The sequence below is a fragment of the Numenius arquata genome, chromosome 10 (assembly GCF_964106895.1).
Source record: "Numenius arquata chromosome 10, bNumArq3.hap1.1, whole genome shotgun sequence".
Taxonomy (NCBI): Eukaryota; Metazoa; Chordata; class Aves; order Charadriiformes; family Scolopacidae; genus Numenius; species Numenius arquata.
Window position 1 is genome coordinate 205,717 of NC_133585.1, and position 123,412 is coordinate 329,128.

The window sequence follows — 123,412 nt, forward strand, 5'->3', positions numbered from 1 at the left end:
GCTCATCGCTTCTGTCTTGTCAGAGCAGGAAGCGCAGACCATCTGTATCCCGAGGACACCTGACCGCGATTAACACGTGTCCAGAGGTAGTCCCCATCTCTACGAGCGTGTCGCTTTGGTGCTTTTAATAATCCTAACTCGACGGTAGTCACTGGGACGGTCCTTTACGGTGGCTTCTTCAGACTTCTGGATCGCCAGTCCCAGTATTTCCATTTCATCCTACCAAAAAAAACCCCAAAGCACGTTACAGCTGCACATAACATTTTCTGCACGTTCTTGTACGAGTATTTAAGGCGTAGGAGAAAGAGAAGATCTGAAAGGCAGAAGAGGCATTCAAAAACCGTGCAACTATGAAAAAGTAAAGCAGCTCTCTCGGAAAAGCACGAGAAACGGCCATAAAAGGTATACTTATGAAATACGCCAAGTAATATCGGGGCACCAAAATATACTATATAGGAAGGCTAGGTGGCTCATTTGATAGAAATTCGATGTAAATCTAAGACAGTACCGAGAATTCTGTCTGTAAATGGGTAATATTCGGCACCACTCGGCTCTAAAATTGCCGCTGCGCCTGCCTGTTAAAAATCCTACTTTAAAAGCATCTAGTACGAACCTTAAAGTTTTCATCACAGTTACAGCCATCTTTCACCTTAAAGCATGCTTTACATTGCTGCTGCAGCCTATCTGCCAACTTGGAGTGTACACATCTGGGTATACACGCTTGTAATTCAGGACGATTCCCACAAATCGTTTCTGTGCAGAAAAACAGGCCTCGTTTCATTATGCAATCAAATTTGAAATTTTTTTTCTCGGGAGAAGTTTTGCCTTTTTAACTGTGAGAATTTTAACTAGGAATTCACACGCTGCCCATGCCTCAAATTATGAGGAGACGCATCACAAAACGAACTCAAAACGAACATCCCGGATTCAGGAAAACTAATTGTGCCTCCCCCCTCTGTGGAACGTGTCCGTAGGACAGGAGCGGGCACCCGCTTTGCCACAGAAGCAGACGGATGCGGAATTGCTCCACGCGTGTCGGTTAACACACATTCGGCTAATGGCCCACCACTCCTTGTACGCAGAGGCTGACGACAGCCAGGTCGCCCGGTACGGGCTGAACACTTTGCAGGATTTGTTACAAACCTTTTTAGTGAAATAGATTTTGAAACCCCAGGAAACACACCCCTACCTCCGAGAATTGTAAGGCAATAAATATTTTGACAACTTACATTTCACGTCTATCCATGTATGTCCCATTACTGTCTGTGGTCATAAACTATCTAATATAGAATACTAAACGTTGCTACCATTTAAGAACCGAACGACAGCAACTGAACTGAACCGAAAGGAAGAGCTTTTCTTTGAAAATCGCAGTGCCACCTGAGAAGAAGCTGAAGACTGAAAATCGGGCGAGAGAATCACGCAAAAATATCAGCCTTGCTCTAAAAGCAAGACAGGAGAAAACCCACCAAAAAATAAAATGCAGTTTAATTGACCCAAAGGTCACCAAACAAGACAGGCAAAAAGCTTCACAACACACAGCGTTTGCACCGCTGTCGCTTTTCTGGCTTTTGCTGGGCCTAAGAGGTTGCTGTGACTTCCTCGAGCTGCCCTTCTGCGGTCACCAGATTGTTTCAGGGGAGACAGACGTCTCCCGGGGAGGCGCACGCAGAGAGCGCCGCTACGTCTCGGCTGTGACCCCTTGGTCACTGCGTTCCTGCGGTGCCCGTACCCGTGCTACCAACAGGATGTCACAAAAGGACGCAAGAGCAGGGGGAATCGCTACAGGAGTCCTGAATGTTTCCACGGGCTTTTGAAAACCCCATTTTCTAAATTAAGTTACGCGAGGGAGTCTTTTTGAAAGTTACGAGGCTTCTGTGTGTCTGCTACTAAAAACATCCAACCGACCGACTCAAAAAACACCCAGAACACACTTTCCCCACGTTCCCCCGACACCGTAGCCTTTCATCTCGGGGGATTTCCTTTCCTGCCTTGCGAACGGATGCAGGTTAGGGACACCATAAAACAGCTTCCCTAGGGTATCCGAACGGCTGTCAGCGTACCATTTAGATCCCTTGAGTACAAGCAATAGCGCGCGTTACCTCTCCGGTTTGATGCTCGCTGACAGGCCGAATCCTTTGTGGAACCTTAAGCTGTTGTTCCGGCTTCCCTATCTCTTGCTGGAAAAGGTCTCTCTCCTGCTCTCGGTCAATTGCTCGCTCCTGAAAGTGACGAAACAGTGAGGATGCACCATTTCACGTAAAAACTGTCTAAATTAAGGATATTACAGCTTCTCGCTTCTTTTAACACGAGGCTGCTAACGGTACGTCAGTAGCATTATTACATGTCAGTACGAGCCGGCAACGCGCGCTGGCAGCCCAGAAAGCCAACCCCACCCTGGGCTGCATCAAGAGAAGCGTGGCCAGCGGGTCACGGGAGGCGATTCTACCCCCCTCTACTCTGCGCGCGCGAGACCCCACCTGGCGTACGGTGTCCAGCTTTGGAGTCCTCGACACGGGAAGGACGTGGACCTGTTGGAAGGGGCCCAGCGGAGGGCCACGAAAACCATCGGAGGGACGGAGCACCTCCCCTGTGAAGAGAGACTGAGAGAGCTGGGGTTGTTCAGCCTGGAGAAGAGAAGGCTCCGGGGAGACCTCAGAGCAGCCTTCCAATATCTGAAGGGAGCCTACGGGAGAGCCGGAGAGGGACTCTCTGTCGGGAAAGGTAGCGACAGGACAAGGGGTAACGGTTTTAAATCGGAAGAGGGGAGATTCAGACTAGATGTTAGGAGGAAAGTCTTTACCGTGAGGGTGGTGAGGCACTGGAACAGGTTGCCCGGGGAAGCTGTGGATGCCCCATCCCTGGAAGTGTTTAAGGCCAGGCTGGACGGGGCTTTGAGCAACCCGCTCTAGTGGAGGCGTCCCCCCTGCCCAAGGCAGGGGGGCTGCAACACGATGATCTTGAAGGTCCCTTCCAACTCTAACCATTCTATGATTCTATGGTTTTTAAGGTGGCAGAACCTCTTGCGACTTCCATTAACAAAAACTACTCTCACCATTCGGGGCAACAAATCTCACATTTTTGAATAAAAACACGAGGACGGCACTGATACAGCCAGTATTATTTCACAAAAAGGACAGTTTTGTCTCTTCTGTTCAAAGCACAGCATACAAATAGCAATAGGCCAGTATTTTATGGTCTCCTTTCCTCGCGTTCATCCTTCATATATGTAGCATAAATAGGAATTAAGAATAGAAATTAACTTTGTGTTCATACTGAGGAGGAGCCAATGGGAAAAAAGAAATTCTAAATTTTGCATTTCAGTGTTACTTTTGACCAGCTGCAGTTGTTATATCCCACTCTGATATTTGGGGAATACATCTTTATACTGGAAATAAGGCACAGCCGCTGGCATCCGGTGAAACGTCACCTTTAAATGCCACTTTGCTGAACAGACAAACCTGATCAGACGCATTGAAATAAACTAGCTCAAGTAGCTGATACACAGAGGAATGCTCTGTCTAGCAACAGAAGCTTTTGCAAAAATGGAGGAAGCCAGAACAAAGCTGCAACAGTTACAAGTTGCAGATTTGAAAACCTCACCTGCTGTTTGAGCACCCCGCAGCCCGCCCAGCCCCTGCTTTCCCCCGCAGCCCCCAACGCCCTCCTGCCCACCCCCCCTGCAGAACCAGCCAAAACGGCTTCTGCTCTCCGCCCCCAAACCGCATCACTTACTGCCCCCTTCCGAGCCCCAAAACCCAGCCGCTGAGCCTCTGCTCAAGTCCCCAAAACGCCGGACTCCACCCCCGCCCCTCAGCCCAAAGCCACACGACTCCCTCTCCGGCTGAAGCCCCAACACCAGCCACGCGAGCCCGTTTGCCAGCCCCAGGAGCCGCGAGCACCTCCCCAGACGCCTCAGCCCGCCCCCCCGCAACGCCGTCTCCCCTCGGAGCCGCCTCGGGACCCCGGCCGCCTTCCCCGCGCCCCCCCGCTGGCCTCGACGCTGTCCAGCTGCCTCGCGACGCTGTCCAGCGGCACCGCGACGCTGTCCGGCTGCCCGGTGCTTTCCGCCCGCGCCGGTCCGGTGCGGTGCGGTCCGCGCCGCGCCGCGCCGCCGCCGCTTCTGCGCGCGCCGCCATTTTCCCCCGGCCCCCTCCGCTTCCGGAGCGGCTCGGCCCGCCCATGCGGCGCGCCCATTGGTCACGGCGCCGGAAGCGGCTTCCGTCCTCGGGGAGCCCGTCCCATTGGTCGGTCGCGCCGTCAATCTTCAGCGCCTCCCACCCCGGCCAATCGGAGCGCGGCAGGCGATCCGACCAATCGGAGCGCGGCGGTCGCGCTGTGATTGGCTCGTCCTCCTGTCAATCCGCCAGGGGGCGGTTGCCATGGTGAGGACGCCCCGCCCGGTGGCGCATGCGCAGTAGTGAGGGCGGCGCCGTCCTTACTACTGCGCATGCGCGACCGGGCGGGGCTTCCTCACCATGGCAACCGCCCCCCGGGCGGATTGACAGGAGGACGAGCCAATCACAACGCGACCGCCGCGCTCCGATTGGTCGGATCGCCTGCCGCGCTCCGATTGGCCGGAGTGGGACGTCAATGGCGGTTGCCATGGTGAGGACGCCCCGCCCGGTGGCGCATGCGCAGTAGTGAGGGCGGCGCCGTGCTCGCTACTGCCCCCTCGTGGACAAAAAGCGGTACTGCAGGTACGCAGGTACAGGGCGGGGGGGGGGGGGGGGGACGCGCATGCCCAGTAGAAAGGGGGGCGCTGCGCTCGCCGCCGCTGCCGCCCGTGCCAGCAGAAACCGGCGGTGCGGCTCGGGGAGCGGGGGGAGGCGGGACCGGGGAAGGTTCCCTTTTCCCCAAATTGGGGAAAATGTTATTCATGTTCGGGGTTCAATTTGGGGGTTCAATTTACGGTTCTGCAGCGTCAGCCCCCGCATGGGCGCCGTCCCCGGCGGCGGGGAAGGGCAAGAAAAACCCTAACAAAACCCTGAAGTCTTTTCCGTTGCGGAAAAGCACCGAAAAAAACCCCAAATTGAATAATTTTCCCCAATTTGGGGAAAATGGAACCTCCCAGGGCTCCGCCTTCCCCCCCCGCATCCGCCGAGCTGCAGCGCCGGTTTCTGCTGGCACGGGCGGCAGCGGCGAGCGCAGCGCCCCCCCCCCCCCGTCCACTGCGCATGCGGCCGGACCCCCCTACCCCCGTACCTGCAGTACCGCTTTTTGTCCACAAGCGGCGGCAGCAGCGAGGGCGGTGCCACTCTTTCCACTGCGCATGCGCGCCCCCCACCTGCAGTACCGATTTTTGTCCACAAGGCGGCAGTAGCGAGCACGGCGCCGCCCTTACTACTGCGCATGCGCGACCGGGCGGGGCTTCCTCACCATGGCAACCGCCCCCGGGCGGATTGACAGGAGGACGAGCCAATCACAACGCGACCGCCGCGCTCCGATTGGTCGGATCGCCTGCCGCGCTCCGATTGGCCGGAGTGGGACGTCAATGGCGGTTGCCATGGTGAGGACGCCCCGCCCGGTGGCGCATGCGCAGTAGTGAGGGCGGCGCCGTCCTTACTACTGCGCATGCGCGACCGGGCGGGGCTTCCTCACCATGGCAACCGCCCCCCGGGCGGATTGACAGGAGGACGAGCCAATCACAACGCGACCGCCCCGCTCCGATTGGTCGGATCGCCTGCCGCGCTCCGATTGGCCGGACTGGGAGGCGCTGGAGATTGACGGCGCGATCCACCAATGGGACGGGGGCTCCTAGAGGACGGACGCCGCTTACGGCACCGCGACCAATGGGCGCGCGGCATGGGCGGGCCGAGCCGCTCCGGAACCGGAGGGGGCCGGGGGAAAACGGCGGCCAGCCCAGAAATCGCTGCGGACCGGTCCGCAGCGGGCGGAAAGCACCGGGCAGCGCCCACGCCCCCTTCCTTGTCCCCCTCTGAGACCTCACCGGGGCCATGAGCGGTGACCGCTCTCAGCCCGCTTCCCTCCACCCAGGGACCGTGACCACTTACCGGCGGGCAGGCCTTCCCGCTCTCTGCCCTGTCCCCGCTCGCAGTCCGGGCAGCCGCAGCCGTCGCCTCGGCGCCAAAAACCTCCGGTGTTCGCCCCGCAACCAGCCCCAGGGACGCCGCGGCGCTCTGCGCGTGGCCCCGGGGGCCGTGGGGGCGACAGCAGCCAGTCCGCCGGCGTCCAGGAAGGCAGGCGGGGGTGCCGCCTTATCCACCACAGAGACATCGGGGAGCTTTGCGTCCCTGCAGGAAAACGGGGCTGCGTTTTTCTCCTCCTGTCCCGCTGCACCGATCCAGCTCCCCAGGGCGGGAGGGGAAACGGGGGAAGGGGCTGCTTTTCATAGAATCATAGAATCGTCTAGGTTGCAAGAGACCCTTGGCATCATCGAGTCCAACCATCTACCCTACTCTACAAAGTTCTCCCCTACACCATATCCCCCAACACCACATCTCAACGGTTCTTAAACACATCCAGGGATGGTGACTCGACCACCTCCCTGGGTAGCCTGTTCCAATGCCCGACCACTCCCTCTGTGAAACATTCTTTCCTAATGTCCAGTCTAAACCTACCCTGTTGGAGCTTGAAGCCGTTCCCTCTCGTTCTGTCACTACCTACCCGTGCCAGGAGACCAGCACCGACCTCTCTACAGTGTCCTTTCAAGTAGTTTTAGAGAGTGACGAGGTCTCCCCTCAGCCCCCTCTTCCTCATACTAAACAGTCCCAGCTCCTTCAACCGCTCTTCATAGGATTTGTTTTCCAGGCCCTTCACCAGCTTCGTTGCCCTCCTCTGCACTCGCTCCAGCACCTCGACATCTCTCTTGGATTGAGGTGCCCAAAACCGGACGCAATACTCCAGGTGTGGCCTCACCAGTGCCGAGTACAGGGGCACAATCGCCTCCCTACTTCTGCTGCTCACGCTGTTTCTAATACAAGCCAGGATGCCGTTGGCTTTCGTGGCCACCTGGGCACACTGCCGGCTCACGTTCAGCCGCTTGTCCATTAGAACCCCCAGGTCTCTTTCTTCCAGGTGGTTTTCCAGCCACATTTCCCCAAGCCTGTAGCGCTGCTCGGGGTTATTGTGGCCCACGCGCAGAACCTGGCGCTCGCCCTTGTTGAAACTCATACCACTGATGTTGGCCCAACGATCCAATCTACCTAAGTCTCTCTGTAGAGCTTCCCTATCCTCCTGGGAATCAACACTCCTGCTTAAAGCGCTTTTGAAAGCGCTTGGACGCCGGCAAGAGAGAGCAGAGGGGAGGGCCAGTTTGGAAATCCCTTCTAGCGATAGGCTCTCTTTGCAGTCTGGAACCATCTACAGCACAGGCGTTTACGCCTCCGCACTGACCGACCCGTGGGTAAGACTTAGGGAAAACGGATGCTCTTGATACACTTCGACAGAACCTCTGCTAAGAGTCACATCTGTTTAGACTTACAGATTAACACGCACGATAGACAACATCCAATTGGACTAGCGACCTGTCCAGACATCCGCTTTGACGCTTCAATCTCTCTTTATAAATAAATCTTTTAAAAAATCTTTCCGTCGTCTAAACTCCCATTAAATAATACAGAATCCTTAGAGATACGGGTTGGTATTTTGAACTCCTTTTATATACGTAAGGGAATATTATTTTTCAACACACAGAAAAATGAGAGATTGTTCTCTACTCCAATGCCTCACCCCCGCATATACAGCTTTTAACATTTTTTAAACACCACCGCCCAAAACCCCAACCACCTGCCCCGCACCAAGTTTTCAGGCGTTTGGGGGCCGTGACCCACCCTCTTGTGGGGGGAACCCCACTTAACCCCCACTCACCTGCTCCTCCGCCGCACCGTCGCTCCCCCGCTGACATCCGGCTGCCCCAAATGACATCATCACACCACCCCCCCCCCCACACACGCACCGGTTTTTTTAATTCGCCCCAAAAAATGCACCGAACGACCAGACCCAGGGCTGGCCCCTTCCCCTCAGGCGGCTCCACCACCGGCTGCAAACCCGGGCCGGGGCATCTGTCGAGCAGCACGAGACGCGGACAACGAGGCACCTGCAAAACAAACAGCAAACCCCAACCGGAGATCAGCATCATCAAACGAAAGAGCACCGAAGAGAGTAGAGGAATTCCCTCCGGCCGAGGGACAGGACAGGAGCTGAGCTACAGGAGGATTGCGGGGAAACAGCTCCGCTCCGAAGACGGCACGGCCTGCCAAAGCCGGAGCCATCCCGACGCTTCAGGTCCCTATTCAGACTGACCCGTGCCACTTGCAACACCTTCTCAGCCTAACAGCGTAACAAACCCTCCGCCCGCTGGGGGGAAGCGCCTCCTCCCTTCCCTTTCCCTGCCGCTGGAAAGCTCTGCGCGCGTTTAGATACGGCCAAGAAAAATACTCACGCTAGAAAAGCCTCGGGTTTTTTCTTCGGCGCTAATTCAACTGGCACAGCTCCGAACCCCCACCGTTGCGCTCTCCGTCTCCAGAACGCGCAGTTGTCATTTGACCGGGGGCTGCTTTCTCTCCTACCCAAGGAGGAGGGACATCTGGCCGGCGGCACTGCCCGAGAGAGATGCTACCGCACTGCCGGGGAAACGCGACGCTGAAAGCCAGGCAGAAATCAGGTTCTTCAGAGCGCTCCGCCTAAAGAAAAGGGGGGGGAAAAACAAAAAACAAAAAAACTAGAAAAAAAACCCAACCAAAAACCCAACCCGTTACCTTCAGTCGCCTCTCTTTTCAAAGATTTGGAACAAATACCTCGCCGCTTAGGGACGCCTAAGACGCTGTAGGCTACAGCCGGTGGACGGTTGCCGTTTAAAGCCTGCAAGTCAGTTTGCACGTTATACGACTTTAACCCTTTTTTTAAAGTCTCCTTTACGATAGAAAAAACCAGGAAGGTAAGAGATTCCCCAAACGGCTGTACTTTTGGCGGGGGGAAATCCAATCCCCGGTGCCGCAATCCACCAGGCTACCGAAAACGACCGGCGGACCGGCCAAGGCTTTTGGCTGTGCCGAACACGCAGAGGAACAGGGTTTGGCCGTGTCCCCGCTGTTACGGGGGACCCAGAGCCCAAAGGCCGGCCATGCCATCGGCCGTCGGAAGAGGTGCCGCGCTCGGGCCTTTGGAAGGACATCGTCTTTCTTTTTGTCCCTATTTAATAGAGCGCGCGACGTCTCCTCGCTGATGACTTCTGCTGCCCAGCGCATCGTCTCCGAGGATCCCCTCTCGTGGGAACTTCAGGAGAGGCAACCGCTTGGCACGAGAAACCGGTGCCCTTTCAGAAAGGGAAACCTCCTTCCGACTGACGTCCAAATGACACGCCGTAGGCTACGGACAACGGACGTTCCTGGAAGGCTCGACTCACCTAAGCCACCTCAGGACTCGCCGCCACCAGTGACGAGGCTGATGATGCTCCTTGGTTCGTGGCAAAGCCTGGAAAACAGGCAGAAGCGGCGCCGGTTCGTCCCGTTTTGTCCACGTCTCTTCGTTGACCGCCCCGGCTTTCAGCGCAGATGCCATGAAAGAGGAGTGACAAAGAAAAGGCGAGGTCAGGCAGCAAAAGAGCTCTGCAGGCTGCCACCTGCAGTCAACCGCGCACCCTGTTTTGGAAGCCACACGCCCGCCCGCCCGCCACCCCCCGCCCAAAACAAACAAACAAACAAACAAACAAAGAGACAAGAACCCCGGCACCTGGCCTCTTTCTTGTCTTCAGGAGCTCATCCTGAAGCTCATCGCTTCTGTCTTGTCAGAGCAGGAAGCGCAGACCATCTGTATCCCGAGGACACCTGACCGGGATTAACACGTGTCCAGAGGTAGTCCCCATCTCTACGAGCGTGTCGCTTTGGTGCTTTTAATAATCCTAACTCGACGGTAGTCACTGGGACGGTCCTTTACGGTGGCTTCTTCAGACTTCTGGATCGCCAGTCCCAGTATTTCCATTTCATCCTACCAAAAAAAACCCCAAAGCACGTTACAGCTGCACATAACATTTTCTGCACGTTCTTGTACGAGTATTTAAGGCGTAGGAGAAAGAGAAGATCTGAAAGGCAGAAGAGGCATTCAAAAACCGTGCAACTATGAAAAAGTAAAGCAGCTCTCTCGGAAAAGCACGAGAAACGGCCATAAAAGGTATACTTATGAAATACGCCAAGTAATATCGGGGCACCAAAATATACTATATAGGAAGGCTAGGTGGCTCATTTGATAGAAATTCGATGTAAATCTAAGACAGTACCGAGAATTCTGTCTGTAAATGGGTAATATTCGGCACCACTCGGCTCTAAAATTGCCGCTGCGCCTGCCTGTTAAAAATCCTACTTTAAAAGCATCTAGTACGAACCTTAAAGTTTTCATCACAGTTACAGCCATCTTTCACCTTAAAGCATGCTTTACATTGCTGCTGCAGCCTATCTGCCAACTTGGAGTGTACACATCTGGGTATACACGCTTGTAATTCAGGACGATTCCCACAAATCGTTTCTGTGCAGAAAAACAGGCCTCGTTTCATTATGCAATCAAATTTGAAATTTTTTTTCTCGGGAGAAGTTTTGCCTTTTTAACTGTGAGAATTTTAACTAGGAATTCACACGCTGCCCATGCCTCAAATTATGAGGAGACGCATCACAAAACGAACTCAAAACGAACATCCCGGATTCAGGAAAACTAATTGTGCCTCCCCCCTCTGTGGAACGTGTCCGTAGGACAGGAGCGGGCACCCGCTTTGCCACAGAAGCAGACGGATGCGGAATTGCTCCACGCGTGTCGGTTAACACACATTCGGCTAATGGCCCACCACTCCTTGTACGCAGAGGCTGACGACAGCCAGGTCGCCCGGTACGGGCTGAACACTTTGCAGGATTTGTTACAAACCTTTTTAGTGAAATAGATTTTGAAACCCCAGGAAACACACCCCTACCTCCGAGAATTGTAAGGCAATAAATATTTTGACAACTTACATTTCACGTCTATCCATGTATGTCCCATTACTGTCTGTGGTCATAAACTATCTAATATAGAATACTAAACGTTGCTACCATTTAAGAACCGAACGACAGCAACTGAACTGAACCGAAAGGAAGAGCTTTTCTTTGAAAATCGCAGTGCCACCTGAGAAGAAGCTGAAGACTGAAAATCGGGCGAGAGAATCACGCAAAAATATCAGCCTTGCTCTAAAAGCAAGACAGGAGAAAACCCACCAAAAAATAAAATGCAGTTTAATTGACCCAAAGGTCACCAAACAAGACAGGCAAAAAGCTTCACAACACACAGCGTTTGCACCGCTGTCGCTTTTCTGGCTTTTGCTGGGCCTAAGAGGTTGCTGTGACTTCCTCGAGCTGCCCTTCTGCGGTCACCAGATTGTTTCAGGGGAGACAGACGTCTCCCGGGGAGGCGCACGCAGAGAGCGCCGCTACGTCTCGGCTGTGACCCCTTGGTCACTGCGTTCCTGCGGTGCCCGTACCCGTGCTACCAACAGGATGTCACAAAAGGACGCAAGAGCAGGGGGAATCGCTACAGGAGTCCTGAATGTTTCCACGGGCTTTTGAAAACCCCATTTTCTAAATTAAGTTACGCGAGGGAGTCTTTTTGAAAGTTACGAGGCTTCTGTGTGTCTGCTACTAAAAACATCCAACCGACCGACTCAAAAAACACCCAGAACACACTTTCCCCACGTTCCCCCGACACCGTAGCCTTTCATCTCGGGGGATTTCCTTTCCTGCCTTGCGAACGGATGCAGGTTAGGGACACCATAAAACAGCTTCCCTAGGGTATCCGAACGGCTGTCAGCGTACCATTTAGATCCCTTGAGTACAAGCAATAGCGCGCGTTACCTCTCCGGTTTGATGCTCGCTGACAGGCCGAATCCTTTGTGGAACCTTAAGCTGTTGTTCCGGCTTCCCTATCTCTTGCTGGAAAAGGTCTCTCTCGTGCTCTCGGTCAATTGCTCGCTCCTGAAAGTGACGAAACAGTGAGGATGCACCATTTCACGTAAAAACTGTCTAAATTAAGGATATTACAGCTTCTCGCTTCTTTTAACACGAGGCTGCTAACGGTACGTCAGTAGCATTATTACATGTCAGTACGAGCCGGCAACGCGCGCTGGCAGCCCAGAAAGCCAACCCCACCCTGGGCTGCATCAAGAGAAGCGTGGCCAGCGGGTCACGGGAGGCGATTCTACCCCCCTCTACTCTGCGCGCGCGAGACCCCACCTGGCGTACGGTGTCCAGCTTTGGAGTCCTCGACACGGGAAGGACGTGGACCTGTTGGAAGGGGCCCAGCGGAGGGCCACGAAAACCATCGGAGGGACGGAGCACCTCCCCTGTGAAGAGAGACTGAGAGAGCTGGGGTTGTTCAGCCTGGAGAAGAGAAGGCTCCGGGGAGACCTCAGAGCAGCCTTCCAATATCTGAAGGGAGCCTACGGGAGAGCCGGAGAGGGACTCTCTGTCGGGAAAGGTAGCGACAGGACAAGGGGTAACGGTTTTAAATCGGAAGAGGGGAGATTCAGACTAGATGTTAGGAGGAAAGTCTTTACCGTGAGGGTGGTGAGGCACTGGAACAGGTTGCCCGGGGAAGCTGTGGATGCCCCATCCCTGGAAGTGTTTAAGGCCAGGCTGGACGGGGCTTTGAGCAACCCGCTCTAGTGGAGGCGTCCCCCCTGCCCAAGGCAGGGGGGCTGCAACACGATGATCTTGAAGGTCCCTTCCAACTCTAACCATTCTATGATTCTATGGTTTTTAAGGTGGCAGAACCTCTTGCGACTTCCATTAACAAAAACTACTCTCACCATTCGGGGCAACAAATCTCACATTTTTGAATAAAAACACGAGGACGGCACTGATACAGCCAGTATTATTTCACAAAAAGGACAGTTTTGTCTCTTCTGTTCAAAGCACAGCATACAAATAGCAATAGGCCAGTATTTTATGGTCTCCTTTCCTCGCGTTCATCCTTCATATATGTAGCATAAATAGGAATTAAGAATAGAAATTAACTTTGTGTTCATACTGAGGAGGAGCCAATGGGAAAAAAGAAATTCTAAATTTTGCATTTCAGTGTTACTTTTGACCAGCTGCAGTTGTTATATCCCACTCTGATATTTGGGGAATACATCTTTATACTGGAAATAAGGCACAGCCGCTGGCATCCGGTGAAACGTCACCTTTAAATGCCACTTTGCTGAACAGACAAACCTGATCAGACGCATTGAAATAAACTAGCTCAAGTAGCTGATACACAGAGGAATGCTCTGTCTAGCAACAGAAGCTTTTGCAAAAATGGAGGAAGCCAGAACAAAGCTGCAACAGTTACAAGTTGCAGATTTGAAAACCTCACCTGCTGTTTGAGCACCCCGCAGCCCGCCCAGCCCCTGCTTTCCCCCGCAGCCCCCAACGCCCTCCTGCCCACCCCCCCTGCAGAACCAGCCAAAACGGCTTCTGCTCTCCGCCCCCAAACCGCATCACTTACTGCCCCCTTCCGAGCCCCAAAACCCAGCCGCTGAGCCTCTGCTCAAGTCCCCAAAACGCCGGACTCCACCCCCGCCCCTCAGCCCAAAGCCACACGACTCCCTCTCCGGCTGAAGCCCCAACACCAGCCACGCGAGCCCGTTTGCCAGCCCCAGGAGCCGCGAGCACCTCCCCAGACGCCTCAGCCCGCCCCCCCGCAACGCCGTCTCCCCTCGGAGCCGCCTCGGGACCCCGGCCGCCTTCCCCGCGCCCCCCCGCTGGCCTCGACGCTGTCCAGCTGCCTCGCGACGCTGTCCAGCGGCACCGCGACGCTGTCCGGCTGCCCGGTGCTTTCCGCCCGCGCCGGTCCGGTGCGGTGCGGTCCGCGCCGCGCCGCGCCGCCGCCGCTTCTGCGCGCGCCGCCATTTTCCCCCGGCCCCCTCCGCTTCCGGAGCGGCTCGGCCCGCCCATGCGGCGCGCCCATTGGTCACGGCGCCGGAAGCGGCTTCCGTCCTCGGGGAGCCCGTCCCATTGGTCGGTCGCGCCGTCAATCTTCAGCGCCTCCCACCCCGGCCAATCGGAGCGCGGCAGGCGATCCGACCAATCGGAGCGCGGCGGTCGCGCTGTGATTGGCTCGTCCTCCTGTCAATCCGCCAGGGGGCGGTTGCCATGGTGAGGACGCCCCGCCCGGTGGCGCATGCGCAGTAGTGAGGGCAAGAAAAGATTGTTATGCAAGAAAAGAAGTGCCCATTGGGGATGATGCAGATGAGGGCAGGCATTTCAGACCCTATGGGTTGTGCCCGAGGCCCCTGCCGTGCCCCTTGGGCACAAAGAGCAACGAGGACATCAAGACCTGAGGAGAATCTAAGACACAGGAGACAGACCACACAAGCTACACAGCAGACACCGGCCGGAACTGCCCTGCCCAGGCACACGCTGGCTTCGTGCTGAAGTCATTCCCTTTACCTGCCCAGAGGGGACTGCTCCGGGACAGCCCCCTGCCTCACTCTGACTTTAAAACCCCTCCCTGCAACTCCCAACCTTATCCCTTCCCTCCCTCAAACCATCACCAGTGCCAAACCCTCAACTTAGCTTTCAGAGGGCCAGGGGTCTGAAGCCGTCCTCCACAAGAAAAACCACAGCCAGCCAACGGGATCAATCCTGCAGTCCCTAGGCTCCTCTTCATCACCTGGGGGAAAAAAAAAAAACTAAAGGGAAAGAAGGAAAAGCCCATTGCACACACAGCAGTGCTGTCAGTGAGCACCACAAAGGTCAACATGGACCTTTCACACAACATCCCCCTTCCTCACATACGCCGTGACATTCTGCTCACCTGCTCTGCACGGATTCCAGAGTTGGGCTCAGCAGCAGTCACTGCTTGTGGTGCCTAAGAAGCCAAGGGACACAAAAATACCATTGAACGTGCAAGAAATCTCCAGCCCCAGGCGCCTCCTCTCTACTACCCGGCTCACCTCGGATGCTCATCCGCTTCCAAAGGCAGCCCGCACAGCGCCTGCAAAACCAGAGAGAAACACTTCACTGAGCTGCCACCTAATACTTTGCTATTAGACGCCAACCCCGCCCACAACAGCCTCACCAGCTCGAACCGCTCATCAGCGTGCGGCGTCACCCCTCCGAGCCCGTCTGCGGCACCTGCAAAAACACAAGCAAAATGACACGTGCTGAGATACTGCCCGAAACTGCAGCCTGTGCATACCAGTTCCCATCTTCTGCCCCTTTACCTTGACAGCTAAAGGGCCCATCCTCCGTGCAAGTCTGGGTTGCCAGCCTCAGGCTTGCACACCACCCGTCAAACCCAAATAACAGGGGTCGCTTGGAACTCCACCAGCAAAAGACCATCTGGAAAAGAAAGGATACTTCAGCCCAGCAACCACTGCTCACCTTGCTCGAGTCAGCCCTGGTGCCCGTATCCCACATGGTTCATTGATTCAAAGCTGCAACTTAAAAAATCAAAACCCGTAAAGCAGTCACGGAGCCACCAGTCACATCTTCCTTCTAACACCACACACCGACCCACCTACTTACAGTGCTCCGCCCATCTCTGCTACATCGCTCTGCACAGCTTATCCCTCTGCATCTGAAACAACAATATCAAACAAATCACATGGATGCAGAGCAATAGCTTCATCATTCCAAAGGTTTTGTTCCCATTTACAAGTATCATCTAGAGCTCAGCTACAGTCTGCCATTAAAAAAAACTCCAAAAATCAGAGCCTCACACAAAGCAGCCATAACATCTCGAGATGCAATCTGCCTCACTACCACCAAACAGCTCCTCCCACAGAGCTCAGATTTTTCCCATTGAACACTAATGAAAAAACTGTCCCCACAACCCAGTGACGGCTACTCGATCCGAGATGAACACACCATCTTTGCCTAAACAGTCTGGGCAGATCCACGTATTAACCACAGACTTACCGCTGTTCCACCGACCCCTGACTCTACACCCCTGGGCAGGGCAGCTCCAAGCCAAACACACACAAGGACAGACTGACACTACACACAACATGATGAACAACACACCTCAAAGGTGAGAGAAAACTCTCAGCAAGAAGAATGACACCTGGTTGGAAGACGCCATTAGGCAAGAAGACCTGCTGGACCATGAGTATGACATGAGGATGTTCTAGGAAACCCCAGAAAGTGAGTACAATGTAATGGCCAAGGACAAGAAGTGACGTTCAAATCTGAGATGATGTCTGCACGGGAAGCCTGGCTTCAAGACCTAAGAATGTAAGGATGCAGGGAAGAAGTTCCACTCCCTAGAAATGGATTGCTAGAGAGCAGAGCCGCTCAAGCAGCCTGGAACAATGCTGCAAATGAGGACCATCCAGAAGCTTCTGTGATACGAGACCAATCCACACATGCAGTTTGGAACACAAGAAAAGCAGCATCCAACTGGGGCTATGCCAATGAGTCCAGGCATTTGAGACTCTAGGGATAGTGCCCGAGGTATGTGCTGTGGTCCTCAAGTGTAAAGATGACACCGAGACCTGAGAAAGGTCTAAGACACAGAAGACAGACCACACAAACAACATGACAGACACAGGCTGGAACTACCCTGCCCGGCACACGCTAGCATTGTGCTGAAGAGTAACCCACTTCCTTTACCTGCCCAAAGGGGACTGCTCCTGAACAGCCCTCTGCATTTCTTTAACTTAAAAAACCCTCCCTGAAACTGTCAACCTTGGCCCCTCTCCAGTGCCAGTCCCTCAACTAAGCTTTTGGAGAGCTGGGGGTCTGAATTCATCCTTGACAAAAACCACAACAAACAGCTAACTCATAATTCCTGCAGTCACCGGCTTCCTCTTCATCTACAACAAAAAGAAGAAACCACAGCCCCAGCAGCACGCATCATGACTGTAAATGCCAACCTCTTCCACAACACCCTCAATCGCAGAAGCTCCGGGGCATTCTGCTCACCTACTCCACGCCAACATTAATTATGGCACCTAAGAGACCAAGAAAAACAAAATTACCATTGTGCTTGTGAACGATCACCAGTCCCGTGCTCGTCCTCGATACTACCTGGCTCACCTCAAAGGCAAGAGACTCGAACACACCAGACCTCATCGACACCCAAACTGAAACGCAGCACTGACATATGAAAGACTGATGAAACTGCCACCCTTTCCTAGCCATCCCCCAGTCTCAAAGATTTAGAAACCCCTTCTTGACTCCTGAATTGACAAGGAATCCCACTTCTTCCTGACACTTCCAATCCTGTGTTTGAACCCTGAAGCTCCTGCATCAGCTGCTCCTTGGGAGCTGCTCTTCTGAGCCGTGTCCTGCACTCTGTGGGCACCTCCCATATTCTGCCTTACCACAGACTCTGGGCTCTGGTGCAGTCCCACAAAACAAGTGATGCCCAGACACAATCTACGAGGGGCTGCTGCAACCTGCTAAAGCTCTAGGGACACCATAGTTCTCTGCAGGCAATCGGGAAAGGCAATGAATCATCCTATACCCTAAAAGACACTATGCCTTACATCCCTGCTGCTTTCTTCAGAAATGCTAAAACTCCATATACCGGTGCATACAAGATGCTCACCCCAACCCCTGCCAGATAATGTCACCATCAGTCTTTTTAAGAGAAACAGTATCAGCAATTCACACAGGATACAGCAAAACTGGGGAAAAAAACCTAAATTCCATCCTCAATAAGGTCAGGAATTCCAGGAAAATACAGTGCACCTGGAATAAGTAAAAGCATACTAATTAACCCTCTTGCCACACCTGAACACTCATTATTAAAAATTATTAACCTGCAGGGAAAAAAAAAAAAAAAAAAAAAAAAAGGGCAGCATAAAAGTCTACTTTCTGCTATGTGTCCCGCTGAACCTTACCTGGTCCTGAAGGTCTTACCTCACACTTCTCACCTCTGCTGCTCTCAATGCCCAAACACCCCTGCCCCCACAGCCCAGCCACCCCGAGGCTGCAGTTCCCTGAGGGCTCAGCAGAGCTCCCACACCAAAGCAGCCCGGGAGCAGAATGAGCTCCCTCAGCAGGGGCTCTGGCCTGTATACACACAGCCCCGACCAACGCAGTGCCATAGAGATTTGTTTTCAGAGGACTGAGAAGCACATCTGCTGTTCTAGTGCCTCAAATGCCATCGACATGGATTTCCGGAAGACTGAGAGGGAAGTTACAGTATCCTGGAGGACCAAGGCACCATAGAGACGTACGCCGGAGGACTGAGTGGAGCCCTGGAGGACCAAGGCACCATAGAGACGTATGCCGGAGGACTGAGTGGAGTCCCTGGAGGACCAAAGCACCACAGAGATGTACGCCGAAGGACTGAGGGAGAACTTCCGGTCTCTGGAGGACCAAAGCACCATAGAGACGTACGCCGGAGGACTGAGTGGAGCCCTGGAGGACCAAAGCACCATAGAGACGTACGCCGGAGGACTGAGTGGAGCCATGGAGGACCAAGGCACCATAGAGACGTGCGCCGGAGGACTGAGGGGAGCCCTGGAGGACCAGAGCACCATGGAGACGTGCGCCGGAGGACTGAGGGGGAACTTCCGTTATCCTGGATGCCTGAAAGGCCATAGAGATTTCCCCACAGAGCACCGACCGGTCCTTCCGGGTTCCCCGGAGCACGGTGTGAGACGCTACCGCAGCGCTAACGGCAGGTCCCGGGGCTGGGCAGCACAGAACCCGAAAGCATCAGCCTTTCTACTGCGCATGCGCGCCCCCCGTAACTGCAGTAACGATTTTTGTCCACAAGGCGGCAGCAGCGAGCACAGCGCCGCCCTTACTACTGCGCATGCGCGACCGGGCGGGGCTTCCTCACCATGGCGAGGCGGCCGGGGGAAAACGGCGGCCGGCGCAGAAATCGCTGCGGACCGGTCCGCAGCGGGCGGAAAGCACCGGGCAGCCGGACAGCGCCCGCGCCCCCTTCCTTGTCCCCCTCTGAGACCTCACCGGGGCGATGAGCGGTGACCGCTCTCAGCCCGCTTCCCTCCACCCAGGGACCGTGACCACTTACCGGCGGGCAGGCCTTCCCGCTCTCTGCCCTGTCCCCGCTCGCAGTCCGGGCAGCCGCAGCCGTCGCCTCGGCGCCAAAAACCTCCGGTGTTCGCCCCGCAACCAGCCCCAGCGACGCCGCGGCGCTCTGCGCGTGGCCCCGGGGGCCGTGGGGGCGACAGCAGCCAGTCCGCCGGCGTCCAGGAAGGCAGGCGGGGGTGCCGCCTTATCCACCACAGAGACATCGGGGAGCTTTGCGTCCCTGCAGGAAAACGGGGCTGGGTTTTTTTCCTCCTGTCCCGCTGCACCGATCCAGCTCCCCAGGGCGGGAGGGGAAACGGGGGAAGGGGCTACTTTTGAAAGCGCTTGGACGCCCGCAAGAGAGAGCAGAGGGGAGGGCCAGTTTGGAAATCCCTTCTAGCGATAGGCTCTCTTTGCAGTCTGGAACCATCTACAGCACAGGCGTTTACGCCTCCGCACTGACCGACCCGTGGGTAAGACTTAGGGAAAACGGATGCTCTTGATACACTTCGATAGAACATCTGCTAAGAGTCACATCTGTTTAGACTTACAGATTAACACGCACGATAGACAACATCCAGTTGGACTAGCGACCTGTCCAGACATCCGCTTTGACGCTTCAATCTCTCTTTATAAATAAATCTTTTAAAAAAAATCTTTCCGTCGTCTAAACTCCCATTAAATAATACAGAATCCTTAGAGATACGGGTTGGTATTTGGAACTCCTTTTATACGCATAAGGGAATATTATTTTTCAACACACAGAAAAATGAGAGATTGTTCTCTACTCCAATGCCTCACCCCGCAATATACAGCTTTTAACATTTTTTAAGCACCACCTCCCCCGCACCAAATTTTCAGGCATTTGGGGGCCATGACCCACCCTCTTGTGGGGGGAACCCCACTTAACCCCCACTCACCTGCTCCTCCGCCGCACCGTCACTCCCCCGCTGACATCCGGCTGCCCCAAATGACATCATCACACACACCCACACACCCCCCGTTTTTTTTAATTCGCCCCCAAAAATGCACCGAACGACCAGACCCAGGGCTGGCCCCTTCCCCTCAGGCGGCTCCACCATCGGCTGCAAACCCGGGCCGGGGCATCTGTCGAGCAGCACGAGACGCGGACAACGAGGCACCTGCAAAACAAACAGCAAACCCCAACCGGAGATCAGCATCATCAAACGAAAGAGCACCAAAGAGAGTAGAGGAATTCCCTCCGGCCGAGGGACAGGACAGGAGCTGAGCTACAGGAGGATTGCGGGGAAACAGCTCCGCTCCAAAGACGGCACGGCCTGCCAAAGCCGACGCTTCAGGTCCCTATCCAGACTGACCCGTGCCACTTGCAACACCTTCTCAGCCTAACAGTGAGCCTCTGGTTGGTGCAGGGAAACACCTGGCCCCTTCCTCCCAGCGTGGTGCAGGGAGATCACCCTGCAAGGGGCAGGACCTGGCTGTGCCGTGACCAGAATGACGCTGAGGGACCCAGCGCTGCCGCTACAGCCCTCGTGCTGCTGCTGCTGCTCCTCTTGCTCGCTCGGTCAATGCGGCTCAGAGGGAAGGGTATAACCTTGAGGAACACAAGGAACAATAAAGAACAAAGCTCAGTCATTCACTTTATGCTGAAAAGGTGTGCCTGTCTTTTTATACATTCAAAAATATTTTTACCATAAAAGTGTCTGACTTTCCTTTGGCACTAATTGAGCTCGCACAGCTGTGCACTGATACCATCACACTGTCCATCTCCAAAACACAGTTATCATTTGACTATGGGTTTTTTTGTGTGCTACCCAATGATCAGTAGTTCTTGAGTACTTCTGTAAGATATTCTAAGAAGCTTGTATCATGAAAATAAAGTCTGTTTCTTCTGAATATCTGCACTCTAATGAACAGTTTCTTCCCGCCTAGTACAAAATTATTTTCACTGTATCATTTAACTAGAAAGCACCCAGGAAGAGAAGATTATGCTTTCAGGAAGAGAAAATAAGCAGAGGGAAGTAAGCTTTGCGTGGGAATAACATGCTCCAGAACAGACCTAATTTATGTTAACTTCAAAGTCCACACTACAAGGACCTTAGGAAAAATGCAGACACACATCACAGACGTACCTTATACTCACAGAGCACTCCGGATCCTCTCAATCTGTCCTGTGCTGTTGTGGCAGAAGAAAGGGCAACCCCGGAGAAACCATGGCAGTTGACGTTCTGCTGAGAAAGGAAAAAACCCTTTAGCATAAAGCTGGGCAGGAATCTAAAGCTTCCTTCTTTTGTGAAGGTTCGCAAAGACCACAGCCGAGTGGATGAAAAACTATTTGGCATCACCTCTGGCACAGCTGTGGATACGGGCCACTAGAGCTTTTGCATTTTTTAGACTACCCTGCCTTTTTTTGGCTCACTGGCAGCTTCAGTTTCACTAGAGCCACCTTCCCAGATACACACAGCTGACAGGCACAGATGTCTGCCTACCTACCTTTTCTCAAGTCTACGTAGAGTCAAGGTTTCCTCACCCTATACATCCCAAGTTGAATATTTTTGTTGAAAGGTACAGCAATCCACCTGTCCTTGTAAACTGCCTCCTTGCAAAAAAGGAATTATTTTTTCCAAGCCGTTTCTCCCAATGGTCAAGGTCTCTTCAAACTGCTGTCGCACCACCAAACCTGCTCAGGGTCCCTCCCAGCTTTTGACTGCCCTCGGATTTACTAGGCACACACTCTGTTCCGTCTCTTGATGGCAAAAGCAGGGCAGCTCCCAAAGCAGAGCCCAGGCCCGCAGGTGCCCACGCACACCCTGCTGTTTGGTGGTGAGCCCCTGAGTGCAGCCGCAGGCCCAAGGGCAGCTTCACCCGCACCCATTTCAGGGGATGTGGCTTCTGAAGCTATAAACTGAACACCCCATCTTCACACTTGGTCACAGCAGGAGTGATCCACGACGAGAGCTCCGCAAAAACCCAGTAACACCAATTGCAAACCCACAGCAGCAGCTTCAGAGATAGCTAGACCGCAAACAAGGGAGAAAAATATAACAGCTTCACCTGGTGCATAGGAAAGCAGCAGACAGAGAAAAGGGTCAGCGTTCATGCCCCTTACAGAAAACAGGCATCCTCCTTCCAGTTCTAAACCTGTCCGTTAGGTCTAAATATCACAGCCCTACTGTGGCCAGACTGAGAGCAGGGAGCAACAGTCCTGCCACTGGACATTTACGGAGCAGGACACATAGACAGAGGGATTTCTTTTGCCACACACAACCCTGAATTTCCTGAAAACGTATGTTTACCAAAAACAGCCACTTGGAACATACTGCCAATCAACATTTGGCAATTAAACTTTGATGTGTGTTTGACACACTCAATTTTTCTGGGAACTTGCAATTTGCTTCCTGCTGCTGCTGCTCTTCCCTCAGAAATTCTACTTGTAGCCAAGTTTTTCACTACTGGCTCAAGCATTTACCTGCCTGGTATTACCAGCACTTTTACACAGGCATGTCACTTAATTGCTCTGCTAAAATTATCCAAATGAAAGTTGCTACAGCAGATGCTTCCTAGCAAAGCCTGGAAAACAGGCAGGAGCGGCGCCGGTTCGTACCGTTTTGTCCACGTCTCTTCGTTGACCGCCCCGGCTTTCAGCGCAGATGCCATGAAAGAGGAGTGACAAAGAAAAGGCGAGGTCAGGCAGCAAAAGAGCTCTGCAGGCTGCCACCTGCAGTCAACCGCGCACCCTGTTTTGGAAACCACACGCCCGCCCACCCACCACCCCCCACCCAAAACAAACAAACAAACAAAGAGACAAGAACCCCGGCACCTGGCCTCTTTCTTGTCTTCAGGAGCTCATCCCTGTCTCGGCACACTGTCTTGTCAGAGCAGGAAGCGCAGACGATCTGTATCCCGAGGACACCCGACCGGGATTAACACGTGTCCAGAGGTAGTCCCCATCTCTACCGAGTGTGTCGCTTTGGTGCTTTTAATAATCCTAACTCGATGGTAGCCACTGGCACATCTGGGAGGGAACTCATTCCCTTTTCAACGAAGCCCCTCCTTGGGGGAAAAAAAAAAAAACGTGTTAGAGACTGAAAAAAACTTGTGATTCAGAGCTCTCACCCACGAGGGAGCTGTGGGGGCGTTAAGAAAAGCGAAGACCAACAGCAGTAACATTGGCTAAAATTTGGCTTTCGCCCTGATCACGTCCTTAAGAGACCCTCACAGTCTACACCTTAGTCCTACGAAGGACTGGTCCTTTCCTGGAATGACAAACTTTTTTTACTTAAAAGTCCTAGACTGAAGGCTCCATGGAACAACATGGACTGAGCCACAGAAAAACATGCCATCATTACTCCATTTAAAAAATAATAAAAATAAAAAGAAATAGAAATCAAGTGACACCTCTGTTTCCATTGTGTTTCATTCTATTTCTACTGGCATCTAGGTACTCAAAAATCAACTACACTGACACCACATACTAATAAAAACTGAGTTATTAATCAAAAATAAAAGGCTCTTTCCAAGTTGCACATAAACACTTGACCCTAAAGAACATAACAGGCAGCTCTTAATTTATCCTAGGTGCAAGTTTGTTCTTTTACCCTAAAGGAAGACATTCCTAACTACCCAGGGCCTAATTCCAGCAGGAGGCACGCTCCGTTAACTGCAATTCCTCATCAGCTTTCCTGCACTGGCACCAAATTTGCCGCCTTTGTGGGTTTGATATGCAGTATTGGTAGATATACACCCCCCTCTGCAAAATTGGCCAAACCGACTTCTGCTCTTGGCCCCCAAACCAGACCACTTAGTGCCCCTTTCTGAGCCCCAAGACCCAGCAGCTGAGCCTCTTCTCAAGTCCCAAAAACGCTGGGCTCGCCCCCTGCTCCTAAGCCCAAAGCCACACAACTTCCTCTGTTTTTTGAGCCCCAAAACCAGCCACACGAGCCTGTTTGCCAACCCCGGAAGCAAAAGATCTGGTCTCTGTGTCGGGCCCCAAACCAGCTCACCTGCTCTGCTTCCTCATCCCCTCTGCAGCCCCCCTGGGCGATGCTGAGGGGTGGGGGGCGCGCAGCCAACCCACAGCCCAGCACGCCCAGGCCCCCATGGGCAGTTTTGAGGAGCGCTGGGCAACTGCGGAGGGTCCAGCAACGCGTCTCCACGGGGCGGCACCGGCACGGCCAGGGCACCGCTTTCTTATTGCTTTTCCAGGCTTTGTTTCTCGGGCATCGCCAGCATCGCACCTCAAACCCCCCAGGCCAAAGGGACCCGCGGGGAGCGAGGCCCAGCCGCCCTGCTCCGACCCTACAGTCCCCACAACTCAGGGCCCCCACAGCCCCTCCATCTCCTCTCGGAGCTTCCGCAGGCCCCCTACCACATTCCCCGCCGCCCCCCGCTCACCTTGACGCGGTTCAGATGCCTCACGACATGCTCGCAGCAGTCCGGCCCAGCTGAGCACCGGCCCGCCGGACCCCACTTTCCACCTGGGCCGCCCAGCTCCGCTCCGATTTTGAGCCGGCCGCCATTTTCCCCCGCCCCCCTCCGCTTCCGGAGCGCCCCGGCCCGCCCACGCCGCGCGCCCATTGGCCTCGGACCCGCCACCCGCCTCGCTACTTGGGAATCCCCTCTCTATTGGCCGGAAGCAGCCGTCAATCTCAATCGCGCCTCACCCCGTCGGAGAGATCTGACCAATCGAAGCGCGGCGCCCGCGCTGTGATTGGCCCACCTTCCCGCCCTTCCGCCCGGAGCGGTTGCCATGGTGAAGAAGCCCCAGCGGGGCGCGGGGTCGTCGCCGTGGCAACGGGGCTGTGCGGCCGGGCCTGACGGCGGGGAATTGACCCAAACCTGGCTTCTTCTCCTTGAAAACTTTATAGATTTGTGTGCGACAGCACAAAATAAACCCGTTGCGCCGTCCACCACTCCCCCGCGCAGCGCTCGCTGGGGTCCGGCATTCCGAGGGGGGACGGGGTTCCCGCAGCTCGGGGAGGGGGAAACGGGGCGGGGAGGGGACCGGCCTCTGCGGCTGCGTGTGGGCCAGCACTCGCGCCAGCGCGGGGGGACACAGCGTTGTAGGTGATGGGGGAGACTCCGGGGAGCTCTGGCGAGTTGTAGAGGCGCCCGGCACCTCCGCCCGGGGTGCGTCCGCCTTCTTCCCCTTTTCCCTTCCACCCGCTCTCGGGTAACTCCCTGGGGCTGCCCGGACCCGTCGCGCCTCCAGCGCACCGGCAGCCGGCCGCAGCGGGCGGTTGTGAAGCTTCCCGCCCCGCCGCCCCCGGGCGGCCAGCGGGCAGTAGACACCCCCGCCGCCGCCGAAGAGGCTCGCTCGCCTCCCCGGTCGTCCCGGCCCTCTCCCGTCGCCGTGGACTGCGCTGCAACACGGCGCTTAGGCCACGGGGGGGCAGCAGCAGCGAAGGCGCGGCGGGGCGGGGCCGAGCCGGGGGCAGGCACAGCGGCCTGCAGATGGAGTACTGACAGGTACGGGGTGTGCACGGTTTGCTTCACCCCGCTTCCCGTGTACGAGGAGTTTGTAACGTAGGTAGTGTCACTCATTATTCCACAGACGGAACACAAAAGTTGTGGGGTGTGTGTTTTCACTCAGAAGAGTTGTGGCTGCCAATATGTCCTCTGTAATCAGGGAAAATATTTCTGTCATGGGAGTGGCCCAGGTTTAGTCTGTTGGTATCGTCATGGTGGATTGTTCTAATCTACCTTCTAGCTCACTGACACGCCTTCCTAGTCATTGGAATTATTCTTGAGAAATAGTAGCCGGTCATTAAAGCTCCCAATCCTCAAGGCAGGGTCACTGTTCAGTTCCCTGCAGTGTATATAGATGAAGGTAATAGCTCGTGAGTCCCATAAGTTAGATGCATCTGTACAGACTGTTAGCGATGTGTCAGACGGTTGGAGAACCCTGAACCTGCGCGGTGCCAAGGGCGGCTGGAGGCGTTCACGCTTGGCCATGCAGCCTTTCTAGAGCCGGCCCACAGACAGCAGCACAGCTGAGATCTCGCCCTTCCTTAGCATGTGGGAACGTCACTTGGAATTCACACCTGTGTGTCTTTGCAATCATCTCATACTTTTTTTTCCTTTCTTCCTAAACATGTCACGATAACTGAAACTCTTCTGATGAATTGTGAGAAAAGGTGGAGGGTACAGCTTCTGGCTTGGTGGTACAAAATGTAGACCTACAAGAGCACTTGCTCTTTGGACTTTGGCACTGTCCAGGCCTGTACTATATCCTGAGCTACTCTGGGCAATTCTGGGTCTGCACAGAGGCAGCTTTAGGCAACTTTAGTCAGCCAGAGAGTTCAGACAGCTTCAAGGTTCTGCAGTAGCTAAGAGCTTTCAGGAACAGCATTGGACCGAAGTCAGTGCTGAAGGTTTTCCACACCAACAATTTCACGTTCAAAGGCATTTGCAGCTGTGACCTCAGACACTGCCTCCGTGTTTATTTCTCCTCTACTGACAGAAGGAGGAATTGATGTTCACTGTTCATAAAAAGAATCACACCTGAGAACATCCTGACTCTATGAACAGTCTCTCTGCCTGCATGGACCATACGTGCCGCTGCCGTACACACGCATCAAACCCTTTCTTCTCCCCTGGGACTGCTGACGTATTACAGCATATTCCTCCTGTGGGGCAAGTTGTTCCATGGTTGCCAAAATAAGATATCTATTTTGGCCTCCTGCTTAAGCATTTGAGACTGGCAGCTCTCTGAAATGGGACATGGACTTCCAAGGGCCATCGGCTAATCAGTACAGGCAGCTCCTAAGCTCCTGCAGTGCTGCCTGGGCCTTTCAGCTCTCTGTAACTACAGAAGGCCACTTCACATCTGAAGTGGTCTGGTTAGCTGAGCACCTTTTAGCCTCAGACACTGCCCTCCCCATAACATTCTACCCGACTTTCACATCTTCATCTCTTCCTCCAGCCAGTGGGAAAAGCCCACTGTAAACAAGTAGCTGCGGAGTTCTGTCAGCTGTAGCTGGTCTCTTCTCTGCCAGAAAATCCACAGCTGGATGCAGCCCAAATATTGCCAAGTAGAGCAGCAAGAAGTGGGGTGCAGTTTATGACAGGTTTTTATGGCTCCTATAGAATAATATATATAGCCCTTGAGTTGCATCAGGCAGCACAGCCTGACATTGCTCTCCTTTCCTCAGCTGTGCAGCTCTGCAGAAAGGCGTCTGTTTGTGCCTAAGAGCGAGGATGATCTGAGGAGAGGTGTATGTGACGGTGGAGCGTGGCTGGGACCTCATGGGGAGAGGTGGAACTAGCAAAGAAGGGATACCAGTCACCTTCTGATGCCTCAGAAGGGATATCAGGTTCTTCAGAGCCAGAGAGAAGTAACATCTTCACTGATGGCCACGTCCCACTGCCAGGGTGAGGCTGTAATGAGTAAATGGCTCGGTAAGAGGAGGAGCTGCAGAAGTGCCCAGGAGCCTGGGCAGGTGGTTCAGCTGCTGACAGGCTTGGTCTGTGGAACAGCCTGTGTGCTGGAGGCAGCCCGGGAGAACTCCTCTTGGGGGGAGCTGGGCAGACTCACAGGTACATGGGCCCTGGCCTGGCTGGAGCCCAAGCTTCAGGAGGATGAGAGGGCAAAGTTTTCAGAACTCGCGTATTGCAGCTGAGTGACCCCCTTTCCCGGGGCCAACAGATTGTTTTCACAGCTCTGTTTCTGCAAGGATTACAAAACGGGGGACAAAATTCCCCCCCTCCATTTCTAATCTGACTGTGTATTTGGAATTGGTTCCGGAATTGGGCAAAGATTCGGTTTGAGTATTTGATATGAAGTGTTCATTTCTGGCTAATGCTATTTCTGTTCCGTCCCTCCTTCAGAGTGTGATTTAAGAGGACTCTGACAGAAAGGCACTGCTGCTTGCTGACTCTGCGTTAGCTCCTGCAGCATTTGAATGCAGTTTAATTCCCCTGTGAAAAGAACTGACACAACCAATCCCCATGAACTCTTCACACCTGACAGAAACACAAGTGAAGAGGTTGATCCATAATAACTGGGAAATTGGGACCAAAAGCAGGCAAGCTTAGCCCAAACTGTTTTGCTCAGAGGCAGTACTGCAGCTTATAATATAAGCCTTAATTACAGGAGATTTACATAATTTCTACAACTGAAGGCAGTTTCCAGAGTGGAAAAGCTGCTATAAATGCAGTTCTAAATTCTACTCAAATTAGGTTAGGAGAGCATGAGTTTGAATAGTGTTTAAAAGAGCAAAAGGAGAATCTTGTGTAGTGTTGTCTTATTTTTGCCATCGCTCCTCAGTGGAAAGGCCATTGTCATCCATCTGGCCTCATACGTTATTTAGAAACAAGAAATCAAGAACAAGACAGAAATGGTGTTCCTTAAAATCCTTTTCCAAGCAGAAATCGTTGTCCTACTTCAGAGCAGTGGCAGGCATCTGTGGTTCAGGGCTGCAGTTGCTCTATCAAAGGCATATTGAACTATGTTTTCTGTGAACAGTCCTTTCACATCTCAGGTAGCGTCAACAAAAGGCTAATCTGCAGGTAAGATTCATACTTCCTCACATTTTGCTGCCTTTCCTCTTACTTTACGTACTTACTGTATACTCTATACATTCTGTACAGCGGAGCCCAGACTCACCGGATGGATGTGAATTTGTTTGGGGTTTTTTATATTTTCTTTGTGAATAGTCTGACAAATGCAGAAGATTCCACGTATCTTAGCATTTGTTTTCCTTTTGCTTTGTCTCATATGACACCTAGCTTCACTGAGGATTAGCTATCAACAGCCATTACACTGCAGTGAGTGGTGCAGGAGTTACTGACTTGTATAATGGTGTAAAGATTTGCAGCCTCAGTAAGTCATATCTCCTATGACTAGAGTGAATTTTTTGGCGTTCTGGCTGTATAGTCTATATTAAACTTTTTCAGGGCAGTGATTGAAGTAGTATTACTGAAGGAATTTTAGCACTGAAATTTCCTGGTACCTTAGGGATTTTTCCAGAACAAAACATTATGGAATTGCTGGCTGATCATTGGGAAAATGTGTCCCAGAATCACAACTGTGGACTTTTACTTCACTTTAATCAGAGGGACAGACCATTACAGTTTGTCATGTTTATATCCTGTGTGCTCTGGGGGTAGTGCTTTCATTACATGGCTGTAAAGTAATGGTAATTCTCTGCCTCTAAACTCTGTTGACAGAAAAATGCTAGAACATTCTAGCTCTGGATTTGCTTTTTTGTCCTTTTTAGGGTTTTGTGTGTGTGTGGTTTGCATTATCACCTATTTCATATTTTACCTCATAGGATGCAGGTCCTTCAGTACTTTGAGGCTTTACTGTCATTTTCACCTGTGTGGAGGGTCTTTTTTTCAGTGCTTGTTGGAGTATGTTATTTCTGCTGTGGTCAAGCATCAATATTTAGCAGCTTTGAATAGAGGAACATAAACCACCTAAGGTAAACGTTTCAGCAGATTAAAAAAAAAAAAAAAAAAAACTAAAGTGAGAAGTGGAAAAAAGGGTCAAGGTCACAAAAGTTATGTAGGTGGTGTGAATTTGAGCATCACTATGTCTAAGTATTTGATTCATGGTGGCCAGAGCATAATCCGTGTCCTCGAGTTAGGCACCTCTACAGTAGATGTGGTGTAGCGATGCCCAAGGTGCTTTAGCACTGGCTAATTTAGTTGCTTTTTGGGGTGGATTATTACACAGAGCATTTCATGCACATGACAGTGGAGTTACCTTACATTATGCTGCCTGAAGCTGGAGAAGGCTTTTGCTTCCTGTTGTTCCACTTTATATAAAACAAATCAAGGCTCTCTGGGGTAAGAGGGTGAAAGGAATGTCTGTATGAAACATACATCTCTTCTCCTTTATATGAAACTTGGTCTGATAAACTTATTTGCAAGTGTTTTCTGTGTTTAGGCCTGCAGGTGAAAAAAACCACAGGGAAATACCCTGAGAATCTAAGCAGATCTTGGATTACCAAACAATTCAGCAAGTATTAAGACACAAGCAGTTTTACATATTCCTGTTCACAAAAACAGGCCCAAGCAACATGAGGCAGCAGCTCAAAGGGGATTTTAGGAAGTTGGTAGCAAATAAGTATCACTCAGGCACCTAAAAGCAGCAAAGCGACCCCTGTTTTTACTGATTTAGGCCGAAGTGCCCACTGTGCTGGTCAAGCGATGGTTGGCCTGGCCACGCTGGGAAGCTGCTGTGCTACGAGCGAGGCAGCACAAGTTCTGTCCCATTGCCAAGGGCCTGCCATATGACTTTATACTTGCTGATACTTTATTTCTCCTTCCAAAACGGGAAAAGGGGGAGATTTCTGGACTTTTATCATCTTTCCTTCTGAAATTGCCCTGGGTACAGTTTGTTATCCAAAGATAAACTTTGCAAAACCTTGCTTGCTACTGGGGAGAGAAAACTCATTTGAACAAATTCACACAGTTTGTGTGTGCATCTGGTGTATGCAACTTTGTCCTGTGTTCATAATAGGACTGCGTGGTAGTAACATTTTTATGAAAAGAGGTTAAATATGTTGTGTGTTTTAAAAATCCATTCTCTGGTTGACCCCTAGGAGAAAGAGTGCAGCAGTTCTCCCCATGTGCTCGTGCTGTTTAGTTTCTGCTAAACTAGTTTAATACTCATTAATTGCAAGGTGTTTATAAGAACTCCCTTCTCAAATTTAACTCTGAAGTAACCAGAAGCCTACAAGTTCTCGTACGTTTATTTACTACTAGAATTCCTATTTCAGATCACTGTCTTGTAAAACCACTTCTCTTAGAAGAACCGTCTGTAGACCATTCTCCTGAGTTATTCACCACCAGGTTGAAAATAAGTCCATGCCTGAGTATCCTGGGGCTTTTTTGGGATCCAAGCTTTCTTTTTTCATATGTATGAGCTACTGCACACGGCGACATTAGGATTAGGATGAAATAGCATCACACAAGCCGCAGGGCTCTGCACACTAAAGGAGCGGGCACAATACTTAGTCGGCGCACGTAACTCATCTACTTTTCATATAGTTTCCAAAGGACATTAAATTTCTAGTGTAATCCTAGGCACTTCTAGGATTCCAATCTTCTAGAATACTTCCAATACTTCTAGAATCCCAATCTACTTCCTGCTGAAGTAGAATGCATACATTGAAGTCAGCCTGTAATTTCTAGTGCTGATAGTTCCAGCAGGGTTGTTGAGCTGCATTTATTTAGACACCAAAAGCAAGCAGTGACATAGAACATGCACTATTCGTGTGGTCTTTGCTTGCCCTGACATAGCAGAATTCATGTGTTTTCAAGGAATTATTCTGTAGAGTTCCAAACAGCTATATTGCTGAGCTTTAATTGTCTCTTATTCTTAAAATAGAAACTATTTTAAACAAGAATCGTAGTGCTTTTTGCTTTTTTAACTGCTCGGTCTCATCTGTAGCCTACAGCCATTGTTAAACTGCTTATAAAAAAGCGCAATATAAGCTAGCCAGCAATTTTTATTAAGTTCAGAGAAAGAAATTCAACAGTTCCCTTTTTCAACGCACTTGATACTGCATTTGGTGGGGAAAACTACATTTTCAGAAATATTTCCGTAGTGCATATTTTTGCATTTACCATTGGCTTAGCATAATAAATGCCTTATCAAGGGTGGCTTTTCCGTTTTTTAGAGAAAACAAGTGGACCATATACTTGTATTATAAAATAACTAGAAAATATAGTTTGTGTGCATGCGAGTAAGGTGTGTATTTGCTTAACCTTATCTAGTGTAAACAGTTTTCCAATGAAGATTTGGGGGTTTTGTAGCTAGTTCACACTCCCATAATGCATATCCCAGGATTTCCTTAGCATGTGCAAAGGATGACAAATATCAGTACTTCATACAACTATATTTAATAAGTTATTACAGAAAAAAATAAAGTCCAAACTACAAAGTTTAAGCAGTTGTAAGCAATAGCAGCATTGAGCTCCATGTTTAGTCACAGTACTGCAGTTCCATACAAGCATTAGTCCAAGCCAAAAAGGAAGAAGCCTTGTTAGAATTACTAGCAAAAACAATCTAAGAGAATATGTAATAAAAGATACAGTACATTTAAAATTAGTTGAAAAACAAGTACAGAGATCTTAGCTGTGAATGCTCTAAAAGTTATGTCCATTATTTTGACAGTAAAATTACAAATATCTAATACTTTATACCCCAACAGAACTACATCCAGGAAAAAAAAAAAAAAAAAAAAAGAGCCAAAATGATCTCTTATTAGCACCCTGGTTTTCTACTTACTGCTAAACTTTTTCTCACGTAAATTTGAGTGTGTCAGACTTATGTGACCATTGTGATTTCTGACCAGCTACCCATTTGGGGTATAGAGTAGTCACTAACATGAATATAAAATACTCTGTGGTATGATAGAACACTATAGCAGCAGAGATTAAGAAGTTTGTCTGGATCAAAAAAAAGAAAGGAAGGAAGGAAGGAAGGAAAAGAAAAAGGGGTTAGCTGACATCATACAAACTAGCATAAAAGCAACTACATACAAGCCAGATTAAACAAAAGAGACATTTCTACAAATCTGTGACTAATCTTTCACTCATACCTTGCAAGTAGAGATGTCACAATACTGAAATATTAACATGGGAGCTTTTCCCAGTTAAGCGCCTTTTTTTTTTTTTCTTTTTTTCCTGTTTTTTTTACTACTCTAACAGATAATGAAATCAGCAAAGTTATTTGCTAACTGCGTATTTGCAATACAATTTGTTTTATCCCATGCCTTGCTAGCAGGCTATAAAATACAAGCATGTAGGCAGAAATATAAGCATAAACTTTGTACCACTTAGCAGGAATTTTTTATTCCCTCTTCATTCCTTAATCTCCTTTGTTTGCAATTTGCGTACATTCCAACCAGTAGTACCTAATTTGAGTCTAAATTTTACTTCACTATTTGATCTAGTCTATACATTACTTACAGAACTGAACACACAGAGGATACACAATAGACCAACTCCGGACACGTTTCTTTCCACAAGTTACAGATGAGCCACTCTAACGCTCTGGCATAAGTTAGCCTGAAAGGTCATCAATAACTCGTTGAAGTAACTGTTTTGTCTAGAGAAAGTCGTTGTGTGCCCTGTTTACGCAACACCAGTTTTAGTCTGGATTGTTTCAGGTGCCAGAGCAGAGTCACTGGCTTCAGGAAGGGGTTTCTCCTGGCTGCATAAGGGAAACGAAGGTGATGTGAATGGAGGTGACGTGAAAGGTGTTCTGACACTGGCACTTGGTACTGCCAATAGAAAGGAAAAAAAGGACAAAGACAAGAGAGGCAGAGAAGAACCAAGAAAGACAAAGAAGCTGAACATATGTTCAGACGTGGTGGCAATATGGGTTACTGCATTGCTACCAGGAAATGGACATAGATTATTTTGCATTAACTAGGCAGCTACTTGGTTAGAAAATGGTGTGGGTACCTACAGTCTGCTCCACGCTGCCACTGGTAAACGTATGCAGGAAGGAAGTTGTGCAGGAAAGGGTCATTTTAATTAAATAAATAACACCGTGGCAAAATACAATGAAGAATATATATAATTTTAGGAGGTTCAATCTAAGACTATTGCAAAGAGTTCATCGAGTCCATGATGAGAAAAGTAATGGAGCATTACGCTGAACGGGCAGGGTCAAAACCTATCGTTTCAATAGATTTAGTTCCTTATAACGGCAATAGTATTTCATCAACACTGGTGGTGTATAAATCTAGACAGCGAACTGGTACTGTGACATCCCTATTATCTCCCTAAATCATTTTGATAAAGGAAAAGGCTTTTCAAAATATCACATTTTTTCTGCTTCATTCTGTCATTTTATTGCCCAATTCTTTGTTACAATTTTCCAATCACTTTACATAACCAACCATTTTCATCATTGCCACACTATTGTAAACCACATCAGCAAGTTAATACATAAAGCTTTGCATTTCAAAAAACTAGACACTTTAGTAACAATATTACAAAGATTTTAGCTTCAAAAATAACTGAAAATGAAAAAAATAAACTTTTAAAGAATTAGCATCATAAAATTAATTTATTCCAAGTAAAAATACAAAATAATATTAATGACATTGACCAGATATGAAAGTCTCTCCCAGAAACAACTATATTAATGGTTGAGAAAGCACTCCTTAAAGAAAATACGAAATAAAAATGAAAAATATGTAAATATGTTTAATTTTTTTTCTTAGCAAAAAATCTTTCTAAAAATAACAATGAAAATTTGTCTCAGTACAAAGGCTACATTACTATTGAAAAAATACCAGCATGAAGAAAAGGTACATATTTGACAGTAGAAAAATGATTTTAGTGAATCACAATGTCTAAAGTCTGCAATGAAAATAAATCTGCAATAAAGATTTATGCCTTTTTTCTTTTCATTTTTCTTTTTTTTTTATACAAACAGTACAAACAGTATTGCACATAACAACAAATAGTCGAGGTTAGGTTAGCCTTCAAAAAAATCGACTAGTTCAAGTCTCACATCAGAAAAGGCCACAATAGGACCTGTTGTACCCAGGGGCTTCTTAGTCAAGTTGCAGTTCAGAACTCCATATTTTAAAAAATAACTTTTTTTGAAGGACCCTCTTTTAATATAACATATTAACAACTCAGGGGCACATTCATTTACAAAACAAAAGGGAGCATGTCATAATTTAATAAACTAAAAAAAGTTCTCTTTAAAAAAATACAAACAGAAGAACTCTCACAATTCTGGTCAGTCGTGCATAATCACACTTGATTATAAATATACAAATTAAGGGAAAATATTTTTTCTCCTTCTATTCACAACTTTCAGCACCAAATGGAGTTTGTGTTTACACCTGTTCTTTATGATGATTTTGTTTTAGATTTAATCCAACATTATGCTATATTGTATGTTTTCCAGCTTCTCTCTCTCTCTTTCTCTCTGGGGGTATTTTTCTACATGAAAGAGGGGTATTTCTTCAAAAAGGTTTACTTCTTTCACATAATTAGGTAGGTTTCTGTAGGTTAGCTATGATCTTTAATATTACAGTTATAAAGCTCTAACTTCTTCATTTTCAAAAAAACTCAAATAAGCATGAAAAAAATAAAGTTACCCATCTGTTAAATCATTTTTCTTGCAGAATTAAATTAATATATATTTTTCTGAATAAACTTACTTAGAAAATATCATTTTCTTTCCTATATTTCAAAATTGAGGTATTGCAAAAGATCATGTCAGTCAGAAAGCATGCCTTTTTCTTTAAAAAAAATCATCAGCCGACTGTTGAAAACTGTCTAGATACAAAAAGTAGTGCATAACAAAATGTCTTATACAGATGAAAAAAAAAACAAACAAACAAACAGAAAAGACACCTGGGCTGGGAAAAGCAATATCACAAAAACGCCCAGAAGTAACTTCAAAAGGGATAATTATAATAAGCATTTTAAACCAGTAAAAAACTATTATTATTTTTTTTTCCAAAAACAGAAAAAAAAAATCCTTTCAGAGCCAATACTTGCAACTAAACATTGGGAAAAACAACTTACTAAATTAGACACAAACAAGGACATCACAACAAACAAAACCTAGAACATTTAAATCTACTATGCGGTGTCATATCCAGTCAGATTGTCCCCAGAACTGCAAAAACAAAGGAGGAAAAAAAAAAAAAATAGTGTACACATTCTCACAATCGTTAGTATACCAAGTGTGTTGATAGTTATATGCTATCTGCAGCCCCATAATTCATGCTAAAAAAATGTCCACTGTGTTAGCAGGTCTGAATTGTGTTCAAGCTTCACAGGATACATCCAGGGGTTAGAAATAACGCCACATCCACAGAGCAGACGTCTCATGTTGCTGTTATACGCAGACATTTCTTTAGCACCGCTTTTTTTTTCCTAACTTTCTTAAATGTGCCTAGTTCATTAGTTTGACAGACTATATAATGGGTAGTGTATGTATGCTAGCATGAGCTCTTTGGTTTTCTGGACAAGGTCTGCAGCTACGTAAATGATGCAAGCATTAGGAGAGAGGTCGTAACCAAGAGCTCATTTCTGTTTATGTACCTGTTATGAACTGTCAAAAACGTGTTAATGTTGGATACAGAGGCTTTAACAGTTAAGTTTGATCACAGTACTAGACATAATCACTTTACTATATAAAATAAATTGCACGATATATAACAGAGCACCGCAAAGTACTTCATCTACCATCCACAAATTTGTTTTAAGAATATCCTACAGCTAGTTTTTATATTTGTTGTAATATAGGTCATTCTGTAATGGGCTGATCCTAATTTCAGAAGCATTACATTTACTGAGGCATGCCTTCCTCCAGTCAGTAATCGATTTTTTTTTTTGTTACTGAGTATTTTGTAGCCTACGTAGATTCATAATTTGTGCATTGTGGGCAGGTTTTATATTAGACATATATAAAATTTATTGCATGCAGCAACCTGATTAAGTAAACATGCAGTCAAAAAATATTGACCTTCCTTGGAAGCTTTTCTGTATGCTATACTGATCTCCTTTCAGCAGCCATCACTATTTTAATCACATATTCATTTTTTAATTGATACCCTAGCCTGAATAGAGTATTATGGTATTAGTAATACCATTTTAATAGCAGCAAAAGCTATTGCAGCATACATTTACATAACACTAAAAGACCTAACAAAAAAACCAAACCAAAACAAAAAATTAAAACAAAACAAACAAAAAATCTCAGCAAAACAAAAGGAAAAAGTCTGATCCAGCTTATGAGGTATCATCCTTACAAGTCAAAATGGAGAGCAACTAAAGGCTTCTTTTCTTTAAGGGTTATTACTACTAAATGACCCAAAGTAACGATTGCTGAATATCCGTTTAAGTTTTTGCTACATCTGCCACCTACTTGTGAATATTACCTTTGGTAAGTCATCTGCTAGGGGCAAGTCTAAATTTCTGAAAATAAGTGCATGCTCCAGTTTAAAAATAAAAATAATTATAATAAAAAAATCTTCATCACATACACATCAACCCAGTGAAGGCTGATGAGAATGGCAGTCTACATAATGTCACTAGTGACAAGTCTTGTGTAGGAAATTAAGGTACCAAGCAGATGTTTGTGAGAATCAAAGTGCAAAATCAGTACAGTTACACTCTGCCGGTTTGTATTATACTGGACACTGAGTTCAGTAATGTGACTGTAAATAATAATAATAGTAATAAAAAGACCCATATCTTCATTAAAGTCGAGGACGAATGCACAGATTTCCAGAACACTAAGCCCTGAGGCAGCGCTCTCTTTTCACTCAATTTTATCTACTCCAGGACTGAGCTGGGGTTCAGCTCCAGCGGAAGGGTACGTGGCGGGGCCGGTCACCTCCCTCCTTCACCAGTGGTTTGTGGAACTCCCGCCCAGCGCGAGAGTGTATGCTGGCCCAGCAGTATTCACAGTAATACTGCAAACAGGTAACATTGGCACAAAAGAATGGAGCAAATTTTCCACCACAGCGAGTGCCCTGGCATTCGTCACACATCTGATCATCCAGCACGTATGGCTTCACTTCCACCTGCACCGGGAAGAGGAGAAATAACCGTAAGAAGATGACATAGTTTGCCTAAGTATGAACAGAAGAAAAATATTTTAACTCTTTTGACTTTTATTGAAGGTTTTCAATCGATGCTGGATTAACCCAAAGTGGTTGGTAGTTGAATTTTCATACCAACCACTTTACTTGTTAGAAAATCTCCAGAAAGAAGGCTGTCCTTTGGTAACTATTTGACCTTTCTTGGATGTATGTGAAAGGACGAAGATGGAGGTACAGTAAAAACCGCATCTCCAAGGACTTTGCTGCTGTCTAAGAAACCTCCAGCTGTGAACACAAGTTGTTATGGGGGCTGGGCACGAGAGAGCAGCATTTAGGAAGAAAAATGACAAAGAACAAACTTGTATTTCTAAACTTCAGAGGTCTCTGGTGAACTGCAGGGGTGGTTTTTTTGTTTCTTTGGGGTTTTTTTGTGAACTGCAAAATGCAGGACCCAGAATAATAAATGAAGAGAAGATTCAAATTAAACAAGATTAAATGCCCTTCTATTAAGTACTCTACCGTATGCTGGCAAAAATCGCTATCTAAATATTTTTAGCTCTAGAGGTGCAGTAAGATTTCATAGTTGTCCCAACTACGGCCTTGCCATCAATTACAAATAGGCTGGAGAGCTGCTAACTTTTGTCCTACACTCAGCTGTAAACATCTTAGGACTCAACTTCTTTGTGATTTTAAAGCACTTGTGCCAAACACAGCAGTATTTTGATGCATGACCAGGCAATTGCAATATTACAGAAGTTGACAATGTGTGAGTTCTTTCCTGTGTGTCTGTTCCTAAGAACCAAGCTACACATTTAAATTCATTGTTTATTCATCCTGCGGAAATCATTAGTTTATGCATGTGTAATTCTAATGGCTCTATGATGCTACTTATGAAGTGGTTAAAGTATAGTCAACAACATTACAAGACATAGAAAAAAAATGAAATATACACACTTTTTATTATAAATAATTTTGCTGTAACTGCACAAGTGCTAGTCTGGCAAAATTTGTATATCGCAAGGAAAACCTGACTCCATTAACAGCTTAAATTCATGCAGTATTAAAGAAATATGGAATAAGATATTAGGCTGAAAACCAAGAAACACATTATACCAAAAAGCTTTATGCTGAATTTACTTTGGCTTATCCTGATCACGTTTCAACAAATGTTAATCATTTGAAGTAAAACTTACAGAGTGAATTATATTTCTTGCCTATGGAACACCTAGAACTGCCAATTTGTTGTTTTGGGGTTTTTTTTGTTTTTTTTTTTTTAAAATGACACTGTACTACTAGTATTGCATGGAACAAGTCTGAATAACTGCCATTTTGCATATCACATGCGCTACCACTAAAATTAGAAGCATCATGTGAAATAAAACAGTACTGTCTCAAATGAAATTGGAAGAAAGCAAGTCCAGTGTCCAGCACATCTCTAGGTCCCTACCTACTCACATTTCCAAAGCATGAATTGTGAAGGTCTGAAATACATTCTCTGACCCCTTTTCTTGTTTTGTTTACTAATGAAATAATCTTAAGAATGCATGCTGTACAATTCAGGGATTTCGTTCTATTAGACTTCATGCTTCTTCGAACTCACAGATAAACTTAATTTTAAAAGCAGATAAAATATAATTAAGTAAACTTAAATTATCAGTTGACCAAATGTGAAAAGTACTGATTGATGGAAAAAACTACCAGCTATTATCATTTGTGGCTCTATCCTAAAGCTTAGGAAAAAACCCAAGTTTTAAAGCATGGCTGTTATATAAATCCCAAAGGGTTCAATGCTGTGATTAAGACTCAAAAATTAATCTTCTTAGTCTCTCTGTAAAATTTTTCAGAATTTAATTGACAAGAAATATTTAATAGCCTTGTCTTAGTTAAAATCATGAGGTATAGTAGCACCATAGAAAAATAGTTTGAGGACTTATAACTCCATGACAAAAAGTCTGTTCTATAATCTGACAAAAAGTTCAGTTCCGATGTTTAAAGAGAAAGTAAAAATAGCTTGGCCTTTGCAGCTGCATGGTTTTATATGTATACTGCACGTAACAGGCACACCCAATACCTGTCAAGCTGACATCTTAAGAAACAATTTATATTAGCTTAAGTAGAAAACAAGCCGTCCCTGTTGTAAAACTACATAGCATCAATGCACGCTATATGTTCTTTTGAATTCTAAATGCTGAGTCCTCAAAACCATAGGCGTTACTGCTACGTGTAATCAAAAGGTGAAGACAGAAGATCTAAAGGAAAAAAAAAATCTTGGAAATTAGGAAATTAAGTAATGTTTTCTTTTGATGTCTTCAACTCAGATTTCAGTAAATACCTTAGCTTCACTCTATACTTGAAAAGCCCTTTAGAAACCAGGATTACATATGGACTGAACAAAACCATCTCATTTTTGCCCCTTTTGTCTATCAAACATCTATTAGCATTTGGTTTTGGTTAAATAATTCTCAAGACTTTTGAGGTCAGCGTTACCTATGATACTTATGATAAAACTGTGTTTTAGGAACTTTAAGTCCAGGCGTACACTGCCGAGAGAAAACGTTGCCTAATAATAGCAGAAATGCCAGAAGCTGTGTAAGTAGCCGCTAGCTAAAAGCTGGTGATGCACGATGAGCAAACATCTAAAGGTAGGGAAAGAAGCTGGAAAATTCTATGGTACTTGACCTTCAGAATTCAAAATAAAACCAAGAACAAATGGCCTTACAACAACTATTTTCTGGTTTTAGTGCTAAACAGTTATTTAAGATGCTTAAGATGTATCTTTTCACTCTGCTTTAGCTGCTTAAATATGCTTTTAAATAATTAAGAAATCTCCTCTGGAGGTTGAGGTTACAGTGTTCTCCAACACAATATTAATGGAAGGATGTTTTTCATTTCTGTGCAGTTTTGTGAGTAACAGCCATTCTGTTCCATGTGATTTTACTTACCCGTTTATCAATGTCATTATGTTGGAGCTGGACAAAGCGAGCGCTGATAGCGGCAATATAGCTCTGCTGATTGGAGAAAGCCACTCTGCCAGCGCCTTTTGGATACTTCAGCTCTGGGTCTGTATCAATGCCAGCATAGCAGACACCTCCATATAAGCGGTCCATAATCATTGCCAATTCAACTGCAAGAAGTCGATTATTAAATATTAGAGATTTAACATAAATAACTATTGCAGGTTTTTTGTTGCATTAAAAAAGGTGCTATTTGCCTTAGCGTACTTGTCTTCCGAGGTTTAAAATAGCAAACCCAGACATTGGTTTTAACAGTTTGAATCAACCCTACACAAATGATAGTAAAGTAGAAAGGCAAAAACCAGAATCTCTACAAAGAAACTTGGTGTGACAAAAGTGTTGAAAAAAAAATAAAAAAAATGCAGAGTTACATAGTTAAAGTAGGTATCAGGTCAGCTGTTTTAGAATTTATCATATTGTAAAATTAAAACTGTGGTATTTGGGATGAGGTGGTCAGGGTCACCCCAAGGTCCTGCCAGGCTTGTTAATGCTAGTTTACATGTAAGATCACTTAAAGATATTCCTGTTATTTAGAATCTGATATTTCACCCAAAGTACTAAGTTTGAAAAGACACGAAGCAAGTATTTTACATTTGAAACAAAATTTTGTGAAACATCAGGAGCTATTACACTTAAAGCAAGCCTACGTTTTGGGTACAACTTAACTTAGTATTTTTGTTGAACATTAACTTGATTGTGGATCTTTTAAAACGGTTTGTTGCTTTTTCTGACACTAAGAATAACTCTAAAGAAGTTATAAGTATCATTCATAAAATAAGACAGGCTGAGTGCATGGCTGAGGAAACAAACAGGAAGAAAGTTAAGGGAAAGAACTGAAGGTAGTGGAAAAGAGGCTGAAGAAGTGGAGAAGAGGCGTGTAAACTGTGCAAAGATGCATGGTCAGCAAGCCAAGCTCTCTGTGAAAGTTGACAGGCAAACAGATTTGTCAGCTGCATGAGGGACAGACCCTGACAAAACAAGATACTGGGACCTGTATGGGCCCTGCCAAGTCAATCTTTTTTTTTTATGCTGATGTGTGAAAACACTTTTAATAGCAAGTTAAAATTTAGCCATCCAAGATAAAACGAAAAACACACACAAAATATTTAAATCCCTGTAGTTCTCACAAAATTCTTAATAGCTAATTATGCATAGAATAGAGACAATTTTTAAATTGAGTGTGTGTGTGTGTTTGTATAAATGTGTGTGTCACATTAAGGAAAGACCATATGCTAATTTGTCCATTTGCAACAAGCAAACAAATGTCTGACTCATTCTACCAAACCAGATAATACTCTTGCTCCAAACAGTAAGGGAAAACTATCAGCATAATGTAGTGACTAGTAAATCCTTCTGCTTTCTAGTGATTTGGAATCATCATTTGGGTAATGATCTCAGAAAGTGACAGTACAGAATAAACACCAGGAATGCTTAAAATCATTTACCATAAGTAGTTCCCATAAATTAGTCTTGCCAATAGACAAAGAATATGTAGGATTCCAGGGCAAGGAAACCATGCGGTGTTCAGACATCTTAGGAAAAACTTCTGTATCAGATTTTTAACGTTGCAAACAAGAATAACTGGAAACTATTTGTCTGCTTTGGAGAAGTTAATTTTTTAAGGCATCAGTTTTCAAATGTAATCTGACAGGCGAGATGACATAGTAACAATTAAGCATTACCTCATTTGTAGTTCTAGTCTTTATAAAACTATTTACATAATTACCATCTTATAATTATGCCTTATTTTAAGATGGTGAGGAGAGTGAAAGCTGCCAAGGAACCTGGGCTGGGAGAAGTCTTACTGTTGGCAGTGGCTGGGGGACCTTATGTACAGCTTCCCAAAAGAATTGGGATTAGGAGAAAGATAAAGGGAGGAACTGAAGTTCTAGTGGGCTGGAAAGTGTCTGCCAAAGGAAAGCGAGGGCCACCAGGAAACCTGATCCAGAAGTCTTTCTTCAAGACAATGACTGAGGGTCCTTGCCTACCACAGCCCTGGAAAATGTGGATTAGAGATGAGAGGATGAAAAAGAGAAACCATGCAGCTGACTGGTAGTGAGGATGGAGAGGGACCACTAAATGACGTGAGGGCTGCCAAAAGACCTAGCCAGGAGAAATGTTTCAACTTGCTTTGTGACCTTGTCATCGGCTCACCAAATATAAGGGTTAGGAAGAAAGGAAAGAGTGTCGTGCTACAGTGGGGGAGTGGTGCTGAAAAGGTGCCTTCAAAACGAAGTGGGGGCTGCCAGGAGATCTGGGCTGGGAAAAATCTTTCCTCTGGCCAAAGGCTAACGAGTCTTGTCTATGGCTCTACAAATAAAAGTGAAGAAAAAGAGTTAAGGGTGAAGAAGAAAGATTGAGAAAAAGCTGCATTAGGAGCGGGTCTGGAAATTGATCCTCAGTACAGAGCAGGGCCATCAAGAGACCTGGGCTGGGAGAAATGTTTCTTCTGGACAATGGCTGAGAGGCCCTGTCTATAGCTCCATGGGAGAATTAAGGTAAGGGTTGAGAAAAAGGGAAAGAGAAATCACAGTTGGAATTGGTTTGGAAAGAGGCTGAGAGAAGTTTGTCTTCCAGTCAAAGGAAAAGGGAACTTGCCTGCATCTCAGCAAGCAAATCGGGGTTAGGATTAGGAGGGTATACATTATGAAAAATCAGCCAAGTTCTAGGGTATTATGCAAACTTGAGGAAAACTGTTTCTACTGAAAATCCTAATTAGTAACCTATTTACAAGATAAAAAGTGTTCACAGTTTGTATTTTGTAGACAGGAAGACACTGACTGAGAAAGCGAGCTATGGTCTTTGGAAAAGACCGGGTATATTTTCTGCTCTTTTACATATACTGTATTTCTCATCTTTTCTGCTTAATCTGGAACCCCCTACTACATGCCCTACATTTTCCTTCTACTCACCAGCTCGGAGGGGCCGTGGAACTCCTCCAACAAAGATAGTTTTTCTCGGATCCAAAGGCTGAGATCCATCCATCACAAAGTCACTGTCACTTAGGTTCCAAGGTCGAATTTGCACCTGTATTAAGGATTGCTTTTAGTAGAGGAACTTGACAATTCAATTAAAATTAAGAAAATAATGCCATATCTTTCAATAATTAAAAATATAATTTTAACTTAGCAAAAGCAGGAAATTGGTGGTATAAGCATCAAAACAATTTGAGAACATAGCTTATCTGTGTTTGAAAGAAGGTGGACAATTCATTTATCACCTCTAGAGGCCAGGCTTGAGTTAAATTTCATCCTAGCAAACTCCTGCCTCATTAATTCCCTGCCCCTAGTCGCCATTATAATAAGAAATCTCCACAAGGACTTTCAGAACATTTTACCATGTGTGTGCAATTACAGTTGCAGTTTTGGGCTTCTGGCTTTACTGAAATCACATACAGTGATCCACAAATTTTAAAGCACTGATAGAAGTGGGGATAAAATTAATTTCTGTGCTTGGATATAAAAGGAGTTTTCATAATGTGTGAATGCTCAGTTCTGTTAAGTAGCAAGCAACACCATTGATAAGAAATCTTTAGATTACACAGAAAAAAAAAACCTGCTCAGAAGTTATTTGGACAAAGGTGTTCATCCATCCATCCATTTATTGATCCTAGAAATCACATAAGCACACTCACTGTGCTGTAATATTAGGTTGTTCATTTATCTGTGCAAGCTTTTTTTTAAGAGTGTTTTTAAAAGGCAGCACATTTTTTATCTAATCATATTTGTCTGTAGTTTTCATCTAATTTGTATGTATCCATAGCCACAAAAGAGACTAGCATTGAAGAATGTTAGAGATGTGAACAATAGAAACAGGCTACAGTATATCTTCTATTTTGCTCTAGCCGTCTGCATTACTTGCTTTTACCCTGCAGTTTATATACGGCAAATGAGACCTAAATTAAAAATTGATTAGCTATCGCATGCAGAAAAAAAAATAATTAGGAAGCCTAATAAACTACAGTGGATATCTGAAGCTACCTGGATGCTAACTGAGGGGGGGTTAAGTTTCTTCATTTCATTACATAAGGCTTTCTTCTCTTTCAAATAATATAGAGGAAAAAATTGTAATCCGATTGTTTTACAGCTAACATTGGAAACGGATGCATACTCCTTTGAGATACCAGAAGTACCAAATATAAAAGTTAACTGAACATGGCATTTATCGGAAAGAAGCAAATGTTAAAGCCATGTTACAAAGTCAATTCCATATGTAACAGCAAGGACAGCAACAGGAAATGGACAAGTCAATCAACTGTAAGTATTTCTTTATTTATTAAGTGAACAGAGTAACAGCAAATGGCTTAGCAACCAGCATAAGTGTCACGGCATAAGCTACTTACTGGTTTATCCTTGATCGTGGGACTTGACACACACAGGTAAAGTTTTCCATCTTCTTCCAGACAGGCATCTATCAGAGCTTGAACAGAGCTTTCTTCCTGGAACAGCAGAAAGGCATAACCTTGGAAAGGATAAAGGCACAAGAAAGAAAAAGAACAAATTAATTTGTAAAGCATTTTTTAATAAAGAAAACAAACCCAATAAGTGATTAAGATATACAAATTACAAATAACTGTTAATGCTGTTAAACTAACATAAATTTCATCATTTTTTCTGTTTTCATAAATTAAATTCAGCAAATACCCTCATACAGTATTGATTTTGGAATGGAGGCAAGAGTTTTTTGCTGCATATGAGTATGTTTATTTGATTAATTAATGATTTTGAGTAGTGAGAATATAGGCTGGTGAATAAGGCGTTCTTATTATCCAAAAACTGTATCTGAGCTACTTATCAGTGGTATCTGCTGATGTGACTGATCTTACAGATCAGATGTCTCTGATCTTACATCAGAGGCATTGAGTTTCTGGTTACTATATACAATGAATCAACGTTAAAAGAAAAGGTCAAAAAAGTGGACAGGTAAACAGATAAATAGACTTTTATGCTTACATACTTAACTATGAAAAAAAATGCTCACCTAAAAACAATAAGCATGAGTGAAAAAGAATGGCATGCATTGTGTTTAATCAGGAGTCAAAGACCCGCTGTTGTTATTTATATTTAAATAAAGCAGTTCAAAAGAAAGAAAGAAGAAAGTCTGAAAAAAATTGCTCCAAGTGATTCAGAATGTTAGGACTTTAAATTGGCCAGAAAAACTAAGTGGGCATGGCATTGAGTGCTCTTCTGAATGCAGCTGGCAAGAAAGCTTTCTTCAGTTTTACTTAATGTTGTTAAATTTGAATGAAGATTTGACCCAAGCAATCCATGCTTTTGCTGCCTCAGTAGTGACACTAATGCAGGTGCTCCACGCCAGGCAGAGTCACCAAGGACTGGCTGCTGGACTTGGGTACAGCTGCTCATTACGAGGACTTTTGATTGAGCATGTGGTGCTCTTTTGCTCCACAATCAGTACAACTCCATTTTCTCCCTGAACGTGAATGTGTTGGCTTTGACCTTTACAATTTGGCACTTGTGTGTCTTATAGGCTACCTCTTTTCAGAAAATCTGCAGCAATTGGAGGCAGCTGGAGTTTAAGTAGACTTTCTCTGCCTAAGACTCTTGACACAAACGAAGCGCCTACATGATGATACACCACATTTAAATTATGACAACCTTTGATACAGCTTTACACAGTCTGTTTGCTATTAATATAGTAGTGACTTCTCATAACTTTGCACTGACTATTGAGTGAATACTATTTGGCATGTCCTTTTTAGATAAATACTACACGACTCTGATCTATTGAAAAAAAAAAAAAAAGATAGACACCAAAAAAGTGGTTTCCTCTGTAGAGTTATTATCTACCAAATTACTTCTCACCCTACTATCTCTAGTCCTGTGTGACTTCTCAAAGAATATTAAATTCTATGAAGAATGTTTTCAGAGGCAAAAAGAAGCGTTAACAACATAGTTATAACCCAGAACACATCTGGAAAGACTGACTTGCCCAAGAAAACAAAATAGTTTGATGATCATTCTTGCTAGCAAACAAGGAACATACATACCTAGAGTTGAAATAGATTAAAGATACCAAACGCAATAAAAAGTGAAATACTTCTTGAGTAAAACCATCAGTTTCCTCTCTAGCAGACTCTTAAAACAGTCCCCTAAAGTTATAAACACACTTCAACATTTTAGTTTTAGACTTTACAAAACTAATTACATTAACTGAGTACAAAAATAATTAGCTTGCAATCACTATCACTTTTAGCTTCATTTTATTTTCCATCTACTTCCTCACTCCATACTGTCCCTTTAATTATACTCAATAATCAGTGCAGCAACTTGATACAAAATAAAGAATCTTTAGTTTAGCAGTTCTTCCAGCCTTATAAAATGTCCCAGTCAGAAAACTAGAGACTTGGAAAAGACTACGACAGCAACTACACCTCCAAAGGCAACTGATCACACATTCAGCCCAATCCTTGCCTTGTAAAAATGCTTTGTGAAACAAATTCACAGAAGATGTGGTGCAGATCATTTCAGTATTATGCAATCCAAATAAGAATACATGTACATTTATACATACTTTAAAAGAATGGTTTACAATATATTTAAACAGATTTAAACATTTGGGCTTTGTCTTCTGACCAGACCATAAGATTTGAACTCTAAAAAATAGAATTTTTTTTATTTCAGACTTTTATAATCTTAAACTAGCAAAATATTGGAAATTTCTTTAGCATAAAGTCTAAATAAAAATTGAATATCCATGGCAGAGGTCTGTATATCATCTGTTGATTTCCTCTGTAACTGGCCTAAAATCCGTAATTGCCAAAATTCAGCCTACTTAGAAAATCAGATTAAGAAATCATATTCTAAGTGTCATGTGTTTTCAGTTTTATAACTGATGTTGGATGGCAGAACTAAGACAATGAGGAGAAGGACTTTCTCTTCTCTTTACATACTGCATAGCAAGTCAGAACAGTCTTTGGGTAGTCACATGTATTTATTTCATATGCAAACTGGAAAGACTACTTGCACTGGAAAAATGTTTAACTACCTTTGAAGCATATTTGCTTTCATTCTGCCTTTTTAAAGTTTAGACAGTGTCTTTTCTGATGTTTTATAGGCTCCTAGATTATCATTCCCCCAAGCTATCTTATAAAAATATTTCTACATATATATATGCACCTCATATTATTATGTAAAAAATAAGATGGAGTTAAACTGGCAAAGAAAATTAATGTTCTCGTCTTTGGATTTATTTTCAGATGGTTGAGATGGCTACCTCAAAAAAATAGATTTAAATAGGCTTATTTTTTTCATGAAATATAAGTAGCACTTTCCTCTTTTACTTTTTTTCTGGGTTTTTAAAAATAGGTTTGAATTTAATTATGGTTGTACTTACTAGAACTTTTAGAATAAATTTGTTTTAAAAGCCTACTACAAAAGAACGTTTAGAAACAGTGTGAACCCAATTTCTAAATCAGTTAATGTGATGACAAAGGGTCATTGCTCAAAATCATCCTTAGTAATCTTATTAGAAGATGCTTTGAACATGAATAAAACACATTTCTAAATCCAAGGACGAAACAAATATTAAAAATGAAACTCATTTTTGAAAATAAAAATCCGAGGTGTTAAAAAAAGCACTTTCTTTTAAACATTGCTGTGACATGACTGGATTTTCAAAAAACATCAAAGGCTTTAAATGCTTAAGAAACCTCAAAATAGAAAGGGCTGTAATCTCACTTAGCTACTGCAGAAGAGTGAAATTATGTATTAGTCAGGGCTGCAAAGATGAATTTCATCTAGTCAGTCTAATTTTAAATGGCAGTGTATGACCCTGTCAGCTGATTCTTTTCTCTAAAAAAAGAGGTGTATATTAAATGTGAACAGTTTAGCATCTTACAGCAAGACTCCTGTTCATTTTTACATGTTTTTCATGAGTACCAGACTGTCTGAATAGTCTGATATGTAAAAAATTCCCCATATGCCACAGTAAAGACAGGTTTTTGGGGTAGGTTTTGTTTGGTTTTAATTAAAGGTATGTACTCCACATTCTCTGTTCCACTGAAAAAATAATGGGATCCTGAATCTAAATAGCAATTAAGTGAAGTGTACATAGTTGAATGGAAGACAGGACGCATATCAAGAGAAGTCAGCAAGCAGATCATATGGAAGAGTTGAATGAAAACCAAGGCTCTGTATCAGTAGCTTCTGTAAAATAAATTGCATGCGTTCATAATTCCAGTTTTACCATTAAATAGGCCACATCATTGAGATTACCTAAAGAATGGAAACGAACATTTAACCCATACTACTAATGATCTTATCACATTACAAATAATCAAAAAATTAGAAACCTCTGATGTTGTCATAAGTATTATGGAGAGCTTTTCCCCACATCTTCAATTTAAATGGAGAAAAAAAAAAACCCAAACAAACCACCCACAGAATGTCTTCTTGCTCTATGAGGACATATGTTATTTTTGGTCATGGGAGAGGTGCCCCAATGCTTCCTCTGCACTTCAGTGCTGAACAGAAAGGACATTTCGATAGCGCTGTAGTGAATATATACAACTAAAGATTTAGAAGGTCTTTTCAATTCCAAAACATCTCAAGAAGCAGAAGGGATTCGCTAGTCATCACTACTTCAAGACTGTCACCGCTTATGGGGAAAAAAACCCAGTATACATATACCATCTAATTTTTTCCTGCAGTCAAAACACTCCTACCCACCTGTATTGAAAAAGAAAACACTGACATGGCTCTTTTTTTTTTTAAATTTTTTAACTAAAAGAATATTCTACAAGCATACTAAAGCCTCTCTGTTTATCTGGCATTTTACTTCTACACTAGTGTAAAACATCGCAACAGTGAATTTATACGGTTGTCTCCTCTTTCAAAGGTCACAGCCATTTTAAAACTTCAGACTGCAGCATGAGCTACAGTAGCTATAAATCAAAATTAAAGGGTATAAAAACATAAAAGAAATGCTATAACAAACCATTTGGTTTCTTGTAGTTATAGGAGTAGTGTCATGAATTAATCATATGACAAAGACTAAATTTTTGATGAGGTAAGAGCTATTTTTGTGAAGTTTACTGGGTCAGCAGCATGAAAAAGCATGCATTTACATTCATAAATATCAAAAAAGCAACTACATTCAGAATTGAATGTTTTAATTTTGGTTTTCAAGGGTAATATGAAATGGTGACTGTTCTGGGCAGAGCAGCTTGTTGTCATCATCTGGAGGGGGTCAGGTCTGCTGCTGCTGCTTTTACTCTGAACAGATGGTTGAAAAGAGATCAATTTCCAAGCTTAAACAAAACCTGTTACTCTCCTTTGCAAGTAAGCCAATTTTCAATTCTAGTCCAAGCAATATTAACATAGAAAAATTCTAGATAAATATAAATTGTCTACTTGATTTCAGCTTCTATGTCATGTATAGCATCAGCAGGAGGTAAAATAAATTGAACACAAAGATTTTCTAGGGAAGAAAGCAAAGGTCCAACAATCCTGGCTACTTTTTAGCCAAAGTCAGTTATCTTTAATAAAATTTGATATTGAGGTTTACAATATAAATGGCTTTTATTTTAAATTATATGTTTTTCTTAAAATTTAATTTCAAAGAGAAAGGAAACAGCACTTTCTAGAGCTGTAATACAACAAAACACTTGGGACTGTTGTCAAGAGCTTCATTGAAAGTAAAGAACTTCAATCAAAAAGAGAAGATGCCCAATGTCATCTACATAGACCAAGCCGCAACAAATTTCTGATTTTGTACGATTCTTAAGCAGACAGATAATCTGTGCTTCACAGTGAGTGAACTGTGCCTAGAGAGGAACTGAAGCTGTAAGACATTTCTTAAGACAGAATGCAGAGCATCAGTTCTAGGTTTTGACTCTTCTTCTTTTAATCAAGTTGTCAATTTGTCATGCTGCTGTGGTGAGTTGCTGGTTAATACCTGGTTTGAATGTTCGCTCACATGTGGATTGTTTTCAGGTTCTAGTTGCTCAAGTTTCTTGTCTTTGTTGACTGTATAGAAAACATGAAGCTTGAAAAACCTTGCTTAATAACAGAAGGTTTTTCCAAAACTTGATTACTCAGTTGCAGAACAAATTCCTCTCTCTCTCAAAAAAAAAAAAAAAAAAAAAAAAGTTTCTGGCTAGTGAGACTATGCATTTTCCTGAGAGACCAGAATGGTACATTTTACCAAAAAAATTTGACTTATCAAATCCTCTCAAAAATTATGGTTTTCACTTTATTAAATGAAAACTGCACAGCCTCCATTGGTACACAACAGACTGCTGATTGTACTGAGATCACAGAATCTTCATGGTTGGAAAGGACCTTTGAGATCATCGAGTCCGAGATAGTATAATGAGCAGTCACGTACATCATAGATCCCAAAACACGGTATAAAGTAAATAAAAACTGTCAACCACAGCACTGAGACATCTGAGACACACAAGTTCTCAGCTGCTTCTGGCTTTTGAAATCAGAGAGAGGCACCTACGCTGCCTTGGGCAGAGGCATCCACAGCATCTTTCATTGCAGCACCTCATGCATTCCCATTGCCAGTCCCAACCTCAGATTTGAGAGAATAGAAGTATAATTTGGGATACTACCTTTGATAAATTGCTGACATATATTCAGATGATATTGCACTAATTTTATATTACTGTATCATTATCTTAGGGGTAAAATTGTGTGCATCACTGCAGTGAATATAGGAACGGAAAACAGAATATTATAAATATAATGCTTGTAGGAATTTATAAAGAGAGCATGAGCTTGTAATGCATGAAATCATTACAACTGATCAGGGGTCGGGAGTAAGGAATAACTTTTCAGACGATCCTCAGAAACAGTGAATATGCTGCAGTGCTAGTACAGAATCTCTCTCTTCACCACCACCTCCCATCATCCCCTTGAACTTATTTCAATGATTTGAAAGAAGAATTTGGTGCTTCATAAATTATTAGTAAAACAAGACCTAGCACTAAATATTAGCAATTCCTCGATGTCACTATTCAAAGGACTGCTTTTATCCTGGAGCCCATAATACTTACAGATCAATTCATGTATTTTATTTACAAAACAAAAGAAAAGGCAACTTTTAATGAAAATAGTATTTAAATGGGAGCGGGGGGGTACAAACTACTTGGTTTAGAAGAGGATAATTATCTACCGGTAAAATCTACTTGGTTTAGAAGAGGATAATTATAATCAAACATTTAACTGCTTCCATTTGACGAAAGTGGTCTGGTTACCTCCTATAGGTAAGTGATGGAAAGCTTTTTCTATACTTAGATATGTTCAAATTCCAGGTCATGCTTTCACTTCTCCACTCTGTTGTTGCTGCCTTAAATGTTATTTTAGTGTTTTAGGCAGTAGTGGGTTGTGAAATAGAATTTAGCTAGATGTTGTGAACTGACAGTTATTTAAATCAGAATTAGCAGCATTTTCTTCCTAAGTGTACTATGAAGTGACAGTAGTGAAGGAGGAGTGCATTTTCAGTCTGCTTAGGAGTCTTTTAGCCATTATCCTATGCACAATTTCAGTATAAACAGTAGCTACATAGAATTATTTAATATACTTCATTTTAGCTTAAATATCCATTCAATGGATATTGGTCGGAATGGAAATGGTCTGAAGTTGGGGCAGGGGAAGTTTAGATTAGGTATTGGGAAGAATTACTTTACGGAGAGAGTGGTCAGGCACTGGAACAGCCTGCCCAGGGGGGTGGTGGAGTCGCCATCCCTGGAGGTATTTAAGAAACGTGTAGACGTGGCACTTCAGGGCATGCTCTAGTGCCCGAGGTTGTTGGGTTGTGTCTGTTTGTGGGTGGGTGTGGAGTGTGGTTGTGGGCATTTGGTTTGTGGGGTTTTGTTTGTTTGTTTTGGTGTTTCCTTTTTTTATTTTGTTGTGGGTTTTTTTGTTTTGTTTTGTTTTGTGTGGTGTTTTTTGGTTTTGGTTTTTTGGTTTTTTGGGGGTTTTTTGGGGTTTTTTTTGGGGGGTTGGACCCGATGATCTCAAAGGTCCCTTCCAACCAAGAAGATTCTGTGATTCTGTAACATTCAAATATATCAATAAGAGACTCCTCAATCAGATTTCATATTTGCTTCCCCATACAGACATTTCATAGTAGCTATAAATCCAGTGAGAATCTATGCCACACTGTATTTTTGCGTCCTGAGTAGGCCATGTGTGATGTGTAAGCTACTCACAGTGACTCAGTTTGATATAAGCAGGATAATATCCATGTACGCTCAATTAGTGTACCATATATCACAGTCTAATATATTTATTTATCATCCACAAAAATGACAAAAAGATGCACACCCCTAAAAACGCATGACTCGGTACTCTTATTTAGAGAATGTCATTAAGTCAGTCATCAAGCTCTATGTGCTTCTGTTTCACTAAATACAAAGCTTTCTTTAAAACAGTATCTGCATGTCCTGAAATAAGAGCTAAAACAGTAAAAATTTTGAACTTAACCCTGTCCCTGATTTGGATAGCCAATGATTTGTAAGATTCTTCTTTGATTATTAGAAGATATTCATAGGGTTCCTCCTTTCTCTTTGAGATCATCTTTAAGAACATTAAGACTTAAAACTTGTGATCACAACCAAGTCTCGCTTTCTTAAAATTAATTGCCCAATAAACTAAAAAAATATTCAATTTGCATGTAAGTTGGTGTCAGTTACCTATATACTAAAGAATACTGAACACCCAAGACTCCGGAAAAAATCTAAGACTTTGTACAATATTCATAAAACACATAAAAGAATGCATTCTTTAATAACGACTGTCTTTAAGATTTCCTGTTTCTGTCCAAAAGAGACATCAGTAAACTTGAATGAAATTTGATATTTTTGGGGGGAGCACCATCAGTTCTTCAGATTACCGCATCATTTAACTAAACACTTGTCTATTTTCCATTTAAGTCAGAGGTACATTTAGTCTAAATAAGTCAGAATTTCAAGAAGTTTTACTACAAGTAACAGCTGCACAGCAGTGAAGGAAAAAATATGGGCACTATACACAGGTAAGTCTTATTGAAAAATCCTAGTCAATTATTTCAGCATCTGCCCAAACAAATTTACTGCAACAGTTAGTCCAAATAGTGGATGCTTGGAAATGCTATTTAAACAAAACCTACTAAACTGGGCATTTGATTGAAAGCTTGTGATGATGAGCAGCGATTAGTAGATGTATGAACCAGACTCCAATCAGCTGCTCTTTAGATTTTGGAAGCAGCAATCCCCCTGACACAAGCCTTCAAGATCAACTGTGACCTAATGTACTCTAATAAAATAGTTTGTGTAAAGTATAAGAAATCCTATTGCAATTTTAACCCTTCCAGGCAGAGAGTGAGAGAAAACAGCCACCCTGTTTAGCACATTACCAACAGAAGAGTGTCTGAATGATTTATGGCAAGACTGTTCTGGAAAGAGAATATTATGCAACTCCAACATGTGACCTTTAGTTTTTCCTAAATAGTCAGGAGGCTTATGAAAAATACCTGTCAGTAGGTGCCGATGCGATGCTGGAAGCATCTCTCCTCAGGTAACATACTACCCAGCCCATCAGTCAAAGCAAAACTCATAGTCCAACAGAGGAAATCTAGAATTTCATGCAGCTTTGGATTCAGCAAAACAACATTCCACATTGACTTCTGTGTTGTAAGAAAGGTATTTTGTCTCTACCAAATCCTTCTGAACAGCCTCTGAACAATCATGACTACAAAACTCTGCTAGCAATTTATGACTAATGCTGTAAAATGAAGTTATGTGGTTAATTGCAGTCAAACCCCCGATTATATAAACCACTTTCCAATAGATTCAGATACAAGAGAGGCTGGTTGACAGATGCACATCCAGGCTAAAACTGAAAATATCACACAGGATTGTCTTTACAACTTCCTGGCGACTAGCACATTAGGGAGGAAGAGTATAAAAACAAGTTGTTTCTCAGCCAATTAGAACTGCAGCCATGAGAAACTGTCGACTTGTATTCATCTTCAGATACCAAATACTAAAAATCTTCACTTTCATGTACACCTGACAGTAAAATTTATCGTATTAGCAACATGCACTGGAAGAGCTACTCTAGGACTACCACAGCCCTTTTAACTCTCACTTTTGAGGCAACAGAATTTTTCCTGCTTAAGTAATCTGCCTGAGCAATAAAGAGTGATGGAGAGCTACTGAATTTATTTCCTGTATGACACATTAGCTCCAAATCCATATTACCTCTTCAAAAACCAGAAGTGTTAGTCCTTTATTTGCCTGTTGTACACATACAACATATTACAGTACAAAGTCATCATATTATCCAATGTAATTTGACTGTTGATCCAAAAATGTTATTCATGTCAACAAAAGAACTACCAAAATGCCAGGACACTGGTGGGTAATGAAGAATCTATTGAGGATGTATTCCAGCCTATCAGAGAGATGTTACAAACTTTGAAATCTTTGGAGAAAGAAAAGTAGTGTTGCAAGATCAATTCTTGTAGAATAATAATTGAAAGCCACTATCAGTAAGTGCAGCCCAAAATCTGCCCCTCCCAACCCTGCACCTCAAAAAGTGTCCTGAAAAGGAGCCAATCCAGTAATTGTGGGCATTACTACAAATTTGTCATGTCTTGATTGGTAAAAAGCTTTCTGACACCACGTAAGGGGAATAAAGATGAGAGGGAAGTAGACAGAAAGGGAGAAATTGGGTTTTGAAAAATAAGATTTTTCTCTTATAAAAGCATTTGGCTTACATTAATGAAGAAGACAGAAGCTGCTGTGGTTGGATTTTCTCTGCTTTATGACTTTGTACTAGAACCCAGAACACCAAATTTCATTCTTGAATTCTACGCCACCCATCCTTTTCTAAAGTTGCACAGTCGTGCTTCTCGAAAAAAAGTTTTCAGTAGTAACCTGAATTACATTAGGAATATTTGGCTACAATCACTACATTCTTCTCATAATAAATCACCTTTATTTGCTTATTTACATAAACAATTATTGACTGATAGATAGAAACCTTTACTACTAAATCCTGTGGAGACTATAGATGCTGAGCCCCTTCTGAAGAGACCTGGTCATTCCTTAGTTGCTGACTGAAGAAGGGTGAACAAACGCTTGCCAAAAATTGTGGTTTCTTCAGGGATAAAAAAAATAAATAAATAAAATCTATAGCAACCTAGCAATTCCAAAAGAAAATATAATTTGTTGAAAGCAATATGAAAGCTGGGAGAGAATAATCCTGCAACACTACTTCAGAATCAGACTTGTTCTGCCTAGGCACGATTGCTTAAAAACATATTTTGCCTCACCAGATTCTTGTTTACCCCCAGAAAAAGAAATTGCAAATGGCATAGTTTTAGGGACACAGACTCTCTTACATGAAGCAAACTCCTTGAATACTCTTTGATACCTGGCACAGCAGTCTCAAAGACAGACATTTTTAAATCACCACTATCAGTACAACATTGTCATGGTTTAGGCACCAGGACAAGCATGAAGAATCCTTGAACAATAAGGACAAGACAGGAAATAGTGTGAAGAGCTTTAAAAAGGGAGGATTAAACAAAAGTCACGAGAAACCTAAAATATAATTCTATACAAAAACAACCTTAAGTTACACAGCTACAGAAGAGCAGATTAGTATGCACTGCATTTTGCTACCACACATTTTGTGAATTGCATTGATTTGGGATTATGCTGCCCTGCTGTGGGAATTATATACATGGCCTCAGATGTCAATGGGTAAAAGACCGATATTGTGCACGTGTGTGTTGGGACAGACATAAACAAAGTTTAAAGATGATCTTGCATCACTATTTGCCATACAATATATTTCTGGATAAGGAAGGTCAGTTTCCATTCCAGCAAATATTATGATCTCCGACTTCAGTTTTTAAAATACAAAAATTGGCTAGGCTTTTCATGCTGGACTTTGGTGGTATGGCATGAGATCAGGTAAGCCAAAGCAATCAAGTTTCAGTACAACAGATTGCTGTATTTGCACAAACCAGATACCTTCTTATGAATATGGCTGAAGAAATAAAAATTGGGACTCCATGGAGGACTCTTTGCAACCATTCATTCTTGCTCCTCTGGCAGGAGCTACCGTTGCCATGGCAGTGGCCATGGAATTAACCATAAAAATGGTCCTCATCCATAAAATCAAGACTACAAACAACAGTTTTCCCATCTAACATTACCACCGTAGCACATAAGGTTCATATAGTCTGTCCCACCAGTTGTTTTAATTTAAAGCATGAGAATCTCTTCATAATGTTACTTTGTGCAACTTTGCATACACAATTTTCTTATTCATGAGATCTTGTTCACCCTTAGTGTCCCTTGTGGAGCAGCAGGGACAAGTCTGCTTATTTTTATCAAATAACAGAATAACCAACTGAAGAACAGAGAAACCACAAGAGGATCAGACTGCTGCACTGTGCATCTAAATCAACTGTAAAGCCAAAGCATTCCTTCCCTTCCAAACCCATCCTATGTCCAAGCTCTGCCACGCTTCATTGTCTCCCTCTAAATCTCATCTTTATCCAAACATCAGTCCTCCTAAATGGAAAGGAACAGAGGAAGATTTTTGCATAATTTTTGTCATTTTAAAATACATTGTGAGGTTTTTAGTGATTGCTAGCAAAAACATACTTATCATAAAGAAAAACAAAAATCAGTAAAGACTTTTTAAAAAGTTGTTTTAAAGCTAGCAGTATATTAAAAAAATCTAAAAGAATGTTTTTGAAACAGTTGGCACCATTTGTTTAATTAAAAAAAAAAAGGCAAAAAAGGACTGTAGCTCACATAAGCATTGCTTAACTCAGCAGACCAGCAAATATGTAAAAAAACCCATCAATTTGTATTTCAATGAAATACGAATTATCTGGATTTTGCCAGAGGGAAATAGACTGTGTCATGGTAATATGCAACTCAATTTGATAACATTCTCTAGTGCATATTTCATTATTTCGCAACATCTCATAGGTACTCAAAATATACTTAGCCACAAACCACATTTAATTCCCAATACTCTGTGGTGAAACCCAAGTAAACACATTACAAACTGGGCATCTGCTTACCCAAGACCAACACGTGGCATTTATACTTTTGCCAGTTCTGTTACTAACATATCCAAACAGATGCCAAAGGAAGCAATCCAAAGACTTTTCAGGCAATGGAAATGAACTGGCCTTATTCAGAAGCAAAGCATTAAAATCACCTAATGGATGGCACCAACGTAAAAATACAGTGCTTTACAATGCAGAGGAGTGGCAAAAAGAAATATTAAGGCAATAATACAGATGCTCAGAACTAGAAATAGGAACCTCTTATACACATTGTCAGCTGTTATCAGCTTCTCTTGCCCAAGTACATAATAAACACTTTCAGTGACAAAACAGCTGGGTGCCACCAGTCCCTCTTCTCTCAGCAACATAAATATTGAACTCACTCGCAATGCCTTACAGGAATGCATCCCGTAAGGGCTGTTTGACCTCTCAGATGGTTTTAGTTTTGTTACCATAATAACCAAAACTCAACCATTGACCAAGACAGCTGGCTTTCCCAAACAGATGCTCACAGCGTATTCTGTAACGTCAGGCAAGACTGAGCAAGGGTAACGAGAACCTAGAATATTTGGTAAAACAGGAAAACCTGAATGGTATAGATGTCCTTGAGGAGTATGGTACAGACATATCCATGTTGATCACAATCATAATGTTGGCACTTACATAAATATCCATGCTGGAGATTGCCGTTCAGCATATTTCACACACAGCCAGTTTATGCCCATCAGGTCCAGCACTAACCTTGAGGTGATGGGCCTAAGCACACCTGTGGTGACACCATCCCGCTCAGAACCCCAAATCCAGGAAAACCTTTGCTCAAGCTTAACACCGCAGGAATGTTTCTGGATCCTGGTTAGTCCTGAAAACGGTTTACATGCCACTGCACCTGAACTAACCACACCAACTAATAACTCAGCTAATAAGGCTTGCTAGAACTGACTACACATCTATGGCCTGACTTGCCCACTAAACTAATCAGATAAAGCCCTCGGAGGGGGTGTGTGGTGGTGGTGGAGGGCACTAGACTGTAAGCAACATTTTATTTTAATCTTTCAGATTTTATGCTGGATCAGATTAGCCATGGCTAATAGCTCCTGCAGCCTTTTGTTCCTAGCCCTAAGAATATCAACAAAGTACTGCTAATACAGTGCGACTATAGGGAATTCATATATTGTACCAGCATAGTAAACATTCCACAAATTCAGTAAGTTATACCAATAAGTGCATACTTGAAGTCTGTATTAATACACTCAGGATTATGTATATTAATACACCTGGATGTAACTATGAAGACAGAAAACCAAGATGTAAAACTACTCCAGTGTAAAACTCAACCGACTATGCTGGCCCACGGCATCAGCTACTGGTATTTTCTGCTCCAAACTTCTAACTGAATGCTTATCAAGCAAACAAACAAAAAAATACTGAACTTTGCTGTAAGTCCAGACGCTGCCCACTGGTCTGACCCTACAGACTTGAAGGAGTAATGAAAGAGGGTCTGGAAGTGATGGCGTATTTTCAGGAAGAGCAGGGCTCAATTTTACTGTCAGGGCACATTCAGGTAGGTGGGAGAAGCCTTGGAGGTCAGGCTTCGTTAATGTGTAAACAAAGATCAGCCTCCACATCATCCCCACTGCATTCCAACCATCCATTTTTCTTGTTTTCCTTTGAGATTGCTAGCACACAAAAACCAACTCATTCTCTCCTCTATAATTTAATTTGTCTCTTTTTATTTTGGACATATTTTCCATTTGAAAGAATCATATTCAAAATGTCAGAGACTTTACAGACTAGCAATGCAAGATGGAAGAGAAGGTATCTAGAAAAAGGACGGAAGAAAATATTTGAATTCCTGAGTATTTGACTGCTGAATAAGTCATGTCACTGAATTTTGTACCAAGCATAAATTCAAATATCTCTTTTCATTTCACTGTATTTTTAAAAGAAATGGCTGATAACGCATCAAAACAGCTTAAAATAAAAAAGTAAAGAAAAAATAATAAAAATTACTTAATTTTAGTTCTAAAGGAACTTCTGATGAAAGATCAGCCTTTGAGACATTTTATTGTGGTACTTCTGTCAATGAGTCCATAATAACTTTGGAAAAGAAGTACTGTTTATAAATAAAATAGTCCAAAAAGCCGTGAAAAAAAAAAAATTACAACACACGTTCAAACTTTACCCTTTGACTCCTGGTAATAACATTCTGTCTTCTCTGCAGAGGCTGCCTTTGTGGGATCACAGGAAGCCAAGAACATCTGACCTATGGAGCTTAACACAACTGCAAGAGAATCCCAACAACAAGAATGCCGGACGTATGATGCTGCAGCCCTGATTGACAACTAAGAAGTCAGTTAAAAATAAATCTGGAACAGTTGGGATTGACTGTTGTTTAGCACTTTCAGACAGACATTCAGGACAACTGGCAGGGACTTTGAAAGCTGTTTCCTATATTAGAATCACGACAAAAATAGAAGTGAAGCTGCATTCCCTTGTCTTCTGCTAAAATAGATCTTACTTAAAAACATTTTTACAAGTTTGGCGAGGCTTAACTAGTCCACTGTCAGATACAGAACAAAATCATAATTGGAAGTCCCATGCTGATCTACCATGAATAGTTACTTATTGAATTAATGAGGAAAAAAAAAAAGAGAAAAAAGAATAAAAACATGGAGAGCACTAGGAGATATTAGGGTCAAGGAGAAGCTAGTTTTACTACATTTTTTAAAAACTTGTTAAGTGAATGTACAATCTGAACTCATTAGCCAGAAAGACCCTTAAGACCTTTAAAAATAAAAAAAAGAAAATTATATCTTTTACCAACTGTCCGTAGGAATGTATGGATTTTTTCGAGGTTTGGGGTGTTTTGTTGCTGGTTTGGGGGCTTTTTGTTTGTCTTGTTTTGTTTTTAAATTCAAGAACAGATGTTGCAAAATAACTACTGACAGCAAGGCTGAGTTGTGAGACTGGAACAGGAAAGAGAGTGCACGTATGGGGTTTTGTTCTGTTTTTAAGTGCCCCAAATAACTGTTTACAGGGCAAGCATTTGTCACAGAGTTATCTCACCTCCAGCACTTAAGCTTCCAGATAAACTAAGTTGGCTTTTATTTTTGTGGTTTTTACAGTCAAAATATATCTATCAAAATATTATAGGATTAGCTTGTTCACTGACTGAATGGCCCATTGTTCTGCCAAAATTATCAGTGTTCTTAATGAGCAATTAAGAGCTTTCAGGGTCAGTGAGGACAAAATCTTAATGTATAGATCAGAAATTCTGTGTATAATTTCATGCTACTGTCTCAGATCATGAGTGAACTCCCAAACTATATACAAGAGGCACATGTGACTGAGAATAGAATGTGCATAGTATAATACAGCATCACAGGAGGGACTAGATTAGCCAAGTAACTCTCCCAAACAGGTTTCCCATAAACTATTCTTTCTCAACCCAAACAGGTCTGCATAGCGTTTCACTGACAGATAGGAAACTGCCTCACCTCCATGCACTCTTAACCACCTAGACCAAGATCAGTGCCAGTCTGGAAATGCCGTGACTATGGTGCGTGATCCCAGGCTGCCATCTCTTCACAGAGTTCACACTTCTACAAAAAGTACCGTGCACCCAATCCACCATGGACTTCCAGCTACTATTCCTATCGTCTCTTACAATATGCAAACTGCAATGGATTCCGCACTAGTGAATTTCTGCAACTTGCCTTCTAAAGTATGCCTACTATAAATTAAGGCATAATTCAAGGACTCCAGGCTTGCTGAAAACGTACACACACAGGACCACATTTCAGTCACTGAATTGTGTTTTTTCCGGCATGACAACTGCTGAAAATATCCTTGTTAAAAGAGAGAAAAGGCGTCATAGAGAGTCAAATCTTTTCTTTGTAATGGATTGCCACATTGCAGATGTATTTTCCTTTTACCAGAACAGCCTGCATAAATGTATTTTAAACTAATTACCTTTAGGTGGAAAATATGACTTGCTTTCAGCTTTGTGAGGCCAGTCCACCACAAGAGGTCCAAACCTACGAAAGCTGGCAGTGATCTCATCTACAAAAAACAAATGAGGCACCTTAGAATCTGAAGACTGACAGTGGCAAGGTAACAATTCTTACTTCTAAAAAAACCCCAAACCAAGAATATTTTCTACACCTATTAAGAACAGTGAAAACTGCAACAATGTATATAGAGGATGCCTAAATATTCTTTCACCTCTATGTTATACATGGTTGCTTAAAAAAGTAATTTTACATTCCAATAATTCAAGTTTGCAGCAGGATTAAACGCAAACACGATCTATCAGAAGTGAATATGCTTCAGCTTCGATCTATTTCTAATTATAGCCACAATGCTTTGGCTAATTATGGCCACAGATGCAGCCACATGGACTGACGGAGGAGCTACATGTCAGCGTGGCCACTCCTTGTGGCATGCTCCGGAAAGCAGGCTGCCTCAGGTCAGGCGACTATGGGGTTTTCACCTTCCTCAGTCCCCCTGGAAATCTGCCTCCAATTATCAAGTTATTTCTTTGCTTTTTTAGCATTAATTTAGAAGCACTGTGGAACACGCATCTCAAACTATCCTATTGGACAATTTGGGTTTACATGCAAACGCTTCAGAAAAAAACGTATTTTTTTAAAATATCTTTTTTCTCAATGCATTTATTTATGTACTTTAAAGAAAGAATTAGTTTAAAATTGTTTCTAATGTGATACTAGCTAGATCAGAGCAACAATCCATCAGGAGAGAAGTTTGAAGACAAAGGCAGTAGTTTTCCAACTTTTTGGATTGCTGTTTGAGATGTGTCCTGCTTATCTGACCCCATGAGCTGCACGTCAGATTTTTCAAGCAACTTGAACCACAAAACATATACTGCATAACTCGGGAGCTGAAGGAAAAAGGTATAACTGGAGTAGATCCCTCTGGGAGAGGGTGACAGCTCCTGAGTGGTCATGACACCTCCTCGCAGAATAGGCTGGGCATGTATTTTGATTCCGAGTGGCGCAGCGTCATTCACGTAAGTGGTACCTGTTGGCTGCTGCTTCTCATGGCTGGGGATTCAGGTTACCCAGCCCTCCCTGTACCAACAGTCCTGCAACTCATGATGTGACACGGGAACTGCATTTCAGCTGTTTGTAAACCATAGATTGGCAACTCATACTATTTGTTTATTAAAACTGCACGTGGTTTAGGCTTTGATTTAGTAGATAGGATTCAGAGATCCCTCTCTTTTCATTGTAAGGCATCCTCAAATTCCTGGTGTATGCCAGTTGAAGGCAGAGAGTGGTGGATTCCATCTATAATATGAAAAATACACCAAAACCTGTCACAATTTTGGTTTGGGAGTCAGGGTGTGTGGAGGCACACACAAGTAGAGCAGATATTGACTGGGACTGAGAAAAAACCTGACCACTCCTGTTCAGTTGGTTTTTATTTTATAACCATATTAATTGCCCTACATTTGCCAACCGAACACTGCATATGCACTGGATATAAGAGCTCACTGATTAAAGCATGATTTATTTTGGTAAGGACTGTGTTAATAAAGTCCTTAAAGCAAACCACATCTTTGAAAAAGAACACAGAAGACTACAGAGGAGTGACAGCACCCACTAAGTTCCTTTTTTCAGCTTTACCTATGTGGGAACACATGCTACTATTGCAGATTAGAAGACCTGCTATTTCTGTCTCTATGTCTTCTGATTTACAGTACAAAAGAATGTCAAGTAAATTCTCAGATGTTGCAGGAAGTGGTGGTGTTTATTTTAAATAATGCCACAGACACTACAAGTGACATACCTGGGAAAATACACTTGTTTTTACGAAAATCTGCCCTTTTAAGAGTAATTATATGGAAGCTAATTCCCATATCTCACCAATGTAACTTATTCACAGTACCTTCATCAATGTCAGGAGGAAGACCTCCAACAAACACCTTTCTAGAATAGCGTTCCACTCTTTCACCATTCTGACAGCGTGTTGGAGAGCTGAGACCCGATGATAAAGACTGATCACCATGACTGTCGTCTAGGAAGCCATCTTCAAAAGGAAATAGTGAAGACCGACCTGTAACAGATTTTGTAGTATCTACAGTTAACGCTATTTCCTGGAGAATTAAATATTTCAGTAAAAGACATTAAATTTTCCTTTTACAGTTTTGCTTTAACAGAATTTGTACTAAAGGGCCCAGCTAAGTGGTCCAATTATCCAAAGGATGCTCATTAGTATTGCTTCTATTTTTCCAAGACTATATTATATTATCCTTACAAGAAAATAAATCTAATTTAGCTTTAAAACAAACTCTTGCAAATGGCTAGCAATGAAAACCAACAAGTTATCTGATAAAATTGTGTGTCTCAGCTATAGAAAGAACACTTGTAAGATTTGCATTTCAAACCGATTCTTATAGATTTAAATCTTCCATAACAGAGCTTGAAGGAATGATGTTAAAGAGCAGATCCCTCAAGCCATTGCACTTCAGAGTGCTTTACAGGCTGCTAACCAAAGGGCTGCATCTCTTCCTCCTCCTGTGAACAGATGACCAGTCTGATTAGGGAGGCCAACAGCGAAATAAACATAGAAAAGCCTTGTATTATAGATATTAAACATGTAGGTGAAGCAAGAAGCTTAGCTAACAAGAAAAAAAAGTATCTTTAAAAATCTTATTAAATAAACCACAAAAAACTTGCACTTGAAGAAAAAAGTTGTTAGCTAGGATAGCCTGTCAAGCTGTTACTCAGCGTTAAAACACCCTTTAAGTAATGAATTAACAAAAAGTAACATAAATGGCTGCTACTTAGTTTGTTAATGAAAGTAAATAATTTATTTGCGATCATCTGATGTAATTAACTTGTTGCTATTACTACCAAAATATACACACGTTATCTTAAGAACAGTTTTATTAACCCAGAAGATAAAGCAATATTCAAGGTCTGTATGTAGGCAACATTGCAGAACATGCCACCTTTAGAATTCAATCATTCCCTACACCCGAGTTAAAAGCCAAATCCTGGAATGTAGCCAGATTTACAAATGGGAACCCCCATCTCGCCTCTGAAAAGGCTAAATGGTCCCTCATATCATGGCGGATTGCTCATGGGGATGGAACTATACTTAATTGATACAAATAGTTTATAGGGGGAGCAATTACAAATAAAAATAGCAGGGTACATAATAAAATTCAAAGGTCACGGATCACATAAAACTGACTTCCAGCAAGACCGAGGGAAGAACTGATACCATACTGGTATTGACAGCACAGGGAAGTACAGGAAATAAACACAGGGGCAAGGAGAAAAATCAAGACATGCAGAGGGACACTAGTGAGAAAAATGTATCCACTGAAAGTACCAGTAAAGGAGTCTCCAGTAGTAAAAGACAGATGACAAAAAGAAGCAGCTATCCTACATATGGAAAACAAGCTAACAAACAAAAACCAGGAAAGATGGTCTGACTGACACAAAACACCAGCCTGATTTTTCATAAACACCAGGCACTAGAAAAGTCTTAAATTAGAAAGAATATGTTGAATGCACAACATCGACAGAGATCACAGATACAAAAATCCACTGAAGCTAAAATCCTACTGTGCTTTTAAGCACGAACATAAAAAGCAGGGTAAATGCCATAATCAGAGAGGGATTTAGAGACGCTACTCTTCAAAGTCCAGTATAACTGGTTGTCAGATATAGCGGGTTTAGAGCATAAAACAAGAAAGACCATTGATGAATATTCCATTAATGGCAAACAGGTCATGCACATATATAAACATGCATTTCAGCATAAAAAAGAACACATGCATGAGAGAAATAATAACAGGAAGTCCAAAATTGTGTAAAAATACCAAATCAGAAAACCCATTGAAAAGTAGGAAATTTGAAAATATCCATAAGACATTGACATTACTAAGAAGCTAAATAATCTTTTAATTACCAGCCGTCCCCAACCTACCTTCTTGTAAAAAATAAAACAAAAGCAAACATGAGCCATTAGTGAAAGCTGACATATCAAATTAATAGATAGCAGAACGAGGTGTTCAACTAAAATACAGGTCTATAGAGGAGGCTGAATAAGTGCTGAGTTCTGAAGGAAATAATAAAAATGCACAGCAGCTGAAAAAGCAAGATATCACCTTTTATGGCAGATGCTTGACAGTCTGCAAGCATTGTACTCATCTTAAGTAAATGTAAAAGATGATCTAAAACTTTATACTTAAGTATAGAGTTAAATGTATGAAGTATTTATTTAAAATAATGGAAAGCATACAGACAAGGAAGTAGGGAAGGATTGCTCACTGTCTCTTCCAGCAAGGGGAAATCGAGGTGCATTGAGTGCAACCTGTACATGGCAAGGCTGAAATCGAGTCAGACTGAGGAACCCCTGTCACAGACTTCTTAGGATGCTGAAAAGCTTATGTAGGTTCAGAAAAGGGAATGAAGAAGAACAGGAGAAAAACCCATTCTGAAGCAACAGATACTGAGACATCACCTCAAGAAACCCCCAGAGGCAAATATCTGGGAGAGTATTATGGGAAAGCATCACTAAATCCTCTATTTTTGTACTCCTGCACCCCTCCCCTAGCATCTCTGAGTTGAAGGTGTAGTAAAATAGATTTTGGGCTGATTTCCCATAGCTGTGGTTACATCTGTACCTGAAAAACTGGTTGTAAAAGTTAAAAGCAAGGCATCTAAAACGACATGACTCAACAGCTCTAAGCATGATACCTACAAAGAAACACTCGCCTCTTTACTCAAAGAAAAGAGAAGATCAAATAGAGAATCGATAGGTTATGGCAAGCCCCTAGAAATTTCTGACAAAACCTCTTCTCACTGAAGATGTTTAGTCACAGTGACAGAATCAAACACTAATTAAAATACCCAAGTACAATAAACATGAAATGAGTCCCTGCACAGGCTCACCTCTGGGTACTCTGCAGGTTACCACAGTGCAAATGGTAAAAACAATAATAGAGAAGGATATATATGAGAACTTTTGATAAACACCACATTCTTTTTTAACAGACTATTGTAGAATTTCATGTTTCTTTAGGTTAAGAAAGCTCAAAACAACATTATAAAATTCAAGGTAATGAAAAAACGTGAATATCACAAACTTTAATATTGTGTGAATAAGACAAGTCACAAAATTCCCAACACTAATGACAAGACACACGCACACAGGTCTACTTGTTACTATAGGAAACAGTTACTGAGTGAAACATGCTTTTTGTTAAGAGTAAAAAAAAAAAATAAAAAAAAAATCTGAAACTCCAGCACATTCAGAACTTGTTTGCCCTGTTCTGTCATCACTACAATTTGTATAGAACAGCCTACACTGTATTCACCACAATTACTGCCACATTACTATATTTCACTTCTACAAGTAAACATGAATTGCAAAAAGGTAATAGTGCCCAACTGATTCCCCCCTCCTTCCCTACTTTGGTGCCATTTGTTCAACCTGGGAACACCTGTACAATCTTAAAATGAAATTAAACAGTGTTCACATGCACAGAGTATACAATATTATATAGTCTGTATGCTTTCCAATTTGTTTCAGTACCATGAAAGCACTGAAAAAGTGTAAGTAGTAGGATGCTTTCAACATCTGTTAACAACAGCATGTTTTCTGAAAGGGGGGGGAAATAAGGGGGTAAGTTTATAGAGAAAACTTAAATCTTTTCTTTTTAACTATCAAATAAACACTAAAACCAACCGACTTCAAACAACATCAGCTCAAATTCTATATCATAAACTGTGTTAGTACAGCCTGTACAGCCTACCGCCTCAATCCATCCATCCATACAAACCACAAGCTACTTATACGCTATCAGCTTGCTTGTATGTCTAAGTTTGTCTCCAAGCTTCTTCACAAAAGTGATGTAAATTCTACATTTTGAAAAGGAAGCCATGTCACATGCATAGCTGTCACAGAACACACATCAGAAAAGAAGACAAAATGAAGTTTAATGACAAAATACCCCAAGCAGGTGGCACTGTCCAACTCTAATTGATAAAAGCTGCAATCTTCTCTATCACTTTCTCAAGAAAAAACAGTTTGCATAAGGTACAGCGCAGCATGTAAATGTAAGCTACATTAGTAGCCTTCTTGGTAGTCAGCGAGCTTGCTATTGTCCATGTTCACTAATCACTCAGAATAAATTTATATGCAGCACTGTGCATTTGTAAAATGTTTTTATTTTTTAAGGGTTGTCTATGATGAAATGAAGTTACAATGTGCTCAAATTACTTATCTTTTTAAAATATTATTATTATAATTATCAATATTAACTGTTGAGGACAGTTATCAGTATTGGTGTTCACAATGTTCTACCTAGGGCAATTCAATATAATACTCAAATGTAATACTCAATGAAAGATGTTTCATCTATGAAAAAAGTATTTTTGAAATGTGCAATGCACTAGTTAAACACTGCAGCTCTACCAGAAAAACCCAAACCTGAAAACAATCTGTTTTTTGGAACACTACACATTTTAAGTCATAAGTACGTGTCATGAAAGAGTTTTTTCATTCAGTCATCCTCCAGTTCACTGGTAATAGCTACACACTTGCAGTTATCAGCTCAAGATCATCATTTCTTTAATCTGCTATTAAAAGGGAGATGTTTTGCAAATGAAGAATATGAGATTGATTTATACGAAGCAATTGATCAAACAAATAATGTCAATACTAGTTACATCTTATCATCTTATCACAAGAGAACTAAATATGTATTTCTCCCACTATTCAGCAAACAAAACATTTAATAAATACTTTTACCTCTTCTCCGCCCATAGCTCCTGGCTGCATGTAAACACAGAAGAAAATTGTCGGTACAGCTGTCATTAGATTTAGCTCCAAAAGCAAAGAAAACATAGCTTCTACCTCTTCTCTTTTTCCCCTCCCACCAGAAAGAAGGAAAAGACATTCAAAAAGTGCAAGATGAAATTCAAACAACCCAAGACAAGAGAAAAAGTTTGAAGATGACACTGCCAGATGGGGGGGGAGGAAACACCAAGAAAAAAAAACCAAGGAACGTACCTGCTGTGCAAGTTTTATACATAGCAATGGTATTAAAAAAATCAGGCATACCAGACTTAAAGTACTACAAATAATTTAGGATTATGGTTTTAAGAGGCAATAAACATCATAAATGGTAATCCTAATTAAAATAATTAATTTTGCATTTTATTAATTAGTTGTGGAGAACATATTTTCCTATTATGTTTCAATTTAAATAATTACCCATCTGTAAATACTAAAATCCTACCAAAACAGTATGAACCTAATAGTCAAGTATGTTCAGACGAATAAAAACAGATTGACAAAACGTCTTTATAACTACCAGAATTAATACAGCATTTCAATGAGACACGCATCAGTGGCAAAATCCACTATGTTGTACAGGCACAGAAGCGCATTTCATGATATAATGAGAAATGCAAAGAGCAGCATTTTTTGATCTGAAGTTTTAGAAAACCAGAAAACAATCTGGAAAACAGTGTCTTCTACACAGGGATTCCAGTCTGTCACAACAGGTATCTGTGGTCTTCCAAGGTAATCGACTGTGGAAGGCTGGGGATTGGGTAGTTTTTCAACAGAAAGTGAGCTTAGACAATACACAGCAGACCCTTGTTTTGTGTATTTCTCTCTTAATTGCAATACTATTTGTGCTCCTCCTCCTTGCCAACCCCATCCCTTATTTCCAAAACCAACACAATGCCTCCCAGCCCCGTGCTACAAGCCCAGCTTTTAGGCACAATTCCTTTAGCTCTCCCTTACCATCCCCTTTAGCCAACTTCATCTGGTTCCCACTCCCTCCTTCTATATCCCAAGTGTCCTTAACCATAAAACATCCCATTCTTCCCATTTTTCTATTTCCATCTCCATATGCATGTCCTGAGCTGTCCCACCAAACCCCTCAACTTTCCCTACCTACTTTTCTTTGGCCAGCAATTAGATAACACATCAGTTGTGGCTAGGTAAGAACCACTCATCTCCTGACTGGTCCCATGGCTGTCACCTCCCAGTGGCCCCAGGGGCTCCCCAGAGAAAGGATGAAGCTCCTTCAACACAGGCAGTAGTAACCTCTCTTTGTCCTCAAACCCTGGAGAAACATGGTCTCAGACACCACACACCTAACGTCTTTTTTTCAAAGAACAAGGCCAGAAAACAGCAACTACACGAGTGGTTCATTAGAGGGATTAAAAAATGTCAAGGGCTATGATGAAGAAATCTTTCATAATTTACGTTTAACATAAAGACAGTAGAAGCTGTCTGTGTGAACAACTATTCAGCCACAACGATGTAGCTGATAAGCCTCGGAACAGACTCTGCTCCTTGCACAGCAAATGATCAGCAGAATTAATACTAGAGTTGGCTTTGCAGTAAGAATAAAATCAATCCTTCTTCCTTTCTAGTTACTGCTAAAGCCATATTTCATGACTTATTATGATAGCAAAGAATCACTGCCAGACCTCACATAGTGAGTCCTTGTCTTGCTGAATGCCCATACGCCAAAAAATAAGCATGTATCAAAGTACGATCGCAGAAATCTATTATGGACCTCTGTGAATTTTAGAATAACCTATTGCCACTCGCGTATTATAACACTTCTATGTTATATTGCACTGCATAACATTACTTTTATCTTATATATGCACTCATGCACGTAATCTTTATGTCCATAAAAAAGTTTTACTGAAGGTGTATTTACCATTGCCTGTATATTCTATGGGGAAAAGAGCGCAACCCACTTAAACAGGAAGACAGTCAGCCTAGTCAGCTTTCGCTGATTTAAAAACACTGCATCACATTTGAACACTCAAAGAAGGTGAAGCTTCACCACTGTTGATTGTATTTTATACATGTACACACACAATTTGAAAATGAACTCAATTTTATCCAGTGCTTACATTAAAATGTTACTTTTTCCAACAAGCTGACAGTGATTCAGCACACCAACTTAAAAATGTCAACACACATTTTATTATGTTGTTTACACAAGACGCAGAATAAGAATCTGTCTTTTGAGACAAGTTAATAAAAAATACCCGTCTTGTTCATAAGTCAAAGTTCAGAGCACAACAGATTTAATAGAAGGTTCATCAGGTAAATTTCGTAACACCTCCAGTTTGAGCAAATATTTTCAAAAATAAACAATTTAGAAATTATTCTTGAACGAAGACATTTGTGAGCCAATAATAAAATTGTTGTACTATTACAAAAAATTAAATTGCCGGTGTTATATGTCTGAAGTTACTTTCTCTCTTGGACAATTCCAACAGAAGATAAAAGAAAAGAAGCTGTGAGTTCCCAAAATTGGACCCACCATGGATGAAGCCACTCCCATATACTGGGTTTGGTGCCAAATATGAACGTCATTTTGCACAGAAAATCATCTCCTAAAAGGTTTAAAAATTCAACACACAATTCTTTCCTAGGTACCCTACAGAACATTACACTATTAATGAAAACACAGCTGCTTTAAGAAATGATGAGCGCATTTTCCCCAGGCAAAATTTTGAATTGTTGCAAGCAGCCACCGATCAGTTGTGCAACTCCCAGAACGGTCCCCACCAGGTTCCTGTTTCTCCATCCCTTCGTAACTTTCTTTAACTGACAGGCTGACAATTACACAACCACTATGTCCCAAATTGGATGTGCTCAAATACAAAGGAACAATGCATTCTTCTACCTCCTGATAACTCTCCTGAAACTATTAACTCGCCTCATCCCAGAAGCTGAGTGTATTTTTAAAAACATGAAACTGTACGTTGAGGAACAGAACTCTGAGCTTTTAACAAACAAGCAAAACAAACTCCACAAACCCCAAATCTTGCAATGCAGTTAAATAAGTTTAGTGCTAATGCTATTAGAGTTCCCCAAAGCCTGCAGTTAAGATTACCCATTGCTGTAATAAATCAAAACAACATTTCAGCTCAAATTTTAATTGCATCTCAAAGCAAGCTACATGAAACTGATGAAAAACAACTTTAAAGGCTTGCATTTTGCAAACATCTATCCAGCAGTCAAGGAAAAGGGGTCTATTGGTGGCATAAGAACACACTTGCAAAATCTACGAAGAGCCACAAAACTCTTGAGATGACATGGTTTATAGGAGCATGGTTATAACATGGTTATAAGAGGAGCATAGCTGCATGACCCACAGAAGCACACATCCTCACAAGACAGTCCTTGAGGATGCAGAAGGAAGGAGTGACCTAACAACTCTTGCCTATGGTCCTGGAAAGGCAGAGGACCAGAACATCCAGTGGTATGATGTTGATAAGAGGAAAAAAAAAATAATTATGTGGATGAGGGAAGTTACTCTGCTGCTTCAAGTTACTCTTGCTCAGTTAACATATACCCTGAAAACCAAGAACACCGCAAATCAAGCAACAGAACATTGCTTCTTATATACCAACAAGAATTTTTCAGCTCACTACTTAAGCTGGGAATAAGTTTGGGTTCGCCCTGTTGTTTGTGTTGGAAGGTTCCAACACAAAAAGGGACATTGTGTAATTTGTGTGATAAAAGCAAACCATGTAAATAAATATCAGAATTGCACAAACGATTTCTGAGAATTATTATTAGTAAGGCAGGTGTTCTGCAATTTATTTGAAAGAGATGAAACCAAATGAAAACCTACAGAAAAGAAAGGACCTGGACTAAAACACATTCGTATAAACTTAGTATATGTTAAAACATAGACATGAACCATCTAGCTCAGCTAGAATACCCGCAAGAGCTCATATGCAATGCCCTGCTAGGTGAGACGAATGAACCATCCCGACAAGCAGACAAGTATTCAGTCTTCAACAGTGACACTAGAAAGGGCACATTAGAGTGGTCGCTCTCAGTGGTCTGTATCTCTGTATTACCTTAGCATTCATAGACATTGGATGAAACACATTAGGAGGCTCACTCTCACCTGCTTCCAATACCTGCTTAAAGGCCTTTTGTTAAGAATGTTGGATGCTTTTTTGAACCTGCTGATACTATCTACTTCCACAAATTCCTGTGGCAGCCAGTTCCAAAAGTAAACTACAGAAGCACTTCCTTTTGTAGGTTTTAAAGGGATCTATGGGAAGTTTCACCAATTGCCCTGTGAGTTCTAGCTCTGTGGAACATGGTGAACAGCAGTTCTGCATTCACGAGGCATTTCAGCTTCTTTAATCTCTTGCAAACTCGGTCACAGTAGAGACAAACTATAAGAAGGAACAATTATAAGATCCAGAGAAAACTGTATTCTAGTGGTTAGCTATTCTGATAATACAAAATAAGGAAAAAGCATGGCTAACTGAAAAAGAAAAATTAAGCTTCCAAAGGAGACAGAGAAAACTGAAACAGAACAGTGAAACTGATGTTCGTTATCAGCCTCATTAGCTTTACCCAAGGCTGCAAAGAGTAAAAGTTCAAAAACCCAGTTATGTGCTGTCACTGGTTTAATTTATTTCTATGGAATAGAATTATTCCATAGGAAGGCTATAAGAACACTTTTCCCCAAAAAACGATGCATGCTTTAGGGCTTATATTGGTTTACTATTCCGGCCTCAAATCCCACCTGTAACTGGGCTGGCTGTACTCGTATAAGGCTTGCAGTAGGCACTGCTCACAATACACTTCAGTCATAGGACAACAGAAAATGAAAATCGGTGGCGCTTGGGAAAAACAGGTATCAGTGAAGAGTACACAGAAGCTCAACCTAGAAACGTGCATCATCTGACATGATTCAATTAAACGCTGACACAATGCATAAGTACAAGAAGGCATAATAATAACTTATAGTTCAATATCCCTGTGAACCAAGCCTTTGAAGTTAAGAAACACTTGCGAAAACAAAAATCATGTTACTTCATCTCCTGGAGACAACAGCTGTTAGTCATGTGAAACAATGAGTATCCACTCTAATAACTTAATCTCTAGCTAAGGGTTCGATTTTTATTGATCAGAAACTGTCGGGAAAAGTTCCCCTGGGAAGACAGCTAACTACACAAGGGAGAAAGTCAGTAGAGCAAATAACAAGCTTGACTGAAACGCCATCATCTTCTTAAAACATATTTTTTTAATGAAGCCTATCAATTACATGCTGGTATTTATTCAACATGTTACTATCACTACCATCAAGAAAGTGTTCTGTATAGAACTTGAGTATTATTCACCTACATCAAGCAGATCAAAAGCTTTCAGCAGCTTCATTATGGCTTAATTAATAACTTGCGAGAGAGAACTTTCTGGAGAACCTTTTCAAATGCATAAACCTTATTAAAAGTCTGACAACTGAAGTCTACAGACAAGCCGATGTACTTCCATTATGTTCATATAGGAGATAATATTGCCAAATTAATTTGTTGACTTGTCTTTTAAACCGGATTCTAACAGCAACATAAAACTGACAAGGTGTGAAAGACCCTCTTCACAGACTTCAGCAGAGGCATGGACAGACTCATTTGTGCTAGAGCCCAAAGACTGCATGATACTCCTTACTGGAAGAACTCTGCAAAATTAAGAAACTGAAAATACATTTATTCTCATGTTATTAAATTATGTTGGACCATGAAAATAATTTTACTGGTTAGGCAGAGCCCTTAAAATTTTTTCTTTATTTTAGATGTACTAAAATGTCTAAACCATGAGATCTTATATGCCAAATAAAACAGTGACTTACAAGTTACTGACATGATCTCTGTGAGACCTCTGATTTTTTTTTCCATTGCTTTATTATGAGATTGGGTCCACACATTTTATATGCATCAAATAGTTAGCATTTGAAGGTAATAATAAATCTGTGAATCCAGAAAACATTAACTCCAAAGAACTAGATCTACGCTCTTTCCATATCATAGCTAAGTTATTCTGATCAGATAATTTCAAATACAGAAATAAGCAACACCATTTATTTGTACTATCACATTTTATGGAAGATGTAATAGAAAGTATTCTGAAATTTTCTTCTGTTGGTACGTATCTTGTTCATGCAATAATGTGTCCACAATATCAAAAGATACACACCTCAAGGAAATCTTAAAGATAGTTCTTAAATTGACTTGAAGTGGCATTATATCTATGAAAATAAAAAAAAAGAGTGAACATGTCCTGATTTGAAATTTTGGGACTAGAAAGACTAAATAGAAGGCTAGCTGGAACCTCATTTCTAACTTGGAAAACTCATTTGTAATCTTGAAGCAGTCAGCAGTTCAGAGTAGTACTTGCTTTAGGACACTATGAGTTGTCCAATAATTTTCTAAGATCAGAAAGGAAAATATGTCAAGGTTTTCCTTTTGAATAGTGGGTCTTGAAGTTCTTATAGATCTGGAAGTTTACAAGTGAATTACAATACCAGTGAAAATTAATTAATGAACTGTGAGAAGGTGATAGAATCAAGTATAATTATGCAAAATATCTTTGCTATAACACTATCTCTGTAGCACACACCTTGAACTCACTGAAGAACTTGTTTGCTAAAGTAACAAAAAGCAAATGAACAGAATAATCTAGGAACTCTATTTTTATGTTATTGAAATACATAGACTGAGATCAATGATTTGTATGCATATAACAAGAAACACAGATGCAAGAAGTACATGCAACATAGAATTTCTATGAACTGATTCGAAGATTTCCTTTGGGTGATAATAAAATTCTGAAATGAGGCATATTAATATTGTATCTACAAAGTACTAGACTTCTTTTAAACTTTGGGCCACATATCCAAAGTTCCTTTGGGAAACATTCCTGACTTTGTGCGCTTCAGTCAATTCATTTGCTATAATCTACACAGAAAGTTTATCTACATCTTTGCGATTTAAAAGTATCTACCATTCAGCAACCTGCCTCAAATTACCCATATGGAAAAATCATAGTTGTAATTCCAGCAAGAAAAATCAAAAGTTTTCTCTTTGATCACTCTGTCAGCCCATGCTACTCTGTCTGAATCGTCAAGGTTATCTAACAAACTGTCAAAGCATTCAAGAAAATTAAAATCACTGAGTTAGAGCTAGGTAAGGAACTTTAATTAAAAGGGGGATTTTCATACAGTTGGAGCTCTATGAAAGACAGTAGCTAAAGTGGAAGCAGTTTGAGTAACAATTTGTAGCAATCAAAGTAAAAAAATTATATGCACATAAATGTAGTTTAGAATATGTTCAACATTTTTACTAAGTAAAATAGGAGCCAAGGTTAACAAGAACAATTCGCATACAAAGATAAGGCCAATGCTTGAACAAGCATCAATTTACTATTCATACACTATTTCTTGAATAACAATTTCTGGGGGTTTATCTAGATAAGAAGCAAGCTGATAAATTAACACGACGTGACAAAAGTCAGTAAATCATGTGCATAAGAGTATGGGGAAAAAAGAAGAATTATGTTTGGGAGAATAAACAAACTTGGTTCACTATATTAACTTTTGGGTTCCTTGCCACACATATGTTTGTACTGAGCTTTATGCGCACAGAAATCTATTTGCCTCCAAAGAAAGTTTTCTATATATTAATCTGTTATTTGCAGAATGCTCACCCCACTTTTTCAGGGATAGCATTTGCAATTATTTTTACTTTAGCATGTTTCAATAGTTGAGATTTAGGGGTTATTTCTCATGATGAGCAATGCAACAGATCAGCTTGTTTAAGAAAATAATGTTCTTTCTTCCCCTTTTTCTATGGCTAGAAAAGCTGTTCACAAAGAACAAGACTTCAACCCTCCAGTCTTTTTAAAGAGGTCTTGGAAAGAAAACATAATCCAAATAATTTGGATTTGGGATGAATTACTGCTCATCTAAGAGTGGTTCTAAAGGTGTTTCTCAGTTTCCACTGATGGGCTGGATGCGCAGATAGGTGCTGCAATAATTTGGTGTTATCAGCCTCAACAGTCCATTCTGGTTCACTTTTTCCCAATGCTGGCAATGCAAGCATTAAAACAAACCCCCTGATCACATACGCTGACATACACATGCAATTGAATCCCACCATTAGAAAAATACGATCTCCATGCAAGCTATATGCAGTTAAGGCCCACACATTGGACCTCAAACACTTGATCAAACATATGAACTGCATTTGATACTCAAAACTATTGTTTAAGCAGCTTAGGTCTTCCTTCCTTAGGCATATTGAGCAGCCAAGCATCTGCGCAGGAGGGAAGGCTTATCTATTCTCATCTCTTTGTTTCAGTTTAAAAAATAGATTAATGATAAAACTCATATTTCTAACAGCCAGATTGCTAGGAACTTCCTTCATATTGCTTCCAGTGTACCAAACCTAATTCTGGACTGTAGTCTCATCTCTTCTAGCATCATATAAAATGCTTGTGGAATAGCTTGGCAAATCTTGTTCTTAAAATTCCACAGAAAACAGATGGCACTCACCCACAATAAAGAGGATCACACAGATGAAAGGCAGGCACATTGGTGAGGTTGTGAGGCAGGAAAAATGGTGGGAAAAAAACCCACAAAGGTAGTAAAGAGCTACAAACTTGGATTAAAAGGAAGAAAATTTAAGAAATCTCCCTCTGCTAGAAAAAGACTTTAGCAGTCACTGATAAAAGATACTGCTTTCAGTAATGGCCAAGTGATCTCAGAAAGTGCAGATGCTAATATAAAAAAATTGAGGGGAAGAAAGAGGAAAAAGCATGTTTTACCACTCCACTGCCTTCCTTCCCTCCCCCCCCTCCCTTTTTTTTTTAATTAAACAGGTATAGAAGGGACTTTGAGATATCAGCTAGCCTGCCTCACAGTCCCCAACGCAGCATCAATGCTAACTGTTTGTACAGATTGTTCTGCAAAACTTAAAGAGGTTGTGTATGAAGTGACAGTTCGCACTGTCTGGGACTCTTATGAACCCCCCTGCCTTCGCTATGTCACACTTTACATCATTCATTTTTTCCTTCCAGTTAAATAAACTATGATGTCTTCACATTTGAATCAGGTCTAGTTTTGCAAACCTTATTAACTCTCTCAGTGTCTTCTATTCCTTCATATTATTCCTTATATGTTAATTAGCTAATAACACATTAGTAACCCAAGTTGGCAATCGGGCTAAAGAGCTCAGCAAATTCCTATAGGCAGCTACCAAACTATTAGAAGAGATTGATGCCTCTTGAAATTTAGCCGCACATTTTCCTAGAATATTCATCAGTGACCTGGACGAGGGGACTGAGTGTATCCTCAGCAAGTTTGCTGACGATACCAAACTGGGAGGGGTGGCTGACACCCCAGAGGGCCGTGCTGCCATCCAGTGAGACCTGGACAGGCTGGAGAGCTGGGCAAGGAAGAACCTCATGAGGTTCAACAGGGGAAAGTGTAGGGTCCTGCACCTGGGGAAGAAGAATGTTAGGCACCAATACAGGTTAGGTGTGGACCTGCTGGAGTCAAGTTCTGAAGAGAAAGATCTGGGGGTCCTGGTAGACAGCAAAATGACAATGAGCAAGCAGTGTGCTCTTGTGGCCAGGAAGGCCAATGGAATCTTGGGCTGCATAAGGAAGAATGTGGCTAGGAGGTTCAGGGAAGTCATTCTCCCCCTCTACTCTGCACTGGTGAGGCCACAACTGGAATACTGCATCCAGTTCTGGGCTCCCCAATTCAAGAGGGATAGGGAACTACTGGAAAGAGTCCAGCGAAGGGCAACGAGGATGATTCAAGGATTGGAGCATCTCCCTTATGAAGAAAGGCTGAGAGAGCTGGGACTCTTTAGCCTGGAGAAGAGAAGGCTGAGGGGAGACCTTATTAATGCCTATAAGTATCTCAAGGGTGGGTTGAAGTAGGAGGGAGCCAGACTCTTTTCAGTGGTTGCCAGTGAGAGGACGAGGGGCAACGGGCACAAGCTGGAACATAGGAGGTTCCACTCAAATATGAGAAGAAACTTCTTTACGGTGAGGGTGCCAGAGCCCTGGAACAGGCTGCCCAGGGACGTTGTGGAGTCCCCTTCTTTGGAGATTTTCAAGACCCGCCTGGATGCAGTCCTGAGTAACATGCTCTGACATGCTCTGGGCAATCCTGCTTCGGCAGGGGAGTTGGACTAGATGATCTTTATGGTCCCTTCCAACTCTAAAAATTCTGTGAAATTCAGTGAAATTATCACTACAAAACCCAAGCTTTTATTAGCTATTAAACTGCCAACCCAAGATTACGCAAGAGAAAAATAATTAAATAAATGTTCTATTCAGAGTGGTTCATTTCAAGGTATACCAATAGTATTGGCAGAAGATTTAAATATAAAATGCTATATGCAACTTGGTTATATCTAAACACTGTATGTGTTTGAAAACAATACATGAGAATATAGGAAGAGCCAAGTACAATAGCTCTTACAGAGACAAGGCAATTTTAAAACCAATAGAAGCATGAAAATAAAAAAATTAAATTATTTTGCTGCCGTTACATTTTCCGTCATGGCATGACGACTTCTCCACATAATTATTTTCTATATTAATGAAACAAAACCAAAATCTCTACACAAATATAAAAGGGTGCCCCAAACCCTTGCCTTAATGTATTTTTCAAATTATTTTATTCAGAACAAACAGAACTAAATGACACCATTGGAAAGAAGAAAAGACAATCAGATGGAGAGCAAACAGTACCAGACTTCACAGATGACACATTTTCACATGAGACAAGAATGAACATTAGAAGCAGATGGAACATTTGAAGCCCAACAGCAGTGAAAAGTCACTGTAAAGAGGAGCTTTAGGAAAAGCAAAAATCCAGCATTTCACAAAGGGGTTTTTCTCATTTGTTGGTTTAACTACCTCTAGTCTAAACTCTTTACAGAAGTTCATTTGGGGTCCCAGCAATACAGTTTGGTGCCTCCTTAGAATCATTAGCCCCCCCGCCCCGTTTGTTCCCTGGCCCCTTTTTCATCTGCTGTACTTCCGTCCCACTGAAGTTTATTGTGAGCTTTCTGGACTTCATAAGAAGCATTAAAGACAGCTCACTACCTAGCAAGTAGGTGACTCTGTATTCATGGTGATCATTTAGTCCTATTTATATAACTAATTAGAAAGGAGGACATAGTAACTCAAGCGAATGTCCAGTATCCCCCAAACAGAAGCAAACGGGAGTGAATATGAGCAAGAGAAGGGGATAGAGGACACCTTTGAGTTAATTTTGGCAAAGCAAAATGTTTTTTTTTTTTTTTAAGGTTTTGCTTAGTATTATAATCAGACCTTATAATTAGTATCGCAAACATCTACTAAAAGTATCATCAGAGGTTTCTCTTCAAGTTCATACATGAATTTACACAAATAATCAATAATTCAATTTATGCCATATTTCCCCTAGAAATTACAGTATCTATTGTATTTAATAATGTCCTGTAGACGAAAGTCTATAAAAAAGTGTTCTCCTGTTTAGCTCAGTATGAATGACATTACTAAAAAGTTAACAAACAGATGTCACTACTTCATTAAAAACACTATTTCAATTAGAGCTAGTAGAGACAAAAGCTATCGCTTTTTTCCTCTGCACAATGTTTCAAATCTAAATATTTGCATTTTCCTTTTTTTTAAATGCTCTTTAGGATTATGTTCAGATCTCTTTGAATTTGAACACTGCATTCCCCAGTAGAAGCCTAATTCTGATAGAGAACCTCAAGCGCCTCTACGATATAAACATGCTTATACACACATGCAACAGTTTGTGTATGTACACAAGCATAATGCCATTAATGACGAGATTCATAATAATAATGCATTTAAAAGTAATGTTTTCTATCTCACTAATTTTATTATTTCAGAACTCGGTGCTTTGGGGTGATGATGATTTATATCTTTGCACAACGATGAACAAAACGGTGGCAGTGTGATCTAACTAAACCCCGCTAAACGAAGCCCGTAACACCTTCCCTCAAACCAAACAATCCCTTCAACATTTGACAGTAGCTCCAGTCAGTCAGTCAGGAAAGCCCCCAGTTTCCAAAAGCTGTAATCAATAAATAAGAAGACCAGCTGAAGTACAGTCGAAAGTGTGGCCATAAGGGATGAGAAGGAGCTAGAGAGATGAACACCCCTCAGAAAGGTTCCCTCCTCCCTCCAGCGCCTGCAGTAAAGCTTTGCCTTGCTGTTGGCGTGAGCCTGTGTTGTCTTGCAGCTTCAAAAGACTGAATACCCTGTTAGTAAGAAATTGAGCTTTGAGTAATAAATCTTAAAGATTATTACTGTGTCTTCACAAGAAAAGAGAAAAATGCTTATGTAGCAACAACTATAAATAGAATGTGAAGGTTGGATTTGCAGATTCAGCAGTGTTTGGTTTCACAGGAATTATATATAGATATGACAAGTATTATGATTTAAAGAAGCTACATAAGTTCTCCAAATTGTTCCAAAAATTACTGTGATGAAACGTATCTTTGGGGAATTTTTATTTTATTTTACTTATGTCATTTTTTAAACCCAAACCACAATCATTCCAGCACAGGAAAGAGTATTTCTTCTTGGACTAACTTTCCTTGCTATATTTCCCATGGCAAAGGTAAAGGATCACACGGGAATGACATAGTTCTAAATGGTGTCTTTGCCTAGCAAAGAATGGGAGAAGAGATGCAGGAGAGGGAAAATATATGGAAATCTACCCAGACTTTTGATTTGCGCTGTATTTCATTCAAAAGAACAATCACTACTATTTTGCATAAATTGCAAAATGAAATAACCCTGATTTGACACAGTACAGTATATAGTATAGCTTTTTGTATCAGTTTTTCGTTCCCATCTTTTAAAAAACTCTGTAAGACTGTAAAAAATACTACTATATATTCCATAGTAACTGTCATTTTTTAAAAAATAACTCAAAATTAGAACATAATCTCCCATCTGATTACTATTGCAATCACATCATTGAAATGGCCATGTTAGAACAACAAACACATTCTGAGACCAGAATTCATGTCAAACAGCAGCAGACTGTATTTTGTACAACTTATTTACACACACGCACACTCACATGAACATTCCTCTTTTAATAAAATATTTAAAGGGAGCATTTCTCCCAGTTAATGACTTGATTTCCCATTCATAAGAAAATGGGGTACATATGCTAACTATGACAACAGAAACTCTGCTAAATATCACCTCACCATTAGCAGTGTAAAAGTAAGAAAAGAAGCGCAAGCAAAGTCTAATGGGTTCCAAAAGCTGGCATTTAAAGCCAAATGGTAAAACCCTTGCATCTCATCTGGTACAAATTTTCAGTTCTTTGCAATTACAAATTATTTTTTAATTCTGTTTGGTACTACACAAAGAGAATGCAGTTTTCAACTATATACAGTATAACTTATACAGACAGTGCAAAGGCAAAAATTTTTAGAGAAGTTAGTAAATTAACCCTAACACCTCTAATAAAACATTGTAAGCAAAACTGAACACTTCAAAATAGTTAGCATTTCTTAGGATTAGACGGACAAAAACTATGCTTTGCTTTGCATAGTTCAGTTCTGCATTATGCTTGGTGGTGCCTAACGCCCCCCCCCTCCACTATGTGATACAAGGCTGTCTTTAGAGCTTCCAGATACATTCTGGCAGGTTTTTTAATGCATATGTCCATCATTGGATTTTATTTTTTTTTTCCAACACAAACAAAAGCAGTAATTTTTCAGTGAAGTTCAGCCCCACACTTTTCCCTCATCATTTAGATGTCTAACACTCTCTCCAGTCCTGTTTACATAATGTTTTAGGGAAACCAACAAAGTAAACTCCATCAGTCAATGTAACTGCATGCAAAACTTGTAACAACTCATCCCAACAAGAAGAAATATGTCTGGAGAGATCTCAGAAATCGAAGTTACTGATTTAGCACACACCCCTACAAAAGAGGGAACAACAGAGATTGTTTTGCAATGTTAGCTATAAGCAGACATTATGAAGCTTCCAGTGGAACAAATAAAGCTGTTACAAAGCTAACATAAAGAATCACCAATTCTATCAATAAAATCAGAGATAACTGATTTATGAAAATAATTTTAAGACAGTGCACATAAATTTCTATGCAAATATTATTACACATATTTATGACTGTACAGCTACGTACACAGTAAATGTAAGAAATAATATTCAACACGACAATATTAGTCACTAGATATTAACTACTTACTATTAAGAGCCATAATATTGTCTGTTCCTGGATGATGGAAATTTATTCCCATACGCCCTGCAATGCAAATAAAAGCTATTTTAAGTGTTTTTATTTCAGAACTGAATGCATTAATATGAAAAATTGCTAAAGGGGATGAACAGTCAGGGTAGCTGAATCTTCCATCTACTGAAGACAACTTCCTGTGAATACACATTTAAGATAATCTAGCACTGTAGTACCTGTAGTGTTATGTACTTAAAATACTGCGAATCACAAAATAAACAATGAAATAATTATTTCTGAATACATCCCTTTGTCTGTACTAGGAAAGTATTACATTTACCCTTTCAAAATAAGGCAACAAAGTTCAACCTTGCCATTTATAATAGGCTTTAAATAATAAATACAGCATTACAAAAACTCCACTTAATTGGTAAAAATAAATCACTATTTTCCATAGTACGTGTGACACCAGAAGCTCTCGAATTAACAGATCATTGGAGACAGAGTGCTTACACTGGTTTTTTATTCGTCCCTAAGAATCTGCTATTGGTTACTATTTGAGATAAGATGCCGGGTTGGAGGGAGCACTGTTCTCATGGAGTACTTTGAAAAATACTTAGTCTTGACCTATAATATGGGACCATCACATACAAAAGCTTTGCCATGAAATTCAAATGAACTCTGCTAGTGCCAGTTTCCAGGAAGACAGAGAGAGGTAAAATACCACTGTTTTTCTTAGGTGAGAGTTAACAATTGAAACGTTGGCTTAAGATCTCTGATGACTTCAGGAACTGGAACTGGGAACATATTCACACATGGATACTTAGTTTCAAAGGAGACTTAGCCTACTTTTACTACCAAAACAAGAAATGAGCCAACTCTACTACTGTTCAGATTAGTTTTAGGTACTATTTAACTGAGCTGAAGTATTAAAAACTTACCCTGAAAAAACTTTGTAACAGGATTTAATTAAACCACCCTAAAACAATTTGAAAGCTGTAATTGACAGTAGTCCTCGACTGGAAAAAGATATAAAAGGATGTTTGTAGGCACATAAAAACGTATTCCAACAAAGTAATGTAAGTAACAAGTTACTTACAAGCATTGCAATCCATTTCATACGCTCTCCTATCTCCAGCTTTGTGGTTAGGCTGGGGGGGGCACAGGAGGAGGCAGTTCACCATTCTCGCTACATTGGCACCCACATACGGGAGCTCAAGACCACTCTCTATACTGAAGAGCCAGTATCACCGTTAAGTTCCTGTACTTCCGCAAAACCATGTTTTAGCAAATATGCTTTAACAAAGCAGAACTAAAGCCAATCTTCTCCATCATTTTTCGTTCCTAACAATAAGTTAAAGCCTTCTACTTCTAGTCACAGAGACTCCTGTGCTGTAATTAATATTCTTTCTGAACACACGCAACATGGAGTTTCAGTGCACTTCTGAAACTGTCACAAGCCATTTAAGAAAAGCAAATATATATCTTTTCTTCACATTACAATTTTCTCATTCTTTTAGAAAAAAAGTACCGCTACAATAAGATGGTGAAGCAAACAGCACCTCCGGAAAGAAGTGGAGGCGGAACGGTAAATAAAATTTCCATTTTTACTTTCCAACTCCTTGAGCAGAGCTTCTTAAACAGATATTCATTTACTACTTCAGATTTCCTAATTACAGACATAATTCTCCTATACATATTTTCACATTAATCTGGCACTGCAGCAACATTAAGGCTGCTATTAGTTCAGTTAGTATAAGCTTGTGCCAAAAAACTTCAGAAATTTTGCCAGATTGGCATTAATTCAATTTTCTTAACAGTGTATTAACGAGCATGAGGTTACACGTATAACTTGTAAAGAGGGAAGGTGTATATAATAATCCACACTTGTAAACTACTACTTGTAATAGAAAAAAAGAACTGCTATGAAAACCAGAGTAAAATTTGAATGCATGAGGCTTGGATGGGCCCTTCTCTTTTCCATTGCTGAAGCTGAAATTCTGCTGTTTGACCAGCTTCAGAAATAGAATCATATCTGTGACATCTGGGTTTGTTTTTTTCTTCCCTCCAGGCTGTCACTGGACCAGGTGCTGCTTGCGTGACATTTTGTCACCTGCCCTTGGCCTGCTATTTTTAAACAGTTCTTGTCAGCTATCTTTTAAGAGGAGCAGAAAATACAGAGCAACGCAAGCAGAAGGACACGTTCTCACACTAAGCTGAGCAACAGCGTAGGGTAATTCTGTGCATCCTCTATAGAAAAAAATTAATGGAATATTTTCAAAACACACTTGTATTAAAAGCATTCAAAACGGACTGGCAATGCACCAATCATCAGACAATTAGTTATCAATAATTATATAGCTTTTCATATTACCTACAACATTTTAATATCTTGCTGTTTGAAGCATATTTTTCAATTGAAAAAAGAGGCAATATGCAGATTACAAAATCACATAATTATCTAAGGAACAGCAAGAGAGCACAAAAAGGAAATTAAAAATTTATTCATTCAAAGGTGCAATGTGAAACTGTGAAATGTAATTAAGAATATGTACTTTCAAGGATGTATTTGGGTTAAACACAGAAATGACTATCAGAAAAGCATCAACTTTAAGAAAAGCACATGTATGCTGCCTGAACCTTTACAAAGTCTACAAAAGCACATATTTCTAATTATAGTTTTAAAGCAAAATCTCTGGATAAAATTTCTACTTTTCAAGAATCTTAAGCACAATAAGCAGAAACACAGAGAAGATAGAGCACAGAAGTTATGGACTCCAGCAGTTCACTGAAGTCATAAATAGGAAACCTTCCTGTAACAACAGCCCCAGTACTTGTATTCAGTGTACATCTGCCATTTTCAGTTTGCCTGTCTTGGTTTCATAACTATCTACTGAGTATATTTTCAATTTTGTGCTTTTATAACACACACACATTACTGCACTTAGGCTGCAACAATAATCACTTTTACGTAAGCCTTTTCAATTCCTAATTAAAAAAAATAAAATAATCCAGTTGTTCTTGCTCTAAGCATTTCAGAATATAAATAAGGATTTAATGATTCTTGTATAGCCCAGGCTGCTCTTTTGCATATCTTATGTCATTAAGTTCCCTAAATTCTCTCTCCTAACAGCATTTGGAGAGACTTTTCTAGCTGGACTGCCTCAGTGCTCTGCTGCATGTCCAATATCATGCTTGTCGTGGCAGAAAGCCCAAGTCCTTCTTAGAGCACATCTCAACTACGTGCATCTTCTCTTCCATATTATATTGGAAATAAAATGATATTAAATGGAATTTAATTCACCTCATTCTTTGTGGAAAAGAGTAATGATTTTGAAACAGAAATAACAGAAATAACAAACACTGGTATCAGGAAAGTTTTACCACTGTTGCAGTTCTTTGACAGTGTCTAGTCCTTTTAACCTCAACTTTAAAATCCACTATTTTTAGCAGATATTCAAGCTTATGAGCACAATATGTTTCCAACTAAGTGTAAAACTGATCTTTGATTTCATCTTTGTATATATGTGCTAGCACTATCATTATTTTCCTATGTCTGAAAGAAACACCAGTGACTAACTAGTTCCAGATCTATAACTGCTGGCTTTGCTTTACAAGATTTCTACATTCATTTTCTCTTTTTATTCATTTTCTCTTCCCAAGGGCTCTATGGTTTTTTGAACTTGACAAACCCTCATCAGCCCCTGGAAATGAACAGTCACTCAGTGAAGGATTTTTAAGATTACAGTTACCTATTCTCATCATTTTCATGTTACAATCAACATTCCAAGAAACAATGTTCATTGGTTATATATTGAGTAAAACTTCTTGCTCTGTTATACTTTACGGCTTTCACCAGTATCGACCACCTGTACCAATTCAACAATTGGTATTTGGCATAAGATTTGCTAGAAAATAGCAAAGCTGGCCTGCTTTTGACCTGTCCTGAGCTCACTGGGAATGAGAACTTCCTCTCACATAGTTCTTAAGATCATTGTTGATATCAATTACAAGTTATGACTAGAGACTCCAGCGGCAAGGTCAAAGGAAACTGGCAACAGGACTAGGTCTGCTATACTTCCTTAGTAATAATACCTCCTTTATAATTCTTATCTCTTCTATCAACTGATTTTAAAGTTGGTACCAACAAAAGGCATTACAAAACAGCAATAGTTATCTGGGTGGACAGGTAGGCAAGTAGGGTAGAGCAAAGTTTAGACACAGAACAGTGCAAAAATCGAAGACTAGTATTCCCTCAAACATCTGAAACAAGAGTTTTATTCTGACCCTTATGTATTCAGGGGTCTAGTTTACAGCACAACCCAACACTCACTTACACACGCCCCAGCTCAACCATGAGCCTTTGCTCCATTATTCCCAAATGGCCAAAAAGCATGAAGCATGTGTGTCTATACATAAGAACTTTGATCTTCATTACCTGAGAAGACCTCAGATGATTATCTTTCCTCTTCCATCCAAAATACAGATACCTGAAACTGATGCTACACTAATTCAATATATATGCCCAAAACAATTTCAAAAGCAAGAACTGTGTAAGATAGTGTCTGCATAAAGAAGTACTAAAAAAAAAAAAAGCTAACTCCCTGAAGACTTTTGTTGGGTTTCCCTCCCCCATCTCTTTTTTTTTTTTTTTTTTTTTTTTTTTTTTTTAAAGTCTATCTGCCATTTGTTAACACCCATAATTTAAACACCTACTTGGGACTTACATCTCTTTTACACATTAACATACTCGCCAGAACAGAAATACTATTGCTTGCCAGAAGGGAAATATGAAGAACTATTACTGTGTTTACATGTATATATTTTTACTGGGCAATACATATTGTGGCAATGTGAACAGAAGTGTATAATTATGGGCTATGAATATCAGTAATAAAGCTTGCTGATAGTACCTTCTTCCTACCACTGACTAAAGAAATATATGCCATCAGTAGAGAAAGTGACCTATAACAGCATATACATGAGAGCAAAATGTACTCTTCATAAGTAAATTACATTGCTCTAATAAAACACAAAGGTCTTGCATATATTTAAGTAGTGCAAACATTTTTAGCTTGAATAAAACATTAGTACTTTAAAAGCAAGTCTTGATGAACATAAAAAGAAATTTGGCTTTATGTGTAAGGGGTAGACAAGTATATGTACACATATCCATTCTACATGTTGTTCTTGAACTGTACTCAAAAGATCAATACTGGTATTCTTATTGGTGAGTTGGGTGGGAATAAAATAAATCAATATGAAAGCAGACTTTTCCATTAGCAATCTATGCTAAAATATACTAGACCCCTCAAAATAGTAGAGAAGTAAGGAAGAAAAAAAAAAAAAAAGAAAAAAGAAAAAGAGCTTTAGGTTTCTCTGAGGTCAGTCTTCAATAGTACAATGAAAAAATTGAAATAAAGAGAAGGAAAAATTGGTATCTGTATCACCACTCCTTAAACTGAACAAAGCAAACAAAAGCCACCGCACCAGTCCTGCCCAAAACAGATTCAGCAGGTCAAAGACAAGGACGTGCTGGATGCCAGCAGTAAATTGGGAACTATGATCAATCTACAGGATCATTGAAGAAATTGCTTATTTTAAGAAATATGAACCATTTAACGGTCATATTCTGTACTGCAAGAAGAATTAAAGAGTATTTTCTTAAATAAGTAGAGTTTCAAATGAAAAGGAAAGAGGGTATGTTTCCTGTAAAAGGATTAGCTTGAGTGGCCTAATGTTACACACAAATAGATGTGCAAACGCATCTGTCTGCTCATGCTGGTTTTCATGTGCATTTACAGAAAGGTGTCTGAGGAGCATCCAGACTGCAAAACACTGTTACCATGCTCTTTTTTCTAACGAAAGCATTGCAAAAAGCTCCAACTGGGTGGCACCATTTCTCGGACTGAGATGACAACATCTGTTCTATTTGCACGACCTTTGTGTTCAGCTGCTGACTGCAAACACAAATATTTTTGATCTATTCACCTTCACTTTTCTCGGGTCATGGGGCAAACTTACTGCTTTGCTTACAAAAGGCTTATCAACAATTCGGGTTGAACAAAATCTGGTGGCATGCACTGAAGTGAACTGAATATCAAGTTAGAGACTTCCATATTACGAAGTTTGTTTCCATTCTATTTTATAATAAAGCCCAAATATTAGTTATCTACAGTAACAGTAAATTTAAAATAAATATTTCCAAGGGATATGATTTCTCTCCTCAATTTTATATTTTGGTTCAGTTTCATGACCTGTCAGTAGCACATGTGCGTAGCATATGATCTAACACTGCTGAAATATTTAATTATTTAAAAATAGAACAAAGGCAGCTGCTAGTTACTACTGATCAAAATATTTTTTATAGATCAGAATGCCTCTATTTGTGTTGTAATGCAATAGTTTGACACGGATAAACATTGCAACAGTGACATATTACACCACAGACAGGAGACACTTTGATGTAGGAAAGAAATGTTTTACTAATAAGTAGCATCTACCCATAGCTATTCTGATAATTCAGTTTTGCCCTACAGCATTAGGTAGAAGCAGTATCTAAATACCAACAGGTCATAAAATACTGCAAATATATCCTTTCCTCATTAAAGCAAAACTCTCTCCCATGTTTTTATAGTGTATAATATATTTTATTGGCAACTCAGAGAATAAACAAGACAGTTCAGGAAAAAAATCTTAGAAAATATTGCACGCTTCTGTCAGATAAGGCCTGGTTACGACTGACACAGAGAACAACCACATACCCTTGGCCATATACAGTAATTCACCTTTCACTAGAAGCAGCTTAGCTATTCCTTAACTGTACTTTTTTTCCTCTTCTTTTCCCCTCCTTTTTGAGAGGAGAAAAGGATTTATGAATATTGGCTGAAAGAGAATAAAAATGTTGAAACTGATCTTGATGGCAGAGAAAGCAGGTAAGGAAGTCTGCCTGTCTTGGGAGAAAAGAAAATTAGACTTGCTTTTTAATGAATTTACGTTCTTCATATCTCAAAGCATGAAGATGGCAAACAATTTGTGAAGTTACACAGTGTCCAGACTGTGAGGACAGGAAGACAGGAACCTACAGCAGGGTACCCCTATCTGGTATTCCCTATCTGGTAGGAAAAGCTGAGAAAAATAAACCAGTTCTAGACTGAAACAGAGTAAGAGCTGACACTGAACCTTCTCCCAAGACCAGGCTCAAGATAAAATGCAACATAGATGGATAAGCTGGTAATTTATCTAAGTCCAGAAACCTCAGAGCTAGGTATCAAATCTCTCTTACAGCAAGAAACTCCCAAAAAGAACGAAGTGACCCCAGCTCTCCCAGCCGAGAGCTCCAGGCCAGCCCTGCCAATCAGACTGAGTGAGCGCACACTCAGTACCAGTAATTCAATATTGCAAGGCTGAGGATCGGCTCGTTTCTGCTGCACTAACAATCCTTCAGCCTTTCTCTTGTTCCGCACTTGAAAGCAACACTCCCCCAGGAGTCACTTAATCACATGCCCTCTCAAGGTCAAGTGGATCATGCTTTAAAAAGAGTGACCTACTTTGTTGACCTTGAAATAAACGCAATTTCCAGGCCTACAGGACAAAGTCTAATCATACCTCAGAGAAGGTACGAAGCTTCAACTAGTACAAAACGAGGATAGACTCTTCCTTTCTCACCCCTGAGCTTCTGCACTGCCTCCCCTCAACAATGCAGAGCATGAGGAACTTATACTCCAAAATGAGAAGCAAATATCACAGAACCATTTCAATTTGGTCTTTCCATCAGAATCTTTTATGGTTAACCCTTCCATCCCCATTCTAATCTATACGAGATTATTTTTTGTTTCAAATATCTGCTGGGATATGAGGGGACACATGTGCCAAGAAGGGCTATTTTCCAAGCAAAGTTTCAAACTTTAGATAAACCACCTGCAGTATTTTACTAATGAATACATATACAGACAGAGCTTCTAAAAATACACATTTGCTGAAGACTTTGCTGCCAGGGGCAGGCTGAAACGATCCTGAAATAGCTGCACCGGCTTTGTGACATGGATTGGAGGCTCCAAGACATGTAAAGCTTTTCTAGAATTAAATCCTTCCGTGGTTTCAAAATCAGAGGCTTTTGATACTCATCTTTTCACTCACTCCATTTAAAAATTTGGATAGTAAGAATAAGGCCAACAGACACCTAAGCGCTGTTAGCTAAAAGTGTTTGAGACAAGAAGGCTCGATTGCCAAAAGGTGAACAAGTTAACAAGTCATTTGAAAGCCATCTCATTTTTCTTTGTCTGTTTTTTAAACTAGGATTTTTGTGGTTATTTGACTTCCTGTCTACATAAGAAAAAGCTGCACAAAACCTAAGAGAGGATAGTCACAGATGCCAGAGGAAGGGGAGACTTAAAAGGAAAAAACACACACAGTTTTACTATGAAAGACAGAGGTGAAATAAAAATGAAGTAGCTCTGAGATTTGGTTAAGTTAGTAAGATTCCAGAAAGAGCAGTTGAAATTTTGCACAAGAGACATTCACACAGGAATGTCTAAGAGGAACTGAAAAATCAAGCTGAAGTACATAACGAACATATTCAAAAACCTTCAAGGTGTACGTAACAATGACTTAAGAAACAAGCAAAAGCAAGCGGAGTCGGTCACTAACTTTCTCAAGGTGATTACAGACTAAAACATGCTACTTCAAGGGGTAAAGCCAGAGGAGAGAGGGATAAATAAGAAAAAAAAGGAAGTGAGCTTAGAAGACAAGATTAAGTGAAATCTGAAGAAGGTGCAGAGAAGGATAGCAGTTGAAAGTCTTCTGCATCTTTGATAGAGGAAAAGCAGAAAGTTGGAGGTACAGGGGAAGAGTCAACACCATTTTTCACAGAAAAGGCAACAACAAAAATACCATAGGAAAATGATTTGAGGAGTGGATCAGTGTTTGTAGAAAAATAAGTTAGGTTTTTATGAAAAGGATTCAGTTAAAATAGTAACATAGATCTGTTTAACACAGATTAAAACAACACTTCTTGGAAGGGAGAATGAACATGTCCCGAAACAGCCACTCCTATGAAAATGGCCAGTCACGCTGCATGGGGCAAAAAGAGGAGTCAGTGCAGGCTGGGTCAGGCCAGGGCTGGAGGTCAGCGGAGTAAGCCCTCCAGCTAGAGGGAGGGGGAAAAGAAAGCAACACAGGGAATTAACTGTATCAATGGGAAAAAAACAGCTGGGTAGATACAGAGAGAGATAACTAATAGTAATCAAGACTTCTCCAACAGTCACTGGACTGGAAGCGAAGTTACAAGGCAGGAAGGCCAAAACATGGAGTGAGAAAAAGAGCACATCCAGTAGGTGACCGAAACGTTTGTTAGAGAAAAAGTAAAGCTAACAGTCTCACTGGCGAATGGAAAAGATCAATTCAAATTTTACAATTAATACCCAACTCTTTGGTTTTACTTTTTGAGCAGAAGGAAATAGTTCCTACTGCTTTCAAGTGTCCATTTAAACTAGCCAATCACCTACATAAATTGATGACCTAGTAGAGATGAAAGTGTTAAGTTTGTTTTGGAAGGGATACTTTTGTTGAAAAGCATGAAGATGCTTAATGAAACCAAGAATTTCATTTCTACCTCATGCAAAACACCAAAATTAAACAGCATTATGACTCAGATGCAGCTGCAGAATACGCCACTTGCAACACTTACATAAACTAGCTCAGCTAGTACTGGAAACTTTTCTCGATAGAATGACCCAACAACACAAAAGAATGAAAGATTTGTACCCATTATTATTTTATGTGCTAGTACTCTGATTAAAAAACATTTTTAAATGGTTATAAAGAGATAATAATAAAACTATAAGCAAAATTGTACGTATTAAAGTATTTTTCTGGAGTAATAGAATTTCTTTCTATTCTAGAATCCAACTTTCTCATTTTTTCCATGCTGAGGTCCATATGGAAATTCAGTCTTTAAAAAAATTAGTCTCAATTTGTATATTTAAATAAATACTGATTTAAAAAACCCCTGAGTTTTAGCTAGATTATAGGACATCTAATAAGATACAATAAATACTTAACAGCAATTTGGATTTTTTTTTTTTTTTTTTAAACACCAGCCATATGAAATATATATCCAGCAGAAACCTCAATTTTGTTGAGCTTGGTTCTTATAAGTTTTAGGTTAACACTTATTTTGGAGCACTATGGTAGAATAGATGAGAGACAGTATTTCTTGCCATCTTAGACAGCTGAATAATATTTAAAGACACATGAAAGCTATAGCACAGCAAATTTCAAGATAACGGTGCAAAGCACAGGTTAAAAGAGCTTAGAGTATAGAATCTAGTTTGGTACGGTTGTAAAAACTTCTCTACCCAGAAAGATGGTAAAAAAGGCACAAGACCTTAGATGAAGAAAAAAAAATTTTTCCATATGTAATAAATAAATGGGGAGAGGAGCAAACGAGACAGTTGTGACATCAGAAAAGTACCATTATAAGCATTAGCATTGCAAGTGCCATACACAACTAAATTTCTTCTCTATCAGTTCCAGTGTCCTGACCTCATAGAGTTTGGGAATCATTTCTAGCTCAATACTTCCTTTGTATATGGTTTACTATTAGCTTCAGTCTTCAAAGTCAGCAAGAATGCATGTGAGCAAGATTGTGTACCTATTTTTAAACTTAACCAGTGAAAGATTAAGACAGGAGTGTGCATGTCTATCAGGAATTCATTGAAATGCTGCCGCAACCTTTCACTGTTCAGTGCCACTATTTCACTTTCAGCTAAGTATTAGAAATAATTTCATCCCAATGCTACACCTGGTAGAACAAACACAGTTCAGTAGCATAAATAAAACTTTCCCAGAACTTACCAACATCTAATAGCTTTTGGTTCCTCCTAACAATTTGAAATCCAAATTAAGATACCTTTTTTTAAGAAACCCGAAGCAACTGTAGAGAGTAAGCTTGATACAGTGGTTGTTTCAGAACCTGTACACTAGCTGATGATCCAAAAATAAGAATATTGACTTTGAATAAGATGTTGAATATAACAATTGGACTCCAGTTGCACCACACACTTTGAGTGTACATTTGAGTGACTGCAGCAGGAGACCCAGCTGTGCAATTTGCTGATACTCAAAATCAAATTTCAGAAATGCCAGTTAGATAATATTGTGACTGTGCACTTTTAATGAATCTATACACATTTCACCTTATCTTCCTACAGTAGGGATTATTATGTTAAGATGGGAAAAAAGTTTTACATAACTGACAACTCATTAGCAAAAGATTACAGCAATACTGAAAAGCTGATTTTTGTTTAAACACCAAGCAAGCATGGACATATGAATATTCCTAACCTGTAAAATGATTCCTCCACATTATATCAGCGAAACTCATTGGTGGGCCACTGGGAGGGTAGTGTTTACCTTTCAGAGGCTCATGATCAGTCCTTATCATATCCATTAAGGAATTTTCCAAAGAGTGCAAGTTAAAAGTGTCATAGGGCCTATTCCGGTCCTAGAAGGAGAAAAAGAAAAAAAAAAAAAAAAAAAGAGACAGACTGTTATAGAAAAAATAATTTTCTAACACAGGCTCATTTCTTATTTTCCAAAACTCCAGCATCCAAATCTACATTTCTTCTTGATATAATTTTTTATATTACAAAAAAATTGACAAATAGAAGCCTACAGTTGTTAAAATGATACCCTTCATTTTTCTACTGTTGGTTTCACCAGTACAGCTATGCAGAGAGGCTTTTCAATTCTTCTAAAAAAAAAAAATATATATATATACAAACAATAGTTAATTCTAAAAATTATCATTTAAATAAGAACTTAGAAATAAAGCAATATTAATGTTCACACTGGAGAAGTTAAATTGGTTCAGAGTTCAGAGATTTTTGTTTTACAGCTTCATCACCAGCCTTCTGTCACAGTGCCACCTAAACATCAGAGCAGAAGCAAGCAACGCTCAAGATGCCAGCAGGCACATTTGTTCCAGAAAGTACTAAGTAATTCCTCAAATGTCTAACATGAATCTCACAGGTTTAAGGCAAGTACACTAGATGCAAGACAACATAAACAGCAAGATAGAATATGCAACATTTCAGACTAGGGCACTCAAAAAACCTGAGCAAGCGTTGGTTTGTATTGTTTGAATCTCTCATTCTTAATTCAATGTACTTCAGCGTCTGTTTTTTTAGTAAGCAAAAGGGAAAAAGAAAAAAAAAAAAACCCCACAAGCAACATACAGCAGGCCTAAGAAAATAAGCAGTTTCAAAGTTCAGGAAAAATCTTATGGAGGGAACAATCTCCCCATGCCCAGGTATGTAGAGTACTGTATGCAATGGGACCGCGTAACAGAATGGTCCCCTTGTTGTAGTCAGACAGTTTCTAAAAAACATTAGTTTTCTTAATCTTATCACTATCATTAAAAAAAAAGGTAAAGCACAAGTATGTAAAAGATAGCAGTTTTTCTTTGTACACTGTATTATGATACAATTAATAAAGAGTGGTATAACATTCTACTGTGCAAACTGAAACTTTCATTGTAACATGCCCCCAAAATTTCTGGAACAATGTTTTCCACATGCTGGTTAATATAAGATCATCCTCCTGCTTGAAAGAACCAAATTTAAAATCCTCAGACAAGCAGCAGCAGCATCCATAGAAAACGTAACACAAGTTTTGTCGTAGTAAGTACTTCTCTTGAATCTTCTTTTTCTTAGGTTGTCTTTAAATAAAACTAAAGGAGAGAATATGTTCACTGGTATAATTAAGCTCTCTTTCAATATTCCTGTTCTGGAATTCAAATAAATACACTTGCTAGTAAAAATTTGCTGTTACAAGAAGCCCTGAAATATAGATCTTCCTACTGCCAAAAATCTCATATTCCCAGTCGGCCTACACTACACTGAAGATCCAACGTCTCTTCTCCAACATGCTAATTTTGTATTTTCTATAAGTGGACTAGCATTATTTTCTTCACATTTACTTAATCTATTAAGCATTTTTTTGCAAACATGATGTCCAAAGTATAAGACTTGATTTCTGTTAGAAGCTGTACTGAAGTTCAAACGAGCTCACTGATTTTCAGTTGTCGTTGTTGATGATTTTTGTGTCTGCTACAGCTAATTACAATGCCAACTTTTGTATACTGTATTTATTTTGTATACTGTATTTAAAAGAGTACTTGTTCACCTATCCAAGTGGATCAATACACATGGAGTATAAAATAAAATTTATGCCCAGGAAAACTAAAATAGATATTGAAAAAAAAAAAAACCAAGCCAAATCCAAAACAAACAAACAAAACACCAAAGAACCAAAACCCTGAGGTAATTTTTTTTCCTAACAGAAAATTTTATTTTGGTTAAAACAACCCACTGCTTGGTAGTATGTAGTAGGAGAAAAGAGTTTGTTTTATTTCACATTCACTTTCTTAAAAGAAATGCAAGGCTAGATTGAAAAGAAAAAGTGTCACTTGGATGTTAAAAAAAAAAAAAAAATCCATTCTTGTGATATATTAGTAACTTGATTAAATAGGATCTATTTTATTCCCTCAAAGCACGAGTTTTAGTCATCTTTTTTTATTTGTTCCTTTTAAATACATTTTATGTATCTGTACTGTGAGCACATAAGGAGGTCAGGTGTTACAGTACTAACTGGGGCATCCTTTTGAAAAGCCAGTATGAAAGCAAACATACAGCCTATATCCTAAATAGGGATGGGAAGTATTTTTCAGTCGGATCAGTCCCCTGTACAGCAGAGTTACTGCTCAGCTGGCGCAGAACTGAGCTGGCAAAACCAACCTGGCGGGAGAACAGAAGGGCAGGACTGCTGCTTTTGCCACAATGATAGTTTATTCCAGCATTAAACATTCCTGAGATTACAGTCTTAGAACCAGAGGGAGTGAGTTCAGAAGAGGACACAGCCTACAAATTGAATTTAATTGTCCTTTATTAAGATAAACATGTCATATCTTAAGTAGGGAGGTCCTACTTTGTTCTAAAACTCCCTGGTTTAGAGCTGTGCACATGGATGCATGTGAAAAAGGGAGAAAAAAAAATCATCGCGTCAAAGGCAAGCCTATACAGGGCAGATCCTACATTTGTCAGAATGTAGGATCTTTCTAACCTTTTAAGGGGTGTACGAACCTGCAATATATTTTCAAGATGAAATTAGACCTACATGGGATACAGGAAGACCAATTTAATCAAATCCCTTTACCTAGGCAATTATAACACTTCCCACTATAGTACTGAGCAAGCTAAATTAAGTAAAGGAAATTTAGACACAACAGACTTTTGTGGGAATGTTGTGGCACGTGCATAAGTGTAATGCATGCTGACTACAGATTTTGTAGTGTTGGTGATAAAACAGACATGCCATGGCTAACATTCTAGCTCCTAAGTAAAGAGGCTACTACCATTTTTATTAGTAGCCTTCATTTCAGTAGTAACTCATTTGTGCTCAGCAGATTTGAAGATTGTTTCCTAAATTCAGCAATTTCTTCCAAGAACCATGGTGCTTCTGCATACACCCGCACAGGACAGTCTCCTTATTCCTCAGCATGAACAGGTTTTCCTGGTTTTGGGAACTGATACTGTTTCACCTCCCAGATTTGCCTTTTGCATCATTTCCACAGGCAACCAACCTACTGCCAAGCAAACCCAATGATGGAAACAATTCGTAAAGGTCCTTAGTAGCACATGAGAACTTTGCAAGGAAGTTCTGGGACTAGGACCATGAATGGAAATCAAAACAAACTACAGAATGACAAAGCAGAATAACATGCTTGAAAAAGCAGTTTGAAAATCCAGCAAGTCTGGAAAATCTACTGGGATCTTCTAGAAAAGACAAAGATCCTAAGACCTACCTAGATAAACTACATTATGGACAAAAGAGAAACCTCCAGCTACAAGGCACTGCCTTTGGCTACACAGCAATCATTAAGTCAGCACAAGATTAAGTCCAGTCTGCCCATACTGAATTGTGCTTTTGCTGTGTACAGACGGTAGCTGCTTCCTTGTTACCTTCTCATGTACATGGCAACCTTTATCAGTTCCTACAATACTCTAGTCTTGAAAGAAAGAAAAAGAGCTCAGTAATAACAACTCTTCGAGAAGATATGGGTCCCAGAGCTTTAAATGCCAGCCCTTGGCCATTATCTATATGTTCATCCCTGACACAGACTTCCTCAAAGTGTGTATGTTAAGCATAGTGAAAATTACAAATCCATACACAGGATCAGATTTTTGAAGTATCTCAAAGTAAAATGGACCTCCAGTTGAAGTTGGGTATCAACATTCTACCTTAAAGTATCTTACTTCTAAGGCTGATTAAAAATATCACAAAATACAGTGTCTATAATCTATTAATTTAAAAAAACCAAACAAATAGCAACTTTGCCAAAAAATAACTGTGAAGTCAAGACACTAAAATAAAAAGAGAAAATACAATCATTTGCATTTTACCTGTATTTTACACTTTTGTGCATATGTATTATGCTAGTCTTTAATTGCACAACCGTAGTAATTTTTCAGAGGTGTCCAGTCTCCATCCAATACACATAATGAACCAGCTCCAGGAATGAATCAAACCAGTGCTTTGAAGAGGTCTGTTTAGCTCTAGGACAGATGCCTGGATTGCTTATTCCAGGAGATGGCTGAGGTGTAATCAGTGGGTCAGCAAATTCCAGGAGGGGAAAAGACATTCTTAAAGTCAAGGGTTATCTTAATTATGAAAAAAAGATTACTTAGCAGTGCCTGAAGTACGTAATTGATGGTGTGTATCATTGGAAATCAAAAGAACTTTTTCGCTTTGTCGTACTCTTTGATGTGGAGTATTTAGTCCTGCCCCCTTCATACCCGGAGCATGGGCATGAAGGACAAGGCATTCCTAGCGCTACTTCTGTTCCCTCCCAATAGATACACAAGCCGTGTCTTTACTGGTAAAAGGGAAAGGTAAAGAATGAGAAAAGAACATATGACTACATTATGGATGGCAAAGTCAAGACCAGATCTATAGCTGGGGCCACAATAGGTGTTAAATGGACTATAATACAGCCTGGCTTCCTCACTACCTCTTTCAGCTTGAACAGGCAGCCCAAAGTAAATGGAACTAATGAACTCAAAAAGGAAATGACCAACATATTCCACAGCAGAGACATGGAGAACACGTACCTTGCTCCAGAAACTGAAGATGTATCTTTTTCTTCTGTCTCTGCAGCGGAGACACTTGACCATTAACTGATTAAACTACTGTCACAGTTTTACACTGAGAAGGCACGTCAGGAATCTAATACATGTTGCCCAAGCCTAGCTATCATCCATACTCAAAATCCTTAACCATGTACTTACGCACGTGTTGAATCCTTGTCGGCATGGTCATCTGCATTTGTAGCATAAAATACACACTGAGCTGAGAGACACACCCGATCTGCCTATTTTTTTTAGTATGCAAGCAGCAAAATCTCAGGTACCTAGACCCTTCCAAAGACACGTTTCCCTGTGTCTATATATTTCAGGCCATCTGCAAACTGATTTCCTATTAAGCTTTCGAGCGATTCCCACACTCTGAACAATATCTCAGTTTCAGTAACTTATTTGTGTTCTACATCTCCATGCTGCCCTAGATTCTCAAGCTTCCTGCACCAGCATGTGGCACGAGGCAGACCAGCTCTGCTGAGCAACAAGACGACCTCCACTCACAGAACCATTAACTGTTTCCAGGATAACACCAAAATTCCAATTAGGCTCACAGAAGTCTCAGCATTTCTACTGACTAGATTCTGGGACGTTACATGTAGCGTTTCAATCAGAAGGAAGAGACGAGATCCTGGGGAACAGCTAAAATTCTTATGGCTTAAACAACCTTCCTATCAATGCAAACTTCTTCCCTGTGGTCACCGCTGCATTTCATTCTCCTGTGCCCGACGTAAACCTGGCTTTGGCTGCACAGGATGGCTGAGAGCTGCCAACAAAAGGTGAAGTCAATGGGAGCGTAGCTTTGAATAAATACAGGGTAAAATGCCAGCACTGTGTTAAACTGGGCTCACTCTGCTCAAGCACCTGCAGCAGAGGTTATTACTAAGAACACCAGGAAAACAAGTTTGTCTCGCTTCAGTATCCCAATCTAAAGCAGCAAAACCAGCAACTGCAAAAATATGTTGCGGAAGTTTGGCTTGGGACAGGCTCGATCTGCCACGATGGTGCACGTGAACAAGCTCTGAATTCTCATGGAGAAGTCCTAGCCCCGAGCCGTTGCAGCTGTGAGGCAATCCCACTTGCAGTCTCAGTAAAGTTTATTAAAAATAATAATAAATCTTTCAAAAGATAGGAAATCTGAGGAATACGGTCACATGGTAAAATAAAATCATCACTTTGCCAAAGAATCAAAAACCTGTAAATAGCAAGTGTTCCTTCCTTTGCAGCTTGATGCTGGAGTGCTGCCAATGGCAACATGACTGACAACAGATGCATGCAGAACTAGAAAAACCAGATATCTGAGTAATTTTTTCCTTATATTGGATTTCATAAAAATATAAAATAGAACAAAACAAATAAGGCATAAAATGTAGGTTTGGAGGGAAAAACAGGGTAAATTTGTCTATGCCTATGATAAAGAACATTACAGCAGAGCTGCTAGTACTAAGTCTTAATGGAATTTTATTTTAATTCCACTTTCTTTTTTGATCTTCCCAGTTAATTTTGGATAGTATTAAACTAAGCCAGATTTAGTATGTTCCCTTACTGGAACAAAAAGGGGAATGTTTTCTTACTTTACTATTGCTCTTGGAATGACCACAGAAGAAACACATCAACTTTTCATACATCTGTCTTTTCTCACTACCAACTACAGCACATTTCACTTTCAGAGATGTTCAGAAGTTCACTGGGCAAAAGGTGATTTATTCTTTTTTAAGCTTGTTCAAAAAGCTTATAAGAAAAATAAGTAAGTTCAATACAAATATAAAATAATATCTAACTATATACAGGTTATAGAAACGTTTCCATATAATTTTAAAAATAACATTTCAGGACTCTAGTTAACAATATTTAATCATCTTGTCTGTGTTATTTAAACTTTCATAGCTAACATTCAAGAACTCAGACTGATTCCAAAAGCCTTGAAACTTTACCTACTCAAGCAATTTTTCCACAAAGGTAAGTGCTATATTCAAACTTTAACCCCTTATAAATTCTGAGTTCTAAAATATTACAAGAAAACTAAAATCTTTCCATGAAGTGTTTGCATTTTTTATTTCTAAATGAACTAAAAAGCACATAAATAGGAAGAGATACAACAGGCACTATATAGAATTACAAAAACTAATATACATTATATTATTCAGTTTAAAGGTCATCTTACATTGCAGTTAAGATGAGATTCCCTTTTTGTATGCACTTAATACATGCTCAAAATATTCATTAAAATATTCAGGATTTATAGCCATAAGACTTAGCATCATAATCACTTAAACGGAATATCCTGACAAGTTACTGAATATTCAATATTTGCTGGCAAACTGCAGGGAAGAAAGGAACAGAATTTACCCTGCTTTTTCTTAAATAGAGGTCATAGCTGCAGGACAGAGGAATACGTTAGCTGTTTCCCTGTTTTAGGCAACTCATGTTTTGGAGTAGCAGGGAAGAACCTACCATATGGCCCTACTGGATTTAAAAAAAAAAAAAAAAAAAAGAAATAAAAAAGGCATTAAAAAAAAAATTCTTGTTCTATATTAAATCGTTCATTTCTTTCATCAGAGCCTGAGTAAGCAATAGCCTATTTACTGTGTTCTTTGAAGCATCCTTAGCTATTCTTCCAATACAGATTTTTATAATACGCCAAGTGTACATGATACATGATCCACCTCAGATTCAAAGATAGTAAAGCACCAAGTCAAATCCTTAAATCACCTAACCTAATGCTCCAATAGGGAACACTGTTTATTAACAGCAAAGAGAAATATAATACATTTAATATTTCAAACATCTTCCTTTTGCCATCAAAACAATTAAACAATGTGTTTAAAAAACCCAAGCAAACAAAAACCCCACAACAACAAAAACCCCAAAAGAACCTACAAAACAGCTATTATTCTTACACCCATTACACTACTGTAGGGAATGATCTGCAGACATTACAACTGAGTGAGCACTCACTGACAGCATTTATCTGTAGTCATATTTTGTTCAACATGATGCTTTAGATAAAAATCTGCTCATCAGGTCTGCTGCTGAACGCATCTCAAAAAGCTGATGTGTCCACTTTCTATTATAGCTACTGATTCCAGTAACAAATGGTTCTAATACTTGCAAAATACAGGATTAAAGTAGTTATACCCAAGATGATAATCAATTCACGAAAACAAGCAAGTGGAAAAAAAAAAAAAGATGTCAGCAGTAGAATTTACAAGGCCATTCATGATGCCCTTGAGCTATTAAAATGACATAATTTAACTGGTTCACTGCTCTGCTGCAGAGTTCAACACTGCTAAGTTGCTTTCTACCACTCTGTTCAGTAGAACAGTGTCTGTGTCCCATAGCAAGGAAAAACTAACACTGACCTAAGAACACCTTGCCAGCTACATCAGCATGAGTCAAGTGCAGACCTCAAGTCACAAGATGATGGCACTACAAAGATGCAAAGGCTGCAAAGAGAGGAGAAGGGAGGGTTAGGAGTGCTATGGCACGAGAAGATCTGAACGATCACACTCCACAGAGTGGACTGCATAATGTAAAAGACAGTAGAGAGATATTGTATAAGGAAGCTATTGTCTCAGAAAGATTTACAATGGAAGCAGTCTGTCTTTGGATATTATAGGGTAATGGGACAAAATGGGAGAGAGAAAAGAATACAAGTAATAACTGTCAAACAGATGTCTGAGCACCATTGCTCAGTAGCTGCATTTACTGTGGTCACTACAATAAAGTAATCTTGAGGACTTCTTTGACATAGAAACAGTGGGTTTGTGTATGGTTACTGACCATCAGTGACATGGGATATATTGGTAAGGTTAAAAAAAAAAAGCGCCACTGAAATGTTTAAGCCTTATGACAAACAAAATATTGTCTCTCACCTAAACTCATTGCTTTTAAGAACAACGAGACTAAAATAATATCTAACTGGCATATTTCAGGTCAGACTCCTGCTATATTCCTGTTAAGGAAATAGTGCTTCCTGAGCAAATAAGCTTCTAGGTGCCGGAACTCCAGATAGATATTTTCAACAAAAAAAAAAAAAAGATAAGACATTTCATCTGTTCATACAGGACAAGATCTTCCCCTACTGGTTTGGAGAACTACCTTTACAGAGGACAGTAATTTTACCATTTCAGTGCCCTTTACTTTTAAAAGCAAACTAAGAAAATGCTAAGTATAGTGGGGACAGTTGTTCAGTACAGAATGGAGGAGTGGGGGTGCATAAGTGGGATCATTTACCACTATTTACTCACAGGCCTAAACCAGGCCCCAGTCACTCCCAATGGAAACCAGCTCCTGCAGGAGACAAGGAGGTCACCTTTTCAATGTGATGTTGCTTTGCATCCATCAGGATTTAAAGAAAATATTTAACCTATTAGCTGCCATATACTCTTAATTACTAAAGTTGTCCAAGTCCTGACTTTATATTATTACAGCATGATTAATACACATGACAAATTGTGGAACAAGAATCTAAAATCTTCTTTAAAGAGGTACACACAAAAATACACTCTGCCAGCTTCTTCCTAATGGGGATTGAGAATAGTTAGGCAGCCAGTGGTCTCCATCCTGGGACTTCATCAAGGACATAATCTATCATGGAATCCCAAGCTGTCACAGTCACCTTCACATAAGGGAAAGAGGACTACAGGCTCTCTCGAGCTGTGCACCTACTTCTAAACATTTGTTGAGGACTCTTGTGTAGCCACTGGGATACAAGGCAATCCTTTTCTGAAAGTGTCATTATGTTTGAAATTTTGATTTGAGAACATTTGCTATTAACTGTTTGTTCAGTTTCAAAGTTACTGAAGGCTGCCTATATGCAACTGAACAGGTGGGAAACAGCAGGGAGTAGCAGTCCAAGGACCACTCATAGCATCAAGCTCCACTTAGAGCAAGGAAGGGCAGAAGGGGAGGAAAAAAATCCCAGCCCAAAATAATGTTTTATTTAGAAGCAACACTTCAAATCTATCATACGCAAGCAATTCCATTTCAGATCAAATTTTGTAAACAAAGAAGGCATTTTTTCAGTTGCAAGTACTGAATTATCTCATGTATGAAAAATTTCAGGTTAGTAACAAATTCAAGATTAATATATTAAATATATTATTTCATATAATAAATATATTAAAATAGCAACTGAATCACACAATGCATACTTGCGTCTTTTATTACCCAAGGGGCTTAAAGGCATACAAGGTATGAGGAAAAGAATAACTGTCTTATGTACAAGATACCTGACTACTTACATTAAAACCTTGAAAAATAACCAGAATAGATGTCTCTTCCTCTTAGAAGAAGCCATAAGCATTTTTGTGTTGTTAGGGGTTACACATTCAACTTACTGCTGCACAATTGGATTTGATGAATTAGAATAATTCAGAAATCACATGCAAGTTATACAAGTACATGTATGAATAGGCAATTAACCAAAAGGAAACCTTCTTTATGTAACTCCTCACAGAAGTTGGAAAGGATATGCACAGGAGCAAGAAAAACACTTTCCTTTTACATTATAAGAGTTAAACTGATTTAGCACATGGCAAATTTAGTAAAGATAGCTCCAGAGAGGGAACATGTCTTGAGATAAAAGCCTACCTGATTTGCAACAGAATCTTCCTTTTTATACAAGGCAATAAAGACCAAAGGCATATTAAGAAATGTTGCTATAAGAACCAGGATTTTAGCCACTTAAGTACATTCAGGGAAATCGTAAAAAGTTCAGCATGAATACCTTAGACAACGAATGTCCAAAGAAGTCTAGCAGGACTGATAAAAGAATTAAACAAAAGCCTATCAGAAGAAGTCAGGAGAAAATAATATACCCTCCATAATCAGTTGTCACATACAGAGGGGAAAATCAGGTAAACAAGGGTGAACAGTAGAGACAGGTAAACAGTAAGAGATGGAGCTGTATCATTTATCCAGTTCACTAATAGACATCAGGTCTATCCATGACTGAAATTCAGGGATGTCTTCTCTTTAAGAAATAAAAATCAGAGATAATGGACCATCATACGTTAATGATGCAATAACCTGAAAAGTATGATTTCTGGTTCTTGAAAGACTAGGATATGGCTGATCTAAAAGGACTTCGAGATAGCGTTTCATATGGTGCTACAAGAAAACTACCTACCTAAGTGGGAAAAATGGTAATTAGTGCAACTCAGGCAAGAAAGAAAATGACAAAAAGGTAAAGAAATGATAGTGCTAAACAGAGAAATCTGCTAAAGAAAAGTTACTAATGGAGTTTCATAAAGACAAATCTTCAGACCAATTTTATCAATAATTTTGGTTATTAAAGTAGGAATACGCTAATAGTATTTACAGGATATCAATACAGAGGAGATCACCTCATGACACAGGAAGAATTGAATTAATTTGAAGAACTGCAGCAAAGCAGGATGATATTTAATAGCACTAACTACAAGGTCATGACCTCAAGGACTCAATTTTCCCTATAAACTGAGACCTCATCAACCAGAGAGAAGGCCACAGAAAGGAGAAAGAAAAGAGTTTATTAGTTAATTTCTGGACAATTATAAACCACAACTATAAATGTTAAATATGAAAAGGTAAACAAAATTGCAGGCTGTATGAAAAATGACACTTCTAGTAGGGTTGCTTTTTGCATCTATCCACATCTGTATTCATTAAAAAAGCTATTTTCATTGTATTTGTTCTTTTAAATTATTCCCTTCCTCTATACACCCAATGGTGCCAAGGATTGAGCCATATTTTGAAACCTTGACCAGTCCAAGTTTATATTCAAACAAGGCTATTATGTAAGTGAAATAGCAAGAAAACTTTCCAGTTTCTCTAGAAAGTGAATCCTTGCAAACAAGCTGCAAAATTTACTACAGTCCATTTTCAAGTAGCTTTAAATGGTGCACACGACATCAGTTACTTCTCCCTTGCCTAACAAGAAAAAATTGTTATACAAGTAATCTACTATTTCTACTTTGTGAAACCATCAGAGGAGCGTGTTCCTGTTTAGACAAGGGAGGTGAGACTGGATGCAGAAGCTTGCATCCAAACATTACTTGTAAACCCTGCTGACAATTGGGATTGATTTTATTACTCGGAAGTTGCAGGTACAGCTGCATTTATTAGCAGCCAAGTGTAAAGCATAGGAGCCACCAAGCTGTGGAACCTTGGCACAGGACTGTCAAACCCAGCCTAAAGTTTGCAGGATTTTATTTGCAGAAATTCTCATCCACAGAAAGTGAACGGGTATATTTTCATATAATCCAAGATGACAAACCACAACTTCACTTTAATTTTGTATTATAAAAATGCTATTTTTCTTATCCCTGACTTTTGTTGCCTCCACCCTCTTGTTCTGCCTTAGTCTTCCTGTGGCAGAGTTAGCTGCTACTTACGGCTTCGTGAGTTTTAAGAAAAGCCCTTTTTGTTATTGTAAGAGGTTTCACTGTTTTCAATTTGTTTGTTGCTTTTTTTTAAATGACACACGAAGAAACGATATGATCCTAGAAAAAATACATGAGTAAGAGAATTATTTAACGAGACGAAGTATTAGGTCAGACTGTTATGGTAATCATAATTTAAAAGTAAAACGTATCTTTATAAACTTTATAAAGCTCAAAGAAGATTTCAAGACCATGAAGTATGTTATAAACATTTGACAGACTTAATTGTTATACATCTTAATGGTTACTAAATACATCCATAGATGGTATTAGATTTGGTTACAAGCCATCAGTTAATATACTGGACCCTAAAAATAAGTTAATACATGAATCATTTATTAACCCTTACAAATGTACAGTTACTGTAAAGGTCATGTAGTAACACTAGCTACCTGCAAGTTAATTCACTAATGCTTTTAACAAGTCTCCTTCACAAAGTAAAATACTGCATTAAAGGATCTGCCTACAAAAGCTGAGCAGTGGTCTGGAAAACACTTCCTTGTGAGATCACAGGGAACACGGGAGCTTAATACAATAGATTTAAGGTTTCTCAGAATTTAAGTATGACCTGTTGACTGCTGAAAGGTCATATAACATTTTGTGACTATCACATGTTGCTAATTCTCTACCTTATTTCTGGCTGCTTAACACATAATAAACTTTACAAAGAAGTTTAAATTTGTGTCTTTTGCATTCTAGGTGTCTGCCTGATGTACTAAGCAGATACAAGCTCTCTTGCACCTCAATCAATGCACTACCAGTAATATACAAGCACAGACTGCTTCGAGCAAGTAAAGCAGAGCTTCTCATACCTGCATATGAGATTTAAAAAAAAAAAAAAAAAAGATTACTGAACATGAGAAAAACACATTACTTGAACTAAAGCACAAGTAGTTTCTTACAAATAAGGGTTAAGTTTTCCAGTCAAATTTTTTTAACTTAACACGGCCTTTTTAATACTTAATTGGATGGTCTGGACAGACTGATTTTTTAAATCTTTTTTTAGATTAATAGACAAAAAATGGAAACATTTGAAAAAGAGAAATAGAAAAGAGAAAAAGAATGACTAGATGATCATGATCATGTCATGGAAGCCAGGCTTGAAAAACTGTGATGTTCTAACATTTAATAAAGCATCTTGCAATGCATCATTCTTAGATATTCTAATTTAATAGAGCAACTTTGTAAGGCAAACTAAACATAATTTTTGTAAAAAAGGCTATTTTAAATACCATCAGAAAAAGCAGTTTTAAAAATAGGGCATAAAAAAAATAAACCTAAAATTCCATAGAAGAGCACCATCCCAGGTGAAAGTAAAAACATCTGTATGAAGGATAACACTCAGCATAGCTGAGAAGATGGTCCAACGGTACTTGGCCCAAGCTCCAATACTATCCACCCATTCCATGCCTTTTTTTAACAGTCTGAATGCTTTCAGGGTAAGACTTCTTTGTTACATACATTGTATGACATGTAACTAAAATTAAATGGCATTTCACAGATTCCAGTGAGAAAATTTTAGTCAATTATGATGATTACTGATTTTAACAGCAAAAAGTAAAATCTGGAAACAAAAAGACCCTGTCAACTTGGGGGTTTTGGGTGGGTGGGTGGTTTTTTTATAAAAAAGGATAGAGGCGGAAGAAATCTGAGGCTAGCAGAAGAGATAAACACAGTAAGTTTAAGACTAAAGAAACAACCAGGAGGTCTTTTAGGATGTTAAGAAAGAATTTGTAAAAAGTAAAAACCCTGAAATTCACACTTCACCACACACCCCACACCCCCATTGTAGCGAGGATTTAGAATATACACATAAATAGATAAAAATTGCTGGTTTTCATTATGACTACGTAAAAGATGAAGCCTAACCACTAAAACCTTTGAAAATTACAGAAATAACTGAAAAAACCCTACATTTGAAAAATAACAAAAAATCTGAATAAAAATATGGTGGTTCTAGTTCCTGTTCCTATATTTAGTTTATTTACACATACAGTGTAAAGAAACTAGACAGTAGTGATAATCTTGTTATAGTGACTATTTCAACTTTATCCTTCAAAATCAAGTCAAAATCACTGGGTTGGCCTTTTTAGTTCTTATTGGGTAGGAATTGCATAATCATGCAAGACAATATGGCAACTCCTTCCTTTTATCTTTTTTCTCCCCTGCCGATAGCTAACAAGGAACAGCAGTAAAAGCCTAAAACATTTCCATTGCTTCAAGGAAAATGAAGCAGCAACTTCCAAGGAGGAATTATGAATTTTTATTTAATCTAAAAGAGTATTTTACCATTCAAGTGTTTTAAAATGTTCGCTATGTTTTATTTTTAGCAAGTTTCCATAACAAGCCATAATATCAAAGACTTCCTTTAGGAAATAAATCCTACTTGCAAAAAAAAGCCCTTACCACCCTGTGAACAGAACCAAGAAAACTTCAGTGGGTGACTTACTTTGTTTTGAAAAGCCATTCTTATATATACAGGAGATTAGTTCAGAAATATAATACATTATAGATAGGCAACTTTACAAAGTGATGTTTTCTCATTAGAAGGTCAGCTTTAAGTTGCTTACACTGTTGCCAAAAACTTTTTTAGGGTGAATTGTCTTAAAATGAGCATCTCCCACAATAATTCTTCCATGTGGGAAAGATGAATTTCACTGGAACATCCACGTACAATTATGACATAAAAGAAAATTAGCTATATAAAACCCATCCATGTTAAAAAATGAGAAAAGCATTATTTCTGTGTCAGAAGTGGGTTTTTTGTCAATCTGTATGAAAATCCATCCCGAGTCACACGTTCTGGAAGCTGGGTGTGGAGATGGGGAAAGAAAATCAGTTCAGCACGTTCAGACTAAGTTATCACTTAGTTAAAATTTCTACATTTCTAAAATATGGAACTTATAGCTAGTATTTCTGAAAACTCCATTCTCTCTGAATTTGTTTAAACCTACTTAAAACCCCTCATGCTATTAAGTTTGCACAGAAGTAATTCTCACAAAGTGGACACACTGCAGTTTATGACTGCAGGTGTTTATTGGGCCTTCCCCGTAACTTCAAGCCAAAGAGGGAAGGCCAACTCAAATGAGAAGCCTCAGTAGAAAAGGGGATCAAAAAGCAGGAACAGAAAGAAGTAGAAGGGAAGTCTGAAAGGAGTGGAGTTGAACAGTTCAAGACTGGATGAAACAAAAAGAGGGGCCATGTCCACAAAAATCACACTTGACCCAAAACTGAAACCCACTGATAGCATGTGCTCTGTATGCATCACTTTCGTTAACTTTCTTAAATCAAGAACAATCTGTACAGTTGATCAAAAGACTCCAACTTGTCTGATGAATCATGTGAAGGTCATCATCCTAACAAGTAACAGAATCTGTGGTTTTGCTTGAGTATTTTACTTAAGCTCTAGGAAATTTAAAAGAAAACTGCAATTCTTGCAAATTTTGCAAAGCCATACACACACACACAAACAAAATTAGGAAGTGCAGGGGTAGGACTGCCTGTGCAATTTAAATTCTACCATTTTGCATAAATAAACTATAGCTGTCTACATTTCAAAACCATTTTTCTGATAAAACCCCTGTCTCATCCAGTGCCCATCAGTGGTACTTATGAATAATTAAGAGGCTGTTTGTTTACACAAGTTCTATGTCAAAGATGTACTGAGACAACATAGACAGCTGAAGGAAAAGCAGGTCTCACAATTCAGCAAAATAATTATTTTGCTTCTTTTCTCTTCCCTGATTAAAAGTTCTTCATTCCTCAGTACGTGGCACGTAACTTAAACTAAAACTTTTCACAGGTGACAATTTGGTTTTGGTGCCTAATTTGAGATTTACACAAGCAGCAAACTTAGAGGCAGTGAACGGATGTTCTGCTTTCAAAGAGCTATATATGCTAAATATTTAAGAAAAAAAACCCCAACTTTTTAGTCTTCTCAGAGTGAACATTGAGAAGAAAATTATTTCTCCAGACTCTGTGCCTCTTACATCCGTAGAATAGAAATCGCACCACCCCTTCTCCTAACACTGCTGTGACAAAGCAGATCAATATCTGTCCTGATCAGCACAGAGCTTTTCTATAAGATCTTAGAAAAATTGTCAATTTTATCTCTGGGATGAGTTTGAAAAGCATGCAATAAAGATACAAATCCACATCAAATAATGAGGAAAAGGAAGATATCAAATAGCTGTGTTTTAAAAATGCTACCGGGAATTTATAGGAAGAGACAAAATCATATAATTGAAGCTTATGAAAATGTTGACCAGGTTTGAAGACGCACGAGCAAAGTTCCTGTGGCATTTCACAAAATGCTTTTTTAAAATTCTAACATTTACAAGTAATAATAAAAAGATTACACAAATGAAAATATATTTCTATATACAAAAATAGTACATTCAGCTAACTACTTTGAGACACCTGCTTATTATCGGCATGTACAATATGCTTAAAAGCAATGCTTTTGTACTTGTAAATTTCTACTAACTGAAACAGAGGAAATTAAATAAAGAAGAAATAATGAAACAAAACATGGTAATGGTACCCTAAATTTAGTTACAGAATGTATAAAATATCACAACAGCCTAAAAACTGAGAAGTCTAAACATTGTTGAAAATGTAGGTTTAGCTTAAGTATGAAAGAGGCAAATTACCTCAATAACACCAAAATCTACTTTGTCAATGTAGTTCTAAAGCAGGTGTTACTGAAAATTAACTGCAATTGTTTTCAGGAGAAAATGAACTGCTTATACATATACATGTATAGAGATGTACTTTGCATATATTTATACACAATATGGTAATATTACTGGAAATGGAAAATTTGTCTAATGCTTTCAAGTATGCATAGTTTATTTCTCATGCTACATGTTCCACTTACTCTTGTTGCTGGCTAGAAGGTAAAAAAAAAAAAAAAGTATCTCTAAATACATGTGGACATTTATAAAGTTTCCCTATAGGAGGGAAGTTATTAGCCCACATAGCACCATAAAGAGTCCAAAGGGACACTTAGCTAACCTTATGCTGAGTAAACAGGAATTAGAATTAGTTTCCTAATTAGGAATTAGTTTTCTACCCTTTATGAAATGTTATTTCTCCCCCATTGTACCAGAAAAGTAGGTTGAGATGAGAAATGGTAAGAACCGCTTCTGGCAGCATCCTGCGAAACAGAGCCCCTACCTGGGCTGGCCACAGGCCAGAAGGGCACAGTCCCTTCGCCCCCGGGAGAGGGCAGTGACTTCACTGACTTCTGTTGTTTCCCCCATTTGAAGATTATACAGAATTTCTTTACCTAGCTTTTGATATCTTCTGACAATAAAAACATGGTGGGTGGTTTTGTTTAGTTTTTTTTTTAAGACATAGAGTATGAGTAGACAGTCCTTTTTCATGCCTAAAAAATATGATGCTCCATTTTCAGCAGCCAATTGCAACAAACAGTTATACCTCAAAACCTTTCAATATTGATTTCTGGGAGTTGAGAAGACAGTGGGGGGAAATAGGGAAAAGAAGGAGAAAAGGGATACTTTTTCTATCTGAAGTCTGCTGACTGCCATTATGCAAAAGGTCTTTAACCTTTTTCTTAACATATTACATGTTACTATGACAAAAGCAAAAGCAAAATCAAAGCAACATGCTTATTTTGGGAAAAAAAGTGAATTGTAGAGGCTTTTATTTCTTGTGGGAGTTTATGCCACAATTTGGAATAATGTTTTGATTACATTTCTAGGACAAGCATCTTTTATTTATGAATAGCATTTTCAAACTTGTAACACTATCTCAAGTGATCAGTAGGGAAAAGAAAAACAAATAAAGGCCACAGAGCCTTAGAGCCTCTCTCAAAGGTCTTGATATGATGTTTTTCTCTTCAGCCTAATTTAAAAGTTTTTAAAAGCACAGTAGTCTACCCAGTCCAACCAAAATTCAGATGCACACAGTTTAAGATCCCCACACAACCTCAAACTAAACAGTGCTATCTTTTAGCCTGTCTTTGATACGCTTCAGCCAGGAATCACTCATGAGTGACCTTAGTGAAAGAAGAGCTATTTCACCCACTTCTAAGACATGGAGATGTTCATCATCCACTCAGGAAACTCATATTTTCTTCTTGAAAATCACCTGGAACAGGAAAACATCACTTTTCCAGGTCTGTCTTCCTCTTACATTCAATTCACAAGAGCAGCCTTTGGGCAAAATAATGAAAACTGGGGATGATCCAAGAATCACAGAATGATATGGGATTGGAAGGGACCTCTGGAGATCATCTAGTCCAACCCCCCGCCAGAGCAGGTTCCACCCAGAGCAGGTTGCACAGGAACATGTCCAGGCGGGGTTTGAATGTGTCCAGAGACGGAGACTCCACCACCTCTCTGGGCAGCCTCTTCCAGGGCTCTGCCACCCTCACAGGAAAGAAGTTCCTCCTCATGTTTAGGTGGAACTTCTTATGTTCAAGTTTGTGCCCACTTCCTCTTGTCCTGTCCCTGGGCACCACTGAAAAAAGACTGGCCCCATCCTCCTGACACCCACCCTTTAAGCATTTAGAAGCATCGATCATATCCCCCTCAGTCTTCTCTTCTCCAGACTAAAAAGACCCAAGTCCCTCAGCCTCTCCTCATAAGGGAGATGCTCCAGGCCCTCAATCATCTTTGTAGCCCTCTGCTGTACCCTCTCCAGCAGCTGCCTGTCCTTCTTGATCTGGGGAGCCCAGAACTGGACCCCGTGCTCCAGATGGGGCCTCACCAGGGCAAGAAGGGGAATAGCAGAATAAACTACCGTGCCCTTCACCTTCCCTTCTATATCACCTCCCAAAGGAAGGTCAGATAATTAATTTCTCAAATATTTAAGACAAAATTTTTGGTTCATTGTTCTATACTAATACCTTTAATGCTTTTAAGGAAGTCCTGCCTATATATGGAGTTGCTCAGAGTATCAGGTGCATACTGAACTCACTCTTTTGTTCCACCTTCACTAACTTGAGGGCTTACCTACGATTCAGTTGGTTACTTTAAAATCAAGACAACAATCAATAAGTAATTAGTGATCAAATCATCATACTTTAAATATGAAACAGTTGTACTTTTTCTTCTATACTGTTCCTGAAAACGCACACATTTAGAACTCAATCAAATTTAAAATCTAACAAAAGTTGTAAAATACTTCACAACTACTAAGGCTCGAATGGCATGTATTGCTTGTATCTGTTACACAGGAAGACTACTGAGATACCACGGCATGCGTTCTCATATTTTAAGATTCAGAATCAGGCTACTTATTGTGTTAATTAATAATAACAACAGAAGCATGTAAGAAAGGAAGAGGGGAAAAAAAAAACAAACCAGAGGAGAGGGAGAGGAGAGGGAGAGGAGAGGGAGAGGAGAGGGAGAGGAGAGGGAGAGGAGAGGGAGAGGAGAGGGAGAGGAGAGGGAGAGGAGAGGGAGAGGAGAGGGAGAGGAGAGGGAGAGGAGAGGGAGAGGAGAGGGAGAGGAGAGGGAGAGGAGAGGGAGAGGAGAGGGAGAGGAGAGGGAGAGGAGAGGGAGAGGAGAGGGAGAGGAGAGGGAGAGGAGAGGGAGAGGAGAGGGAGAGGAGAGGGAGAGGAGAGGGAGAGGAGAGGGAGAGGAGAGGGAGAGGAGAGAAAAAAAGAACATAAAAGAAAAGTGGACTAAGTTACTTCCACAACAACTAGGTCCTTTTTTTTTTTTTGTTCATAACATTGCATGATGACAGTACTTGTGTGTCATCACGTAAGAAAAATTGAGATTAGATGTTTTTCTTTTTCCTACATGTTAAGAAATAGTAACACTAAGTATGGTTTCCTACTGAACTATAAAGAAGCTAGAGCCCAGAATATCAAATTTACAATAATGAAATACAGTGCTTTAAAAATTAATCTTCAAATAGACTTACTGCACACAAATATTTCTAGTTGTGAAAAAAAAATTGTTTTAGCAAAGACTTTAAAATTACAGTCACCAGAGTGTATTAGCCAGTAAAACTCATTTCCTCATAAATACAAAACTGTATTTGTTACACTCCTGAATGTTCCACTACTTGGACTCATTTTAATTCAGCCATAATTTTTAACATACACACACGTATGAGATATTATAATATGCATTTCAGATTATTGTTGTTAAGAAACAGCACTATGACAAATAAGATACAGCTAATGTACTACCTGTGAAGAACTTCGCACAAACATTATAAAATTGTAGTAGTGTATTTAACGTTCTTTTCCCTATGACTTGAAGACAAAAATTATTCTGCATTAGTTTACCCATATGCATGTGTATTTATACATATGTGTGTGTATGCACATAATTTATTTTGAGTATCAATCTATATCGGCGTGTAGAAAGCCAAGTATGGGCTAGTATCACAGGCCTGAAGAACTTCAAATGTTTAAAGAAAGACACTTCTTAAGGAGCAGTCTATTAATCATCAACCAAAAATCATACTGGAATTATAAATATTATGTGGTGGCCATTCCCTCATCCTTCATTTCACCCAACAAACGACAGTGTGCTTAGTACAACACATGACAAAGTACTTGTGCCTAGTAATGTATTACTAATTAGTGTATCTGTATCTAAATGTATATTCATATATATTTTTATATATTTGAATATATTTACATATACTTATATATACACATATATTCTTCATGTATATTCATATTCTATATATTCATTCATACAAACATATATTTATGCATCTATACTTATATTTACACACAAACTCACTGCATGTTTGGATTTATATTTTAAGTATGCAATATTGGGGTCCAGACTAAATCCTATTAAAATCAACAAGGAAAAAACCAAACACCTCCTCCAATAAACCTTTCTCAGCCTCCGTGCAAAAGATAGCATGTTTAAACTATCTTTATCCACAATAAATACAACCTTATTAATTTCTGCTAGAGAAGCACTTATCAGTAAAGCTGCTAAGAATAACTTGATACATGCCAGAATTTCCAGAGCACCAAATTGCTGTGCATTTTTTAAATCTAAAACTTGCAATTGTGCATTTTTTATTGTTTCTAAAGAACATTACTTGGAAAGCAGCAAAACTTGAACAATTTCTGGGAAATTGTTTTAGCGTTATTATGAAAAATCCATAAGATAAACTTCCTTAACTAGCATACTGGCATCCAAACATTTAATTCCTCCTCTGCCTTCTCCATTGTACAGAGAATTTCTTACCCATGCTTCCGAGGGCACTTCTATTTCAAGCACTATCGATCCTCCTGACCCCGAAAGCTGTGTCCCAATATCTTCATATGGCCAGAAGAAATACACTATTTACCAGAGACAAGTGGAAGAAAAGAGAGTTCTGGGAGGCACTCAGAAGCCTGAGATGACAATAGCTCTCTCCAGCCCCACCACTCTGCTGTGAACAGGAACCAGACCCTGGTCCCAGGGACAATCACTGAATGCCAGGGATGAGGGTCACCTCGCACAATGGCACAACACACTGCTTGCCATGACAATCGCAACAGGACCTTCGCCTGAACGACTCAGACGCTGAAGAACATTCACAAGAACAAACTGGCCACATTCCTATATTTCATATCTTGCCTTGTTACACTTTTATTCCTGTGATCTTACCTCCAACTCTTACTTGCTACATTCCATTTCATTCCCTACTGCTTCTTTTCTTTGCCCTTTCAACCACCAGCTTTGTATCTTCAACCTTTTTTATACAGTGCAATCAATTTTTGTCAGTAAGTATATGAAAGGTCTCCTCCAAAGCATTTTTAGCTGCCTTTCAACACCAATCGCAAGGTAGACACCAACAAAATTCCTACCGATTGATATTTCAAAGGTTCTGATATGTCCTGCAGCACAGCTCCTTGGGACAGATGTCAATGGGTTTTGACATACAAGGCGCACTAATGTATTACTCAAATTCGGGGATGAAGAAATCTAGCACAGTGTCTAATATACATGTTCTTAAGTGAAACATTTTCAAATTCAACATTTTTTCCCTAGAAGTAGATGTATCAGTAGCTCAGTATCAGCTGTCTTCAAATATTACACACTCAGAACACAAACCTTCATTATAGAATTTTTCTGCTTAAAATTTTTGATCACTGCAAAGACCTGAATTAAAAAAATGGGTATCATTGATGTTAATTCAACTGCTGAACATACTGATTTTTTTTATTTATTTATTTTTTTACTTAGAACATCTCAAGCTTCGTATCTTATTAAGGAATTAATTACATATAAACCACAAATTTTAAAGAGTCTTATACTCTCAACATGAGAGAAAAGAAGGGGTTAGCACAAAGAACTTGCTAATGTGCATTAACGTGTTGGTAGCAAGTTTACTGAAAGGCATTTCTGCAGCAGATCAAAACCACTCATTTATGAAGGGTGGCAGATGTACATGGATAAACCTGCCAGAATTACTTGATAGTGCTGAAGAGCAGAACTTACTGTGTCAACCACGTCAACAGATTGCCCAGTTTCAGGGGTGGAGGAAGAAAAAGAATCAGAACCCAGGCAGCAAATATTAAACTATCATATGAATCTGAATTTCATTTTTACCAATGTAACTAAACAGTTGCCTCCTGTCGATAGTATATTTCAAGACTTCTTTGGCAATTTTTTAAGTATAGGAGCAATCAACATTAACCCAGATTATAATCTTGTACACAAAATTCCGCAGTTTGTATTAAAAAGACCCTAATAGGAAAAAACCCACAAGTTTTCTGAGTTTCTGAAATCAGACTGTTATTCCAGCTACTGCTGAGAGCAATCTAAGTATTTGCTTTCAGTTAAACAGGAAAATACCAGGTTAAACTCATAGAGAAAAAAAAAAAAAAATCAAGTTTCCTAATTTACATATTGGCTAACACCTTAGCTTTTCAAAATCTTAATTTTAAAATCAAAGGAACTTTTCTTTAAAAACATTTATCTACTATTTTCTTTTTCCTGGCAATGACTAAAACACCTGCTAGTTTAATTTGTGACAATTTACAGTCACAGGAATAAAGTTGTGTATTCATTAAAGATGTATCTCACCAACCAAACCACAGAAATAAGACCACTTATTGTTGTTTTCCCTACTGATTCAAATTTACCAGAATTTGTAATGTCTTACACGTAGACAATTTAAATAAAAGAATAATTGTAAATTCAAACACATTTCCCACTCCTAAAAAATGACTGGGAGCTATATTCACTAGCTTTTGTGTTGCTGTGCTCGTGCAACAGAGTAGTTTCACCAGGCACATTGTGTCTAAAGCATAATCCTTCTCCAGACTTCAGTGCTACAGAGACACTGACCAGCAGTTTCACCAGACGCCACTCCTCCTTCACTGAGGGGAGCCAATAAAAAATTAGCAACTCTCCCTTTAAACAGAATGAAGCAGCAAAATGAAATTTCAGGGCTGACTATAAGGTGCCCTCATTGAATGGGACTGGAAAGTGCACAGGAATGCATGTATTTTACTTCAACAATCTCTTAAAGTCATGGGGGGGGTGTGTGTGTGTGTGCTTTTTTTTATTATTTTTTTTTACTTTGTTTCAAATACTAAGTGTCAATCTAGATGCTAGTCTTACCATACTGATAAGTTAAAAATGTTTGAGACTTCATACTTTGTTGAGAAAGCCAATTACCTAAAGAGAAAGCATGTATGAATTATTTCACTGTATTTCAAAACAGAAAATTTACATTTGTCCAAGACTAAAAAAGCTAACCTACAAGAAATTTGAGACTCGCTTCACCTTGTACCGATAGAGCCCCAAGTGTATGCTCTGCTTTTTTCAGCCTAAAATGGATTTCACACCATGACAGGTTTCATTCTGCATTAAAATTGCAAATCTTCTATGTGGCCCAGTTTCAGCTGCAATTGATCTGCTTTGTCGTCATAGATAAAAAAAAAAAAAGTGAAGGGCACTGCAGCTTTAAATATTTCAGAGCTATCTAGCTAGTAAATAGACTCCATTGCAATATGGCTCTGAAGGTCGTGTCCTATTGTCTCTTTTCTCTGCAAATATTTTGAACAGCATAAAATGGTTTATCTTATACAATACCTCCCTGCCATTTCTAAATCACATCAATTGTACTAGGCATTTCCTTGCTGGAAAGGACAGATACGCCACTCTTTCCATACACACCCACGCTGCTTCTAGATGTATTCAAAACATCCAGTGTGAATATAACAGCAGGGTGCACATCTCAGATGTATACAGCTTTTGAAATGTTACACCTTATGCGAACAGACTCCCTGTTAAATCCCACCGCGACGTAAGGACAAGTCGTTATTTCAATGGTGATAAAATAATTAACCGGATTTCAGGTCAAGAAGCATCTTTGGTTAAAATTAACATGCCAATTATAAAACTGAAGCCAGCAATTTTAACATCTCCTGTTTCTCACATATGGGAGAATATGAAAAAAAAAAAAATCATCACACACAGAGCACCAACAGAATGTGGTCTGCTAAACCTGTTTTTCATGAAGGGAGGCTACTACTTTTTGGATGCTAAAAACCCCCAGAAAACAACAAACAAATAAAGCCCCATGACAATTAAAAATAAGTTACAACAAAAATAAGACTGTAAACCTCAAGCCAGAATTTGTGTATGCTCTCCCTAGGATCAGCCCCACTCTTTCATATAAGGTGACTATTCAATGCAAATGTGAGTTATGGAGATGCCTCTCAGAACAGCAACAAGAAAGACACCCCTTCAAAAACCAACTTGGCGATAGCTGTCCCCCTGGAGAAGGTACATGTAGTCATTTACCTGAAAAGGCAACAGATTGTTGCCATTGTCCGTCCTGAACGCGTTGTCTTCCATCCAGGATTTGGGGGTCAAGGGTGCAGCCCGAGGGAACTTCGGAGGGGCAATGACATTGCTGGAGAATGGTTTTTTAAGGGGTGAAATGGGATTGAGGGGGGAGGGTACGCCAACCCCCACTCCCACGCCGACCCCCACTCCAACTGCCCTTCGAGGGTCCCTGCCAGCTTGCAGCCCACCCCAAGGGTTGGAAGGTGTACTCCAAGCGGCATTTTGGTGGTTATTCCAGCTGGAGGAGGAAGAAGAGGAGGCAGAGGAGGAAGACGGTTTGCTGGTCATGATGGGCTGATGGCTGTAAGCAGCATTTCTCTGGGCAAAAGGTGCCTGATTAGGGCTCACAGGTGACCTCCGCTGCTGCTGCTGCTGCGCTTGCTGCTGCTGCTGTTGGTGTTGGTGGTGCTGAGTCTGAGCTAGGCCAATCTGAGGCGAGAAAGTGCCACCAAATACAGGGTTGACATGGTGCGGAAAATTCTGGAAAAGCATTGTTCCATTGACTGGAGTAATCCCTTGGAAAAAGCTATCATCCACCGTGTTTGTGGTCCCTGTAGACCAGGTGCTGCCGAAGGAGGGAGACAAGGAGGTGCCGGCTGCAGGTTCTTGTTGAGGCTGGTGAAAGCTCAAGCCAGGCAAAATGGGAGACTCCATCTGCATCTTCTCCTTGCTATTTTGGGAAGGAGCCGATGTGCCGATACTAGTCACTGAACTGTTGTCTTCTGGTTTGGGTGTCTCCGATGAGATGGGTGTAGAGGGGGCTTCTGCTGAGTTTGGATCTTGCTGCTGCTGCTGCTGCCGCTGCTGCTGGGGCTGGGCTTTGCTTTTGTCCATCAGTAAATCATCCTGCATGGTTTGCGCAGCTGAAACAGTAGGGGAAAAAACCACAAAGACAGATTATTAACATTGTTATTCGTACCACAAACCAGGCTGTTTTAATCATTTGCCTGCCAGAAATCTCGTCTTACTGCTAGTGATATGCTACAGCAAGTTGCAAGGCAAACCCGTAATCTTCCCCCTCCCCCATTTAGGAATATGTAACCTTCGATCGAGCTCGATTGCCTTTAAAATATTTTTTAAGATGCTTCACCCTTTTTGATGCCTTGTTTCCCTTCAGTCTAAATGAGAGATGTACTTATAGGGCAGAGATATACAGCAATTTCGCCACGTCTCTTTTCTCTTACACCGGAACTCAGAGCTCTCACCCTGCAATGAGAAACTGATTCTGGTTCCTGTTTTTCCAAGCACCCTCCTCCTCCTCCTCCTCCTCCCCCTGGCTATTTGCATACGTCAATAAATACTGCTGCGTCCTTCAGCAAGGTTAAAAAGACACCAGTCTTCGCTCTTCTCCACCCCCTTTTCTATTAGGGGACCTTTAAAGGCGCCGGGTAGCGATTTCCCTTAATTAACAAACGAGCTGCCCATGGTTGCGGTGTGTCCGAGGACGCGGGCACGGAATCCCGCTCGGGAGCGGTTCTTGGCTGCAACAGCCTTTTCTGGCTCGTTGCTGCCGCGAAGCTTCGCCGCTGCCGCGGGCAGGGACCGGGGAGGACGGGGACACGGCGGGGAGGGGGGGGAATGTGGAGACACCCCATGAACAAAGCCGCCCACGGGTGTCAGATTTGCCTTCAGTGACCTTTCGATCTTTCCGTTTAAAACGCTATTTTACATCAAAGCAGCCCTTTGCTTCAAGGTATTTCTACTCGTTACATTGCTCCATATGTGAAATCATCAGTAATTTGTTCACTGGAAAAAAATAAGGTCAAAATGAGCAGATCTGGGAGGTATTATTAGACTATGAGGTTTCTGACGTTTTCACAATGAAAAATAAAAATGGGGCAAATTGAAATACTTAAAATATAGACATGCCACATCTTAAAAGCCATCTTTATACGCACAAGACAAAGACTAGCAATGCAAATTATTGGCTAAATTGATACATAAGTTTACACTTTAAAAAGTAAATGTACATAGAACGCTTGAGCCATATCTCCAAGAAATGGTGCTTCATATGAAATAGGGCAGATCATATAATTTGATTATTATTTTGAAACAAAATAGCACTAATGGATACACAGACATCAATGAACAGCAATTGTATGAAACTAGAACAAGAACCTCCACATTTTGCTGACTTTTAGTCAATTGAGGAGATCATTCTAAATCTCAAAAGTATTTTAAATGAGCCAAAAATCACTTACTTTAATTGAGTAACTATGTCAAAGATGGTCATTGCTGAATACCTAATTGCATTTCTATTGAGTTAATCATATGACATGTACATTCCTCAGATTGCATTTTTTAGGACTGTTGTTTTAATGTAACAAAGTAAAGTTAAGCCAAATCAATTAACTGTTAAAAAAAGGTGGCAAAGAGTGAAATTGATGACCCTCTCCCTTCTTGACATCAACAGTTTTCAGACGGTGCATGTGTATCTTTAACATTTTTTTGTTTCTTTCTTTTAAACCTCTTCTGAGCCATACACACCCTTTTTAGTTAAAATGAATGTCAGGACAGGTTTCTGCTACCAAGTAAGTTACTGCTCATGCTCCCTATTATTTACCTGTTCAATATGTAAACTGAACAGCAAGGGTTGGTGAACAGACCATACAGTGAGACAACATTAAGGCAAGTTCCCAAGAACTGAGTAAACTATTGTGTCTGTAACAGGCCATGCTGCTGCTTCTGGGGGTGCAGTTTAAAGCAATACTGCAGTGAGCCATAATATACCAAACTTGGGGTAGCTTTCCATTAGCTTCATTTCTATCAAAATCACTATTACTCCTAAGGCTACATAAAATTACTGATGATTCCACATTAGAGAGAGAAAAAGATTATATTTATCCCTCCCCTGGTTCTGAGCTATCAGTACAAATATATATTTAGAGAGAAAAACATAGCAGCTGAAATATTAAAATTCTGTCGTCAGTAAAGTATATTTAAATCAGTTAGTCACCAGGTTATCTATAGTGGCTAGCACAGCAGTTGCTTCAAATATGTACCTTGACTTCACTAGTTGTTTTTGAACTTTATCCTAAGGACTGTAATCCACATTCATTTTCATATTGCTTCCTAAAGGTAAAAATCACTGCACAATTCAACCCTCTTGTCAAGGTCAACACCTACCTATAATGAATGAAGCCAGTCTGAATGGAAAAACACTGGGATAATAAATGACTTCGAAACAGGCCAGCCAATGTCTAACGTTGGACTAATATGCAGTACCTCTTGATTATTTGCTGGTGTAAGTATTTGTACAAATTTACAATCCGGTACAGGAAATCTATATCCCCACAGCACTACCAGCTCCGTTTGCACGCAGTAACCCACGCAGCCAACAGAAATTTTTAAGGAACAGTTACCTTTGGATTTTCTGTATTTACAGATCAACAAAATGACAGTATATTTATTTTCTTCTTTCAGGTTTAGTATGTGACAAATAGTCAACCACTCTGGCAAGAGCACTTTGACAGTGGCAGGCTTTCAGCGCATGCTCTGCCCAGGAATCATGGGCTTTGAAGTCTCATCTACTGATGGCTTTTCCCTGCTGCCTACCCTGAGAGGAAAGGGCTCCAAAGGGAAAAAAAAAAAACCAACACGTGCACAGTCCCTCTTTGCAGGGAAAACTGCTGCAATCTAAATCACCGGCTCTGAGAAAATAAGTATCTGTCAGATTCAGCTGAAAGGGAGTAATTAAGTAAGAGCTTTTAACAGTTGCATTTATAAGCCCAGATCAAATAATTACCTATTCAGAACAACAATCACTAGTAAAAGAAATAGTTCTAGCATTTCCAAACTTCTAGTATAAGAAATTAATTATAAGCTCATACTGGCTACAAAATACACAGCCGTTACAAATGAGACTGCATCAGGTTGCTTAGATGAAGAAAATATTAAATAATCACCAGTCATAATATAATTTCTAGAAGCATTCTGAAACTCAAACACAAATAGGTCGAGCATGAAAATTTAAAACAAATCAAAAGCAGCACATAGCCAAAAAGTTGTACTATTTGAATAGTTTCCAATTTCTAAGTTACTACCTTTTCATTACTGTGTTATTGTTACTCCACTGAAAATTCTACCAAAAAAATAAGCTACTCAGAAAAAAAGGAAGGTGCAAATTTTACTATGTAACATTCAATCTATTCTGTACACTGTGGTTCCACATTCCAACTACCTCCCTTCCACTACCCACCTATCTCCAACCTCCACATCGATACACAGCCTAGCAGGAGTTCCTCTCATAAAATATTACTATTTTGATGATTAATGTAGGATGAGTAAAGTTTTCAGAATTTTGTTTAGCAGCACTTGTGTCCTGTCTTAAACTGGTCCATGAATTATTCTGGATATTTATTCTGGGTAATTATTCAT

At 40.8% G+C, this 123,412-nt stretch overlaps 1 protein-coding gene across 3 annotated transcripts; it reads right to left on the reverse strand.

The window, feature by feature from the left end:
* Positions 1-33,725: 33,725 nt before the first annotated feature.
* On the reverse strand, positions 33,726-120,248 carry CPEB3 (cytoplasmic polyadenylation element binding protein 3). 3 transcript variants are annotated; one of them, XM_074154226.1, is made up of 10 exons: positions 120,126-120,248; positions 118,991-119,898; positions 93,962-94,121; positions 82,631-82,687; positions 63,445-63,612; positions 61,507-61,596; positions 44,828-44,946; positions 43,398-43,512; positions 40,414-40,595; positions 33,726-37,453 (listed from the first exon to the last, which is right to left on the reverse strand). In XM_074154226.1, exons 2-10 carry the CDS (start codon positions 119,885-119,887, stop codon positions 37,226-37,228), a joined length of 2,016 nt encoding a protein of 671 aa, XP_074010327.1. In that variant the 5' UTR covers positions 119,888-119,898; positions 120,126-120,248; the 3' UTR covers positions 33,726-37,225. The 3 variants fall into 3 exon arrangements, with proteins under 3 accessions (XP_074010327.1, XP_074010329.1, XP_074010328.1); XM_074154228.1 differs by lacking the exon at positions 120,126-120,248 and having other exon boundaries at positions 94,031-94,121; positions 118,991-119,892; XM_074154227.1 differs by lacking the exon at positions 120,126-120,248 and having other exon boundaries at positions 63,445-63,585; positions 118,991-119,887.
* Positions 120,249-123,412: the final 3,164 nt, after the last annotated feature.

Excerpts from the sequence above, each read along its gene's own strand:
- CPEB3 (XM_074154226.1), bottom strand. The coding sequence starts at position 119,887 with ATGCAGGATGATTTACTGATGGACAAAAGCAAAGCCCAGCCCCAGCAG. Across the intron at positions 63,613-82,630 it reads CAATATTATGGCTCTTAATA|GTCGGTCTTCACTATTTCCT; the intron begins GTAAGTAGTTAA and ends AATCTGTTACAG. Across the intron at positions 44,947-61,506 it reads GTCATATTTTCCACCTAAAG|GTTATGCCTTTCTGCTGTTC; the intron begins GTAATTAGTTTA and ends ATCCTTTCCAAG.